The sequence below is a fragment of the Microtus oregoni genome, unplaced genomic scaffold (genome assembly GCF_018167655.1).
Source record: "Microtus oregoni isolate MIOR12 unplaced genomic scaffold, Mior012 000042F_ref0000377, whole genome shotgun sequence".
NCBI lineage: Eukaryota > Metazoa > Chordata > Mammalia > Rodentia > Cricetidae > Microtus > Microtus oregoni.
In genome coordinates this window covers 6,988,170-7,105,308 of record NW_024543209.1, presented here as the reverse complement: position 1 = coordinate 7,105,308, position 117,139 = coordinate 6,988,170, and the positions used below count along the sequence as shown (strand labels likewise).

General features: G+C 43.8%; 3 protein-coding genes across 6 annotated transcripts; 1 reads left to right on the top strand and 2 right to left on the bottom strand.

Annotated features, from left to right (window-relative positions):
- Window positions 1-390: 390 nt before the first annotated feature.
- On the bottom strand, window positions 391-31,640 carry Mak (male germ cell associated kinase). Of its 4 annotated transcripts, XM_041632862.1 has the most exons (14): window positions 31,540-31,640; window positions 28,822-28,876; window positions 27,895-28,016; window positions 25,637-25,716; window positions 23,712-23,844; window positions 20,337-20,508; window positions 19,248-19,415; window positions 16,176-16,487; window positions 12,402-12,571; window positions 9,704-9,852; window positions 9,155-9,286; window positions 7,179-7,253; window positions 5,182-5,301; window positions 391-598 (listed from the first exon to the last, which is right to left on the bottom strand). In XM_041632862.1, the coding sequence occupies exons 1-14, from the start codon at window positions 31,638-31,640 to the stop codon at window positions 444-446; spliced, it is 1,944 nt and encodes a 647-aa protein (XP_041488796.1). In that variant the 3' UTR covers window positions 391-443. The 4 variants fall into 4 exon arrangements, with proteins under 4 accessions (XP_041488796.1, XP_041488797.1, XP_041488798.1 ...); XM_041632863.1 differs by lacking the exon at window positions 7,179-7,253; XM_041632864.1 differs by lacking the exons at window positions 5,182-5,301; window positions 7,179-7,253.
- Window positions 31,641-55,248: 23,608 nt separating this feature from the next.
- On the bottom strand, window positions 55,249-61,827 carry Gcm2 (glial cells missing transcription factor 2). Its single transcript, XM_041632586.1, has 5 exons — window positions 61,738-61,827; window positions 58,228-58,480; window positions 57,981-58,093; window positions 57,128-57,253; window positions 55,249-56,181 (listed from the first exon to the last, which is right to left on the bottom strand). Exons 1-5 carry the CDS (start codon window positions 61,825-61,827, stop codon window positions 55,249-55,251), a joined length of 1,515 nt encoding a protein of 504 aa, XP_041488520.1.
- Window positions 61,828-68,904: 7,077 nt separating this feature from the next.
- Window positions 68,905-111,808, top strand: Sycp2l (synaptonemal complex protein 2 like). Its single transcript, XM_041632629.1, is given in 25 exon segments — window positions 68,905-69,087; window positions 69,178-69,297; window positions 70,761-70,865; window positions 71,300-71,324; window positions 73,380-73,465; window positions 73,580-73,668; window positions 79,273-79,307; window positions 80,334-80,476; window positions 81,842-81,894; window positions 82,817-82,862; window positions 83,566-83,658; window positions 83,755-83,815; window positions 85,138-85,288; window positions 86,838-86,926; window positions 87,349-87,481; window positions 93,195-93,243; window positions 96,202-96,346; window positions 96,859-96,914; window positions 99,019-99,145; window positions 102,427-102,500; window positions 102,650-102,716; window positions 106,267-106,341; window positions 107,516-107,625; window positions 108,839-108,930; window positions 111,667-111,808. Coding segments are annotated over 25 exon segments (2,349 nt in total).
- Window positions 111,809-117,139: the final 5,331 nt, after the last annotated feature.

The following is a 117,139-nucleotide window of genomic DNA, read 5'->3' as shown; positions in this document are numbered from 1 at the left end:
CCAGAGGCTTGCCTCCCACTATGCCAACTGCTGAGGCCACTAGGTCTCTGCAGTGACCAGAACAATAGCTTAGGCTAACAGGCAGCAAGCAAGAGTGAAATTCTCTACCCTTACTTCCCAGAGTCATAGCTATAAAAGCTTATGCACTTGTCTAGTAATTTGTAGATCAAATACTTGATACTTTGGCAAATAGTTTATTCAATACTCTGTAAAATCCCGCTCGAAAGTCCTCAGCACGGTGCTGCATCAGCACTGCGGGCCACGAGTAAGAAAACGCATTGCATTTCCAGGAAAGGAGGAAAACGGGAGCTGACTTCTGCTCTTTGAGGTACCCACAGTGGTGTGTTTCTTGGGGAACTCAGTAGAAATAGACTGTAGACATCTCCCAGGGTCAGGGGCTGGACAGTCCTCTGCGGAGTGATGTTTCAGGGTGTCCACCCCTCCTACCGGTGGCCTCCGTACTTAGCCACCCAGTCTGTCCTCCCGTGCACCGAGGGGACTGGCTGTGTGCGGTTCATGATATTGAGATTTTTTGCTGTGGGATTGTAAGTTCGTCCTGAAAACGGGCCTCGGCTAGGTTTTGTGTTCCAGGCATATTCTGAAAGAAATCAGAATTTCATTTATTTGATTATTAAATTCAAAATAAAGCAATTCATCTTTGTTTTGTAGGAAAGTGTGGATTTATCTTTGAAAGCTGTGGAGCAAATGTGAAGGTTTGCATTTAGTTTTCCTTTCTTTTTTCTTTCTTTTTCCTCTCTCTCTCTCTGTCTCTGTCTCTCTCTCTCTCTCTGGAGGCAAGTTCTTACTATGTGGCTCAGACTGATCTGGAACACTCACTACGTAGCTCAGGCTGGCCTCAGTCAGGGTCAGTTCATCCTTACTCTCCCAACACTTATGTAGGGTATTTATTACACGGATATTTACTAGAATTTTCCATGGCATAAGAGCTAGCATTTCTGATTTGTTACTCAGATGTTGCCACTCTTAGATAGCTAAACGGGAGTGAACTGACCAGGAGACATCTGTGGTTCCTTAGTCAGTGAGCAGCAGCACTTAGTGTGGTGATTAATCTCACGCTATGGTTACATCCTAAATAACATTCAAACATGGTATTACCACTAAAGACATACTTGGAACTGTGTGGAATCCAGGCTTCATGGAAGCTGTACATATAAAGTTCTGTGAAAATGTGCTATCTAGAATTTTAATTTCTCTTAATTTTTTCAGATAATACTATATAGCTCAGGCTGACCTGGAACTCACTATGTAGATCAGGCTGACCTAGAGCTTCTAGAGCTCTGCCAGCCTCTGCCTCCTGAGTCCTGGAACAAAGGTGTGTGCTAGCACTTCTGGCTCCACTGTTTCCTTTCCTTTTCTTCTTTTTTTTAAAAATTATTATTTATTTATTATGTATACAGTATTCTGGCTGCATGTTTTGCCTGAACACCAGAAAAGGGCACTTGATCTCATAGTAGATGGTTGTAAGCCACCATGTGGTTGCTGGGGATTGAACTCAGGACCTCTGGAAGAGCAGTCAATGTTCTTTACCTCTGAGCCATCTCTCCAGCCCCTCCTTTTCTTTTCTTTTTTCCCCTTCCTTCCCTCCCATTCTTTTTCTCTTTTTTTTAGTACTAGGAACTGAAACCAGGCATTAGATACATAGATAGACAAGAGCTTTGCCAGTGAACCAGAACCCAAATCCACAAACTTCATTGTTTTTTTAATTGGTAAAACCATGTGTGATCACACAAACCCTTAAAGAGCAGCCTTTAAAAAAGATCTGTTTTGTTTTGTGTGTATGAGTGTTTTGCCTGTGTATATGTATATGTACCATGTGTGTTGAATGCCCAAAGAGGTCAGAAGAAGGCGTCAGAATCCGTGGAAGCTGAGCTACAGGTGGTTGTGAACGGCCATGTGGGTGTTGGGAATTGAACCTGGATTATCTTCAGGAGCAACAAGTGCTCTTGGCCACTGAGCATCTCTCCAGCTCCAATCGGTAATTTTTAGAGGAGCCCAAATCTTTAATCACAAGGTTTATGTTATTCATCTATTTGACAGTGTGATGATTTGTGAGAGAGGTTGGCCCAGTGTTAGTGGGTTATTATCCATGATTTGAGAGATTTAAAATTTGTTAAACACTTGATATCCGAGCGAGCTTAAATTGCTTGAGGATCTCCAGTGACCAAGGCATGAGTCCTTGGGAACTAAAGTATCCAGGAACAAGTATCCAGGGAACTACTATGTCCTCTTCGGTTCCTCCTCATTCCATGCCGAGTCAGGCTTCCCGGGCCTGACATGAGGAGAGTGCCAGTCTTTGCTCTGGGCTTTATCTATCTTTTCCCACCGTGCAGCTGGTGCAGCTGCTGACGCTGGAGAGTAAACTCAGCATCAGTGCTGAGATGCACCCCGTCACTCCACCCCTTTTACAGCTGTGATGCCTTTGTTGGTCTGGTGTCCCAGCCTTTCTTACACATCACTGTGATGTTAAGAGTGGAGGAGGGAACCACGTGGGCCTGTGGTCAACAGGTGTTGGCCTCCATCTTCATGAGCAAGGCCCTGGGCCAGATTGGCATCTTGACTGCTATAGATAGTGTTTGGGTTGGGGCGGGGGCGGGGCATGACTGGCGGGAAACTTCATACTGCTCTTACTGGACTCAGTGAATCAGCTGCCTAACGTAAGCCAGGGCTATGTATCTAGAAGGGCCAATGAAGGCACTGTGTTTTCCAGGAAGCTATAACTGTTGGAATATGGAAACCTCAGGTAGTGAGCTCACACAGGTGGCCTCAGGTCCAAATGGAGCCATGAGTATAGAGCCTGTGAACGGATAGCAGAGGGGAAGCTCAGAAAGGCTTAGGAAACACATGAATGGTGTAAGACTCTGGAGTCTCCTGGAAATTGACCCACAGGCCTTCCCAGAGGCCATGGAAGCAATAAACAGTTGTGGGGTGGGAGGAGGGGATGGGGGATGGGAGCTGGGGGGCTGGGAGGCAGATAGGGGAGGGGACTTGTCATGTAGCGGCCTGCTTGTGCAGGAAGCCCAGTGACACAGCCTTTGTGACTTGTCACCTATGCTTGGGTGGCCTTCTCAATGGTCCAGATACCGGGGTCACCCCCAATAAACTCCCCAAGCTCAACTTGGATGGAATCATTTCCTGGATCTGTGGCTGCCCTCTCTGTCTAGGAACGAATAGACTCCTCAGGACAATCACCTGTGGTTTCTGTGGGTGGCTGTATTCACAGGCCACGCCCCCTGGTCTTGTTACTGTCAAGGCAGGGAATGAGGAAATATTAGGGCTTTGAAAAAAGAGGTTAAATGGGAGGATAGGAAGACATTAGCTTGATTTTTTTTTTTCCTTGCGAAACTTGAGGGTAAGGAAAGAGAGCGAGAGGGCATCTATAGAGAGGAGGGAATAGTCGAGTAAATACGGTAACGACCTGGTTGTGTTTCTGGTGGGGCACTGGAAGGCAGTGTTTTCCTAATGGGTTGCATGCACCACTTGGGAGCGGGCAATGTTTACTTCTTTTTTTTTGCCTCTCCTTCTATCACCACCTGGAGGGAAAGCTGATAAGCAGAGTAAAGGAAGAGGTGAGAGCAATTTCCTTAAAAAGGGAAAGCAGGAATATGCATGATGATCTCACAGATTCAACACAGAAGAGCCTTTTATTTTATTTTTTAATAAAAGACCCGCTCTTGGTTTCTAAAAGTGAGTACCCAGATAGCAAAGTTCTTCTAAACATCACGTTTTGCAGTTTGTATCAAAAACGGATGTTTAGTCGTGGTGAATGACTCACTATAAGACTAGCCTAAAACTCTCGGGGCTTCCTGAAATCCACCGCTGGGTATAATGTGCTTGCGACATGGGTGTATGTTGTTTAGAAGACACTGGAACGACCATGTTTTATGGCCTGCTACAGCAAATGAGTACCATGAAAGCAGCCCCCGGGGGACAGGTGGGAGCGACCAGTCGCCCCTGCCTTCTCCCTTCCCAGCTGCCTTGGCTGCTTGTCCTGTAAAAGACGGCAAATCTAAACAGTCACCTCAGCGCAAGGTCCTATTGGGACAGTGGGAAGAGCATTTTGAACTTATAAATAACAAGGAACCCTAAACCAAACTTGGGGTCATCTGCCTTACTGTTTATTTTAGATGCTTCTCGGAGGATATCTATTTTAAATGAAAATAATTTAGAGAATGTGTAGTGAGCCGGTTCGCCGCAAGAATGTTATGTACCATCAAATCTGGAGGGCTCCGAGCCAACACTTGCCATCTCTCTCCTCTGTTTTACTATGCAGCCCAGGCAGGCCTAGGGCTTCTGATCCTCCTGCCTCAGCCTCCCACATACTGGAATTTGAGGCAGATACTACTCTGCCTGGCTTGTCACCCTTCATTTCCAGAGCACACCTCTGCATGTGGCTTTCATGCCTTGTGCTGTGACAGCACAAGCCGACCCCAATTAACCACGACCCCAGAGGCGGAGGGATCAACTGTCCTGTCATCTGACATTGTTTCTTTTAGCAAAAACCAAGGGGGAGAAACTGCATCCTGAATCCCGCCTCTTAAACAGAGCGGCTGAGCACCAGGCAGAAAGTGCTGAAGACTCCCCACACCTCGCTAGGGTAAAGCGTCTCTTGGGAGGGAGAAGCTCCATGTTTGTCTTCCCTGGCTCAACTGTGGCCTCAGGTGACATTGCTAGACGCTGCTGGCTTCCTCATCCACGAAGGAGAGTCTCCATCACAGGCAAGCGTGAGGGCAGGGCAGACGGTAACCACACCATCCATTCTAGAAAGCTCTTGAAATCACTACGTGTACAAACTACATTTTTGTCAGTCTGTCTTGTGTCACTGAAGCAGCTCCCGCTGGAGCCTGCTGTGTCCTCCCATCCCACAGCCATATCCCCAGGGCAGGGCTGGGCTCTTCAGGCTCCTCCACCTCCCTAGCTGTTCTTTCCTGCCCCCTCCTCTTTCACTCCCCTTACAGGGCTCTGTGCCTTCCTTTCTCAATACTGATACTCTTTGGTTCTGGGGCCAAGCTCTGGGCAGAAACCATGGTGGAAGGGGAACCACTGAGTAGTATTAATACCGTGAGACTAATTTAACTGACCTCACTCAAGAAAACAGACCTCATAACCTTAGAAGGGCAAGCCTCTTCCAGTAAGAAATCTGTATGAGGAGATTTTTCTTACCCGAAGCCGTCGCACCAAGAGGTGCCAAGTGGATCCTCTGGCCAGCTGACCCCACTTCTTTCTTGAGAAAGGAAGGCAAGTATCCTGTCTGGTTGTAAGTGGTGTAGCTTCCAAGGGTTCCTGCCGATGCATCAGGGGGTTCGGGTCAGAAGGAGGCTTTTAAGGTGCTGCAGAGCGACTCAGACTACTATACTACCCTTCTTAATGCGAGCTGCTGTTTTACGAGCTACCGTGTTCTAGGCACCATGCTATGCCATCCCAGAAACCCTCACTCAGACCTGGAACAGCTCAGAAGCACTGTTTTGATGCCCTGTGGTTCTGATAGTGAATGGCTTGCCTGGGCTCGCAGTGAGTGAAGAACTGAGCTAGGATCTGAACCCTGAACACACTAGACTTTTTGATGACACCAGTTCTTAGGATGTGTGTGTGTGTGCATGTGTGTTGAAGATATTTATAGGCTTCTAGGCTCTGAATATGTAGGAAAGTTCTTTCATAGAAGCTATGGGAGCTACAGGCAATAAATGCTCACCATTCAGTCTCACCATCAACATTGTTAGCGAGATCAGTCTGAAGGTGGCACTGGATGAGTTGATGAGGGATCTAAAGGCACAGCCCAGCCATGAGGTCACTGGTATTGGAGAGATTAGGTTGGAAGCAAGCTGGAGAAGAGAACCGGGTGGGGGTGGGGGGGGGATAGAGTCTCTGTGTTTGTAGCCTAGGTGACTGGATGGCATGCATTAGGAAGCAATGCAGGAGGAGAATCGGGTTTGGGGGAAGGAGGTGTAGAGGAGGATATTCGGGTCAGGGAGGGAGTGGACTTGGAGATGAGTGATGTCCAGAGGATGCGCCATCTCGTGACTGGTGCATCTGTATAATTTTTAACACTAATGCATTTAAGCAAGTACAGCAGACGACACTGACCGGCCTTCTCATCCCCAGTGCTCACTGTGAATCACTAATCCATCCTGTTACTTCAAAAGACGGGTCTGAGACTTCTGATCCGATCCTCCCGCTGCTACTCACTCCCCTGAGTGCTGGGATTACAGGTGTGTGCCACCCCACCTGGTTTATGCGGTGCTGGGACTTGAGCCTGCAGTGTCATGTATGTTAGATAGACAAGCTGAACTCCATCCCCCAAAGCCTCAAAAGACTTGGAAAGAAGTTCAAAGCCATGCTCACATCCGGTAGCCACTTCAGAGCATGGTGAGCCCCTGCTCACCTCCTCTTCACCAGGGCAAACGCAGTAACTACTGGATGTCACAAGCATTAGGCATGAGTGAGAGCTAAGGAAATGGTACTTCTTCTATCTTATAGGTGGAGAAAATGGCTTTAATAACTAACTGAGAATAAAAATAACAAGAAACAAGCAAAATGGGAACAAGGCAGACACTAGAAGCCACCATGCGCTAGGCAGCTGTCCACTGCTGTATGCTGCCAAAAGACTTTACGAAGAATGACCGGACCTGGCAATCAATTCTTAAATTATCTTGGCTTATTACGTGAGGTGCTTGCTTGCTGCAGGGTTTTATGTATGAGAGACTGGAAAGTTTTTTAGGCTGGAAGCTAGACGCTGGTATTTGCTGTGGAAACAGCTAATGTCAATCAATACCCTGCCCCCTGAAATCCACCATTGCCATTAACGCTGGTTTTCTTTACAATGGTTGTGCGTGTGTAAGAAAGGAACACCAGGATTTTTTTTTCTAAATCCTAGAAATATTGATCGCAAAACAAGAAACTATTCTTTACTTTCAACAGAGTGATTTTTGTGATTCCTAGACATGCCATAACTAATTTATGGCATAATTAGAAAGGCGAGCACAGAGAATCTGAAAAGAAAGAAGGCGCTCTGGGCGGCTCGAGAAAGCTGCTCTTCCCCTCGGCCCTGACCTGACCCTGAAGCAGGTTACCCTGGCCTTCTGTGAGAGGCTTGGGCCTGCGGCTGAGAAGAGAGCCAGTGAGTCTAAGCCATCTGTTGGTTTACAGTGCCCAGAAATTACCTTGCCGGTCCTCTAGCTTCTCAGTGGACTTTTCAGAGCATGACAGGTGTTCAATCGGTTTAATAATGCTTTCTTCTAAAAGAAGGTGGTTGAGAGAGAGAGAGAGCCGCAAGGGGAGTGTTAAAGGAGAGCAGAGGGAAAATTGTTAAATGGTTAGTGGAGAGACCCAGAAAGAGCTCTACAATGAGAAATGTCCCCGTGCGCCGTCACAGCTTCCCTGCAGTGCTGACTATGAATAAAAACGCTCGAAACTTTGGCACCATCATCTGAACCGATCTGTATAACTCACAGCCTCTGGAAATACTACTTTGAAATCGCTGAGATGAAATAAATGGATTACAGAGGTGTAGTCTGGTGCTCCAGCCTTGTTTTTTTTTTTTAATTTTTTATTTATTTATTTATTTATTAAGAATTTCTGCCTCCTCCCCGCAACTGCTTCCCATTTCCCTCCCCCTCCCCCAAACAAGTCCCCCTCCTTCATCTGCTCGAAGAGCAATCAGGGTTCCCTGACCTGTGGGAAGCCCAAGGACCACCCACCTCTATCCAGGTCTCATAAGGTGAGCATCCAAACTGCCTAGGCTCCCCCAAAGCCAGTATGTGCAGTAGGATCAAAAACCCACTGCGATTGTTCTTGAGTTCTCAGTATTCCTCATGGGAGCACCGGACAGAAATCTCAAGGTCCAAATCAGGAGCAGAAGGAGACGGAGCACGAGCAAGGAACTCAGGACCACGAGGGGTGCACCCACACACTAAGACAATGGGGATGTTCTATTGGGATCTCACCAAGGCCAGCTGGCCTAGGTCTGAAAAAGCATGGGATAAATCCGGACTAGCTGAACATAGCAGCCTTGTTAAATGGGCAAGTGGAACTGGTAGAAGAACTTGACAGAAGTCTATAAACTACAGCTACCTCCAAACACAAAACCCAAACCACACTTATGCCGAGGATTCTACACCGTGAATGACTGACTAGAATTTCTAGATTGTGGAGAGTTGGAATGTTACAATCCAGAGCCAAGGGCCTTTGTCCCTTTTTAGTTCATTTAAAAGCCATTTATTGCCCACCCCCAGTGTGTGACCTAACATCCTTTAAAGTTTACAAAACCCATAAAAGTCTGCCGGCTCTGACGAACAAGCACATGAGCTGACACCCTTTCGCGGGCTAAAGTCTCATCTCCATCCCTTTCTCCTAAATCATACTTTAGCTTCCAGATTCTATTCAAATAGAACTTTAGACTTAAAGGTATAAACTCGTCATTCAAAAATTGTATATGTTAGAAAAAATGTAGCTTTCTGTAACCATAGTAAATATGCTTTCCTATATTGTTAAATTATAATGATTCATGGCATATAACTAATAAAAAGATAACATTATAAATTTTGATGCCTAAGCATGGAAGGTAACTGTTGCTAGGAACACAGTTTAATGAGGCGTATTCTCTCAAGTTGTTTGTGTTTCAGCAAGTGAGTGTTTGTTAGAGGGGCAGGCGAGGCCTCAGCCATAGCTCTATTCTCTTGTCTTGATTTTCACTTTTGCAGAGAGAAGCCTGAGGAAACCTTGTTGATGTGAACACTTTGCTGAGGATCATTTTGTTACTATTCTCTGCACTTTATGGGCCATAATGGCAGAGCGATCTGTGACAATGGTTTTTAATTAATTGTCATCAGACAGTTCAATGAGGCCCTCTTTTAATTTTCTAAGGGCTAAAGACTGGGACCCCCTTGACTTTGAAGGGGGAGGTGACGCACTCTGTGTAGCCCTGGATGGCCTCGAACTCTGGATCTTCCCAGCAGCCACACAACTTCCACAAGGATTAGCTCCCCATTCCTGAGGGTTTCCTCATCTTTCAACATATCCAACTGTCCCTTTGACTGGCACCTTGGACAATGTAATTCGACTTGGCCAGTGAGAAGTCTTTTCCGTTTTCTGTTTACAAACAGGCATCAGACACTGACAGGTGGCATGCATCTCTTACCTGCATTATTCCTCTTGAAGGCAAGTTCCGCCCCCATGGATCCCAGCGACTTAGGAAATAGTTGACTATTCCAAGCCTGTGTGTTAATATCCTTGCCCCCGGCTACCAAAGACACGTTCTTGGGATTCACACCTAAAGAAAAAAACAACGAAGCAGTCATGTTCAAAGTTAGAGTGTGACTGTGAACCCAAAGGAAGATGAACGCTGAGACACGGCCTAGTAGGTGAATATGCTGCCACTGCCCAGCTCCCAGCTCAGTATTTCTTGAACAGACTTCCATTGGTCACAGAGACAGGAAGCTCATGGCAGTAGGCACAGCTGTCAAAGAGTCCTGGGACTCTGCTTTCTCCTTCCCTGGCCCCTCTTTTCAGAGATACCACAGCCCTTTACCCTATCAAGACTCTGATGAACATTATCCCTTTTTTGTGTTGTTTTGGACCAGGGTATCAGACAGCTCAGGCTGGCCTGGGATCCCTAATACTCCTGCTCCCGCCTTCTGAGTGCTGGGATTGAGTGGTAAATATTAAGTGGCCAATTTTCTCCACTTACCTGGGAGGTATCTTGATTGTTTTAAATAGTACTGCTTAGCAGTTGAAGCGGTTGACAAGTTTGTATCGGACTTCAGAGAAACAGCCGGGTGTAAACTCCTATTTTCCCCCTTGGAGTGGGTGGAGCCTGGGGTTCCTGACTCTGGGAGCCTTGAAAGTCAACACAACACAGCAGTCACAGCATGAAAACCAGCAGACCTCCCCACCTCCTTCAGTGACTCGAATGAGATGATGCCAAACCACGAGGCCTTTTGCTGTCAGGACTGCTAAATGATAACTCCCTCCATATCTCTGCCAGCACAGGGGTCATAGCTGACGTTGGACGAGATGTGGCAGAGCCTCTATAGCGGTTTGTGGGTCTGTAATCTGATGGAGGAAGGTCATTGGTTAAATAAAAAGAAACTGCTTGGCCCTCATTGGTTAGAAGATAGGTGGGAGGAGTAAACAGAACAGAACGCTGGGAGGAAGAGGAAGTGAGCTCAGACTCCACAGCTCTCCTCTCGGGAGCAGACGCCTCAGAGAGACGCCATGCCCCGCTCCCAGGCAGACGCACGCGATGAAGCTCCCACCCAGGATGGACATAGGCTAGAATCTTCCCGGTAAGCGCACCTAGGGGCGCTACACAGATGATTAGAAATGGGCTAAATTAATATGTGAGAATTAGCCTAGAAGAGGCTAGATAGAAATGGGCCAAGCAGTGATTAAATGAATACAGTTTGTGTGTTGTTATTTCGGGCATGAGCTAGCCAGGCAGCCGGGGTGCTGGGGACACAGCCCCGCCGCCCATATTACTACAGTAATCCAGTTTGATTCTTCTGGAATTGCTGCAGTCGTGGATTAATAAGGTTGAAGACCACATGGCAGCCATGGCCATCTCTGCCTCCTACCAAAGTTGTTTCTATCTAGGAAGGTTGTTTAGGGCAGGACACTGGCCACCTATTCCGGGGGAGCTCTAGACACAGGTAGCATTGTTTTATTGGGGGTGGATCACCATTTCTGGCTTCTTTCCCTCTTATTCAACTATAGTTTTACTACTTATGGAAGGTCTATTCATGCTTTGTCCTCCCCCCACCTCTCCCAGGGGATTAAACTCAGGCTCTAGTACATAGAAGGCAAACACTCTACACTGAGTTACACCCCAGTCCCTCTCTCACTTAGAGACAGGATGCCTCTAAGTTGCCCAGGTTGGCCCTGAACTTGTGGTCCTTACCCTCTGGAGTAGCTGGAACTACAGTGTGTACTATATGGAGGTTCGCTCTGTGTGTATGTGTGTGGTGTTGTTATTTTAAGATGTGGCTTTTTGACCTTGAAGTGCTGATCCCTGACACCCTTGTCCCACTTCCCAAGTGTTGGAATTAGAGGTATCTGTCATCATGCCTGTTTTTGTTTTGTTTCATTGTTGTTATTGTTTTGGCCTCTTTTTATGGGATGGTTCTTTGTTGTTGTTTTGCTTCTTTATTGAGACCAATCTATAGTTATATAGATTATATAGTTATATAATCCAGGCTGGTCTTGAACTTTTGTATCTTTCTTCCTCAGGTTCCAGTGTAGCTGGGACTACAGGTGTCAGCAAAATGTCCTCCTATAGGTTTTCTCCTTAGAAGAAGGATGTATACGGAGCTCCAGCCGAGCCTCTGGAGTGGCCTATGCCGGGCTTCTCACTTCTGCCTTTCCTAGCATCTCAGAATTTCATCCAAGGACCACATAAAACCGATGGTGGCAGAGTAGAGTAACTTGACCTAATGGGACTGAATGGAGTTCTTCCCAAGTTCAAGTGCTGTAGGGAAGAAAACGTGTGAGTCTAGACTGGGAGCCAGAGGAATCTATGCATGTGCACCCTTGACAGTCTCTGTGTGTCTTCAGAGGGATGACCACCTGTGTGTGCCCTTGACAGCCTCTGTGTGTCTTCAGAGGAATGACCACTCGTGTCTGCGCTATGCAATACCAAAGTTCCTCACTTGTGACATGGCTGTCCCTTTTACTGCTTCTGTTACAGGCAGAAAAGAAAATGAAAGTACATTCCCAAGATGTTCACCACAATTGAGCCCACCCTGATCAGAGCCAAATAATGCCCGGATGATGACCTAAGCCCTGAAGACAAGGACCCACTGGACACTGAACTTGCAGGAAAGGGTCAGAAAATGAGTTTCAAATGTTTGAACAGGAAGCAATCTAATAATTAACCCTAAACATCGTCAGAGGAGACCATTAACTATGCATGTGCTTCTCTGCACTCTGTACACAGAAATGTGAACTTTAGGTGGGGATAAAGGTGGTCACAGGTCACTAGAGTGAGCTGGGTGTGGCTGGTTTGTTCCTGTGGTCTGAGCTACTCCGGAGATAGGGTGGGAGGAGTACTCCAGTCTGTAAGTCTGAGACCTGCCTGGGCAACATAGCTAGACACTGTCTCAAAAAATAAATAAGGAAGAAAGAAAGGAAGGAAAGAAGGAAGAAAGAAAGAAAAAGAGAAAACCCACAAAAAATAATATCAAGGTCAAAAACCAACTTTGCCCTACACACACATGTACACACACCGCTAAATCATTACTGTGAAAGTCAAGATTCTCACCTTTCTGGAGGTATCAATAAAGATTTCTGGGGTTTGTAGAGGAAAGTATTCATCTTTGTCATTGCATTAATGGGTGAAATAAAGTTGATGGGCGATAAAATACATTTCTCTGGGGAATGTGCAATTTTACCTAAATGAAGTCTCTTTCTTCTGTTCCTTGAAGGCGCTCATGCTCGGCTTTTTGGAATGGGAGGCTCCGAAGTGGCAGTCCTCAAAGTCGTCACAGCTGTCTCCAGACTTGAAGACCGTCTGGCCCCAGCGTCTCCGAGCTCCTTTATGGCCCAGTGTGCTGACTGACTTCTGTGGTGAAAAAGGACGAGCCACCAAAGTCCTAAATTATCTAAGATTTGCACAAGCAATTGGACATCAAGTGTCTCAATTCTCAGCCACCCTTCCATTTACAGTTACATGTCCCTTAAGGACAGGACATGTCCTGAGAAATGCATCCACGGGTAACTGTCATTGTGCGGACATCATAGAATGTACTTACAAAAACCTAGGTGCTCTGCTCCACCATGCAGCTCTTAATTCACAGGCAACAAATGTGTTCCAAATGTATTATACTGAGTACTGCTGGGAACTGTGGGGGATGGTTACTACTCGTGTATCTAGGCATATGTAAATGTAGACAAGGTACTGCGAAGAGGCTGGGGATATAGGTTAGTGGTAGAGCACATCTGTAGCACACACAGGGGCCCAGATCCAACCCAGCTACCTGGTAGCCCTCCCCGCCCCACACACAAATAGATAAAAGAGCAGCAGGCACTTGAAGCAGCTAACTACATCCATTCAGGAGCAGAAAGAGAATAAACTGTGCATACCTACACCTACAAGCTCAGCTTGCTTTTTCTTTTTCAATACAGTATAGGACCCCAAACCAAGGAACAGTGCCACCTAGTCTCAGGCTGCCTCTTCCTGCATTAATGAATATAATGACAATAATTCCCCACAGACATACATGCAGGCCAACCTGATCTAGGCAGTCCCTCAATTGAGACTCTTGGTCCAGTTGATTGTGTCACACTGACAATTAAAACTAGCCACCAACCAGTACTAGAGGTCTGAGGTTCTGGGGTGACCCTTCATAGAATCTAGAAAACCAGGATGTAGTTGTGCGCCTCCCTGCCCTTCTCATTAAGTGGAAATAGCCTTATGGAGCACATTGAGGCTGTCATGTCCCTGTGTCTTTCAGCAATGACTTTTAAAGCTAGGGCCTCTGAGATGGCTGGGGTGGGCTGGGATGTAAGTCACTTGCTGAAAAGCTTGACAACCCGAGTTTCATTCCGGGGACTGCAGGAAGGAAAGAGAACAGATGCCTGTGGGTTGTCCTGGAAACTCCATGAGTGCCCCTCCCCAAGAAATAATAAATAAATACGTGTATTAAAGTCTTAAAAATTAAGTCTAATTATCTTTGAATAGCATTCTATTAATGGGGATAAGGAACGAGGAAGAAGTTGCGGCTTAGGACAGAGAGTAAGCTGGTCTCCTAGAGACTGACAGAGTGGCAATGTGACCTGTGAACTGAAAAACACAAAAGCAGCTCAAAATAAGGAGTGGAGTGTGGAAGGAAGGCTGGCTGAGCCACGGCATGAGGATGCTGGAAGAACGGCCCGCAAGTGTGCAGAGCTGGTGACATCTGGATGGGCAACGACAGGAACTGGTCCCTGCCAACCTCTGCACCGTCATTTACTCAGCCAGGAGGAACACTTTCCAAACCAATCAGAATGAAAAGATTCACAGAGTCCACACAGCTGGATCTGGACCGTCCTCAGCTGGACTGCCTGCTAGTGTGAAGCTGAATGCTGATCCCTGCTGAGTCATGTCAGTAAGTACAGAGTGACCCTGCACATTTGGGAAGACTAGAAGGGGCAGATATAAGTAAGGCTTTTAAAAGAGGAAGTGAAATTTTGCAATCCTTGTCAATGCTTTGTCAAAGGATGAGGGTAAAAATTCTAGGAAGCTGGTGGGTCATATAAGCCGCCATTTTTCAGGGAGCTGTGACTCCATCGGATGTGGTAGGAAGTACACGTGAGCACCGGTCAAACTGGTGTCACGAGTTGTCACGCTCCCCTCAACAATGAAGCAAATAGAGGCCAGTGAATGTGGATCAGTATGTAGTTTAAAATTTAATGAGCGATCAGCAGATTGATGGCAGCCTAGAAGGTTCTCTTGCTGCTGTCTGAGAGCATCCTGCTTTTCTGTTCATCATGCGGATACAGGACAAGATACAGACAACTAAATAAATCCACAGACGTCAGGACTGTTAAACCCTGGAGCCAAAATAAGACGGTTTGGGGGTAACTGAGCTTTTAAACTCTTTCAACCCTAGAGATGGACTATGCAAGACGAAGTGCAGAACACGTGACCTGCGGAAACATCTAGTAACAAAACAGACGCGGAGATTTTCATGGGAGGAACATTCCATCACAGTTCTGGGTACGTTAGCTATATAAAGATGAAGGGTTAGTTGTTAGGTTCTATAACTTGGTGAATATGCCCAGAGGCTGAACACAGTGTACAGTTCTTAGACACTGCTTGATTAAATACAAACTTTTCTTTCCTCTCAGTGTGCACCAGCATCCGGTGACGTTCTGAGGGGGGAAGAGGAAACGCAACCCTCAGTGACCAGAATGGCCCTTCAGTTTTGGGAGGTTGGAAGCCATTTTTCCTGCGTTACCCTCCCTGGTATGTCTGTCTGCCTCTTGTTCAGGAAGCTCCATTCTCAGTGGCCAGCAGAATGAGGAAGGGGGTTGGAAGCCTGTCAGAACAAGAGTCAGAGGGACTTGGGGATGTTTCACCCAGAGGGCAGATGATACAGGGCTGTTTTCAAATTCCTGCAGGGCTGCCTTTCTGGAAGAATGATATCTTCTATTATACGGCACAGAGAACCATATTCTCCCTTCTATTACAGTCCACGGGGAACCACATTCTCCCTTCTATTACAGGCCATGGAGTCTCCTGTTCTAGCCACAGAGAACCACAGTCTCTAATATTCAGAGCTGGATGGAGACTCTTCTGGACCCTGGAGGCTCTTCATTTATTCAGTAAATATTAATTTTTTTACCATAGTAGGCACTTTCTAGACTCTGATAAGCAAATTGGACATATTTCTGATGTCACAGAGCTTGCACTCCAGTAGAAGGGAAAATGCTCTACAACAATACTAGAAACATAAATTAGTGCCTCCTTAGGACGGGTTTGGTATTAGTGTGAGATAGGAAGGCTCATATTAAAATGGTGAGAGCTGGGGATGGACCAGGAATTAGATACAATATTTGAAAAGATCTGTGCGAGAAGCAGCCCAATACAATAGTCAGCCCTGAAAACATAAACATATAGGTACAGACTGCATAGGTTGTATTTATATATTTCTGAATATGCACACACACACATATACACACACCAATAATGAAAAAGAGGCCATGATTTTAAAATAGAATAAGGAAGGGTACATGCGAGGGTTTGGAGGGAGGGAAGTGAAGGAGAAAATAATGTAATCATAGCATAACCTCAAAGATTAAAAATAAATAAAAATAATGTTCTTTAAAACCTTCTAGTCTGCTTGTGTTCATTATCAGTAAAAAACAGTATGAAATTCTTTGGAAAATGTTTAATATTTAGAATCAGTGCTCTAGAGTGTCCAATTCCTTCTATGAATTCTTAAAAGAAGCTTGCAGCATACAATTGATATTCCTTTATTCTGGACATTTCTCCTCATCATCTTAAAATATTACCTATCTCTTGCTGAATCTCAACCAAGGAAATCAGGGACTTGGACTTGGGACAAACTCCATAATTCTCCAGAGTTAGAATTGCATCAATAATTTAATGTGTGTTTTCTGGCCACTTCCTACCCAAACTGCAGCAGGCCATGCCAGCTAAGGGATCCCTCCTGGCTACTCACCATGGCCATGGTTTTGATGATACTTGGAAACATCGTTTGTGGTGGTTTCTGGTGACCCTGCTGCTTTGAAGGTGGCTGGATCACTGTGTTTTGTGGTAGTTGAATAGGCTGCAGTGGTTGGTGGCCCTGCTTTGATTGGGGCTGCCCGGCAGGCTGATCAAGTATGTTTGGCAAAGGCTTAGGATCCCGTTCAGAGAAAGATGGCTTTGGTTCCAGTGGCTTCAGCTGCTTGTTTAAAGTCTGTTTTGCATCCTGATGGTGTGAGGAAGGGCCCAGTACCTGACCGACTTGAAAATATGGGTGTTTCAATGCCTGGAAAAACAAGAAAATATCATGCATCACATCACATCACAGCGATGTTTAGCTAATCAGAATATTTCCAAGTTTAAATTGTGTGCAAGCTTAAGGTAGGGCAGAGTGTCATTATTAACAATGATTTTCTTGGTCAAGGTTCTAGGTATTGAACCCATGGCCTTATACGCTAGCCATGAACTCTGTATTAAGGAGAGCCAAGCAAGTAGGATCGCTGTAGGAAATACACAGCTGGACAATGCTGAGAATGTTGACACCAGAAGACAAACTTCCCTGGAGAAAGTCCGCCTCCTGTAACTGAAGCACACAGCTAAATCTACAGGTGCACGTTCTTCGGGTTTTGTCCTATCTTTTAAAATAAACTATAGGCTGGGCGGTGGTGGCGCACACCTTTAATCCCAGCACTCGGGAGGCAGAGGCAGGCGGATCTCTGTGAGTTCGAGAACAGCCTGGTCTACAAGAGCTAGTTCCAGGACAGGCTCCAAAACCACAGAGAAACCCTGTATCGAAAAACCAAAAATAAATAAATAAATAAATAAAATAAACTATAGGCAAGGTGAACGCATTGAAAGTTTTCTCTAGCCCAGTTATAAATGACTCCATGTGGGTGCTAGGGGTTGACCTCAGGACATCAGTAAGTACCCGGATCTGCTGACCCATCTTGTTGGCTCCTCTTCCACTGCTTTTGTAGCCACATTTTTCTCATCATGATATCAAGTTTTACACACACCTCCTGTTGGTTTTTAAGTAGTCACACGCAGTCTCTTGTGATCTCTTCCTATGTCAGGACTGTTGCTATGGTGATTGCATCACAGGTTATTTTACGATCTCACTGCTCTCTAATTCCCTGCCTGTGTTCAGATTCGCCTGGGTTAATCTTTCTCTTTTATTTTGTTTTTTAATGATTCATTTATTTTTACTTTATGTGTACTGATGTTTTGCTTGCATGTATGTCTGTGTTGGATCTCCTGGAACTGGAGTTACATACAGTTGTGAGCTGCCACGTGGGTGCTGGGAATTGAACCTTGGTCCTCTGAAAGAGTAGCCAATGCTCTTAACCACTGAGCCATCTCTACAGCTTCCTCTCTCTCTCTTTTTTTTTATATCTAGTTTTTAGAAAACACATAAGTTAATTCTTTTTAAAAGTGTGGGGGGCAATTTGTACATGGAATTTATACTAAATTTAAAGAATATAGGCAAATAAAGGGATGGTATTTTAAAGGTCCTGAGATTTGTGACACACAGTGCCACAATACTGCCGTCTTGTGGGAGTCAGGGGTTAAACTCCCATTACTATAGTCCGATTTCTTGATGTACACCGAAAATAAGAATCCTGCTCCTCAACCAAAGAGTTCCCTGAGCAGGCATCTGCCCACCTCACAGGTCACACGGGATTATCGTCAGTGGTGGCCCCTTCTGGCTCGTTGGGACCGTGACACCATCACGCAGTGGCTGCACTTGCAATGCGCTACAAACCCGCCCACCCCTCACTCCTGCTTTGCCGCACACAGTGGGCATCTAGGGCTTCAGTGCTTATTCATCTTGGTAAAACATGGCTTGAGAATCAATGCCTTTGTAAAACTGCAAAACTTCACAAATTAAGAGGTTGGAGGGATGGCTCAGTAGTTAATTAAGAACACTTACTGCTCTCTTGAAAGCCCTGGTTTTGGTTCCCAGCCCATGCTGTGGAGTAGAAAATTACTTTAATGATGTAAAGATGTGCTACTTTTGTTTATGCTGCATTTGCTTCATTATGTAAATGATGTGGGAGTCTTCTGTTTTGTGTTGATTTCATTGGTTAAATAAAGAAACTGCCTTGGCCCTTTGATAGGACAAAAATTAGGTAGGCGGAAAAAACAGAACAGAATGCTGGGAGAAAGAAGCTGAGTTCGGCAGTCGCCATGATTCTCCTACTCCAGACAGACGCAGGTTAAGATCTTTACTGGTAAGCCAGCTCGTGATGCTACACAAAATATTAGAAATGGGTTAGATCAATATGTAAGAGTTAGCCAGTAAGAGGTTATAACTAATGGGCCAGACAATGTTCAAAAAAATACAGTTTCCGTGTAATTATTTCGGGGCATAAGCTAACCAGGTGGCTGGGAGCCGGGCAGAATGCAGCCCGCTCCTATTACAAACATGTAAAGATGTGTTACTCTTTTTACCTTCCCTGCCTAAGACACCTAATTAAAAAGGTGTCTAATAAAAAGCTGAATTTCCAATGGCAGTAGAGGGATAGGTGGATTTGGAGGGCAGAGAGAATAAGTAGGAGGAGGAACATAGAGGCGGGGGGGGGGAGAGAGAGAGAGAGAGAGAGAGAGAGAGAGAGCGCCAGGCAGCTGCCAGCCAGCCAGCCAGTTAGACAGAAGCAGGAACAGTAGAACATACAGCACAAGAGAAAGGTAGAAAATCCCGAGGCAAAATGTAGATCAAGAGAAACAGGTTAATATAAATTATAAGAGCTAGCAGGGCAAGTATAAGATAAGGCCAAGCATTCATAACCAATAATAAGTCTCCGTGTCATGATTTGGGTGCTGGTAGGTGGTCCAAGAAAAAGCCTGCTCCAAGTCCCTACATAGTGACTCACAACCCTCTACAGCTCCAGTTTCAGGGGATCCGATGCCCTCTTCTGGCCTCTGTAGGCTCCTATACACATGTAGTACACTCCATATACTGAGGCACACACACATACACATAAAATAGATAATTTTTAATAATCCTCACGACTGTAAAAAGCTGTCCCTGGGAGAACTGCCTCACCTGGCTTGCGGTTGGTCTTTTCTTTGGATCCCAGCTCAACATTTCTGTCATGAGCTGAATAGCCTCGCTGCTGGCATTGGGGATGAGAGTTTTTAGGTTTATAGGAATGCACTGGGGAAAGCGGAAATTCATGGAGGATGCAAGTTGGTACCCTTCTGGCCAATCACTCTGTTTAAGGATATATACAAAGAGAAAATGGATTTTTGTAATTAATATAAAAACACAGGAGTGACAAAGGAACCATTCATGTGGGGAAACTTCACTGCTGAGTCAGATAAACAAATGTACAAACAAAATACCAGACCCTACACCGTATGGAAATGACATTGAACTGAGAGGCGGTAAAAATGAAAGACTACATCTACAGATTTCAAAATATCAAACTCTTTCTGGCTTTCAGTATCAGTGACAACTTGGTGGCTGAACAAATAAAGACAGAAGCTTTGCAAAGAGGCCTCAACCTGTGGAGACCCCACCACCCAACAGAGCAAACCCAACATTAAAGCACTTATAGTTGGGAAATGGCCATCAACCTCACGCCCTAGCATCTATATTGACCTGTCTACTGAGAGGCCAGGGATGGCTTCACTAAGCTACAATTACACGTTATATTTATTAACTGCATCTTAGATGGTAAGGTCTACCCCAAAGGCAACAGCCATGGAGAGGTACTCAGAATTCAGTAGCGATAGAAATGGAAACCACAAAGAGGCTAAGAGAAAATATGGTCTCAGGTCCCAGGGCTTAGTGAAGGGGTGAAGGGCACCCACAGAACGAGCAGGACAGTCTTAGTGGGCAATCTTGGAGTCATGAACATCAGCCCAAACTGAAGATCTAGACAGACTCTCCCTATTCATGTCTTAAGGAAAAACAAACACCTTTTCTCCCTTCAAATCCAGTGGGATTCTGACTTCTTCCAATCCTTATTGTTACTCAATTAAAAAAAAATTGTAAGAAAGCTATTAAGGTATGAAGTTATTTGAAACTGAAAATATCTCATATCTCTGCTAAAGTGAGAAACAGTTAGTCATAAAACAAAAAAGTAAAGTAGCAAGTGAGGGGTCCCCAAAGGACAACAAGAATACTTACTTTCTTGGGAGTCCCTAACACTTGGCAAATTTTAAATATTTCGTCAACCTCACTTGTCCCTGGGAAAAGCGGTCTAAATGTATATAGCTCGGCCATTATACTTCCCACGGCCCACACGTCAATGGGGGAGCTGTACACCGAAGATCTTAGTAAAACCTCAGGAGCACGATACCTGTGAAAACAGAAAACAGAGTGGGGAAAGCAGTTTCCAGGGTAACGTCACAGATGGATGAGCAGCAGGGGTCAGCTGCTTGCTCAGAGCTTCCAGCAAGGCCCAAGGACAAAGTGCCTTCTGTGTCCAAGGGACTTGCGTGACACCTACTTCCTGATAGGCGACAAATGTAGGGGAAATGTCCATGTGGCTTGAGGTGGGTCTTCATATGGATAATCGGGAAGGTGAGTACTCTCTGAATTATCTGGGGAGAACCATGGGCAAAACCATCAGGTGTTCATGTGCCCACATGTAGGTCAGGAGAGGAAAAGTGGAAGGGTTGTCCTTGAATAGTGGATTTCCTTCCGTTTTAAAATATCTGATTGAAAATGTTCATACTATCATTATACTTCCTTATACAGAAAATACTATTTTCACTTTACAGGAGCAAAGGCAAGTGGCAAGGCCCTGCAACACCCTCCCCAACCCTCGCCGCCAATCTTCCTGAGTCTGGCTTCTATCATTTAACGCAATGATTTCTGGCTCAATCCATTTTCCTAAATATGACATAATTTCATTCTTTTTAATAGATGCCCACAACCCCACTGTGTATATTTAGTTTTTCCTTCCACTCACTAACTTTTTAAATGCATACTGACACTACCCAGGACACCTGGGTACTCTGGTCTGCACTACGTCAGCAACAATGGCCCCTGTGGTAGAAGGCAGATGGCAATGAGGAGTGTTTTGTTCATCATTTGCTCCTTTTGACAAACAGGAAAGTGCCAGCTTTTCACCAAAGGAACACTTGGTTTGTTTCTGCAACTGTTGTTGATGGGAGATTTCCTTCCAAATAATTTCTTCAGAAAGCATGTATCCCTCACTTTACAGGGCTACAGTTACAAAGTACTGCAATCTGATTGACTGAAAACAGCAAGTTTATTCTCTTAACAGCCCCAGAGCGACAGCTCTGATGTCAGGATGTGAAATGGCTGTGATCTCGGAAGAGTCTAGGGCAAAGGCAATTCCAGACTGTGAAGAAGACATCTTACTCCTGTCTGACTTTCGTTTACCTTAATTACATCTGCAAAGACTTAAATTCCAAATAAGGTCATATACATGGGGTTAGAGGTTCAGAATATCTTTTATGGGAACATAACGTAACCTATAACACCAAATAATGAAATCGCAGTAGATTCATGCTATGTGATAATCCTCGTAGACAGAACATTCAGGCAGCACTTAGTGCCATGAAATCACCAAGTGACATTTCAAAGGCTTGTGGCATGGTGGCCGGGATTCCGTGTGCCTGCTAGAGGGTAGCCGTATCAAGCACTTCTGCCAACGCCCGACCAGAGGAGCTAGAGGAGGACCACTCCTGTCTTACAGATTTTGGGAAAATGTTGAACAAGGAGAGATGGGAAATTGTAGTCATCTTTCTCATTTAGGCATGTGTCAAGGTGTCACGTGTGTCTCTAACATCAACAGGTTAGATCTACAAGGAGATCACACACTCAGCAGAGGTCCACCAGATCCGTCAGCTTAATTCAGCCAAGCAGTTGGTAATGGCACTGGCTAGGAGCGACCTGGGCAAACCAGGATTGTCGGTTGCTCTGTCTAGACTCAGTCCTCAGATCGCCTCTTGTCTCCAGCTGTACCATCGGCTCAGCTCCAAGGGCTCCAGCCCAGTGCTTGCCCAAGATCTCAATCCTTGATCCAGCAGTCAGCTTCCAGATCTTCATCTCAGTTTTTCATGGTGAGCCATCTTTTTAGGTCCTTAGGACAAAAACCTTTGAGTCTTTGATTCCTTTCTGCCAGGTCCTCCAACCCCATTTGACTTCTCACAGCACAGACCCAGAATCCCACACACCCCATCCCCTCCACAGCCAGGAGGGTCCAGCTCGATACCATTTGTTTTCTGGTGGATGGTCTCCCTACTCCTGTCTTTCATTTCCTAAAAGTCTTTCACTGTGGCAGGCAGAGGAATGGCTGTAGACCCCAGCCAAGCACAGCACACCACTTCACACAGCTATTCCATGGTTTTATGCTTTGTGTAGGTTCAAAAGCCAGTCCTCAGGGTTGGAGAGATGGCTCAGCTGTTAGGAGCACCAGCTGCTCTTCCAGAGGACCTGCATTTGAGTCTCAGCACCCATATGGCAGCCCGTAACTGTAACTCCAGTTCCAGGGGATCTGACACTCTCACACAAACATGCAAGCAAAACAATAAACAAACAAATAAATAAATGCATTTAAAAAGCTAGTCCTCATATGGTCTACAAAAGGCCCCATGTGGCCAACAACCCCTCAGCTGCTCTGACCTCACTTCCCACAACTGTCTTTTTTAACTCCTTGTGCTCTCTGCAGATCTTATTAAGACATACTCCTGCCCGAGGCCTTTCCCTCAGCATCTGTTTTTAATATCTCCTTCAGGGCTGTTGTCAGTGGGCCTCCATTATAACAGCACCATTCTTTCCCTCCTCGGGGATCCAACTTCCCATCACCTCTCTGTGTGTCTTGTTTATAATAATGTATTGGCATGTGATGGACATACACACTTGCTTTTACAAATATACACACAAGAAAATGCACTTAAATTCATAGGTACAGCTTGGTGAATTTTCCACAAATTCACACTCAGGGGCCCGACAACCAGAACAAGAAAGGTATGCTCCTGGTATCCTCGAAGGCTCAAGCAATCACTATTCTAACTTAAACCCGCAGCTTTCTCTAGTCTCGTATTTTATACAACTGACGGCATTCCATGGAAGCTCTCTATCTGTGTGACCTCTGAGAAGTAGCCATGGTGTTGTATGTCGCTGTAGACTGTTCCTTTTTCCTGCTGAATAGCCTTCCCTTGAGTAGAATGTCCTGTGTTGAGGGGCAGTTGGGGCCATGACATGGATTTTGGTTACTCATACTGTTTAGCGTATTTGTGTCTTGGCTGTCATGTTAGCTGCACTGAACTTCTCTTCTGTTTTGTTCATGGCCTTGTGTTCCCACTGTGTACAGTAATGTTTAGCATATGGTGGGGTATTCAATTTGTTGAATGAATAATTGAGTGAAAAGTTATTTTTTCTTATTTCATTATTGGAATAGCCATGAGCCAATTCGTCCCCCTCTGTTAAGAACATAAAATCTCCATATTTTGTTTTAAAAACTAAATATGGAACCTTTGGGAAGATCATTAACTATTCAACATAGAATAACTTCTACATAATTGTTACCATCTGGTAGACACATAGTCAGTATACGGTGGCTGGGATCTCAATTCTCTTGCGAGTCCAAAATCAGCAATTTTCACCAGCTCTGGACCCATACAAAGCAAGTTTTCAGGCTTCATGTCCCTGTGAAAAAAGCCTACACAAGTGAGAGAGGAGAAAGGCAGTAAGTCAGCTTGTGGGTTATCACCATCCCACAACCCTGGGCTTATATCAATAGCACTGAGCCCTCCTACCAGCAACATGGGGTTAGGGGAGGAGATGCTTTCTGTGAAGGAAGTAGCAGGGGGAGGGGGCTTGCACACAACACAGAAGGCCATTAAAAAGAGCTGCCCATGCGGCACGTGTTTTTAATTTGTGACTTCAGTAGATGCATAGGAGGGATAGCTATGGACACACTGGGACTACCTCCTATTATTCCATGGCATTATGGAATGGGGATGCACTATTATCACTACTGTGTAACAGACAAGAAGGAAGAGGCACGGATAGAAGCGAGGCTGTCGCTTCCTGATTCGGCTTGATTCAGCCGGTCTCGTTCTTCCTGCTACTCTGTGGCTTAACATGAGATTCCCCGAGTTTAATCACATATTTGAAAGGTCCACTGGACAAAAGAGCTCCACATATTTTAACTAATCTCCTTGTTTATTTAACAGTTCACTTTTCCCTGGTGGCTAAGCCTTTGAGAACCCAGTAATGAAAATTCCCATTATTACCAATTCAATATATAAAATAAAGGTCAGTAGCGGGGGCTAACGGGCAGCTCTGTGGAAATGGGCAGGAAAAGGGAAGCCGCAAGGGCTCTCCTTGAAAATCAGCTTTAAGGGGATTCTTCCCTAAGGTAGGCTTGGGCGCCAGATCCTGAAGACCCACTAGGGAGAAGGACCACATTTGGTGGAGGTTTGAGGCCTGGCTCTCTAAGCATCCGCGTTTTAAAGCACTGCCTGCCTAGGTTCCAAGTGCAGCGATACCATGACACAATCTACACATCTTTCTAACGAAATACCCAAATGGCCAGTGATCCTAAACAGACTCTCGTTAACAGCAAACATATTAGATTTCTGAGCCAATAATTATGTTGGTTCGATGGACAAACAAAATCACATAAAACTAAATGAGTAAGAGATCAGAAAAAAATAAATGCCAGCTTCCATTCTGCTCAGAGAATAGAGATAATTAAATGCAAATGCCAAAGACAACCATGAAACCCTGCACAAAGGACTGCACATTCTTAAATCCCCATGAGCATCCCGGCTTCATCAAGGGCTTCCAATCTTCTCTAGAACAAGTTTGGAGGGAAGATTGTCATTGAGAGAACAGAAGGGAACAAATCCTCTAGGGCAAGCCCGGCCCAGAGTGCATCCCTCACACAGAAGAAAAATAACAACAAAACCCAACCAACCAAACAAAAAATACAAACCCGAAAAAACCCACAGCTCCATCCTGCACAAACAGAACAGCCTAATGAAGAAGAAAAACAGCCACAACCCCAAATCACGTTGCTGCCCTCTGTGTGTAAACACAGGAAACTGCAGGCACACCACCCAGGGTGTCTCTACCTTGGCTCCCCTGCAGCCTAGCACCGAGCGTGCTACCTCCGGGCTTGCTGTTCTCCATGCAGTGTGTCAAATAAAACTGTTTACTTTCTACTTCTGTCTAAAACGAGAATTCCTTCCCTAACCTGCCCAAAACACCCTAACAGAGATTTTTTTTTTTTTAAGTTTTGGGGGAGTGGTATAAGGCAGGAGATTGATGATCAAACGTCTTAAAAGTCTCTTATAGATAATAGATATCTATACACAATTACAAAAATGATAATGTTTAAATGACAACATCAGTGTGCTTAGGCATAACTTAGCAGATGAGATCTTATTCCTATGTGTGGTCCTGATAATAAAGTCACAGGGCAATGCGATTACAAGGAAACTCACCATGTTTGTGGATAAAGGCCAGCCCCTGCAGTATCTGATACATAATATTTCTGATGACTGACTCAGGGAACAGTTTGTTTCTGGAAGAAATGAATAGTCTGGTCACCAACCAAAAGTGAAGAAGGCTGATACTCGGCTGCCTCGTGGCCTCTGCTGGCTAAGGCATAATTAAAAGAGTCGTGCTAAATGCCATAGGTTTAAAATGGAAAAATAGCGATTTTTTTTTTTTGGTTTATTTTGCTGTTTCAGAAAACCTCCAATCCAAAAGCGAATGTCTTACATAAACACTCAAGAGTTAAAGTCTAAACTGTCCCAATAAGAGCAAAACGCCCTGGAAAACTATGAGTATCAAAAAACAATTACATAGACTTTGAGAAGTAGGGCCTGCATGTATTAGGTCATTTTATGCTTCAGTTTCTACTGCATATTGGCACCATCCAATAAAAATACAGTTAAGAGGTAAATATAAGCCATGTTTAATTTTTTTAGCAGCTACATTTAACAAAAAGGAAACATTAAACTTAATTAAAAATTTATTTTAAGTTTATTTTGACTGGTGCGTAAGTATAAAGTGCATATTTATATAAATATAAAACAAAAATGCATATAATGTGATATTTTCATGTATGTATATACAAGATAATGTTCAATCAGAGTGAATATTAATGTTTCAAAGACTTATCATTTCTTTATGGTAAAAACTTCAAAATTCTTTCTTCTATCTTTTGAACTATGCAATTTGCAATTGTTACTTACAGCCATTATTAAACCATGGAAACTCCAGACTCTTTCACTTCTTAGTATCCTCTTACTGGTCTTTCTTCACCTCTGTCTTTCCACCTTAGTTTAAAAGGTGCATTTATTTCAACACGCAATCAGTACACAGTTGTTGCCGTTACTGCCTTATTCTTAGAATTGTGAGACCCTGTCTTCACGAAGCCCTGGCTACCCTTGAAGATGCTGCAGAGCTGAAGACGACTCTGCATCTTCTTGTCCTCCTTCCTCCACCTCCCAAGTGCTGGGATTACAGGTATGAAGCTACCATGCCTGGCTCATATAAAGATTATTAATAATTTTTATACTAAGTTTCCAAACTTGGTGTATAATTTATTTTGTGTTATAGCACAGTTCGATTTAATCATTTTAAGGGCTTGAAAGTCACATGAGGCCAGTGGTTATCTTACATGTGGTATTTAGATAATATCCATGGTAAGGTCCCCAAAATTAATTTCTGTCAGACTATCAGCTAAAGTTATCAACAACTGAACATCAAAGTGAGAATGTGCTTCAGGCTGGTAACATTAATTTTCATCACTCATGTATCTCTAATGAATGAGTTCATCAGACCCTATGGGTGGGGGCAGGGTGGATGTCAGAATGTGAGCATTCTTGTAGAGGCCAGAGGTTGGGGTTGGATGCTCCTCCAACACTCTCTTCCTTGAAACAGGGTCTCTCACTGAATCAGGAGCCCACTCATTGGCCAGACTGTCTGACAGATGAGGCCCAAGGCTCCCCCTGTCTCCCTTCTCCTATGTTGGGGTCACAGCCATTCACCTGACTTTCCTGTGTGGCCCCTGAGGATCAGAACTCAGGTCCTCATGCTTGTCCCCAGGCTCTTCACCAACTGAGTCATTTCCCCTGCCTCATCTTGAAAGCGACCTTTTTCTTCATTTGTCCACAACTCTTCCATAAGATGCTTGAGAGGACAACCAAGACAACATCCTCATTTTTACCTAAACCCAGCTTCACTTTTGAATATAAGACTACTGACGCCCTTCATTCAAAAGGGGAGGGATGGCTGGTGAGTTTGTATGATGTCTTCACGTTAGCTGCTAAGGAATTACAGTGGAAGAGTGGAGCGACCTCATAGCTGGTTTTTCAGTGTCAAATGCTACCGTGGGGGGGGGGGGGGGAGCTGGAGAGATGGCTCAGAGGTTAAGAGCATTGCCTGCTCTTCCAAAGGTCCTGAGTTCACTTCCCAGCAACCACATGGTGGCTCACAACCATTTGTAATGAGGTCTGGTGCCCTCTTCTGGCCTTCAGGCATACACACAGATAGAACATTGTATACATAATAAATAAATAAATAAAAACTAAAAAAAAATGCTACCGTGTGATGAAATAACTATCAGTTCAATTAATTCAGCCTCTTCAAGTTATAAACCAGCATTTCATCAAGTGTGATGCACTGACAGGATCCAAGGAACTCATGGGGAAAATGACAGGGAAAATATAGTTTTCATAAAATAAAGCCATACCTGTTCTTCATTAGCTGATAGAGGTTCTCTTTCATATATTCAAATATAAAATAAAGATGGTCATTTTCTCTGATAACTTCTTTTAGTTTAATCACATTGGCATGATTAAGTTTCTTCAGGGACTGCAAAGCAGGAGAGCAATGCCATTGTTAAAGCAAATTTACAGAAATCTGCAGGACCTCATTTGTGCTAGCTAGTTACCTCAGGTAACTGTCCATTTCTCTTAGATTCATTAACGCATTACGTGCTAATATCTGCATTATTTTAAAAGCGCTTGGAGCACCGATTTAAAGCAAATATTAATGATCTAAGCGAAGAGTACCGAGTGAAAACGGGCCACCAACGCGACAGTAGCTGCCCGGAGGGTCCACCGGCCACTTTCCCTCCTCATTTTCCAAAGCAGGTCTACTTGTCTCTTTCTGATTTACCCATGTCAGACTCCACGCAAAGTATCTAAAAACTCACCCAAGCCACACAGAATAGACTACAAGGGAAAGGCAGGTCATGATTTCAAAAGCTGCCTTCCCTTTCGGAGTGTGAGCTGTAAGGTCATCTTTAAGTAGAAGATGGCCTGGTTATTCTCTGTTCCCCACTAACATGGGAGCAAAGAGGAATGGAAAGGAAGGGGGCAGATGCAGTTATCATTAGGGGGCATTTGGAAGAGTCAAAAACAGTGCTTCTCAACCCGTGAGTCACAACCCCTTTGGGTATCGCATATGGGAAATCCTGCATATCAGATAATTTACATTATGATTCATAACAATAGCAAAATTAAAGTTAGGAAGTAGCAATGAAAATAATCTTATGGTTGGGGTCACAACGTGAGGAACTGTATTAAAGGAAGGCTGAACACCACTGGTCTACAACGGAATGATCTCAGCTGCTCTCCTTGGAGATGGTGTCCTGTTGGAGCCTTGACGTTTTTACCTTAACTTCTCGCAAGTTCATACATTCATCCCAAGAATAGAACTTCCTCTTCATTCTGAAATAAATGAGGGAAAGCTAGTGTTCAGGAGTGAAGGCTGCAAGAAACAAATTTCACCACCTCTGGTGTTCTTGATTATGGCTTCACTTTGGGAAATCACTCTTCCTCCCCAGAAGGAAATCCCCTCCTTTCTGTTTACACCTCATGGTGCCATGCCATGTTTGGGCTCAGGTGTGCCGGGTCGGGGCCACCACTCTGTTTTAGCACAGTATGGCTGTCCTGAGCTTCCCTTCTCAGTGAGCTCTTTAACTGGGGCTGGTTTTTTTTTTTTTTAAAGTCTCCCGTGTACATTTCCTTTCTGGGATTTAAAAGATAAACCCAAACCCTATACCTCAGAAGCGGGACAGGGCGAAAGTTACAAAGTTTGGCAGCAAATTCAGCGAAGGACTTAATCTAACAACATTTACATCACTAGTTCTTTGGATAAGGGATTATGAAATACCTTAAATCAGGGAGAGAAAAAAAAAACAAACAAAAAAGCAAAACCAAAACCAAACCCACAGGTGATCCAGACTTAAGTCTTTCCTTTTCTGCTTTCCTCGTGGGGTCGGGGGTGTGGAGTGGGGGGTGGTGGCCGGGAACTGACCCCGGAGCCTTTCTCGCATTCTACCCTCTTCCCTATTAGACACAGTAGAATGTTTAGCTTAGGAAGTAATTGCGCTGCTCAGACAACAGATGGAGCGTATTTCTGTATGAATGGAGGTTTAGTCACTGAAGGGAACAGGACAAGAACAACAACGTGCTGCAGAGCGCCTTCCGCTCTGTCAGCCAATTGCCGCTGAAATACCAGCCCACTGGGGCGTGGTCTATTGCTCTTTTTAAAAGAGCAGCAGTCCTCGGCTAGCTCTCTTGGTTTCTGCTCTTGCTCCAGCAACCAGACTCCTTTCCTGATTGTCGGTGTTCTGTAAGTTTTACCCCTAAAATAAATACCCTTTAAATCCAAACTGGTGTGGCATTGTTTCGCGCATTAACAATGTGCGAAGCGTGGAAGTATATGCCAGTGCTCAGGGGACAGAGGTGGCAGATCTCTGTGAGTTTGAGGCCAGCCTGGTCTACACAGTGAGTTCCAAACAGCCAGGGTTACATAGTGAGTTCTGAACAGCCAGGGCTACTACATAGTGAGATCTTGTCTCAAAACAAAACAGCCCTCCCCAAAACCTAACCACCCAACTATGTCCATGACTGCACTTAGTGGTATGGTCTCTGTGATCATTTTTATTGTCAACTTGACTGGCTTCAGAATCACCAAGGAGACACACCTCTGAGTGCATGTGTATGAGGGTGTTTCCAGAAGAGTTCAACTGAAGAGGGGAAGACACACCTTGAATGTGAGTGACCCCAACCTACAGATCCTCGGCTGAATAAAAAGGAAAAAAAGTGAGCTGACGCCAGAGTTCATCTCTGTCTACTTCAGAACAGCCGAGGTAGTGTGGCCACTCTGTCGCCAGGCCTCCCCTGCCATGACAGATTGTACCCCTTCTCCAATCATGAGGCACAAATAAGCCTTTCTGCCCGTAGGTGCCTCTGTCTAGCATTTTGTCACAGAAGGGAGAAAATGATACAATCTCCTATTGATGATTTGTACACCACCAGGAAACTGAGAGTGATTCGATTATGTGGGCTAATTTCACAAATGCGGGGCCTCGTAAAGTCAGAGTGCACACGTGAGGGACTGGGTAAGGGACTGACAGCGAGAGGGAGTTAAGACGTGGGCTGTGGAATTGCACAGCTGGGTGCAAGTCCTTGTTCACCTGCTCATGGATGGATGGCCTTTCACGGCCTCTCTGTGGCTCAAATGCCTTCCCATGGGGCATGTGCTACTGTATTACAAAGCATATTGAAAACTTAGTGGATGTTCTTTTGTTTCTGAGTTTTCTATGAACCATCATGAGCCATGAAGGGTGTCATTGCTATTATTTTTAAAGTATCCTCATTGAATTAGAATTTCACTTAAGAGTCCTTCAGGCTCTCTAAGGAAGCTTTGGGAATCAGTTTGGTGAAGATCAGGACTTCCCCAAAGGCACTTTGCAGTACCATCGGTTTTTAGAAAGTTGTTACTTCCCAAACAACAGATCTAACATAATGGCTTTAAAGCAAAAATCAATTGAAATAAAGCCATACAGGAAAACTGGATTAATAAAATGATTGCATTCATCCCAAAGTGTACATAGGAGATGCCAATTCTTTACAAATTGATTTCAGAATTTTAAAAGTATCTGATCTTGCTTGAGGATGCTGAGGTGGCATATCCTTTTCAGAATTCACTTTGACATTGTAAGTCCAACCTTATCTTGACGCCGATTGTTTTTAAAGAAACAGTAAGTTCTAGTTTGTTCCCCATGTTTAACTTTGAGAAACATTCACTACTTCCAGTTTTATCCCAAATGCATCAGGCATAAAATGCAGAGCCCTCAGATTTATGTGGTTTATTTATGTATCAGAATAAAGCAGAACATTAAAGTCATACAGACTTTTCCTTCATGTAAGAATCCTCCTTTCTGCTAACTTTCTGTTTCCTAGAATAGTGTCCCTCACCACTCAAACTACTTTGGGGTCTGAACTGAAACCCTCTCCCTGATGCTGCAGGTTCTCAGGCAAGCAAAGGGAAACAAACACCCAACATTTAGACGGAAACTCCGCTGTGCCGCGCACGCACACACCTCTTGATGGCCACCAGCTCCCCGGACTCGTTGCTCTTGCCCATAAGCACACTCCCATAGGTGCCGTCCCCCAGCTGCCTCATGGTTGTGTATCGGTTCATCGTGGGAAAAGGTAGTGCAGCAGAGGCTGTTCACGGAGATATCTTCCTTGTGCAATAGAAATCTAAATACTTCTTTATTTGTGGTCCTTTCCCTTCTTGTTGCTATACTGGTGACAGGCTTGTCATCATTAAATACGGCTCTTCCTCGAGATCAGGTAGGCTCATGAGATACAGCAATAAGGAATCTGGCCGAGAGACACTGCTTCCATTGTTATGGACACCCTGTGAAAAAGCACACCAAAATGCTTCATTAGAGAACGTCCCAACAGCACGTTCACTGACAACCTAGACACAGAAAGATTAGAGCTGATAGAAAGGTCATTGTTGGAGGCCATTCGGGCGGTGTGGAAGGAACTCTACACACAACACACTCACAGGCCGCTTGACGATTCCCTGTCCCTGCGCTGGGTGGTCTATCCACTATCTGAGGGCTTTCTCCAAACACACATTCTGGGGGCACAAGCAAACCTCTTTTTCTGTAACACCTAAGGTTAACATCCATCTCTAACAGCCACCTCCATATCTTCTGAAGATGAACACCATACTTGGGCAGTCCTATTCCAGTGCTCTCCACTGATTCAACCATGTCCTTGAATTGCACCTCCCTCTCCAGCAGAGAACCCAGGCTGTGGTTGGTTACTGCATTTAGTGGTCGTGTGGCTAACTTACTGCAAATGAACTTACTGCTTTAGGGGTCAAGTGGCTAGAGCGTTTCCAAGTGACCAGTTTGAAGTAGTTCACAAGGTAACCTCTCTCGGGTGTGTGGTGACTGCACTTGAGCTTTTCGTTATGACCTGAGTAACTGAAATTTACTTTAAAACTATTATTTTAAAAATAAACTCAGGCCCTGAAGTGGTGGCACACACCTTTCGCACACCTTTAATCCCAGGTAAGAGGCGCGAACAGCTCTGGGAGTTTAAGGGAGTTCAAGGCCAGCCTGGTTTAGTAAGCGAGTTCCAGGACAGCCAGAGCTGTTTCACATAGAAACCCTGTCTCAAAAAAACCAATAAATAAATAAATTCTGAATTAGAATTGCTTTATATCACCTTTTTTAAAAATTTCAAAAATACAGAAATGTATTAAAACAATCAAGGGACAGAGTGTGGCCTCAGACCAGGAGTTCTCCTAAGAATGTGTAGGAACAGAAGTGATTTGGATTTAAATGTTTTCGGACTTTGGAATATTTACATATATATGTTGAAGTAGCATAAGAATGGGACTCAATTCTAAACCTGAAATACATGCATGTTTCATGGACACCTTCAACACACAGTTTGAAGGTAATTTTATGTGATGTTTTGGTGAGCTTCAGGCTTGAGTGTGACCTGTCACATGATGGTAAAGTGTGCAGTTTTCCACTTTTGGAGTTAAAGCACAATGCAAAAAAAATGTTGATTTTTGTGAAATAGCATAAAATATCTTGGAGTAACTCTAACTAAACAAGTGAAAGACTTGTATAACAAGAACTTTAAATCTTTGAAGAAAGAAGTTGAAGAAGACACCAGAAAGTGGAAAGATCTCCCATGCTCGTGGGTAGGTAGAATTAACATAGTAAAAATGACAATCTTACCAAAAGCAATCTACAGATTAAATGCAATGCCCATTAAAATTCCAGCAAAATTCTTTCACAGATCTCAAAAGAATGGTACTCAACTTCATATGGAAAAGCAAAAAACCCAGGATAACCAAAACAATCCTATACAATAAAAGAATTTCTGGAGGAATCACAATCCCTGACTTTAGACTCTACTACAGAGCTACAGTATTGAAAACAGCTTGGTATTGGCATAAAAACAGACAGGAGGACCAATGGAACCGAATTGAGGACCCAGATATTAATCCACACACCTTTGAACACCTGATTTTTGACGAAGAAGCAAAAAATATCAAAGGAAAAAAAGCATATTTAACAAATGGTGCTGGTATAATTGGATATCAACATGTAGAAGAATGAAAATAGACCCATATCTATCACCATGCACAAAACTCAAGTCCAAATGGATCAAAGACCTCAACATAAAGCCAGCCACACTGAACCTTATAGAAGAGAAAGTGGGAAATACACTTGAACGCATTGGCACAGGAGACTACTTCCTAAATATAACCCCAGCAGCACAGACACTGAGAGAAACAATTAATAAAAGGGACTTCCTGAAACTGAAAAGCTTCTGTAAAGCAAAGGACACGGTCAATAAGACAAAACTACAGCCTACAGAATGGGAAAAGATCTTCACTACCCCCACATCAGACAGAGGTCTGGTCTCCAAAATATGCAAAGAACTCAAGAAATTAGTCACCAAAAGAACAAATAATCCAATTAAAAAATGGAGTACAGATTTAAATAGAGAACTCTCAACAGAGGAATCTAAAATGACTGAAAGACACTTAAGGAAATGTTCAACAACTCTGAGATTCCATCTTATACCTGTAAGAATGGCCAAGATCAAAAACACGGATGACAACTTATGCTGGAGAGGTTGTGGGGAAAAGGGAACACTTCTGCATTGCTGGTGGGAATGCAAGCTGGTACAGCCCCTTTGGATGTCAGTGTGGCGATTTCTCAGAAAATTAGGAAACAACCTTCCTCAAGACCCAGCAATACCACTTTTGGGTATAAATCCAAAGGATGCTCAATCGTGCCACAAGGACATGTGCTCAACTATGTTCATAGCAGCATTGTTTGTCACAGTCAGAACCTGGAAACAACCTAAATGTCCTTCAGCCGAAGAATGGATAAGGAAAATGCGGTATATTTACATAATGGAGTACTACACAGCAGAAAAAATAACATCTTGAATTTTGCAGGCAAATATGGAGCTAGAAAACATTATTTTGAGTGAGGTAACCCAGACCCAGAATGACAATTATCACATGAAGTCACTCATAAGTGATTTTTAAACATAAAGCAAAGAAAACTAGCCCACAAATCACAATCCTAGACATCAATCCTAAAAGAGACATGCATAGATCTAATGTACATGGGTAGTAGAAAAAGACAAGATCTCCTGAGTAAATTGGGAGTACGGGGACCTTGGGAGAGGGTTGGAGGGGAGAGGAGAGGCAGGGAGGGGAGGAGAGAAAAATGTAGAGCACAATAAAAATCAAAAAATAAACTAAATAATAAATAAATAATAAAAATAAAGGAAAATAGTTGATTTTTGTGAAATGATGGACTCCTTATTTCTGGATTATTTGCTAATTTACATTTGTTAATGAGTCAAATGAGAAATGTATTGACATACATAAATCCAACAAAAGTTCACTAATGCTTATGTGAAACTCTTGGGAAAGTATGGAATACAGACATTTTCAGATTTTAATAAAGCAATATGGTGGTCATATCTATGTCACTGATGCCTTCAAGTAGCATGGTCATACACCTGTAGACAAAACTTATGGAAAGAAAGAGCAAAGCAGACAGACAGTGGGGGGGGGGGGGGGAATCATACCATTCGTCTCCTGCTGTCACAAATGAGTTTACACAACTTTATTTTTAAAATTTCATTTTCCAGAGCTTTGTGGGCTTCAAAACCACAGATGTGAAAATATTAAAATGGTTCTGCCGGACTCCTAGGCTCCAGCGGGTCTTGATTTTGTTACTGTACTTGAATAAAATAAGGTACAACCTAACTCACAATTCCCTCCATTGTTCTACTTTCAGTTCAGGCAACTGTTTTTTAACTCGTGTCTCTTGATCGTTCTTGGCTTCCAGAAATCTCTCTCTGTGCTAGAGACTGTAAGGACATGGAAAATTTTAAGAAACTTTGCTTGATCAGGAGCTGATTAAGGCACTGGGTTCAAGAAACTTTGCAGCATCAAGAGTTAGCTGGAAACAGGAACCTTTGCAAAAGTGCAGACCAACTGTCCCTAGCAGCGTTGTGGACTAGACAGGAGCAGAAATAACTGCTTGGGGAGATGGTGCGGGGCATGCACAGAAGCAGAAGTAGCTGCTTACAGGAGGAAGAGGGTATGCAGAAGGAGTCCATACCCTGTACTGAGCAAAACCAACCCCCTTGACCCTGAGTAAACCTGGCTTGCGGTTTTTGCCTGTATGTGTCAACCCCAAATGAGGAACTGGAGCTCTCCCTACTGTGCTACGCTGCATGTAATGGGGAACTCCCAGCTAGCTGGCAAAAGAAATAAACCTTGCTTTTGCATTCTGGACTTGACTGGATTCCAGTGGTCTCTCTGGGGGTCTCAACTTGGGCACAACAGAGACTTTATGCTTGGTTCCCGAATAGCACCATTAGAAGACAGCTTGCTTTGAAATATCCCTTCTGGTTTGGTCCTGCATTCTAGGGTTATTTTCCTCCCGCCGGAGTGCTTCCACTTTCATGAGATAAAACTCAAGAGATGCTTCTCTCTGACAGATGGTACTTCAGGCCCAACAACGAGGTGTCATAGCTGTCAAAGTCCCCAAGGCATCCCAAAGCAGGCTTTCTGAGAAAGAAGCATCCGTGAACGCACACACGTACAGCAAAAATCACATAGTTCCCTGTTTTCAGGGATGTATTTGGAATGCTGTAGGGCTTTTAGATCAGAGGAGTATCTATGCATTTAACACTTCTTCAGAGAGTAAACTGTTGGGGACTGTGGACCCGCAGACCCTGAATTTCCTGTGAACAACTTGTTTTTCCTGCGCTTGCAGCTACTCTGAACAAAACAATTTGTTTTTCTGTGTTTGCAGCTGCTCTGAGTGCTGGTGGCTTGCAGCTGAAGGATCCTGGGAGTTAGGACATGGCCATTGGCGGGGGAAGGCCCTATTTAAACTGCCCTGGAACACAATAACGTTGGCATTCTTGATTCAAATTGGCATTCTTGTTTCAAGAATGACACATGACTCTGTCTCTGTGTGTCTCTGTGTGTTTCAATCTCCAGCCCCTTGCCTGGCTCCCACACCATACCATAATGTAGCGTGAATAGCGCATAGAGCACGGAGTGCCAACTGTCTCTCACTACAGGCATAGTACACTTAGAAGTACGGACACTACAAGTAGTACGGACGTTACAGGAAACATTTCCTTTAAAGACACATGGAAACAGGCTGTGTAATCCCACGGTAAGATCTTGTAATTGTAAGACCCCTGTGGTGGTTTGAATAACAATGGCCCCCATAGACTCTATGCTTGGTCCATGGGGAGTGGCACTATTGGGAGGTGTAGCCTTCTTGGAGTAGGTGTGACCTTGTTGGAGGAAGTGTGTCAGTACTGTAAGCCAGTTCCAATCAATGTTTTCCGTTATAAGAGAGTTGTGATCATGGTGTCTCTTCACAGTCATAGAAACCCTAACTAAGACAATGCCATTTATATTTAGGGTTTCTTTATCTTCCTCAATGTATACCTAGGTGAAATGTCTTAAGGAATGCCAGCAAATGGCTTCTGGTTTGCCTGGTGGGGGGTGGGGGAGAAATGAGTTTTCCTAAACTGTATTTATACTATACGCTCAGATACCAATCAAAATATCAAGGTATTAATGTAGAAAAATCACTGTAGATGGTTCTTAATTGAAATGTACTTTTCTTCAGTTCTTTTTCTGCATGAGCAAACACAACTGGGAAAGGTGTTTGGGGATGTTTGTTCTGTTCTGTGCCCCCTGCTGGGTTAGCCACCCACAGACTAAAGGACATTTGCTGCATTTGAGTTCTGCAGATGATGACAGCACGCCGGATTGCTGCCCTGTCTCCCAGTTACCCCTGCTCAGGGGTGCATGCCTGTTTCGAGGAAACAAGCTCTCTAGAGAGAGGTTTACTGATCCTTTCTGGCTACGTAACAGCTAGACAATTTGTTTAGGCAGAAAGCTGTATCACAACATTCCTCCATTAGTAAGGATGTAAAACAAACCCACAGGGAGTGAAACGGACTGTTTATGATCAACCAGAGACCAAAGGATGGAGTCCATCCGATGCTCAAGTTAGACTTGAAGCGCTTTGGTTTCTGCATGTGATGCCCAACAATAACCACTCTTTCTGGCTTTACAGTTGCTGCACTTCATAAAGAAACCATCCCCTCTGTTCCAAAGCTACACAGCCTCCATACCATAGCACAACCATAAGACTCCTAGCCCAGTTCCTCTCCTGGAGACATCAGCATACAGCTGTCAATGGGCAGGGTCATGTGGCTGTCAGTGGACAGGGGCCTGTGGCTGTCAGTGGACAGGGGCCTGTGGCTGTCAGTGGACAGGGGCCTGTGGCTGTCAGTGGACAGGGGCCTGTGGCTGTCAGTGGACAGGGGCCTGTGGCTGTCAGTGGACAGGGGCCTGTGGCTGTCAGTGGAAGGGCCTGTGGCTGTCAATGGGCAGGGTCATGTGGCAGTCAGTGAACAGGGGTCTGTGGTACCAGCCACTCCCCACCCTGAAACCTGGAGCTGCCCCTGGATCATCCTGATTTCTGGAACGACACTAGAAAGGCCTTTGAAGCAGAGACGAGAAAGGAAGTGTGAGACACTAGGACCTGGACGATTAAGGCAGAAAAATCTACATGAAGCATCGCCATAAAAATAACGTAATTCTGAGGCTAGAGAGGTGGCTCAGTGATTAAGAGCATTGGCTTTTCCTTCAGGGGACCCCAGTTTGAGTCCCAGCACCCTGCATATCAGTTCACAACTCCAGTTACAGGATACACAGGACACAGACATACATGCAAGCAAACTCCTCGTACACATATGATAAAAGAAGTAAATCTTAAAAATTTAAATTTTAAAATATAATTCTGAAACACGCTGGTGTGGGAACTGGAGAAATGGCTCAGTGAGTAAGAACAAGGCCTGGGGACCCCCGAGGACCCGAGTCTGGCTACCTAACAAGCACAGGAAAACCTGGGTGTGGTCACATGTGCCTCTTACCCCACAGCTTTGGGAGACAGAGACAAGAGGATCCCTGGTGTTTCCTGGCGGCCAGCCTAGTTCATATTCAGTAGGGAAACCCTGTCTCATGTAGAAAGTGACACAGCAGGACACCTGCCTTCTTCTCTAGCCTGTGCGCACACCGCACACGCAGATATAATGGCATGGTGACGACATCCTTTAACTCGATTTTCCTCCTGATAACAGCTGACCGAGCACAAAGCATTGAGAGCACGGAAGAGGAGAGTCATGGTCCCAAAAATGTCTACACTGTTTTAGGAGAGGATACAAGAGGCAACACTGGTAAGCAAGGTGGAGGGGAGAGGGTGGGCTTAGGGGTGGGTGGTATTCAGGAAGTAGAAACAGAAGGTAAGAGGGTACCTGAATAAGGAGCAAAAACTACTTTGCATCCACTTCCCAACCGCTCCTCATCCTTCCACTACGGGGCCCATCAACCACCATCACCACCACCCTGAAGGGGAGGGCCACCCTGCCTCTCTGTGCCCAGTATCACAGCAAACAGACAACCCAGTCAATGACGACTCTCTGTCTTACTCTGGAAGCTAAACCGTTTTTGACAAGGCTATTCTAGAAGTTTCATTTTTAAGGCGGACTAACCAAACACCGGATAAACAATGGAAATGAAAAAGTCTATTTTGGGGACAGTGACAGCAGGGGCTATGGTTAGAGGTAAGGACTAGTCAACAGGGACCATAGCCATTTCCTGGTGGTGTGTTTGGGATGAAGTGAAGATTATGTGGATGTCACCAGATATTGAAAAGGTCAGAGCCGTGAGAATCCATCCATTTCAAACCTCACCTACTCTTTAGGTAAAACATGCTTGCGTCCTAGACTTCCTAAGACACAAAAACCAAAAGCTTTAGCAAGGCTTTCTCCAGAGTCATGTGAATTAAAAAAACAAGCAGGTCTTCAGGGCTGGAAGGTGTTTCCCATTCCTCCCACTCTCTGAAGATAGAGGGACAATGGCACAATAGAAGGCAGCATAGATGTGAAGGCAGCGTGTGTGTAGGCCAGAGGTGAGCCCCTGTGTCCTTCTGGATGCTGCCCACATTGTTCTGAGATGGAGTCTCTCACTGGCTAGGGACTTGCCAACTTGGTGAGGCTAAATGACCAGTAAGATTCATCTGTCTTTGCCCTTGAAACTACAAGTGTGTGTCTGTCTGTTTTTCTTTTCCTCTCACATTAATTCCTTAGACTGAACTCAGGACCTCATGCTTGTGTGGTGTGGGGCAAGCATGTTCCCATCCCTGAAGGTAGAAATCAATATTTCCTTGCACCACCTTGCTGACTGCATATCAATAGCTACTTTTTACTAACGGAGCACAAGGCCCTGAACTGATGACGACTCAAAAAAGCCTTATATCTAATTTAAGTAAAAGCACAGCTCCCTGCCCATGGGTCTTCATCTCACATGCAACATCGCTGCTCTAAATCTATGAACGTAACACAGTTGTTAAGGACTCCGAATTTTCAGCAGCTCAGACATACCATTCATTGACCCTCCTGCAGGTTAAACACATATTCCATGCTGACATTAAAAAGAACATTCATTTAGACTTCCACCCATAGGACTGCAAAAATCGTCATTCTCTCTTATTTACTTTTATCCAAGTGTATAATTACAACACAAATGCACAGTAATTGTCAATTCTCTACTAGCTAATAAGGGGTTTAAATAAGATTAAAAGGGATTAGTGTGGAGGGCAGATGGAGGGTAAAATGGGCCTGCCAGTCACCCAACAGAAACGGTTAGGATACGTCTTAGGGGAACACATCATAACATTCCAAGGCCACCATTAACTTTTTAAACTAAGCCGTAGTGTTTTAAGAATTTTTGAATCAGCTAAAAACAAAATAGAGGAATAAAAAAAAAAGGAAAAGAAAATCCACACTAGTCAAGTGGCAGACTTATTTATAAAAATCAAACGAGGGATTATTGTAACGGGAAAAGAATATTCCCCCAACCCCCAGCCTGAATCTCATGTAGCCCAGGCTGCCTTTGAATTTGGCTATTAGCTCATGATAGCTTTAAATTCTTGGTGTTAGTATAGACTGAGCCACCATACCAGGCAGGAAAAGATTCTGCCTCAGATTGTAAAGCCACAAAGAGAGCTCTGTGCTAACATTCACGAACTGTTTAAGAGTTAATTAATGAATGAACCCGCGGCACGGAGAGCTCTAACACCCTGCACAAGGCCAGTTCTGATTAAAATAGGTCACCTCTATGAGAATCCTTTACCATTACAGCAAATGACATAGTGTCAACAAATGACATTAGTCCCTGTGCTCCACTTCTGTGCCTAAATAAAAGGCCCAAGTGCGGTAAAGAGCCAGTCTTTGTTTGGCAAATTTTAATCCTCGTGAGCTAAGTCTCTAGGAGCAGATGCCACTGGGGTTGGGAGGAGGGCGTTCTGACCCCGGAGGGTGGGTCTCCCGGGCTTGGAGAAGACACCTAGACCGCCCCTCAGTGCAGGTGCTCAGCTCTCACCTGCTTGCAACCTTGAATGCTCCGAGCAGTTCTGGGTTGGACCTTCTCTTTCTCCTCCCTCCATTTCTACTTTATGAGATCTGAACTCTGTTCTGCTTCCCCTGAGATTCAGTCCCGTGCCTCACTCCTAAATGTAGTTTCCACTCATCCAGAATATCCTCAGGATGTGTAGGGGACCCAGGACATCAGCTCAGCCTAGGGATCTCTTTGCAGACGTGTTAAGGGAGGATAGCGCCAAATCCTGGAAAGCCCTAGGGAGCCTGGAAAACTCTGGGGAGTCCTCGGAGTCCTGGGGAGCCTGAGGGACCCTAGGAAGCTTAAGGAGCCCCGAGAGCCAGGCCCTGCCCGCGTCCTCCAGTTCCCCAGCCCGTCGCTCCGCCCTGGGACCCTCCTCTCGCCCGCCCGCCCATACCGGCGTCCAGGTCCCGCCTCCCGGCGGAGAGTGGCCCTGGCTGGACGGAGCGCCGAGGCGGCATGCCGGGTGGCTTCGATGCTCAGGTCGGGTTGGGTCCCGCAGCCTGCTTGGGATTACCCGCCGGCGCCGGCAGCTTACCTCTATCACTCCCTTGTGAAGCTCCAGCGCCGTGTGTGTTTCGTATCCTAGGAAACGGCCAGGGCGCGCCTGCCCGCGCGGCCAGCCCTGCTCACACCACGCCCACAGAGGGCGGGGTCGAGCGCGACAAGCTCCGCCCACCACCGTAAGTACCGCGTCTGGGAAGGTACCGCCTGTCTATTCTACCAGTTCCTCTTTTTTTCTTTAAATGACTAATAGTATTTATTTATTCTTAAAACATTTCTTATTATACTATCCTCACCTTGAAAATATGAATATTTATATAATTCACCCCTATAATCGGGCCTTTCTAGATGTTGTTGGCTTTCACAATGTGTAAGGTGATTCAGATCTTGTTAGGAAATACCTTGAAACTGACAAGCTAGAGCACCGGATAGAGATCTTGGATACATATGACTTAGCATGCTGGAAGTGTACGTGGTCCATTGGCACAAAGGAGGGCTATCCACCCACCACAAACGAGTCCTAAGTGGCTACAGGTTGAGAACTAGACTTTCCATTGATATGTAAATCAAAGGATGAATTGACTCACAAATGTTAGACACTTTAAAATGAATAGATTGCCCATTAAATACTGCAGAATAGGATAAATCACCTTTAAAGGGAGATGTTTACTCTTATATGAAGTAATTTGCATAGCTTATACGACATAATTGGCGCAGCTTGCAAGTCATGTGGCTGTAATAAATAAGGCGTTGAGTTCTGTATAGGAAGTGTTGATTATACACGTGGACAGGAGCAGCTAAATGAATGCACTGAAGACAGAAGAGGGAGCAACAGTGGGGAGATCCCGGAAGGCAGAGTGTGTAGGCAGGCACACCTATAATAGGGTGTGGAGGAGAGCTGAAGAAAAACAGTGTTCACAAAGAGAAAGCTGACACTTGAAAATCAATTTCTTTTTACATTGTTTCTTTTGAGATTATAATATAATTACATCCTTTTCCTTTCCTCCTTCTAGACCCCCCCCCCATTAACCATTCTTGCTCTTTCAAATTCATGACCTCTTTTTTCATTGATTGATGTTGCAGGCATACGTGTATATGAATATGTTTAGATATAACCTGCTCAATCTGTGTAAAGTTACTGCGTCTGTGTTCAGTGCTGGCCTCCTGGTATCAGGTAACAGTAGATGTGCTCTTCCCTGGGGAGGACCATGTCCCCCACTTTCAGCATCCCTTAGTTGCCTGGAGTCTTTTGTGTAGTGTTGAGGCCTTGTGGTTTCCCCCATCCTCCCACCCAACCCCCAACCCTGTACACTTTGACAAGTCTATTGTTGTTGTCCTTGTTCCTCTCACAATTAAACAGCCATTGAAGGGACCCACATACTGTGGGTGCTCCCCTGTGGACCCTGGTTTGGGCACAGACCACACCCAAACACCAGTTTCCAAGCACACACCAAACACAAAGAGGTCTTCTATTAAAGCAAGGCAGAGACAAGGTGGCTGAGTCTGAGTCGGGCAGAAACAGCAGCAAATAGTTTTGCAAGTGTCAGTTTTAAGAAGGGAAAAGGGGGGGGGTCTGTGTTAGAATGAGCTAGGACATGTTGGTAAGTTCTGATTGGATATGTTAATTAGGTTAGTCAAAATAATGAATTTTAACTACTGAACCTTGATGTGTTTTGATAGTTGGACCTTGGCGAGCAGTCTTGGGAATAAGTCAGTGAACAAAAAAGGCATAGACCTTGGCGGATAGCTTTAGGAATGTGATCTAAAAGTTTAGAAAGGGAGAGGAAAGGGTCAGGGGCAAGATCTGTTGATGCTGTGTTTGCGGTGCTCGGGTCTGTTAGAGAGCCCTTCAGTCACGTCACTTTCTCCCACTGGACTTCTACTCCTTTCCACTAGTGACACACACTGGGCTCTAAATCTCTCTCTCTCTCTCTCTCTCTCTCTCTCTCTCTCTCTCTCTCTCGTGTGTGTGTACTTATATCTGCAGATGCACACGCCCGTACACACTGAGTCCAAAGGAGAACACCAGGTGCTGCATTCTCTAACTCTCTGACTTATTTACTGGAGGTCTGTCACTGAACCCTGAACCACAGGTGGCCCCAGTCCTCCTGTCTCCACTCCTTACAGTGCTGGGGTTATGGGCACGTGTGGCCACACCTAGCATTTGCTGTGGGTTCTAAGGATTTGAACTCTGTTTCTGGAGCTTTAGCAGCAAGCACTCTCCCCTGAGCCATCTCCTCAGTGCCCTGAGGGGTCCCAACACAAATTGTTTCACAAATGGGCTGCTCAGTCCACTCATGCGCCGTCCTGCCCGAGGAAGGAGTTCATCCTCACTATGGTTTCATAGAAAATCAGTGTTATTGATATTTCTCTTAAGAATTGTTCAAGCTAATTGTACCTGTCACAATTATTAGAAGATTATTAGTTGTAAGAAAACTGGGCACTTATGTATATGCTATATCCCAGATGGCCACAAGGTGACACTGTTCTACACAATTTCCCCTTTCTTTTCCTTCCTTCCCCTCTGTTTCTCTTGCCTTCCTTCCTTCTTTCCTTCCTTCCTTCCTTCCTTCCTTTCTCTCTCTCTCTCTTTGGGAAAGTTACACAGATTTATTTAAGGAGAGGTTTTGTTTTTCTTCATTCTTTTGATTTATTGGAAGCCTTCATATATGAGTACACTGTATTTACGTTATTCCCACCCCTGCCTCTCTCTCTTCTCAAATTACTCCTCTGTCCCCCACCAACTCCCTCTAGAATTTATGACCTCTTCTTCTAGTTATTTTTATTATATGTATTTTGATATAGTATCTCACTCTGTAATCCAGGCTGACTCACCAAATAGTCCTAGATGTTAGTCACCCTTTTTATTTTTAATTTTGTTAATTTGGATAGTCTCTCTTTGTCTTTTAGTTAATTTGAATAAGGATTTGTCCAACTTACAGATTTTCCCAAAGAACAAACCTATTCTTTTTATTTATTTTTTGTTCGTTTCTATTTCTGATTTAAGCCCTGATCATTTCTTGCCATCTCCTCCTTTTGGGAATTCTTTTGTTGTTACTGTTCTAGAACGTTTGGTGTTAAGTTACTAGTATGAGATCTCTCCATTTTTTCATGTATGCACTTAGTGCTATGAACTTGCCTTTAAGAACTGCTTTCATTGTGTTCCATAAATTTAGGTATGTTGTGTATATTTTTTAATTCAATTCTAGAAGATCTTTAATTTCTTTCTTAATTTCTGTCTCATTTTGCATTTAGTAGTGAATTGCTCAGTTTGCATAAGTATGCAATCTTTCTGTTGTTTCTGTTGTTGATATCCAGTTTAAATCTGTGTTGATCAGACAGGGTGCAGGGTGTACTTCAATTTTGTTGTGTCTTTTGAGATTTGCTTTATGTCTAAGTATGCCGTTAGTTTTGAAGAACGTTTCATCAAGTTCTGAGAAGGTTCTTTTGTGTTTGGGTGATACATTCTGTAAATACCTGTTCAGTCTATTTGGTTTATAACAGTGATTCCCAACCTTGACCCCTGTGGGTCTTGACCCCTTTGAGGCCACATATCAGATATTTGCATTACAATTAATAACAGTAACAAAATTACAGTTATATAGTAGCAGCAAAATAATTTTATGGCTGGGAGTCACCACAACATGAGGAACTGCATTAAAGGGTCACAGCATTAGGAAGGTTGAGAACTGTTGTAGGAGGCTGTTTGTTCATTTCCAGCTGCCCAGAATCCCCAAATAATCATTCAGAAACTGCATTATTTACAATACTGTCTGGCCAATAGCTTAAGCATATTGCTAGCTAACTCTTACATGTACAATTAACCCATTTCTATTATTTTATATTTTATCATGAGGTTCGTGGCCTACCGGCAAGGATCCAGCTAACAACTTGCATCTTTCTCTTCTGGTAGCTCCATGGCATCTCTTGACTCTGCCTTCTTTCTCCCAGAATTCACTTTAGTATCGACCCCTCCCCTCTGCCGCCTAGCTCTACTCTGCCCTATCACAAGCCAAGGCAGCTTCTTTATTCATTAACGAATAAAAACAACATATATACAGCAGGACCTCTCACACCAGAGAACTACTGATTTATGATATCAGGGACCTCCAAGATTTCTCTGATAGTTTTTGTCTGGATGACCTGTCAATTGGCAAGAATAGGGATACTGAAGTCTCTCACTATCAATGTATGAGGGTCAATATGTGATTTAAGCAGTATAGTGTTTCTTTTATGAATTTGGAGGCCCTTGTGTTTGGTCATAGATGTTAAGAATTGCAATGTCCTCTTGGAGGATTTTTCCTTTGATGAGTCTGTAGTGTCCTTCCCTATTTCTTCTGATTAGTTTTGGTTTAAAGTCTATTTTGTCAGATATTAGAATGGCTACCCCAGCTTGCTTCTTAGATCCATTTGCTTAGAATATCTTCTTCCATCCTTTTATCCTGAGGTGATGTCTACCTTGACAGTAAGGTGTGTTTCTTGGATGTAGCAGAAAGCTGGATCCTGTTTCACATCCATTCTGTTACAGTGTGTCTTTTTATTTTGGAATTGAGATTGTTGGTGTTGAGAGATATTAATGAGCAGTATTTGTTGGTTCCTGTTATTTTGTTGATGTTGAGGACTGTGTGTGTGTTTCCCCTCTTTTGATTTGTTGGTCTGGAATTATGTATTCCTGTGTTTTCTTGAGTGTGGTTAATCTCTTCAGGTTTGAGTTTTCCAGCTAAGGACTTCTGCAGGGCTGGATTTGTATATAGATAATGCTTAAATATGGAATATTTGTAATCTTCGTGTTTTGTTATTGAGTGTTTTGCTGGGTATAGTAGTCTGGGTTGACATCTGTGGTCTTTTTGAGTCTGTAGTCCTTCTGTCCAGGCCCTGCAGGCTTTTAAAGTCTCCACTGAAAAGCCAGATATAATTTTAATAGGTCTGCTTTTTTATGTTACTTGGTATTTTTCCCTTGAAACTTTTAATATTCCTTCTTAGTTCTGTATGTTTAGTGTTTTAATTACTATATGAGGAGTGGATTTTCTCTTGTAGTTCAGTCTATTTGCTGTTCTGTGTGATTCTTGTGCCTTTATAGGTATCTCCTTCTTTAGGTTAGGGAAATTTTCTTCTATGATTTCATTGAAAGTATTTTCTGGGCCATTGAGCTGGGTTTGTTCCTTCTCCTGTCATTCTTAGATTTGGTCTTTTCATAGTGCCCCTGATTTCCTGGATGTTTTGTGTCATGAATTTTTAGATTTAAATTTTTCCTTGACCAAGGTTATCTGTTGATTCTATTGTGTCTACAAAGACCAAGATTCTCTCTTCCATTTTCTGTATTCTGTTGGTGATGCTTGCTTCTATGGCTTCTGTTCCAATTCCTAAGTTTTTCAATTTCCAGAGGCCCCTCTGTTTGGGTTTTCTTTATTGATTCTATTTTCACTTTCAGGTCTTTAACTGTTTTAACATTTTTTTCCACTGTTTGTGTTCATAGACTTGAGAGACTTATTCATTTCTGTTGTAGGAGACTGATTGTTCGTTTCCGGCCACCCAGACTAGAAATAACCACACCGAAACTGTATTAATTAAATCGCTGATTGGCCTATTAGCTCTAGCTTTTTATTGGATAGCCCTTACATCTTAATTTAACTTATTTCCATTATTTTATATTTTACCATGAGGCTCATGACCTATCAGCAAGGTTCCAGCTGACAGCTCATGCCTTTCCCCTCTGGTGGCAACATGGTGTCTCTTTGACTCCACCTACTCCCTGTGTACTCCATGAGTGGGTGTGGATGTCAGAGGACAATTTTCAGGAGCTGATATTCTCTTTCCACTCTTTGCATCTCAAAGCTGGCGCATAGGTCATCAGGCTTGGTGGCAAGCACCTTTATTGCTGAGCTATCTGGCTGATCACATGTTTTTTTTTATTTTTTTTCTTAAAATAAAAAAAGCCTTTTATGTACTTATTGTTCAGGGGTGAGGGAGTGTGTTTGTGTGCACAGGGGTGGAGGAGTGTGTGCGTGTGTGTGCGCACGGGGGTGGAGGAGTGTGTGTGTGTGCACAGGGGTGGAAGAGTGTGTGTGTGTGTGTGTGCACTGGGGTGGAGGAGTGTGTGTGTGTGTGTGTGTGTGTGCACAGGGGTGGAGGAGTGTGTGTGTGCACAGGGGTGGAGGAGTGTGTGCGTGTGTGTGCACGGGGGTGGAGGAGTGTGTGTGTGTGTGCACAGGGGTGGAGGAGTGTGTGCGTGTGTGTGCGCACGGGGGTGGAGGAGTGTGTGTGTGTGCACAGGGGTGGAAGAGTGTGTGTGTGTGTGTGTGTGCACTGGGGTGGAGGAGTGTGTGTGTGTGTGTGTGTGCACAGGGGTGGAGGAGTGTGTGTGTGCACAGGGGTGGAGGAGTGTGTGCGTGTGTGTGCACAGGGGTGGAGGAGTGTGTATGTGTGTGTGTGCACAGGGGTGGAGGAGTGTGTGTGTGTGCACAGGGGTGGAGGAGTGTGTGTGTGTGCACAGGGGTGGAGGAGTGTGTGTGTGTGTGTGCACAGGGGTGGAGGAGTATGTGTGTGTGTGTGTGTGCACAGGGGTGGAGGAGTGCATGAGACTCCACTGTGATAACGTGTCTAAAATACTGTAGAAAGAAGAACGGGTTTACCAAGGCTAGAGGGATGTGAGGGATGAGGAGTTCTAGGTCAATGGTTAGAAAGTTTAAAAGAAAGTGCAAGCCTTTCCCAAAGGACTTCTAAACAAGTCACTTCATTTCCCCATTTGAGTAGGGTTTTCACTGTACTGACAGTATGTTGATTCTTACTGGTGTTCATACTTGCTGTTTTTACAAGAGCAAGAAGGAAAGTCAATAGCATCCCTGCTGAATGGCATTGCAGAACTGGGACCCTCCACACCTGTCTTATGCTGTTCCCAGGGCTGTAGAGAGTCAGAGCGGGTCTATATTTAGAAGATCAAAAGACACAGCCCAAAACACCTGGTAGAACAGACAAAAACATCTGTAAGGGACACTCCTGGAATCTCAGCGGGGCCCCAGGTGAGGGCTGGGAACCCGAGCCTGGCCTGTCAGCAGCAGGTGCATCGTTGTCCGGCTCACCTCTTTCCATCTCCAAATCAGTCCCCAGGCTGTCCTGCTTGGGAGGAAGTCATAAATTATATCACGTCAAGTATGTTGCTTCTGTCAAAAGGACACTGTGGAACTGATCGTTATCAACGCGTTTCTAGGGCCATTGACTTTGTTTATAGTTTTGTTCGTTGACTTAGAAAAATTTACAGTAACATGATATCCAGTCACTGCCCCAGAGAAAGTTCAAGGACTCTGAAATACGATTTAAAATCTACTCACGGGACGTGATGAAACTTAGTGACGGATGAAATGCTCGTTCTCACCCTCAGCCTCTCTGATTTCTCAAAATGAACAATTCTCGAGTTGCATCATCATGGGATTTGTGGGATATACATTTCGAAGGAAGCACCTTCAGAAACCTATGCAGCTCTTTTTCAGTGTGGAAAGTCACTCTGACTTATACATTAAAAAGAATCATTGCACAAGCCTTTTTGGAATGGCTTCTATAGGACACCATTCTGAGGCTTTAAAGGTCTGTAATATTTAAGGACATTTATAGTCCTTTATGGAAGAAAGTTTATGGTGTTAACTTTACCAGTTAAATACATTAAAAATTAATTCACCAGGCATATAGGAACTCTCATGAACACGTGTAGAATAGGATGGGAGGATTTTAGACTCCGCCTCTCTAGACTCATTTAAACTGGAGGATGACTTCATACAGAAGCTACTGTTTCCTTCTGGAAAACCCAAAGAATTCATGTTTTAAAAAATTGAAATAAAAAGTCCAACGAGATGCCAGATCTTGGGTACAGACTTTGTTGTGTTTTTATAGTTGTGTGTCCAGGTCACCACAACCTTGGTCAGCAGGCGGACTTGCCACAGTTCCCTGACGTTCCTGGAGCCCGCAAGCGCTCATGTGCCTCTTCCTTTCTACCCATGGCAACTCACTGTATAATCTCACAAGAGCTGACTCATAGAGCCTGTGCTCTTTTATGTCTCATGACTTTCCCTCAACACATGATTTTTTGGAGGTGACCTGCATAGCTGCGGTGAGCCGTAGCTCACTCTTGAGTTCCCTGGTCCGAATTGCCTCTTGTTGGTCTGTGTTGGGTTGGTACAAAGCTACCATCGTAACAACCCTTCACATATTCTGTGGAAATGTATTTTTAATTGTTTGGGGGATGTCTCTGGAATTTCTGGGTCATAATGGGCAGACGTTGAATGGTTTAAGATGTTTGCATTGTGGGGAGACTCTGCCAGTCATGCTAAGAGTTCAAGTCCTTCACTTTGTCACTATTAGTCATGGTTCACTACAACAAATTAGCCATTCCCCCGCCCCCCTCCCAAATCCCTGCTTTAATTCACATTTTCTGTGATCGATAGCACTTGGCCTGTGTATTTCATGTAATGGACATATTTATTGTTCTTGGCTTTCTATAAAGTAATGTTTCTATAAAGCAGGTGATGATATCTAAAAAAAAAGAACTTCACATTTGAGGACACTTCTTCTAACCTGTTGTCTACCTGCCCTATGATGGTGTTTGGTTTTTGTTTGTTTTAATTTCTGCCGTTTAATTTTCAGTTCTAGCCGTTTTTGTTTGTACGTATTTAGGGGTGCAGCATGATAGTTGGGTTCACATACATGCTGTGTAATAGCAGAGTTGGGGTAACTGGCACACACAACTTTTTAAATATTGGCCATTTCCTCCTGCTGGGAGCCCTTTGGTGCTTCCTGTTTAGTTATTTGCAAAGCACCTGTTAAATCATTGCCAAATGTCCTTCTAAGAACCATTTCATTGTGAGAGCTGTACTTAAGTACCAGATGTTGTTTTATCTTGGACATAGAGGCTGCGCCTTAATCTATGCTATTCTACAAATAGCTATAGATTTCCTCCTCCTCCCTGCCCATACTTCTAATTCCCTTTCTCCATTTGTTTGTTTGTTTTTTAAAGACAGGATCTCGCTGCACAGCCTTGGCTAGTCTAAATTCACTACGTAACCAGGCTGACCTTGAACTTGCTAGGGAGGTCTCTGCCCTTGAAGTAACCGAGCTGGTGCCACCACGTCAATCTTCTTAGACAGTTTGATGTTTCTACAACAGAATACTTCAGGCCGGATACTATCTAAGAAGAAAACGATTTCTTATCATTTTGGTGCATAGAAAGTCCTGTATCAAGAAGCCGGCACCTGGCAAAGGTCTTCTTGCTATAGCAGAAAGCTAGAGGGTGACAGAGAGTAAGCCAGGGCTGTCCTTATTTCTCTAGCAAATCTGCAGGACATGAACCAGAGACACAGACCTTAGGATCTGATCTGTTTTTAGATGTCTTCCCTCTCAGCGACATCATGCTAGGGGACATACTTACACCACAACACCTTTCTGCTTCACCTCCTTCCCTAGCAGTCATCACTGTGTGCCGTCTGTGCGCTTTCTTGTTGACAATTGCTGCACATCAGCCTTTATAAACAGAATGTCAGCTCAGCCTGAGGGCTGGGATTGGGATTGGATCTGCTCCTTTCTTGTAGTTCTGGTACCCAGAATTAGTCTTGTGAAGTGGAGGCTCCAGATAGACTGTTAAATTAATGGTGCAAATGCTTTCAAGATGGACCTGGTATTCCAAACCTGTAATCCCAGTTGCTAAGGATGCTGACGTAGGAAGATTACAAGATTAAAGGTCTGCCTGGGCTTTATAGGGAGTTGAAGGCCAATTTAAGCAATTTAATGAGGCTTGTGTCAAAAGTATAATAAACTTAGGCATGGTGGCACATGTCTTTAATCCAGCATTTGGGTGGTAGAGGCAGGAGGATCTCTGTGAGTTCAAGGGCCAACCTGGTCCACAGAGTCAGTGTCAGGCCAACCAAGTCTACATAGTGAAACCCCATAGAAAGATAGATGATAGATAGATAGGTAGATAGGTAGATAGATAGATAGATAGATAGATAGATAGATAGACAATAGATAGATGATAGACAGACGGATAGAAAAAGGTTTGAAGATGCAGCTTAATTGGCACCTAGAGAGGGGTGGGACTTTGATGAACATTTGCATATTTGATACATAACAATTCTGTGGGTGGAGTGCTTGCTGTCATCATTCTACTGGCCAGGAAACCACACTCGGGGTGATTACAGGATAATCTAAGGTGCATGGTCAACCTCAAAGATAATAATCTAACCTCCCCAAATCAACGCTTCTCAGTTCAGAGATTTCTGCGGCACTACAATTCAGTGCCCTAAAGCTGATGTGGTCTGCAGGCACTGTCATCTCCAGTACAGAAGACACGCACAGACACCAACAAGAGGAGGGTGTTAGGGTGGATTCTTTTTTTATTGGATACGTCAAATTGAGTTGAGTCACTAATATAAAATCAGCCCTTTTATATTTTGTCATTTACAATTCTTATTATGTTGTCGCTGTCGTCTCTCTGTTTCTCTGTGTGTGGGGGGGCACGCACGTGCACGTACTGTGTATACATGTTTATGTGGAGGTGTACAAGTGTGTACTTGTACATATGGCAGTCAGAGGTGGATGTTGTGCGTCTTTCTCAGCAGCTCTCCACCTTCACTTTGAGACAGGGTCTCTCATTGATGAGCTCCAGGGAGTCCCCTGGTGGCCCCCAGTGCACACTGCAGATGCTACTGCCATGCCTGACTTTCGTGTGGGTGTTGGGCTCAAACTTAAGTCCACCTGCTATGTGGCAAGCACTTTGCTGACCGGGTCAACTTCCAACTCTGCGCTCTTTGTTGTTGTTGTCATTTGCTTTTTGAGGTGAGGCCTCACTGTGTGGCCCTGGCTGGCCTGGTACTCACGGACTTCCTCCTGTTTCTGCCTCTGCCTCTGCCTCCTCCTCCGCCTCTGTCTTTGGAGTGCTGGGGTTAAAGCTGTGCACCACCACACCCGGCAGCCTTTAACATCTTAAATTACCTTTTGTCGGATATTTAGTTACCACCAAAAAAAAAAAAAAGAAGAAAGAAAGAAAGAAAAAGAAAAAAAAGAAGAGGATGATGAGATGAAGAGGAAAACGAGACTATGAAAATGTGATAGACATTTGCAATGTTAGCCTCAAGGTCATTTTAAGTTACAAAAAGAACAAAACAAAACAAAGGATCTGAACCAGAAAAAAACAAAACCAAAATCAAAAATCCCTTTTTCTTGTGCTTGTGTATCACTCACACTTGAACATGACACACCTGTGTGCATATATGTGCACATAGGAGCTCACCTTATGATGAACTTATACTCCAGTAGCCCCATTGTATGTTGTAAGTTTTCTGACAACGCCCTGCCCGAGCACCCTAGGTTAGCAACACACAAGAAGACAGCAAGTCACCCTCAGGTGGCTTTACTGGGAGCTCAGGTCACTGCTCAGTGTCATAAAAACTAGTCCATTGAAAACAGAGCCATGTTTCTTACTGAATGCCTTTGTTTGTACACCATTGTAAAGTCAAAACACTGTAAGTTAGGAACTATCGGTGTGTGTGTGTGTGTGTGTGTGTGTGTGTGAGCGCACATGCATGTGCAGTGTCTCCTACTGGTTCTGTTACTCCAGACAACGCCCACCAATGTGAATCTCCCCGAATTTTCTGGCCTGAGCTGTCCAGGATGCCAGTCCCCTAAGTCGTACAGGGGTTAGGGTCTGCTGGGTTTGATGCCAGAATGACTTAAGTAAGTCCTCTGCCTATCTGGCTGAGGTTTGCAGAAAGTATCACTCAAGCTGTTTGGTCCTAGGTACCTTGATTGCCAGTTGGATTGTCCTCCACAGTGGGATAGCCCACTACGGCAAATGTCCAATCCAAACTGGAGAATTTGCCCTTTGTAACAATGGACAGCTACATATTAGAATGGATTTCTACTTAATTTGGACTTTCCTCTAGGAAACATTCAATCAGTCATTGGTCACTGGGAATTCTAGTTTATGTGTCTGTACGATGTTGGATTATTTACCTTTTTTGGACATACTTTCTTTATTTACCTTTGCTGACTATATTGACCTTTTTGAAAACGACTTGGAATTTATGTCTCCAGCCCAAGAAATAGTCAAATCAGACTGTGAGGTATTACCAGTCAGCAACCACTTTTGATCTACAACCTATGACAAATTCCTGAGCCTCACCTTGAATTTGTTTTCCTGGCATTTGCACAAACGGACACAGGTCACTGGGGACATGGATTATTCTGTCATCGCTTGCTACTCCCTTGGTTCAGTGACTGCCTGGCGGTGTAGCATTTCACAGACTCAAGGCAACTTGTCCTCATCGGAGAACTGGATCTCCAGGGCATCCCAGGCATAGCAGACGGTCATAGATATTTCACACGAGGAACAGGGATGTTGCTAGCCACTGAATAGCTAGCAACAGGGCTAGGGACTACCAAGCCCACCACATTTGTTAGGAAACACAAACGCTTCTGTAGATTAACTTTATGTGCATTGGTACTCTTTTATCCAAATAAGTTTGGTTTTGTTAGTTTAGAAACCAGCAGGGCTAGTTGAAATGTGTCTAGACAGGTGCTGATTTCAATGTGTTTGTGTAGTGAGTTGCTCTTAGCAGCCAGGTACAGGTCTGAACTTCCGTCCTGAGGGATTCACGAAACAGAAGCTGTCTGGTGGAAACTGATGTTTGAAAAGCCACCTGCAGAAAGTGCCACAGTTGCACCTCCTGTCTCTGCCTTCAGAGCGCTGGGATTACAGGGGTGTGTTGACACAAACCATAGCTTTTTCCTCAAAGGAAAGGAGAGATAATTTATTATGGAGCTACATATAAGTGAGCATTGGTTTTTGCCTCCAATATCATATTCCAACACAGCAGTAGCAGTTTCATGAAGTTTCTATAGTAATCAAAGGAGTGCATAAATCAAGGTATTTGAAAAATACATTTGTGAAAACAACAGTAGGCAGGTTATACAGAAAGGCAGAAAATATTTATATGGGCCCAGAAATTTATTTTTATGCTACTTGATAACATTTGTAGACTTTGGGGCAGTGGAAACTTGGGGTCTGTTTGTACATCCCAGATAGATTTACTATACCATAAGTAGTAAATGGCTACTAAGGGGATAAGGTCTCAGATCTGGCTCCAGACCCGAAACATTCCAGCACTCAACATTAGAGACGTTCTCATCAGTTCATCAACTTTGTGGAATCTTTAACACGGGGCAAAGCTTTGCATTTTTATTTTATATTTAAATCTACTTGATTTACAAATTTATCAGTTGATTATGAAAAAGCCTGCAGGGTAAGCTTCAGACATTTCTCTAAGTCTCCATTCTGAAGTGACTTAAACAGCCTCTTGATGCTGCCCGCAGCTGTGGGAAGTTCCCTAACAGTCTAAAATGAAAAGGGGGAAAGGCTAAGAATGAGAATCGGGATCTTAGCTGGCAAGCTAAGGAAAGTCAGGCCTGAGCATTACAGGCCTCCAGCTCACTCTTTTGTTCACTTGGGAAACTCACACTCCTAATAGCCTCTGTGGTGTGGCGGGTTTCAGAATGCTGTGCAAAACCCCAGCATCCTGTCTGTCATTTCCCACTGAGGTCCTTAGCTTGCTCTTAGACTAACTCTGATCTCTCTGTGTGTGTAGATATATGTGTGTATAAAACATACAAAATGAACCATCTCAACAACTGGTAGTTACCCTTTTGCATGTATTTTCTTGCATGCACTTTATTATCATGGGGTGTGTACCCTGGAATCCTTCTAAAATTCCTCACTATCAAAGTTAAAAGGCTGCCCTGTCCTATCCAAGTAGCCGACCACAGAGCCCATCCCAGACAGACACACATCCCATGCATCTCCTCCCTCTGTCCTGAAAAGATCTGCCTCTTGAGGAGAGGCCAGAGCGCATCTGAGGACCTGGCAATCTCCCGGGAGTTTCACAGGGGCTCTCTTTGAAGGAGAGGCTGCCTGCATGGTTGCATCTGGAGGGTCTAAGGCTTGCGGGTAGATGGGCACTGGGAGGTTTTCAGAAGCATAGGTGCAGCTGGCGAGGCTGCTGACCTCCTGCATGCTGTCACTGTGTTTCAGGGCAGGGTGCTGGTAAGCCTGGTAGGCCACTGTGGTGGTGATCACGGTCTGCAGGGCCTGGGTTCCTGCTGGTGGCCTTGGCAGGTACCTGCAGGGCAGCTCTGGGTTGTAATAAGGGCATGTGGTCACAGCCTGGCATTGCCCATAATCAACCCTCTCTTCAAGGCCAGGTTTCCCATGTGTAGGTTTCCAGCCATGGTATTTAGCTGTGAAATCCAAGCTGCTCTCGTAACTGCTGTATGAACTGACATTGTATTGTAGTGAGTTTAAGTGAACCCAATCTGTGCCGTCAGGGTTTCCAGAAGGATCTTTATACAGGGTAGGATATGGATTTGGTCCTGTGCCCACAGGACCTGCCAATTCATAGCTCCAAGGTGGTCTGGGCAAGTAGATGCTTGGATTTGAATATTTCTGAAAGGGCAGCGTTACATCTCCTTGAAAGGTGGGGAGGTCACAGGTAACTCCGAGAACATCAGAGTTTGGGAAGGAAGGGCAGGACTGGTCTGTCATAGAGAAGCTGGTATCAGCAATCATATCAAGCCGTTCTGTGGGTTCCAGGGCAGGCATGCTACTGAGGTTTCCACTGATGTCCTGAGGGTTTCCTACCTGAAAAAAAAGGCACAAATACAGACATATGACACACAACACACACCATGACATATAATATGTACATTATTTGGACCTTGTCATCTACAGCCAACCACATAAAAAAATACACCACCTGCAGTTAGGCTCTGTGTAGTGAACCATGCCCTGCTAAGGTTCACAATTTGGTCCCGGGGTCCAGAGGTTGCTGATGGATGTGCTGAACTAGGAAGGTTCCCCAGTAGCCAGGCAGGGTGGGGCTGAGTAACGGTTGTGCCTGTTCTCATCCGAGTGCTCCTAATAGCGGAGGCACAGGAACCACTCAGACCTGTCTTTAAGTCCTGTCCCATTCCTTCCCAACCAAACTACTGCTTGACTTTCTCTGGGCCTTGGATCAGCATTTAAAATACAAGTTTTAGCTGTAGCCAGCTCTTCAGGGGGTTTCTGTAGCCCTGGCGTGCATGAACTCTTAGGTGAGCGCTTGGCCCGAGGAAGGGCTTGAACCATGTCAGGAGCTGCTCTGTTCAGGCTCTCTGCCTGCTCAGCATGTTTTGGTGGAAACACACATTTGATCAAGTTGCGTAGGGAAAACTTATCTGTTCCTTCAAAAACACTGCTGCTAGTGCTTGGATCTTAAGTGTCCCCCGACAATTTTTGTGTTTTATGCTTGGTCGCCAGGGTGAAACCATCAGGAGATGGCGGACTCTTCAAGCACTGGGGTCTAGTAGGAGATTATAGGTCACTGGGGGTGTGTCCTCCGCGGAGGTGTGAAGAATCGGCTCCCTCTTCTCCTTTGTTCTCCTTTGTCTCAGGTGATGAGGGAAAGAGAGTCTCCCATCATGCACTCCTCAGAGTGATGAACTGACTTTTCGCTGGCTCCAAAGCAAGGGTCACTGGAACCGGAATGAAACTTCCAAAACCATGAACCCAAACAAACCTATCCCCGGGTGGCGTCAGTCACCATTACCTCAGGCTCTCTGGAGCTCCTCTTCTGGGGTTGGTAGAAAGAGGCCATCTGTCTCTTGAAGGCACTTCTTCTAGCTTCTGTCTCAGACTTACTCTCTGGTCTAGGGTGGTCATGAACCCCTTTGGCCTGTGTTAATGAAGACATCGAACTGTCTGTCCGTTTTTCTAGAAGGAAGCCAGCTGTGCTGGGAGCTGGTTCAAACCGGATGATGTCTTTCCCTGATTGTTTTTGTTGTTGTTGTTTGTTTTGTTTATTTAGTTAGTTTTTAACTTTTCTTTAAAACTGCAAAGTTATTCAAACTAAAACAGCACCAAATACTAGACATAGTAGCTGGGCATGATAGTTCCTGCCTGTTATCCCAGTATTCCTGTTATCCCAGGTTCAGCGTATGTATGAAGACATTCTGGGCTACATAGTGAGTTCCAGGCCATCCTGGGCTACCTGTCAGGACCCTGTTTCTTGAAGGAAAAAAAAGTCGAAAAGAACAATAAGTATCTTAAAAGGTAATTGGCAACCCACTTATGCTCTCAAATGAGTGTGACTGGGTTCATATATCTGACCATCAAGAGCACACCAAGTCATGCAAAGTGGCACAGCCCACGGCTGGCTAAGATCATGAGTTCAAGGTCAGCTTGGGCTACCTAGCAAGTACCAGATCAGACTTGGTTGTTCAGGCGAACCCTGTCTGGGAAACAACAAAATCTAGCCAAGGGCCCATAACTTGATTTCTGGGAAACCAGTGAGCTTACAGGGTATTGGTAGTTTAATCTCCAGGACAGATTTGCGGCGGTTTGCCCCACGTTGTGTGATAGAAATATTCAGTACAAATGGTGTCCTGGCCCGCCCCATTTACCTGAAAAAATATTGCGTTGCCATCAAGTCGCCAGAAGTTGGTGACCGGGTATCCACTGTGCCCTCGGCAAGGAACCAGCTCCAAAGCTGAGTGACAGTTGGGACAAGCTTTCTCTGCAAATCCCGGAGAGAGAAATGTTAAGCTCAACCCGCAACCCAGAACATTCTGAAGGAAGCGAGGTGACATGAACGGGGAACAGAGAACCCAGGGCTCCAAAGCCACCCTTTCTGCGCCTTCCCGCCCTCACGCTGCTGCTTCAGCCGGGCCTTGTCGCAGATGGCTGGCCGCAGCTGCAGAAGCGAGCCATCCTGCAGGGCGCAGGCGCGTGCGCACACCACCACGCCCAGGCAGGACTTCTTGAGGATGTGGCCATTGTGGTTGTTGGTGTTGCGCATGGCCCAACCACTCAGGTGGCGCTGAGCCTTCTTCTCCTGGCTGCTGTAGATGAAGCGCACGTAGCCATCGGGCCACTCCCGGAAGTAGTCAAAGTGGGCTGGTTCCTGGGAAAAGATGACCAACAGGAGAGGGCTTAGGGAGCCTGAATCACAGGCACCCTGCCTTTAACTTCCTCCAAGCACTGGAGGAAGATAAAACAGGTTTTTGTTGTTGTTGTTTGTTTGTTTTTGTAAATCCAGAAGTCTTCATACCCCCAAATTATTCTAGTATTCAGTGAAAATCGCCAACCACATGCCTGGCGGATCTGAAATAATGCATGTTTATGAAGTACTCATAAGGTTTCTAAGTGGCGTATGTGTATTAAGACATCCAACCTTCATAGGACATGTGAACATTAGAGACAATTATCAGGCCCATTTTATAGACTAAAATGGAGACCAGAGAGGTCAATTGACTTGCCAAAGTTCACACAGCTACCAGGGCCTGTCTACAAATGTCTGAGCTGCCTGGGTTTCTTGTGGCTAACATTCCATTTTTTGATGTGTTTAGATGCTGAAACATTTTCAAATCTTCAGAGTGCTTTCCTGCACAGTTTAATTTGTGATATCTTGAAGTCAGTACTTTTTCTCCAAAAGCGCTTGGCACTCTGTCCTAAACCTGTCAAACATGCCAACCATGGTCCTGGGAGCGATAAACCTCAGAGGTAGCAAGCTCTTTCTGCACACTTGCCTTAGTTCTGCAAGCTTCAAAAGGTCTCTGATGAAGGCACTAATCCTCAGAAGAAATTGGGAGTTTTGGGGGACTAGAGACCATGCCTGACACTGGACTAGCTGAGACAGCCTGAGCAACATGGAATTGCCATCCTCCTCAACAAAGAACCATAGTTTGGGATAATGTGTCATATCTAAGATATAGATTATCAATTTAGCATCTGTGTCTGATGGCCTTTGCCTCATGCTTTATTTAAAATACGATAAATGTTCTTTTTTTTTTTTGAGGCAAGCTATCGTATAGCCCAGGCTGGCCTCACTATATAGCTGAGGATAACCTTGAACTCTTGATCCTCCTGCTTTCACGTCTTGAGTGTGTTAGGCTTATGGGTGTGGCTGTGTGCCACCACCCCCTTGACTTTCTTCATGCACTGGAAGATAAAAGTACACTTTAACTTCTGAATTTTACATCTCAGCAAATGTCAAAATATAAGGTAAATATTCTGTTTATTGAAAAGCTATTCTTTGGATCTACAGACAGCTCTTTTTTTTTTCTGGACAACAGTCAATATTTAAATTGATGACCCAAACCTCCAAGACAGAGGAAATACTTCAAGTTCATCTCTTCTAGGAGAATGGGCACAGAGCACAACACAATGAAAACCAAAAGACAAGGCAGGAATGACTGGCTGCACATATTTTCTCCCCATGCATTGACTGAATGCAATTTGGGGACATTTTTCTCCTTGCACAATCTCAGGTGATATAGATATAGGCAAAATTAAAATATTTACAACCGCCTGGCTGCTCTAAAGCTTTCAACTCTTTGCCTCCATTCTGTATTTGATTTTATGCTTGTTTCTAACTGTGTGTGTGTCTGTGTGCCTGTGTGTGTACCTGGAATTAGGTTTCATTTCCTCTAATATGTCGACAGCAGCCACACGCACACATACACACACTATAGGGATGACAGTGGACCTGAGGGAAATCTGAGGTCGTTATCTAATCTCATTGCTTGAGGACAGGACAGCAGCCAGAGACTAACAAAAATTCAAGGTCCCTCTCAAGGTCACATAACCAGTTTTGCTCACTCACCCAGTTAGTCAGAAGGGCTAGAATGATAAGTTTCTCATGTGTATGTGTGTGTGTGTGTGCACGCGCGCATGTGCGTGTGTGTGTGTGTGTGTGTGTGTGTGTGTGTGTGTAAGAGGGGGGTTGTTTTGTTATTGCTGCTTATGCCCCAGTGTGCCTGTCCATCCTCACGTGCTTGATATACCCCTGATTAAGAACCAGATTCCCTGGGCCAATGAGATGACATAGCAGGTAAAGGACTTGCCTTTCAAACCTGACCATCTGAGTTAAAAATTTGAATCCCATGAAAGAAAGTGCTTACTTATGAAAGTCACCCTCCGACCTCCACACCCACATACATCATGACATGAACATGCTTACATCTACAAGTGCACATACATGATATGCACAATAAAATTCCTCCTAAAATAAAAATAATTCCTTTTCACCCAGGAAATCTACATATCTTTGAGGTCATGTCCTTATTGCATCATTTGGATCTGATTCGTTTTCAAAAGGCAAGATTAGATTTTTTCCTACGGAAATTTACGGTGATGTAAGACAGCAGCAACGGGACACACATCCTGTGGTCTATTTTCAGGGCAGTTGCCCTGTGAAATGCTAAAGTGTACAAGTTGAACACAGCAAGTCAAACTCTCCACACATATGCACATAGGAATAATGCTGACTTCTACCAGAGGCTCCATAGCTTGCTCACACACCTCTCCTTTCTGGGTATCACAGCATAGAGGTCAAATAAACACCAAGTCTCAAACCCTGAACCTGGAATCCACCTTCACAAATGCTAGGAAACCACATCCTCTCCAGCCCCTAAATGCGCCTGTGCACCCATGAACACTACACACACACACAACTGCAGGACTGACTTGAAAGTCATTAGTTTTAACCGAACACAAGTTGCTGAGTTCATTTCTTGAACTTGGCTCTGATAATGAAAAACAAATTTACCCTGAATGAATGATCGCTTAGCGAAGTGAGTGCGGGACCGAGGTGGCTTCACGGGCTGCGGAGTACTTTCAGTAAATTACTCCAGTCTGGACATTTGTTTCAGATTACAGTCACCTCCCAGGGTCTGAATTGGTCATGTGAGAGTCGGTGGTCCTTACATTTGCTGAGATTTCTCCAGAACTCTCTCTCTCTCTCTTGAACTTTGAATAAGCAAATAGGAGTGGATTTTTGTTGTTTTGTTTTGAAATGAGGTTTGTTAAGTAGCCCAGGTTGGCCTTGAATTTGCGGCAATCTTCCTGCTTCAGCCTCCAAGAAAAAGAGACTCCATTTCTGCTTTGGCTCAGAGAATGGAGGTAGAACGGAGAGTCTGGCCTGATCACTTAGGAACATAAATCTGTATTTCTGCTGCTTTTGTTTAGATTTTCAGTTTACACGCGAGTAAATTGCTCTCTAAGTAGGAACATCTCTAAACCGAATTCTGCTTTCTGTAGAGTCCAGCTTCCCTGCATACCTGAAGACCTTGTGGTCTCATCATGAATTAACTTGCAGTTTCCCTTCTGGCTGGATAGTGTCACTGTCACATTTTACCCAAAGCACAGTGTCTCCCTCACCTGAGGCATCTGTGGATCGTTGATGTCCCACGTGAGTTTCATCCCGTAGGAAAGCAAGGAGTCTGCGTCCTGTGTGGTGTCCGCTGGCATCTGCAGGGACCTCCAGCGCTCTCCAGCCAGGATCCTGAAAGAGAAATAAAAGCCGGGAGTAAGCAGGGTGACTCCTTCCCCCAAATGAGAAGTAGGCTGAGGGGTGTGAGTGAGAGGAGAGGAGGAGGAGGAGTAGAAGGAGGGGGGAGGAGAAAGGTAGGAGGGGGGAAGAGAAAGACAGACGGGGGGGGGGGAGAAACAGAGAGAGACACACACACAAGACATACATACATACATACACACACACAGAGAGAGAGAGAGAGAGAGAGAGAGAGAGAGAGAGAGAGAGAGAGAGAGAGAGAGAAACACCCAGGTGGCGCCCTGTCCTTGGTTATGGTGCTGAAATGTCTTCCTCTGAAGGCTAGCATCTTTAAACAGGTTCATATCTGACCACTCTGCCTCTGCCGGACAACCTCTCCAGCACCTGAAGCCCCAGCATCTTTAAACAGGTTTATATCTGACCCACCCTGTCGCTCTGCCTCTACCGGACAACCTCTCCAGCGTCTGAAGCCCCAGCAGTCAGCAGCAGGTTTCTCCGTCTAGCCAGAGCCAAGAATTCAGGGGAGAGTTAAAGTGAAGTCCCGAGCGAAGGGAAACTGAAGCGAAGGAGGTGGCCGAGTGGAGCAAGTAGGACAGCTTCATTTTTGCTGCAAACCATCAGCGACTGCTTGTTAACCACTCTGCTACTTCTGGAGCGGGCTTGGATTGGGGCTCTGGAAGCAAAGGGTTCCAACAAAGTCTCCCCAGAGCTCTGAGCAGTGGGAAAAGTGAGGGAGCCTGGAGAGGCAGCAGCGGCACCTGCAGCCTAGGGGTCAGCCTCCTTGGAGCTCTGGGTTCTTGTAGAAGTTGCTGTTCCAAAGTCTGCGCTGAGGCTTGGTCAAAGAGTAAGTTTAGCATTCCAGTGAGTTCTCAAGTCTAGGCACACGTCAGGCTGGGACAGTCCCGACCCCCAGAAAAAGTGAATCTGGAGGCTGGGGCCACGTGACTTTAGGATAGATGTACCGGTAGGGCGGGAGGAGAGTCAACTCTGCAGTTGGAGCTCTGAGCCCCTCTCCTCTCTCTCTCGGTCACCCTTCATAGTTAAAGAGAGAGAGAGAGACCAGGGGTGTATGAGCTCTCAGCTGTCACCCATAAGAGCACCCATGTTAAATAGATTGTATTGCCACTGTCATTACTATTCTCAGGAAATCATCTTTATCCTCCGTGGCTTTGGAGGACCAGAAAACCGTTGTCTAGATAGCTGAAGCTTCCCCAACTAAGGCGACTTTTCTCTTTCATTTTTCTTTTTGATAGATCTGGCACCCAGGACACTCAACATTAGAAAACCACAAGCCAATCTCTCTCTCTCTCTCTCTCTCTCTCTCTCTCTCTCTCTCTCTCTCTCTCTGCATGTGTGTGTGTGTGTGTGTGTGTCTCCTTCCTCCTCTCCTCTCTTCCTCTCTTGGGCCACTGCTGCTGTGTGGGATCCCGGACCACGAGCAAAGGTGGGCTTCCAGAATCATCTCCTCCTCCGGCTTGCTTTGAAGCCGGCATGCTTCCATTGTCGTCCGCAGCCAAAACAAATGAAAACGTAAGTAAATAAGTAGATACGCAAATAAATAAATAAATAAATAAATAAATAAATAAATAAAATTGAGAGACCAGATCCCACAGGTCACTGTTAGAGGAGGTGTTTCCAGCTCAGGTGCTCACTGGCATCTCAGACCCGGCAGCGCAGCGTGAGTCACACTTCGCTTGGGCAGTACCAGGCAAGCGCCTCCTGAGGGAGCAATCCCAGATTCTGTGCAAACCCCGAAAGGGCTGGTGCGTTTTACCGCCGGCGTTTCTGCGCAATAACCTCAGGAAAAGGATCTCCAGAGCCTCTACCTCCCAGTCAAGAGCTTGCTCAGTAGAAAGTCAGGCTTCACCACAGCCTACCCACGGGTCAGGACCAGGAGTGAGAGAAGCGGGGAGGCTGCCCGCTGGGAGCATTTCCTGAGCTTTCTTCCTCCAGCTCGAAGCTGGAATCTTATTTTAAATGCAAAAAATCTTATCAGATGTGATTTGTCAATCTTCAGAACGGCTCACCGAAGTACTTTTCTAAAAGTCGCTCTCGCAGGGACCTTACTGAAGTGTAGCTGGGGACAGCAATGTGTCTTGCCACTTTTCACTGGGACCTCATGTTACAGACGGTGGGGGTCCAGGCTACTTGCGCCATTCAGTTGCTTTATTTGTTGGCTTGGCTTTCAAAATTAAGTTTAAACTATTGATTGTTTTAAAAACAAATTTAAACCTTAAAATTAAATGTGACAGCTTAAGACAGTTTATGTTTTTGAATATATTAAAAATAACTTCAAAAGCGGCCATTTAACACGACCGCTGAAAATGTATAAAGATCAATTTCTGGCCACGCGGCAAACATTGTTAGAATGTTCCTCCTCTTTATGCTTTTGGAAGATTCCTAGAGCCGATTCTTCAAAAACATAAATGATGGGCCCACGAGTCAGCTTAATGGGTGAAAGTACTCGCTGAACAAGCGTAAAGGTCTGAGTTGGACCCTGAGAAGAGGGAACAGACTCCTGGAGGTTGGTGCTCTGACCTCTGCCACACAAATAGAACACGTAACTTTATGTTAAAGGCAGACTAATTTGTTTGGGGGGAGGGAGGAAACAACCCCCCTTCAATGTCCTCAGCCCAGGGTGATGGTGCAATCCTGTAATGCCAGTAGCTGAGAGAAAGATGCAAGAAGACCAAAGGTTTGAGGCCATAACAGGTTACATGAGACCTGGTCTCAGAAAACAAAAATGAAACAGCAAGAAGGTATTTAGTTTGTGAAGAATTCAAACACGTGCTTCGGGTTACCCTATAATTGTGTGGGGGTAAAAGAAGCTAATCAAAGTGAAAATATCAATAAGTTATGGTGTATTGATGCTTCTCATTGCTTTTAATAATATCTGAAGATTGGGATGCATTGCCACTGTAGGGTTCGGGAGTATCTAATTTCTTCCAAATTCTGAAAATGATATTTCCTGTCTAATGTTAAAAATTGACTTTTATTCTCTGAAGTGAAATACATTTCAGTTGCATTTCGACCGCCGCTTCTTAGAGATGATGCTTTCTTCCCCACGTCGGTATTTGCACTGCTGTAAGATATTCTGCCTTCCTGTCCGCCGCCGCATTCTTGACCGCTATTTAATATGCAAGAATCTGTTATTCAAGGAAGGAGCAAGCCTCTGAATTCGCAAGGTTTAGGTTAAAATAGGTAAAATAACTGCAGTGTATTGATATCACAATTTTCTGGGAGCTGATCTGTTCAGTACTGGTTAGATAAACTGACACGGTTGCAGTTTATACAGGGATTTAAACAGGGATTATAGATACATGTGTTTTTTGTTCATGTAGGCAAACGTCTTCTGTAGCTTGGGGGTACAGATGGAGCTCCGGATCAGTCTAGAGTGCAGAATGAGACCCTGAAACTAAACCAATCCCAAGCCCCCACAGCTTGGTTAGATTCCAGAGGGAAGTAAACGTCAAGGGCGTTAGGCACAGGGTGCGAGTTCAGAACTTCCGCAGGTGTGCGCCCAAGTCCGCAGCCTGACCCTGTTGTTCTAGGTACACGTGCTTTCTAAAATCACAGACACCGGAGGCTTGTAGAGTTCAGGAGCAGGTTCATCAAATTGGAGTTCCTGGAGCAGACTGAGCTCCAAGAGTCATCTGCGACTATTTCTCGCTTTGCTCACAGTGGGGATCTCGGACTAGCTGAGGCGGGAGCGGTGCTGTGCAGCTGGGCTAGCAGACCCTCCGGAGGCAGTGTCGCTTGAAACCTCGAGATGCCAGAGGTGAGTGACATCTGGGGAGGAGCCCAGCCTCCATTCCAGGGTCCCAGGCTGAGGGAGCATTGTGCTCCCTGGCTCGCGGGCTAGGCAGCTCCCACGGGCGCAGAGGCCCAGCACTTTTCGTTTGGCGGTTCAGATAAGTCCGGGGGGAAGGTGGCGTGTACCAGGGAACCCTGGGGCGCAACAACCTCTTGGGTTTGCTTGTCGCTGACTGGCAGCGTTCAGGAAGAGGGGGAAACAACAGGGATCCTGATTCCGGGCTCAAAAAGCCACTGCGGAGGGAGAATGGAGGACTGGAACCACGCAGCTCTTTTGCGAGAACTATGGAGCGCTTTTCGCTTCTACAGACCTCTTTATCTCTTTCCCGGACCCGGTAACCCAGCCACCAGCAAGAAAAGGACAATCCTGGCAACAGATAGGGTCTTAATTTCCCTTGAGCGCCCGCTTTTCAGCTCTCAATTTCCTGCCATTGACTGTGAAAAACTTCAGTCTTCTAGATGGACACGGGACTTTGATTTCTCCTATTTATACATAACGATGGTGACAAAGCTGCAAAATACACTTGACATTCATTAGGGATTTTGATTAAGTTCCTAGAAATAAGTGTTATTCTAAAGTAGATTTTTCTTTTGTCTTGTGTGAGACGGGGTATCATTTGCCCAGCTGTTGTAAATTTTCCGTGTAGCTGAAGGTAATTTTGAACTCTTGATCAACCCTCCCCCCCCCCCCAAGTGCTAGGATTACAGGTGGTACCACTGTAGCCAACCCCAGGGTTTAGCAGAGATTTATCTTGTGTGCCCTGTACTTTCCCATGAAATTGTCAGGGGGCTGTGTGTAAAAGCAGAACCATTGACCAGGCAACACCCCTTGATGAAAATGTACCAGCCCACTTCATGCTTGGAAACCTCTTCTGTGTGCTGTGGCTGTTTGAACCTTGAAATTTCACTATATAAGTCCGAATGTTAAACTTTATGTCGTAACTATAACGACATTTTGAATATAATTCCTTATTAAGCCTTGAAATTTCACTATATAAGTCCGAATGTTAAACTTTATGTCCTAACTATAACGACATTTTGAATATAATTCCTTATTATGACTTGTAATATGAATTTTGAATGTGGATTTGAATTTAAAAATGAATGTTTTAACTTATAGCCCCTTTCTAATTTATGGTGCTCTCTATAAAGTTTATGTTTATCCTTTATGGACATTTATTCAGGTTTTTTTCTCATGAGATGGTGCTTTGTTTACATAGACCATGTCAAAGGAGATAACATTAAAAAAACACTATTTTATTTAAACCTATGACTAGTATTATGTACAAACAACAAACTCTTGTTCAAAAAAAGCAACATAAACTTTTCTTATGTTTATTTTTAGAACTTGAAATGTGTATTTGACTTTTATTTTTTTTAAGACTAACTTTTTATTGCACACAGAAAAATGAAAACCCTCTGCAGTCTGTTAAGGAGGACACTGGAACTGGCAAGACCCAAGGTGCTTTCTGGGTAACGATAAAGCTTATTTTCTGTTCTATATGTGTTATAGTTGGGAGTTCTGTGGGCTCCTCAGCACTATTTATTGTTCATTTAGCCTGGAGCAGAGAAACCTTGGCTTTCTCTATTGTGGTATGACGTTATAACCATGCCTGTGGGATTTCACTCAAATTATCCCTCCAGAACCCTACGGTAAATTATTCTGTGTTTAGCACCTATTCCAGGCAGAAGTAGACAGCTCTGAATAAAACAAATCCCATGCCTATCATCAGGGAATTTAGAAACCTAATAGGAGCGGGGTTGTAGGGCAAGAAAGCATCTGAACTGCTTCATTTAAGGTGGTCCTGAAAGCCCTGCTTTTAAGTTGGTTCTTAACCTGCTTCTGGGGCAGGAAAGTGAGCTTCCTTAAAGGGACAGTGATAAGGATCCTAACTGTGTGAAAAGACCCCAGGCAAGGAAGACCTTGCTTTATTCTAGATATTAGTTTTCCTTTTCTTTCCTCTGTTGTTTTTCTGACCCCTGGTGGGTGAGCCTAGACTTGAATGTTTTGGTTTAGACTCTGCAACATTACGGAGTGCTTTCTCCTGTTTTCCTGTAATCAAAGCACAGCTTTCCTCAAGTCCATGGTTCTTCAGCTCAAACAGGGTCCATAGGGAGTCTGAGCTCTAAGAAACCCAGAGGAGGTGCAGTTGCTGCAGGAGTCCCCCCAGCCCCGCATCTGCAACTGCTGCAGGAGTCCTCCAGCCCTGCCCCTGCAGCTGCTGCAGGAGTCCCCCCAGCCCCGCACCTGCAGTAGCTGCAGAAGTCCCCCCAGCCCTGCACCTGCAGCCGCTGCAGGAGCCCCACCAGCCCAGCACCTGCAGCTGCTGCAGGAGCCCCACCAGCCCCGCATCTGCAACTGCTGCAGGAGCCCCCCAGCCCCGCACCTGCAGTAGCTGCAGGAGCCCCACCAGCCCTGCACCTGCAGCCGCTGCAGGAGCCCCACCAGCCCAGCACCTGCAGCTGCTGCAGGAGCCCCACCAGCCCCGCATCTGCAACTGCTGCAGGAGCCCTCCAGCCCCGCACCTGCAGCTGCTGCAGGAGCCCCACCAACCCCGCATCTGCAACTGCTGCAGGAGCCCTCCAGCCCAGCACCTGCAGCTGCCGCAGGAGTCCCACCAGCCCAGCACCTGCAGCTGCTGCAGGAGCCCTCCAGCCCAGCACCTGCAGCTGCTGCAGGAGTCCCCCCAGCTTTGCACCTGCTGCAGGAGTCCCCCCAGCCCCACACCTGCAGCTGCTGCAGGAGCCCTCCAGCCCTGCATCTAGAACTTTTGTCTGATGCTAATGAAGGCTCTGACATTTTGATAAGTGACTATCAGTAGACTATTTTGCTATTTTGTAGTTACCACCTCTAGACCTTTTGTCTAAAGCTAATGAAAACTGACATCTTATTGAGTGATTGTCAACAGACATTTTGCTATTTTGTAAGTCAAGACTGATGTCTTTTTTTGTATTTTTGCTCTGTTGTTTCACAGCGAATTAGAATCATTATTTGCAGTGATAGTGTTGCCAACAGAGGGTCTTTCCCACGCTAGATAAGTGTTCCACCACTAGACCATATCCCCAGCTGCAAAATTAAAATGATTCATTTCTTTGGTGGTGCTGCACCTTGAACCCAGGTCCCTGCCTGTGCTGGGAGAAAGCTCTACCACTGAGCTACACCCCCAACTCTCAGAGAACTTTTGTTGAGTACACCGTTATTTTGAACTATCAATATAAAGCCAATGTGCTTTGGAAAACTAGTAATCCACAAACCATCTCTTTCCCAGCTTCAGTCTCTCGTTACTGATGCGCTCCATGGCAAAGGGTTTCACATAATAGAAGACTATCTGCAGCAGAAAGAGAGCTATGTGCCTCAAAAATATAACCACCTCTTCCTGCACCATCTCGACAGATCGATAAATGAGGCAAGTGGTTTGGTTTGTCTGGGGACTGAAACCCAATGCATGCACACCAGGAAGCATTCTGATTTGAAATCTCTGTGTTCTGATGCCCAGGAACTGGATAAAAAGGAGTTCCAGAATTGTTCCCTGCTGCTGAAATGTATCCAGAGATTCCTTAAAGACAACGGGGACCAAAAGGAACCCTTGTTAATTCAGCAAGGGCTGGTCCCAAAGATAAGTGCACTTCACAGTTAGGAGACGTGGGACAATTTAGAGAATCAGTGTGAGGAACTGGGGGTGCTGCCCGAGAGTGGGAGGGAGCACCTGCCTAAGGTGTGCCAGGCTCTGGGTGGGGGCGGGGTGAGTAAAAGAAAAAGTAGTATGCTGGGGTCATGGTGACGCATGATTTTAATCCCAGCACTTGGAGGCAGAAGGAGGAGGAACTTTGAGTTCAAGGCCAGCCTGGTCTACAGAGTGAGTTCAGGACAGCCAGAGCTACACAGAGAAACCTTTTCTCAGACAAACAAAACAAACCCAAAATGAGAAGCTAGTATAAATTTAATTAGATAGTTTGCTATGTTTTCTTCCTTTGAAATCAAATTGGAAGAAAAAAAAATAGAGCCCATCCTTGTTGCTTCTGTCCCATGCATTCAAATTGTGTGGAACATTTCAGTTATCCTTGTATCTGAAGTTCTGGGGCTTGAACCCAGACTCTGCATAAGCTAGGTAAATGCTCTACTATTGAGCCAAGACCTCATGTCCCCAAGGCAGAGCATTTGAGGACATATGGAATCACGCAGTTGTGTAATAAGTGGCTGCTGTTCTTGACAAGCCTGTGTGGTGATGGCATTGTGCTAGGGCAGAGGGAACAGGGTTGGCTTAAATCAGGCTGGTCTCAAACTTACTATGAGGATGAACTTGAACTTCTGCTCTCCCTGCCTCCAGCTCCTGAGCTGGGTATAAAATATAAAATGTAAGACTTTCTGCATGACACAACTAAGTTATTTCTCAAGCTCCTCTTTGGTTTTAAAATTGTGTCTGTGTGCAGGTACCTGTGGTATTCAGAGGTACCAAAACTCTGGAGCTAGAGTTCATAGGTGGTTTTGAACTGCCAGATATATGGGTGATGGAAACAAACTCTGGTCGTCTGCAAGAGTAATTGTTCTTCTAATTGCTGAGCCATCTCCACAGCTGTCTATATATCTAGATCTACAGATTTTTATGGGAGAAATGCTTGCTTATAGCCCCAGGCTAGCCTCAAACTTATAGCGGTCTTCCTGCCTCAGCCTCCCAAGTGCTGGGCTCTTTGTGTGCTCAGCTCAGCTGGTAATGGCATGATAGGGATCATTTTGGAGACTTGGGGAAGATGAGGTGAGCAGGGAGCTAGCCTCTAACTATTTGAATAGACTTCCTGAATATGATCAAACAAAGTTCATCAAAAACTTTCTGTTGATCTTAACACATCTTGCTCTTCATTCAAGTGTCCCATTCTTACTGCTGTGTGTGACCCTCCTCATAGTAATTCTGGACCACATGCATCCTTTCTGACTTGCTCTTGGTGGATGGGAAGCCTGTCTTATGTGAGAGAAAAGGTTTTCAGGCTGCTTTTTCTATAGCAGGAGATTATCTTGTAAATCTTGGGGAGTAGGTGGTACTCACTTGGACCATGTGGTTCCATCAGCCTCTCTTCTGTGCACATGGTTTCCTGGTTTGAAATGGTAACAGGATTTCTGACGACAAAAGACACGGCCTCAGATGCACTGCTGACGAAGGCGTTGGAAGACTTCCTCGACACTGCACTGGTAAGGACAGAAGCGCTTCGAGGGGTGATGCCAACAGTGAGGGGCAGGAATCAAAGTGATTGTAAAACTTCCTTCTGTTTTAAGTTTGGATTTAAACAAGAAATCTTTTGAGAAGTTGGCTTTTTATAAGATGTGGATTAAAAAAAACTGCCACATTTATGACTAAGTCATTGTGTGAAAGAGTAACAGACATTAAAATATTCAACCAATGACATAGGAAACTGAGAATTAATTTATTTTATATATTAAAATATGTTATTTGTTTGAATGTAGGGAATATGCTCATTTTAATGAAGTAACCAATTCTATTAGCCTTCTAATGGATGGTTTCCTTGTGTCTCTGTGTTCAGTCTCCGTCAGTTAGTATCCATGCATTTGTGTAGGAATGTGTGTGCTTTGGAATAACGAGCTGTACTTTTCCTTCCTTTTATCAGATCATTTCCAGGCACAGCAGGAAAGGTACGTATATGAGCAGTTACTAATTGGCTGGCTTTCATCAAGAAATATTTTGGCACTGGTGGTTTAAGTGACGGCAAGGGTGAAATTTAAACACATCTGGATTGAGCAACCACTTGACACAGTCCCACTACGATGCTGGAAGGTGTTCTGTTGTAAAACGTGTCTCAGTTTTCTGCAATGTATTTTGCTTTTGTGGCTCTTGTCACTGCGGTGTGACTTTTCCTCTATCCAGGTGATGGAAGGCCGCTCTGTCTTCAAAGCAGCAGGAGTTTATCTCTGCTTTGGATCTGGTTTCTGCCTAGGTTCACATGCTAGAGACCTGGTCCTGTCGAGCCTAATGAGAAGTAGAGCACTGTGGCAGAGCTCTGAGAAGGGGTTTGAGGTGTGGGGCTGGACCAGAACACATGAGAATGGGAACTAACCTCTTAGTTGTAATTAGTTGTTAGAAAGAGTTGGCCTGTTGCCTTTTGCTTTCGTTCTCTCTGCTTCCCAGGTGATTTCTGCACTGGCTGTGTCCCTACCACTGAGACCCACCACCTACCCAGGCTGACCTTGAACCGTAGCTGTCTCTCAGGCCAGCCTCAAACTTGTATCTTCTCGCCTCATCTCTCTGAAGAACTGGGAATTTAGGGCTATGTTGCCAGGCCTAGCTTCGTTATCTTTGAAAACTTAAATACTATGTGTGCGCGTGTATGTGTGTGTGTATGTAAATGAATGAATATATCTCTTTGTAAGTGTGGGCTCCTACAGAGGCCAAAGGTGACAGATTTCCCTGAAGCTAGAGTTATAGGTGGTTTGAGCAACACAAAACTGCCGTGGTTGCTGGGAACCAGGCAGTGGTGGCTCACACCTTTAATCCCAGTATTTGGAAGTCGCATATCTTTAATCCCAGCACTAAGGAGGTGGAGACAGGAAGAGATGTGACTGGGTGGAGAGAGGAACATAAGGCAGGAGACAGGAGTTCATCGCATTTGGTTTGCAGATTTGTAGAGCCAGGATCTTGCCTATTTAAGAACTCTAGTGGCTGGCTGCTCTGTTGCTCTGATCTGCCAGCTTTCCCGCCCTAATATCGGACTCTGGGTTTGTATTTAATAAGACTAATTAGGATTGTGATACATTTTCTCTAGCTCCTCTCGAAATGAAAGCACGATGCTTGGCATTTTTGCTAGTTAGTAGGATACGTACAGACAGGGACAGAGTGTTGCTGGCCAGTCGGGCTTTGTTAGAACCTTTGACTCTCATCTGGTGGGCACAGGGCCTGACTGAGCTTCTGCTTGTCTCAGTTTATCTACTCATGCTAGTATGGCCTGTTTGAACTGAAGACAGCATTTTTATACTTCCCTGTTTTATCTCCTACAATTTATGAATATATGGTAAATGGTATATACTTTGTGATAAATAACTTACATATTGAGATGATACAACTGAACCTTACCAAAATTATACTCTGACCTGGGCATTAATTTTTTTGTTGTGTTCACTATTATTTCCACTTACTACCTTAATATAAATCCCAAACTGTAAAAGTTGCTCTTTTAGTTATATACAAAATAGTATTTCTCATTCTGGTTTTTTTTTCTAATATATAAATAGCTGTGGAAATTTCTATATTAATGAAGACCAACTTATTTAAAAGTTTCTGCTTCAGAGTTATAGACCTTATGGCATTTTAATTTGTATACTAAGTCTAATATTTGAACTATTATATAACACAAATTTATATAAACCATGTAAACAGCACAACCCACATGCTGGCTCTTAGAACATTGTCCATTGTGGACAGAAAGTGGCTTAGTCCAGGTTCCAGCGCTGACAGTGATGCTACCCACACTTTGCTCGGGCTGCTGTTACAGTCCTTTGTGGGTATTATGTAAGCAATTGTCTTGAAACCTGGGGGCTACCGTGACTGTAGCTGCCTGACTGTAACCTGTCCCTTGCCTAGACTGTCATTCCTGCATTGGATACTGCTCCCAGTTTGTACTTCTTCAGGCTGCGTAGGAGTCGGCTCCGACTCCTTCCATCATCCATTTGGTGCTTTCACAATTGCGCTTTCAGGGACAATCCAGATGCTGGATTCCTTCCTACTTAGTTTAGGACGGCTGGTGGCGGACTGCACTGTGGAGCTCTCCATTCATCAGGAGGTGAGTCGTCACTAAACGGAGAGTTAACAGTGCCCTGGAAACTCAGAGAAGGCGCGTGCGACTTTTCATTTTGTTTCTTTACCGTGCATGAATCGTCCTTCCGATTCTGAACAGGCGCTGAGTACCCTGAACTGCATTCTGGACGCTGCACCCCGGAAAGAGAGAAGAAAGCTCTCTTCAGCAGAAGGCACGTGCAGTGTTATGTAAGTGACCTCACACTCAGGTGGTGGTGGGAACCCCAAATCTCTGTACTGCTCTTTATCCTCTGCATGCCCACCTATGCCATTCCTTCCTTCAGCGTGTGCCTTGTGAGCTCACCCATTATTGGGCTGGAAGGGACTGAAGACCAAGGGACAAACCAGGCTCTGCTCTTAACCGTGCAGGTTTTCTTTTTTGTTTGTTGTTTTGCCTTTGGCAATGAATCTGTGGGCCAAAATGTCCTCTCAGCTGGTTACATAACTGTGAACTCCTTTGTTGACTTAGGGTAGGATATCAAGGGGCATGTGTGAGTGTGTGTGTGTGTGAATGTGTGCGTGTGTGTATGTGTGTGTGTATAGGTATATACATGTGTGTGTGGAGCTCACTGGTATTTCTTAAATAAGCTAGGCTGGCTGGCTGCTGGCTGAGCCCCAGAAACTCTCCTCCTCTCCAGACCTGGTATTACAAGGTTTTTGGGTTAATAATTAATAGAATAATTCTTGTGGCTTTTTCAGGAACCCATATCATTATTTTACCCACCTCCCTCTTCTCCTGTATTTTGCTCCCTTCCCTAAGGAGCCCTCTTTCCTCTATTAGACCACTCCCCCACCCCTTTCTCCTCCCTTCGCCTGTATTTCCCTCTTCCCCTTATTTCCTATTCCTATACCATATTTTCTTTATCAGATCACTTGTGCTCTGCCAATCCCCTCTATTGCTCCACAACTCCCCTACCCTGGTAATTGTTCCATTTTACTTCCTGGTTTCTTCTATAGTTACTACAGGCAGTGTGAGGAACAAGGAGCTTCCAATAGGAGAGGCCATTGAGTGTTTGTCTTTCTGGGTTACCTCATATGATCTCTCATAATTCCACTGGTTTGCCTGCAAAGTTCATGATTTCATTTTTACCTGCCATTGAATAGTATTCCATAATGTATAGATACCACATTTTTCTTATCTTTCTTTGGTTGTGGGGCATTTAGGTTGCTTCCATTTCCTAGCTATTGTGACTAGAGCAGCTATGAACATGGCTGACCAAATATCTGTGAAGAACAATATTGAGTCCTTTGGGCCTATGCCAGAGTGGTATAGCTGGGTCATACGGTCGATCTAGTTTAAGCTTTTGGGTTTCTCCACGCTGATTTCCATGTTGGCTGCATGAGTTAGCAAGCTTGCCCACAGTGAGTGAAAGTTCAGTTTTTACCGCACCCCTCCACCCTTTGTTGTCAGCTCTGCTACTGACCTTTAGCATTCAGACTGTGTAAGATGAAATCTTAAAATCATTTTGATTTGCGTTTTCCTAATTGTTATAGATGATGGACATGTTTCAAGGTATTTCTTAGCCATTCTTTTTCTTTTTTTTTTTTTTGAGAATTCAGGTCTCATTGTTGGAACGGGTTATCCATTTATTTATTTTTACTTTTTGTTTGATTTTTGTTTGTTCTTTGTGTATTTTGGATTTTAACCTCTCTTCCAGTCTGTGGACTTTTTCTTTGTCTGGATGACTGTTTGATAAGCTGTGCAGAAGCTTCTCAGTTTCATGAAGCCCCACTTGTCTATTGTTAGTCTTAACTCATGCATATATAGAAAGGACTTCCTGAACGGGACTCTCACACCTGAATCACGGAGGGTTCTACCTATGTTTCCTTTTAGTAGGTTCAGTGTTTCACATTTAGGTCTTTGATCCCTTTGGGGTTAATTTCTGTGCAAGATGATAAATGCAGGGCTAATTTCATTCTTCTTCATACCGACATCCAGTTTTCCCAGCACCATTCATTGAAAACGATTCCCTTTTTTCTGACTTACGTTTTTAGCATCTTTGTTAAGTATTGTCTAAAGTGAAAGGTGAATTACTAGTGTTGGGGCTTCTATTTTGTTCCATTGGTCTACTTGGCTCTTTCTGTGCTAGCATCATGTTGCTTTTATTCCTTTATTTCTGTAGCATAGCTTAAAATCTGAAATTGTAATCCTTCCAGCAGGGTCCTTTGTACTTGTTTTGGCTACCTGGGATCTTTTATGTTTTTATTTTATGATAGTTTTTTTCCTATTTCTGTGATGAAGGAAATAAGGATTTTGATTGGGATTCCATTGGATATGTAAATAGATCTTGGTAGAATGGTCATTTCCACATTGTTAATTCTACCAATCCTTGAGCATGGGATAGCCTCCCATTTTCTAGTCTACAGTTTTACTGGAGAGGTCCTTCACTTCCTTGGCTCAGTTTATTTCTAGATATTTTCTTTGAGGCTATTGTGAACGGGAGTGTGCTCATGATCTCCTTCCTGTATATTTATTGTTGGCATATAGAAAAGCTATTGATAGCTGCAGATTGGTCCTGTATTTTGCTATATTTCTGAATTTTCATATCATCTCTAAAAGTTTTGGGATAGAGCATTTGGAATCTCTCATTGCCATCTGCAAATAGGGATAGTTTGACTTCTTTTTCTATTTGTACCCCTTCAATTTCCTTCTCTTGCCTTGTTGCTTTAACTAGTACTTTGACTAGTTGAAAAGGAGTGGGGATAGCAGGCATCCCTGTCTTGTTCCTGACTTCGGTTGGATTGTTTTGACCTTTCCTTCATTTAGGATAATGTTGGCTGTAGGTTTCTCATATTATGTTTAGGTATGTTTCTTCTAGCCCTATGTTCCCTAGGACTTTCATCACGAAGGCATGTTGAATTTTGTCAAAGGCTCTTTGTGTTATCTATTGATACAGTCATGTGATTTTTGTCTCTAGCTTCATTTGTGTGGGTTATTACATTTATTGACTTGATTATGTTGAACCATCGATGCAGTTCAACGATAGAACTTGTTCACCGTGTATACTCTTTTTGATGTATGTCTGTATCCTCACTGCAAGTATTTTATTGGTTCTTTTTTAATTTATCTTCATTAGGAATGTTGGCCTATAGTTTCCCTTGTGTGTGTCTACTTTATTTTGGTATTAGAGAGATACTGACTTTGTAGAAGGAGTCTGTATGTTTTTCTGTTTCAATTGTCTCAAATAGTTAAAAAGGACTGGTTATAGATTTTCTTTGAATGTCCTTATAATTCTGCTGTGAGTTCATGTAGCCATGGACTTTTTTTTTCCTGGAAGGCTTTTAATTGCTGTTTCAAACTCCTCATATGTTATGGATCTGTTTAGATTATTAATTCATTCTTGGTTTAATATTGATGGTTTGGCTGAATCTAGAAAAACGTTTGTTTCTTTTAGATTTTTTTCAGCTCAACAAAGTAAATTTTAAAAACATTCCCCTTTAATATTATAAATTTCTTTGGTGTCTCTTTGTTTATTTCTGATTCTGTGAATAGAGTTCTCTTTTGGTAGTTGGACCAAGGGTCTGTCAATCTTGTTCATATTCTCCAAGAACCAGCTCTTAGATTTGTTGATTATTTTTGTATTATTGTCTTTGTTTCTATTTTATTGATTTCTGCTCTGATTTTTATTATTACTGTAGACTAAATTTAGATTTGTTCTTTTCCCCCTACTTTTCAAGTTGCATAATTAAGTCACTTATTAGTGTTTTTTCTAATATTTATTGTAGGCACTTAGAGATATAATGTTTTCCTCATTATATCTTTCAAGGTGTTCCAGAGGTTTTGCTGTGTTGTGTTTTCATTTAGTTCCAGGAATTTCTTTTCTTCTTGACTTCTTCTTTCACCCATTCATTGTTTAGTAATAAGTTGGCAGATCTCCATAAGGTTGTGTATTTACTAGCATTTTTTTTGCTATCAATTTTAATTTTTATTGTATTGTATTGAGACACAGGATACAGAAAGTGATTTCAATTGTTTTTAATTTGTAAAGATTTGTTTTGAGCCCAGACAGGAATGGGGTAGATGTCTGAGTGGAAAAGTTACATATGACATTGGAGAGCTCTGTGGTTTGATGGATTCTTAGCTAGGCCACTGGCCCAAGTCTGTAGCTCTTTTGTAAGGAAGGCAGGCAAGGCCCCTAGGCTAGTGGCTTGTGGGACCTATGCTAACTCTGGTGCCTTGTGAAAAAGGCATGGATAAGGAGGTCGGGGTAGCCACCAGGCTAGAACATGGAAGAGGACATGAGATGTTTGGGTATAGAGTAAGGTGGTAGAGACAGTGCAAAGGGTCCTGCATGGGTGGATATAGATAAGGCAGGTCCTAGTGGGTGCTCTCAGTTGGCTGCATGTTAGAGGGGGTAGGACTATGAAGAGCTGGGAGTGTCAGACCCCATAGAAGCTTAGAGTTTGATTGCTGTTCAAACTTGAAAAGGATGGCCAGACTAGGTCGCATCACTAGCTGTGGAACCCTAGCTAGGTATGGTGAATTCAGGAAAACTATGGGGTGGTGAGGGCAACTTACCAGGCTAGACCCTAGAGGAGAACGTGGATGTCTGTTTTTGTTTTTATGTGGCTTCTGTAGCTAGAACTCTGGGCCCTACACTTGTGAGGGCCTTCACTGCTTAAGCTTTCTCCCAACCCCACAAGACATCTTTATTCTTTAAAATGAGTATTTTGCCAAGTGTGGTGGTGTACCCATGACATCCCAGTCACTCAGACCGAGACAGGATCATCAGGGTAAGGCTGGCTTGGGCTTAAACAGTAAAATGGTCTCAAAGCACCAAGGGCTGTGGATGTAGCTGAATGATGCACCTACTTAGCGTGCACAAAGCCTTAGGCTGAGCCTCAGTACCACCCGGCCTGCTCCAGCCATACACAAAGAGTGTCACATATTAAGGAAAACCGTGTGTTTTAGTGTTTGATGGACATACTAGAGTGGATGGATACACACTAGCACTCTGAAGGAGAATCTAAGATTACAGTGTAACAGCAATGTAAAATTAAAATGTATTCGCTTACTTTCATTATGTTTCAAAACTAAGTTAGTCAGTTGAGTATTGCATCAGCTTTGTCATAGGAGAAGCACAGGACCAAAGGTCTAAGCCCCATCAAGTTTAAGCTGTATGTATGATGAGTACTCCCGTGGGCTGCTGATTGGTGAAAGGGAACAACTAGAAGTGGCTCATGCCTGTAGAGGCTGAGGCAAGGGGATTGCTCTGAGTTCAAGGTTAGGCCCCTGTTGTGGGGGAAAAAAACCTTCCTACCCCAATTCCAAAAAAACCCCTAAGAAACATCAAATTTTAGAAGCAGATCATACAATGGACTCTCAGATTTTAGAAAGCTAAATTTACTTCATGAAAGAGAAAATGGAATCTCAAAAATACAGTAACTTCTAGCTTCTTTGAAAATGCATATCAGGGGATTGGAGAGATGGCTCAGTGGTTAGAACTCTGACTCTTCTTCCAGAGGACCCGGGTTCAGTTTCCACCACCCACATAGTGGCTCACAACTGTCTGTAACTCCAGTTCAATGGTATCCAACACCATCACATAGACATGCATACAGGGAACCAATGCATTTAAAATAAAATAAAAATAATTATTTTAAACAACTTTAAAAGTGCGTATTTGTCACCAATATATAAACTTGAAGAAAATTCTCATTGAAAGGTATTTATATGCACATTGTGAAAATTCTGATACTGAATTAAAAAATATATATCTTGGTTTTAGTTAAGGTAAGGCTTTACCTCTTGATGTTTATCTTAGTAAAATGTGGTTTATGTAAATGTTTCAGGAAAGAATTGGCAAGGACAATCTTGACCGTGGGAGGTAAGAAGTGTTTAAAAATTGAAATGCCTAGACTATTGGGCACTAGAGGATGGATGAGGATTAAATTCCATCTGAAGATAGGAAATTAAGGTTTCGTGTTTACTTCTGAGAGATTCTGGCCTGCTGGGAAATCATGATAACTAATGGACACCTCCTGGCCAGTCTGTCACATTTTAACATCTCACTACATGGGCATCAGTGAAAATTCTTTCAAGTAAAAGCCATCAGAGTCACAGAGAAAGCTCTCCATGCCCATGTCCTCTCTTCCTTTGACTCAGGAGGTATTTCCATTCTCAAACATAATTTTTATCTGCATAAGAGTTACATGATTGTTTCATAGATTTAAAGACAGTGTGTGACTCTCAGCACATCAGTCCATCTGATTACATCCCTCTTTTCACCTTTATGTCATTCAAGGATGGGGCTATGGATGCAGCTTAGCTGCTAGAGTGCTTGCCTACATGCACAAAGCTCTGGGTTTGAGCCCTAACTCCCCATAAGCCAGTGTGGTGGCATGTCTGTACTCAAATGTCTGGGAGGTACAAGGGGGGGAGGGGGAATCAGGAGTTCATGGTTATCTTTGACTGCATAGTGAATTTGAATCCGTCCTGAGCTACAGCAGGACCTTAAAAAAAGAATTATTTGACATTTGAGTATGTAGTCTAACTGCAGTAGAATACTATAACTTTGATGAGATTATTTTTGCTATAGAACTATTTTAAGGCTATTTGATCTGACTTGATATTTTAACATGCCTTAAATATAAAACCTAAATATATATTCACATTATTAGGGATTGAGCTCAGCACCTTGTACATACTATACAAGCAACCATTCTACCACTGAACAATATTCCCAGCGCTTAGAAATAGTATTTTAAAGATGCTCTCCATATGAAACCTATTCATATTTCCCCCTAGCCATCCTTGAGTATACTTTGGATGGACATAATGACTCTGAATGCACTTCACTGAATGCATTAGACCAAGTGACTTATTTTCTGTCTACTGTGTTTTGACTCTCTAGATTATAACCAGCAGGTTGCTCTATCCGAGACATTGTGTAGAATGACCTTCAGAACACTGAGGAATGAGCTTGCTCTTCAGTGGTTTGATGATGCAGTCCTGGCTGAAGCTTTCAAAGAAATTAAGAACCAGGATTTTGAGACGGTGAGAATTCTGGTCCTAAGAGTCTCTGTCTGTAGTGAGGATTCTCTCAGCACTTTCCTGAGTTTTATGCTTAGGGGAAGATTTAATTTTCTTAAGGATGAAAAGATATTCCTTGTGTGCATTTAAGTGTGAAGGAATATGTGTGTGAGGGCAAGTGCTGTTGGAAGCCAGAAGATGGTGCTGGACCACCTGCCTCATTGAGGGGAGCCAAGGCGGGAACTCAAACTAGGCAGGAATCTGGAGGCAGAAGCTGATGTAGAGGCCATGGAAGGGTGCTGCTTACTGGCTTGCTCCTCAAGGCTTGCTCAGTTAACCTTTTTATAGCACCTAGTACCACTAGCCCAGAGGTGGTACCATCATCAAAAAGTGGCCTGGGTCATTCCACATCAATCACTTAATAAGAAAATGCCCTGCAGGTTTGCCTCTAAAATATTCGGGAGACATGTGGGAAGATAAATGTAGGATTTCTTCAGAGGAAACTGAGCCAGGAGACAAACTGAAAATTTTATGGGTCATATGGAAGCAATTTCTCAACAGAGGAGTCCCTTGTCTAAGATGACTTCAGCTTGTATCAACTTAATATAAAACTAGCCAGTGCAAGCAGAATTCACCGAGAGGAATCGAGAGTGCCAGGGATGATGTGGCCAAGCAGATGCCCCCTTATCTGCCTCTGCAAATGGTGAAAATAGAGTAATTATCTTGTTTTCAAAACCATCTCTCCAACTACCTCGCGGCCCATCAGCTTCTCTATCAAATGGGTTTTAAAAGAAAGCCTTATGCTGCTCATGTCTATTTAGGGCCAAATATAGCTCTGAAGTGTGAGAAACAGTCCACTACAAACAGCCAGTCTCTGGAAACAAAAATGAAGATCAATCTGGACCCGTGTCTCGTTGTCCTTAGAATGCCAGGGCAATGTATTCAGTGCCTTGGTGACTGTTTCTTAGGAGAATCCTAGAGGTAGTTCTTCTTAGAGTATATGGCATAGATGAACCTACACAGGAGACGCACGGGAACTATGCACACATGAATTCACCCAAAGTTAATATGGCTTATGCTAGGCAGGTATTAGGAAAGCGTGTGCTAGATCAGCTAGTCAAATCCTGGACTCGAATTCAACAGGGAGATCTATTTTTCTTGCTCATTTTCTTTTGCCCAAATGAGTCTATCATGTCCTTGACTTTGGAGCCCTGGGTATTCTTCATCTGAGCAGGCAATGCTGGGGGTGCAAGGAAGCGTGCCTACATCTGTCTCCTTGAGCACAAAGCATTGCTAATGTAAGCGAATCTTTGTGAAGATTTAGGGTTGCTTAGGAAAGTGGTCAAGATAGTGTGTTTTTGAAGTAAAGGCTTGTATTGCTTATTTTAGGACTGTCGCCAGTTTCTCAATTTCCTGAACAACCGACTCGGAGATGAGAGAAGGTAACTTGGGGTTATCTTATTGGCTAGCTGCAATCCAATACTGATTTTTTTTAAAAAAAAATGTCTGGGATCTTTTTAATTTTAAGAGCATATAAGATCAACATTTTACTGATAGAATTAAGTGCTTAATTGGTTAGAAATTTAGGAAGAGCCTGGTGTCATGGTTCACATTATAATCCTAGCACACAGGAGGCTGAAGTGAGTGGGGTTTTCTTGTTAACTTTTTCTCCAATTTGTTTACTTTATGTGCATGAGCATTTTACTTCTGTGTCTGTATAGGAGATGTGTGCCTAGAGGGCATCAAATCTCCTGGAATTGGAGTTATAGACAGTTGTGAGCCACAGTGTGGGTGTTGGGAACTGAGCCCAGGTCCTCTGTAAGAGCAGCAAGTGCTCTCAACCATTGAGCCATCTCTCCAATCCTAAGAGCTCCTGGATTTTTTGAAGAATAACTTTGAAAAAACTAAAGGTGCTTGAGGATATCATATCACAGACAGGTAAGTCTTTGAGACAATATTTGCTAAGTTTACTCTGTTCTTTAGAATTTAGACCAAGTAAATTTTTCTGAAATGAATCCTAATAACCCTGACTTGTTTTTGTTTTTCGAGACAGGGTTTCTCAGTGTAGCTTTGGAGCCTGTCCTGGAACTAGCTCTTGTAGACCAGGCTGGCCTCGAACTCACAAGAGATCCGCCTGTCTCTGCCTCCCGAGTGCTGGGATTAAAGGCATGTACCACCACCACCCAGCTCATAACCCTGATTTATAAACTGCCTGCTGGAGAGATGAAATCTCCTTAGAGTGGATCTCTGCTTGCAGAGTTACAGCCCTCTGGTGTCCTGTGTAGACAATATTTCATAGTCGCGAAAACTTATTATAAGACATCTGCAGTTCATTTTGAGTTTTAATTGTGAGATGTTTTGCAGGGTCTACTCATTCCCATGCTTGGCGGCTTTTGCTGATGAGCAGGAGGTAGGTCTGTCTGCCTGCCTGCCTGCCTGTCTGCCTGCCTGTCTGCCTGTCTGTCTACCTCTTCTCTTTCTCTAAAGAGTCTTAAGGGCAGTGTGAATGAAACACTATTAGGTTTTCATGGTTAGGTCAGACCCATTGCTAGTACTTTAAAGGGCCATTTACATTGTCTAGAAAGCATCTGGGTGGGGGAGATTAGAGGCATTGCTACTGGAGCCTCTGGACAGATACCTGTGGGGAGTCGGGAACATCTACTCTTTCTAGAACACCACATTGCTTGAATCCTCGATTTTTATTCTATGTATTTATTTTGTGATAATAAAAATAAAAGTATTTTGAGCTTGAGTGTTAGCTGGTCTCTGATGGTCAGCTGGGCACCAAATTGTCAGTCATTGCTCACAATATCTTTTTTGCTAGAACTTTCCATTTCTCTTCAGGGTGGTTTACTACCGTTTTAGCACAAAACAGATCCCCCCCCCCCACCTCCATGAATTCACCAAGAAAAAAAAATAGTGTGGGTAGAGCCGTGTGACACATTTAAGTATCTATGAAATATTGAGGACAATAGAGCTTCCCAGGAATAGAGTGTGAGACAGACCCGCTTTCTGATTCGCAGAGGGTTCTTATAATAGGAACTGCATATTCCTAATTTAAATTGCACCCTTTGACATGAGATTCCTGTGTAACTTCTGAAATTCTCCCACAGTTGAGAAAACCAGCAGATGAAAAACTAGAGGAATTTTGGATTGATTTCAATCTAGGAAGCCGGAGTGTGACTTTTTATATAGATAATGAAGAGGTAAGGGACTCATTCATTCCCCAGGAGCCCTAAGTGGTGAGGAATTATTCGTATAAATACTATGATGCAGTCATGATTTTTACTCTTTTTCTCAAGAGTGTTTTGTGGGAGCCAGTACACCTTCCGAAGGAAGCAGTGCTCGGGTTCAGCGTAACAGGTAAGATGATGCTGTAAACGTCTTCCCTCGAAGCTTCCAGTGCAACTTCTGTTGATGTTACAGCATTTAGTTAACCCTAGAGCAAATTTTGATCCCATTCTTACTTGGCATCTTCTTTCCTAATTCTTTATTTTTAAAAGATTTCTTATTTATATGGTTCTGTCTGTCTGTGTCCAGGAACACGTGCATGTGTACGGGTGCCCTTTGTCAGATCTTCTGGAGATGGAGTTAGAGGTTAGAAGTGTTTGTGAGCTACCTGATGTGGGTGCCGGGGAACTGAACTAGGGTCCTTTGGAAGAATAGAGTGAGCTTTTCATCCCTGAGCCATCTTTCCAGGCTCAGAAAAGAGGCTTCCCTGAGTGGGAACTAAACCCATCCCGAGGAGACCAGAATGTCAAATCCTATGCACCAGACCGTCAGGGAGAGTTTAAAATTTTCTACTAACCTTATTAAATCAGATAGTGGATTAGTCTCAATTTGCAATTTAACTGACTCTTTGAAAGATATTAACACATAATTAATATAAAATGGTTGTGTTATTGTATTTCACTTTTTTCTATTGTATGTCCTTATCTGTGTTAAATCTTTACAGTCTGATGTAGGTGCTTCACTAGCAGGTCATGGTGGTTTGTATGAGCCATTGGTTTCAAGTGGGCTGCCATCTTGTTAGCCAGGTGGAGGCTGGTCAATCTCTCCTTTCTTTTGACTGTGGTAGGCAGGAGGCTCTTGGGTTTGCCTACTCTTTCGTGAGCTTCCTGCTCTTTTGTGACCTTTTATGACTTTTCTGTTCTATAATTCTACCTAGTTTGTACTTGTCATGTTTTTTATTTTTTCCTGGAGACTGAATTTTAGGTTTAAGTTATTTTCAGTCTTGAAATTGATTGCTTATTTTCCAGTAGGATCGAGGAAGGGGCTGGCCTGAGACCCGGACATACGGGCGGGTGCTTCCATTTCTTCTCTTTAAGAAGTGTCTACTGAAATGGATATTGGCATATTGAAAACTGAATTTTAAGGTTATGTGGAATTTCAGAGAGAGAATTTTGCTTAATATTTTTTAAACTAAAATACCCATTGTATAACAAAAATTCTCTCATAAGAACATTGAATAGTGTCATTCAAAATGACATTTATTTCTTTACCAATTAAACAAGATCAAATAATCAGACTCTAAGTCACATGTTTTGTGTATATGTAGATAAAAATTTTGAAGTCATTTCTATTTAATATGACTTCATCTTCTCATTGCAGACAATTCTGGACAGTTGACAATAGCTTTTATCATACTGAAGCACCTGATATAACACATCTTTTTTTTTTGTTAGAAAATAATAGGATGAAGATGTTCATCATTTACCTGAAGGAGCCAATTATTATCAACAAAAAAGAAGCAAAGACAATAGAAATCCACTTCGACAGGCAACTTGACATATCACAAGCTTCACTTCGAGCTTTGAGAGGGGACAAACAGGTGGCAGCTCTCTCTCTCTCTCTCTCTCTCTCTCTCTCTCTCATTCTCTCATTCACTGTGTTTGATTTTTTGAAAGAGTTTCTCTATGTTGCCCTAGCTAACCTGGAACTCACCGCGTAGATCAGGCTGGCCTTGAACTCATGGAGATCTGCTTGCCTCTCTCCCTCCGAAGTGCTGGGGTTAAAGGCCTGTGCTGCCATGCCCAGCCTCGTCCCCTTTGATTATTTGAAAATGTGTTCTCCCATCTCTTCAGTCTCTATGTTGGGCTTAGATGTATCCTTTGGTCAAGAAGAAGACTTGAGAGTTTTGGGTTCTAATCCCAACTCTTCTTGTAGCACTGTCTTTTAAATATGTAGGACACAAGAGTTCTTCCTGCCTCCAAATGCATGGTTGCATCTCCCGTGGACAGTGTTGTGGCTTGTTTGGGGCGTTCTCATGTCCTCACCACACTCCTGAGGAGACCTGCCAGGCTACTTGACCCTTCCTCCTGGCCCTGGGGGAATTCAACCAGGGGTTTCCCCCACTCTGTACTGGTCTTTTCTGATAGAAATGCCTGCACCTGCCCTGGGATTCTGTGGTCTCCATCTTGACCCCGCTTCTTCCTAAGCACATATAAGGGTGTTTTTCCATCTCGGAAGTGGGCAAGGTGAAGAAACTTGTGACCAAAGGACAGACAGTAACAGACAGAAAGGGGCCGAATGGGAAGGCCAGAGGACGGGCAAACAAAATGAGGGAGGGAAGCTTGGGCGGCTTCCTTTTGCTTCGAGTTATATATTAGAGCATCTTATTATAGCAGTAAAATGCTCTGCAGATATAGTTTCCAAAGCTCTTCAGAAGGGCGATGAGGTGAAAGGCAATACCCACTTGGAAAAAAAAGCCTTTTCTATGTTGTTACACCACAAATTAGCCTGGTGTTCTAAGTTTGCCTTTGCTAGCGAGGACCATCAAAGCCACACACATTTCCCCATTTCTCAGTGTGAATAAGATGGTTTTGCTGTAGAGAACTGGAGTCTGCATGGGACAGAGTCACAGTTCCTGGAGTCCCCGTGAGGAAATGGAGGCTGGGAGGACCATGCGGGTCCTCACTGCAGACTCTCACTGGGAGAGAGCCATATCTCTGAGGAAGCATGGATATAGTCACCCCAGAGCTTAGGACAACTTGAGCCAGAAGAACAGAGGAAGGCCTTACAGCCCAGGAGGCAGAGGGCTTGAAGCTCTGCCTACGTGCCCAGTCCTGGCTCCTAAAGGTCACACTCTCAGAACTGCACTGGGGAAGAGGGATTCTAGCATCCAATAATTGAAGAGTGCACTCAATGGCAGATGGCTGATGTGTGAAGACCACGAGAGTGACAAGAACAGCGCGACAGAGAGCCAGAGCTGGTCCTAGAAGGCGGTGGATGGGTGGGTGTGGGAGACAGTAAGCCAGAAAGAGCAATTTACAAAAGAAGATGGCAGATACTCGGCTCCTTAATTTATCAACAGGCTGGGGGCTAAGCTTTAAACCTTTTTTTTCCCCCTAAGATAACTGCTTTGAAAAGTTATATGGCCTTGGCTTTCATTTCAGATTCCTGTTTTGGTAAAAGTCTCCCCTGGCCTTGAAAAAGAAGATGGTAAGATTCCTAGTAGCTCCAAACAAGAAGCGGGTATGCCAAGAGAATTCTGACTCTTTCCTTGAGGAAGCGTGAGGCTGCCTTGGAAGAGGTCCTCACACCCTGAGGTCACGTGACAGCATTCCATGAAGAGCTGAGCACAGCCTAGAAGCTCCGACTCCATCTGCCAATGTCCTCTTTGGGGACACAGCTGGAAATGACCAAGAAGAAAGGATGCTGGGGGTGGCGGGAGGTGGGACTCTACAGGGCCCTGCCTACTGGCACAAAGCCTCTTCTCTTGAATTTCCATGTCAGGGGCTTCTTTGGAGTTGAGATTTGAGGCACAACGTCATTACCAGCTCTTACCACAAGGTGGCAATATACCAGAGCCGCGCTTGCCTGGCGACTAAGGGCAGAGTGCCAGCTTGGCCCATGGAAGGTTATCATTTAAATGTTCTTTTTCTTATTGAATACAGAGCACGCAGAAGAATCCACAGCCCTGCCAGGGTTCGTGGATGATGAAGATGACCGTTGCATCATAACTTGCAGCTTGAATGTTCAATCAGAGCTTGCTGTGAGTAAAGGGAGCTGGGAAAAGAAGGTGGGGAAGTTGTGGCCCGCAGGATAGAGAAGCACTTCCATTCTTGAATGAGAGCCCATTTTCTCTTCAGTAGCTGCCTGCCATTCATCTGCCTCCCTTTCCATATCGCTTTCATCCCTCGCGCTGATGTATTCTCCCTGTTCGCTGAACATGGCTGTCTCATGAAATGCCTGCCTGGACAGGTCTCTGCCTTGTCCCCTCATTTGGGATCTGGAGGAAAATGTCCACAAATTGATGGAGGGCAGGAGCCTCATGCTGAGGGTCAGAGGTGGCTTCCCTCTCTAGCTAGGGGCACATGGACATGTTGATTTATACTGGTCTTCCTGGGGCTCGGTATCCATCAATCAAGGTATCCTAGTTAAGGCTTCTGTTGCTGTCATGAAACACCACGACCAAAGCAACTCGAGGAAAGGTTTTATTTGGTTTACACATCTATAGCACTGTTTATCACGGAAGGAAGTCAGGGCAGGAACTCAAACAGGGCAGGAACCTGGAAGTAGGAGCTGATGCAGAGACCATGGAGGAGTGCTGCTTACTGGCTTACTCCTCATATCTTGCTCAGCCTGCTTTCTTATAGAACTCAGGACCCCCAGCCCAGGGGTGGCACCACCCACAATGGGCTGGGCCCTCCCCCATCAATCACTAATTAAGAAAATGCCCTACAGGCTTGCCTGTCGCCTGATCTTATGGAGGCATTACCTCAGTTGAGGGTCCCTCCGTCTCAGATGACTCTAGATTATGCCAAGTTGACATAAAACTAGCCAGTGCAGAAGGTGACATCTAGCTCCGGCCTTCTTAGGATTTAAAAATGGGCACTAAGTTATAGATTGGCTAGGGCAAGAAGGATTGGTGTGTTGTTGCCCAGTAGGCCGATTGGGTCATAATGAGGCTGGAAGAAAGGATTTGGGGTGTTTTCTCTCTAGGGAAATAATAAATGTCGGAGGGCATAGACGCATTTAGCTTGACTTGTCAAACTTTTCACAATGAAGACAAGGAGCAAATTCTTACCTGGTACATCATATGTGTCCAGTTTCATATGAAAATTTAAAAATTAAACAGTATTATAGAACACCCTCGTGACTTATTTAAGCATTTATTCCTTGTTTCCTTATGTGAACACATAGTACAGAGGTGTGACTGAGAAGGATGCCAGGATTTTCATGTTTAACTGCCAGAGATTAGAGAGATTAGTCTTTCAAATTGTCACCTTTTGTTTTGTTTTTTGGGTTTTCGAGACAGGGTTTCTCTGTAGCTCTGGAGCCTGTCCTAGAACTTGCTGTGTAGACCAGGCTGGCCTTAAACTCAGCCTGCCTCTGCCTCCCAAGTGCTAGGATTAAAGGCATGTGCCATCACCGCCTGGCAAATTGTCACCTCTTAAAGTCACCATTTAGGTGCCTTGGGAAGGTGAACCCTTGCCCCTAGTCTGAAGCTCCTGGAGACACCTTTGTAGTCCTTCCTCCAGACTGTGGCATACTGTGGTCATCTTTGAGAGTGACAAGTCTTTGCTTGTCATTTGGAAGTGAATGTTTAGGAACAACAGAAGCACTGGGAGCCAGGTTGTGCTCAGCTGTTCTTCAGAGGTGGAGTGGGTCCCAAAGGCTGAAGACTGAGCTTCCCCGAAACCACAACTTCTTTTTTCTTGCCGCAGACACATTCAGAAGACTGTTCCCCTGAAACACTAAAACCACAGGGCCCCAAACAAGGTACAGAGAGTCTTCTCCACCATCACTGAGTGTTCTATCTAAAGGTTTGCCCAAGATGCTTAAAGTCATTTTATTTTTAACCTTTGGTCCTTAGAAATTACTTCAAAACATGAGCATTCTTCACATGTGCAAGAATCACCAGTTCAAACTCAGTCTTTTCAATCAGATGATGGGAAGTAAGTGGCTGCCATTTTTTAACATATTTATTTTGTTCTTGAATTGCCATAGCAACCGTCCACATTGATGCTTCCGAGCCTGTGAGTATCTGTAGTAAGTGCATGCGTATGGAGACATTGTGATGCATCCATCCATGTGTCAGCTCAGGTTTATGGGATGAAGGGTGGGTTTTTTCCATACTAGTACCAACTGTGTAATGATCAACAAATAGTTCTTGACATATTCATCGTAAACAATCATCAACTCTGTGTAGTGAGAGCAGTCAGCAGCCTCTTGTTATTTCGAAATGGAAAGATTATTATTGACTGTAGCTACCCTTATGTGATGCCAACACCAGGACCATTCCTCAGGTCTAGATGTAATTATGGGCCAACTGCACGCCATGATACCCTCTCACCTAGATCCTGGTGACCACCATTTTATGCCCCCCTCTATAGGTTGGACTATGCAGATCTCACATGACAATGATGTCATGCAGTTCTTGTTCTTGTCTTTGTTCATCTGGTTTATTTCACTTAGCAGAATAATGTCCTCCAGTGTTACCCCTGTGAGAATTTCAGGATTTTATTCTTGGTGACTGATACGTGTTCCAGCATATATATATATGTGTGTGTGTGTGTGTGTGTGTGTGTGTGTGTGCGTCAGTGTCATATTTTCCTTATCTGTTCATCTCTTGGTGAACATTTAGGCTGATTCTCCACCTTGGCTTTTGTAAAACTACAGACGACACAGATGTTGCTCATATGAGTACCACATGCTAGCAGTTTAGAGTTTTCCATTTTCCCCTAACCAATGCCATCTGAACTCCACGTGAAGTTTTTTTGTAGAATGATCTGTACTGTGTTGGCAAACTCCCTTGTCCTTCAGGACCCTGAAAGTGAACCTTCTTCAGCAATGTGCTTTCTGCTGAATTTTAGATTAAACTCAAGATCAGTGTACAAAACTCAGGCTTCTGATTGAAACACAAAGCAGAACTTTATGTAACAGCATATGATACACTTAGGCATTAATTTGCAGGGTACTATTAGGTCACAGCCATTAAAGGACCATTCAGAGCACAGTGAGAGATCTAAGTGGGTGGAGAGATACTGTGCTTAACAGAAGGACACTTTATTAGTAAGATGCCTATTCTTTTCAAATTGGTTTACATAGTTAAAATAACCTCCAGTTTTAATATCAAATTAGTGATCCATTTCTCTATTCCTTGTGGAAACTTAAAAATATTGGGGCAATGAAAAAGGTTTTCACAGAGGAGCAAAGTGACAGGGCTTCCACACTATCTGCTCTCCAGATTTACTAGAAGCTTCCTTAACCAATGGTGAGAGGATGGTGTTGCCATAAAGATATGGAAATAAAAATAAAAGGAAGGGTTTGCAGGTATATGAACTGTTGGCATATGATGAAAATGCAGAGGTTATTCAGTGGAGAAAGACAGAATTTTCTATAAAAAAGGTGAAAACAACAATATATTTATGCAAGAAAATAAATGCCCTCCCAATCTTTTTACTGTGTAAAATTAAACTAAACATGAGTCATAACCTTATATATAAAACGTACTTGGTCTGGGCGGTGGTGGTGCATGCTGTTAGTCCCAGCACTCGAGATATGCAGAACAAGATGGATTTCTGTAGGTCTGAGGCCAGCCTGGCCTATGGAGCAAGTTCCAGGACAATCACCAAAAGCTACACAGAGAATCCCTGTTCCAAAAAACCAAAAATCAAACCAACCAACCAACCAACCAAAACCCCAAACAACAACAAAACAAACAAAAACTTACTTGGAACAAATATGTGACTTTATCATGGGACAGTTTTGAAGATACCAAACCAAAAACAGCCTATAAAAAATGAACCTGTTGTAGAATATGATTTTAAGGTGTGTTACTTTTGTTTATGCTGTGGAACATTTGTTTAACGATGTAAAGATGTGTTATTTTTGTTTATCTGGCATTTGTTTAACTCTGTGAAGCTATTCTTTGCTGTCTAAAACACCTGATGGTCTATTAAAGAACAGAACGGCCAATAATGAGGCAGGAGCAAGGATAGGTGGGGTTGGCAAGCAGAGAGGATAAACAGGAGAATTCTGGAAGAAGAGAAGGAACAATATAGAAAAAGGAGGAGGATGCCAGGGGCCAGCCACCCAGCCAGTCATGGAGAAAGAGTAAAAATATACAGCAGTAGGAAAAGAAAACAGCCCAGAGGCAAAAGGTAGTCAGGATAATTTAAGAAAAGCTGGCTAGCAACAAGCCAAGCTAAGGCCAGGCATTTATAAGAGAAAGTCTCCAATTTATTTGGGAGCTGGGTGGTAGGCCTCCAAAGACAAAAAAGGGGGGAAAGAGTAAAAAACAACAACATGAATTGATAAACCAGACTTCACCAAGATAAAGCAAGCCCATAACATTGTTAGAAAAGATCAGCCATAGCCTTGTTGAAAATATGTGTAAACATTTGCATCTGGCCTTGTAGTGAACATTTTCAGGGGAAAAGACGCAAACCAATGAAAGCACAGGCAAAAGATTTAAACAAGTTATGTCCCGAAGGAAAACACAGAGGTGGCAGGTGATGGCGAGAACAGCTCAGTGCTGCTGGTTACGAGGGGAACGTGCGTCAGAGGCCGGCAAGATGCATTGCCCGTCGTCAGGATGGCTAATCTTAGACCTGCTGTCTGTACTTCATGACAGTGTGCAGAGGGCAGGTCTCTCAAGCCTGCTGGGAGTTTTAACGTATTGAGCATATACCTACGCTCTGGCCCATTTGTCCAGTCTTGTGTATTTGCCAAGATGTCTGTCAGCATATGTCCACAAAGGCAAGGTGTCATGGCAGCTTTGTTTAGGACAACCATCAACTAGAAACCATTCAGATGCTCCTCAGTGGGTGACTAGATGAACATGTTTTGGTAAAGATAAGTATCCCCCATTCATATACCTTGGAGAAGAAATTCTGGGGGCTTAGACTTTGGAATGCGTGTGTATATGCAGTGATGTATCTTGGGAGTGATTTATTTGTCCTTTCCATGCCTGATGCCATGGGACGATGTTGATTTTGTACGGTGTTTGAGTGCACCTGCACGTCACTGACCCATCGCACTAGGGCAAGTGTGGAGTTTTCCACAGGTGCCATCTTATTTGAACTCAGGAGGTTTTGGACGTTGGCATTTGGAGTTTTCTGATTTGGAACAGTCAACTTGCCTATCAATGTCAGATTTCGCAATTCCTTTGGATATAAACCTAAAAGCGAGACTGGAAGCTCATGGAGTAGCTCTGTCTTTATTTCTGTTGCATCGTATTATTTCCATAGACGCTGCCACCAACAGTCCACACAAGTCCCAGTTACCCCTCAACAGCTTATGTTAGTAGCCTGGATATCTGACAAGAGGTTACTTACTGTTATGTATAGACAAGAAACTTATGGAATTTAATAATAATAATAATAATAAACCTCATTGAAAAACAGGCAACATCTCTCCACAGAAGACACATGAGTGGCCAACTGATACTCAGCATCGCCCAAACTCCAGAGCCAGCCTTTGTTTAAAGCACCCAGGCAGATCTGGGGTGGAGCCAGCCTTGGGAGATCCCAGTGCCGGCAGGCCACTTGCCAATCCAGCCCTGCCCCTTCCTCTCTTTGTGTCTGAGAGATGAAGGACTCCACAAAGGTTCCTTTTCTGTGGAATAGCAGTATCCCCTTCCAGAGAGTCTCTGGAAACAGGCTGTGAGATACATTCGTCTGCAGAACTGAGGACGTCCCACAGAGGGCATCCACGATCAAGGAGCTGAACCTTTGCAGGGACGAGGGCGAAGCAGGTGGTGTCTGTCCTGTTAACTTAATATGCTTTATTTTAGGGACAATTCTGCCTTCAGGAGGGACAGAGAACAAGACGGGAGGATGCCGGTAATGTGGGAATTTCTATTGTTTTAAGACAGCCCTTCTCAGATGTCTGTCATTTGCATGCCATCTTCAAATTACTGCAATTCCTTGTTGTTTACAGTTTTCTCAGATTCACTATACAAGAGATAACTGCAATTTCAAACGTAAAATCAGAGTCATTTCTAATTGTGGGTAGACTCCCAGACAAATAACAATAGGAAATAGCAATACAAATCTATTGGTAGACACATTTACTTAGTTTTCTGTTGTTCATGTGCTATTTGCTTTATGAGCTATTAACTGTGAAAAGGCCAATCTGCAACAGCCTCATTTAGTTAGATGAACGAGATCAATCAGCAAAATTAGAAGAGGGGCAAATTTTATGCTCAGTCCTTTATGCTGGTAACTAGATCATGGAAGATTTAGGACCAAATCCCTTCAGTCTGTGTTTTGCACAATAGTAAGTGTCCACGAACCTTCACAAGGGAGGCCCCTTGCACCTTGGTAGATGAGAGATGATAGGTTCTTTCTCTGGCTGTGGCCCAAACAGGCACATTGGGCAGAAATGGGCATTTCTCTGGTGACTTACATGGAAAGTCAAAGTGATCTATCAAAAGGGCAGCTGTAGGGTTCTGCTTCAATCCCCTGACCCTGTTAAGTTAAATTTGACCTGAAGCCTAAAGTGTTCTTGCTTTAAAAAAGAAAAAGAAAAGGCAATAAGTAGACACGCTGTACACCCAAGACTTACCTTTAGTGGATTTTGATCTGTTAAAGAACGGAAATGGAGCAGGTGTGGTGGCGGCTGTGGCAGGAGGATTTCTATGAGTTCAAGGCCATCTTGGACTACAGAGTGAGGTGACAAGACTCTTGTCTTCTTGGAGTGTTATCATAAGCACTCAGTGTTCTTCTCATTCGCCTCACACAACTCCATTCCTGGTCAGTGTCCCAACAGTTCATGGTTTCAGAAACTTTGGTCTGTCAGGGCTTGGCTTTGTTGACTTGGGCCTGTAATGGCATGGTAAATCCTGGCAAGAGCGCACATGGGAGGAGGTCTTCTCACCTCCTAGTAACTTGGAAGCAAGATGGGGAAATGGCAAGGGTGCAATGCCCCTCCTCACAGGTACCTGCACTGATTCACTCCTTCGCCAGACCCTACATCTTATAGGCTGCACCCTTCTTGACAGTGCCCAGCGAGGGGAGCAAACTTTCAGCACAGGAGCCCTTGGGGAAATGTTTGGGATTCAAACTGTAGCAATTGCCAACCCCCAATACTTTCTTGTGTGTAATCAAACTTAAGAACCATTTTTTTTGTAAACATTCCCATGTTTTTTGGCAAATAATTTCCAGTACTCTTTGTTGTAAAATCCAAGCTAGGTCAACTGAATGACTTTTTAAATTGGATGCTTTAAATGAAAGGTTGCTCGTTTTTTTTGTAAGCCACTGGGTTGAAGAGTTCTTGATGAATGCCGGGAGGGTGTGTATGTGTGCATGTGTGTGTAGGGGATTGTCTTTCAATTTTTTTCCCCTTAAATGAAGAGTAAAATGTAAATAAGGCTGCCTGCCTGTTCCTTTTAGGACCTACCTTCTCTGTAATCAGTGTGTCTGTAATAAGATCACGGCTAAGAGGAGCTATAGTCAATGTGCACAGTTGAGACTGGTCAGTGTTTCAAAAGTGGACAATCGGGCTGTGGTTAAGAATGTGGTTAAAAGAGAGGACAGTCGAAATAAGCCAGGCACAAAAAGAATTCTACTACTTGTGAATCTAAAATAGCTGAATACACAGAAGCAGAGGGGAAAATGCTGGCTACTAGGGGTTGGGGAGGGTGGACAGAAAATTGCAATTAGGCAGGAGGTTCAAAAGATGCATGGGATATGAAATGACTGTAGGCAATAGTGTTACACATGGAAATTACTATGAAAGTAGTGTTAAGGTGTTTTCTCTATTAAAATATGCAGGGGAAGTTACACATGTACTCATTAGATTGATTTAACTGTTTCATAATGTACAGGTACACAAGAATGTTTATGTACAATAAGTATATGCAACATTTGTCAATTTAAAAAGAAGTGAGAAGTGGTCTTTATTTTGCAAAATGCTAACCTGATGAACATTTTGAAGGATGAATTTGTTTTGTGAAACACGAATTCAAGCTCACCATCACCCACCTTCCATGTTATGGTCATGGCAGTACAGCCAGGGCTGAGACTGGTCCAGTCCTAAGCTAGTGATATAGCTGGAGCTAACTCGTGTTTCAGATGGATCTGTGTCTAGCAGCTTGTCGAATTTCTTGTTCACCCCCTAGAACTCTGGTAGCTGCTCATACATTTCTAACCGCCGGCAGTCTAGGCTTTATTTCAATATGTTTCACAGTGGTATTCTTGTTTGCTTTCAGTTCTTGTAAAACAAAACAAAACAAAAGTTTATTTATCAAAGACATCCCCCTGCCTCCTTTTGCCTCATTGTGGGTAAAACTCAGGGCTATACACGCTAGAAAAGCACTTGGCCATGGAGCCACAACCCAGTCCCTGGGGGAGAGTTCTCTTTAAAATGTCAACCTGTCTTGAAGTAGTGCTGTTGGTGCAATGTGGGCACGCAGCTGCTTTGGGACAGCCACCAATCTCTTTCCAGTTCCAAATACTTGACTAGAGAGAATCGGCTGTCTTTTGCCACAGCCCCTCTTGTGAAAACTGACTCAAGGAACGAGTTTATTCTCTTCCCCTGGCTTAGCACCTCATTATTTTGAGAGAGAACCTAGGCTCATACCATAAGGTGTTTCTCCCAAGACAAACAATAGTGTTGTGTGTGTGTGTGTGTGTGTGGCGGGGGGCGGGGAGATGACATGTTTAATTGCAAGTTGATGGTGCATGTGGTGACATGTTTAATTGCATGCTATGTGGTACTAGTGCCCACTTTTTAATTGCATGCTATGTGATACTAGTGCCCACTTTTGGTGTTCTCATTTGTCATCTGTTTTGGAAAAGTTTAATTACAGGAAACATCACTTTTTTGAGAGTAATGAAGATTCAAGTTCAAGTGCCAGTGAACGATCTTGGACCCAGAATTACAAACGGAAATCCCTAAGAACATATTCCCAGAGAAGGAAGCCAAGAGTCAGGTCTCTAAGGAGTAAGCTAGTTTGCTTATGTTCTTTTTGGGCCACTTCTCAGTTAAATCAATGGGTATTTATGCTTCAGTACGTGATGGGGGTGGAAGGTACCAGGGAAACATGTGGCCTTGGGGACATCCTTCCCTGTATCACCTACAAAGGCAGAATGTTTGCTCATGAAACCGAACGTGGGCTCAGCTTACAGTTGAAATATTGAGGTAAAGTGGTGGGCAATCAGGCCGGAGGAATCTGGCATAAGCTGGAACCACCTTCTGGAAAAAGTGGGTGGGTCTTGAGCTAACTCTTGGGAAAGAACAGGACTTGAAGAGCTGAGATGTGGAGTCATCAGCTCCCTGAAACCAAAGCAAGGAGGGTGATGGCCAGGGCAGAGGTGAAGATGAATGAGCCTGAATGCCTAGAAAAGGCTCCAGATCGCCTCCCTTAGCGGAAACTCGTAGTGTACCCATGCGTGATTGTGTGTGTGTGTGTCATAAGGAAATACGCTCATTGTGTGCTCACTTTCACTTTTCAGTCCTACCGCTTTCGCTTTCCTCCATCAGTAGTGGCAGAGCTCGTGAGAAAGATCAGGTAAGAGCACTCATTGCTTGCCCTGGGTCCTTGTGGGTCCACCCACATCTTTATTCAGGACTGTGAGACTAACAAACCAGCCGCCTCCTGGTGTGTCGTCTGCTGATGTAAAGATCATGGCTGTCTAAATATTTGGTATGAGTCTCAGGTAGATATAAGGTCTATTTTGGCCATCCTGAATGCTGCTAATGGGTCTTTATTTAAACACCTCTGTTGTCCTGAATTCCCACCAATGCATGCTCTTGAATTTCCATTTCAAAATGAGCGTGTTGATTCTTCTTTAGTTTTCTTTTTTCTTTTTTTTTTTTGAGGTTGAATGTTTATTCAGGGGGTTATGGAGGAAGGGTGAAGGGGGAGACTGGGGGAGAGAGAGAGAGAAAGAAAGAGAGAGAGAGAGGAGAAGAGAAAGAGACAGAGAAGGGGGGAAGCAGAGAAGTGGGGAGAGAGGCAGAAGCGAAGCTGCCTCTCTGAGAGGAAGATGGAAAAGAGCTCTTCCTTAGTTTTCAAATTTAAAAAATAATAATTTTAAAATCACATTCAAAGGTTTTTTTTTTTGTTTGTTTTTTTTTTTTTGATGATTTCAGCATTTGTGCCTGAAGTTTACAAGGTTGAAACACCTTCAGGTTCATATAAATTTTATCCATAAAGGTATAAAATTTCCAGTTTCTCTTCCTTTATTCTTGTTTTATATCAAAGGACTTAGGAATATGGACACCGGTGCCCTGAAAAGGAGGTGGCTAAATGACTTCCTTTTCTTCAGCAGCTGATTTTTTGTTTCTTGGCAAATCACACACACGCACGCTCGCGCGCGCACACACACACACACACACGTACGTCACTGGTTCATCATAGTTTAATAAGGAGAAGCTGCTAGGATTCTGAGGATACCTTACCTGTTTTTGCAGAAATAGAATGGATGCCATTAGCACTTTAGCCCCAGCTCTGGCTACTTTATTCTTTAGCAAGAAATAGGCTAAAGCTATAACTCAGGATTAGTGTACTTGTCCCTTGGTGTCTCAGACAATTGGTTCCGGTACCCTGCTTGGATACCAAAATCTGCAGATGATCATATGCTTCCTAAAACAGTATGGTATTTACATATGACCTGTGCGTCCCTCCTGTAGACTTGAACTCACCATTTAGATGGCTTAAAATACCCAATGCAATGGAACACTGTACACTTAGTTGCTGTGCTCTATTATTCAAAAAGAAATAACCAGAAAATGGTTTGTATATATTTGGTATAATCATATTATTTTCTTGAATATTTTTGATCCAAAGTTCAATGAATTCGTGGAAGGGAAAAAAACTGAATATGAGCAACCATCTTCAACTTTTTGTTGAATAGTTCAGCCAAGAATAAGGAGTTATTAGTAGTAAATTGGCCAAAAGAAGATATTCAAATAAATACAACTTTGATTTTAATTAAGCCCAAAGAAGAACCATAGATTCAAGCCTAATATATTAAAACTGTAAAACGAGCAAGAATTCTATACTGGCTTTTCACTGAGGGTGTCCGGCTGATTTTCCATTCTCTGTGTTGAGTTACAAGGAAGTAATTTGAGGCAAGAGCTAGGAAATATTTTCTGTTAAGTGGAAGAGAAGTATTGTATTCTTTGAACCATAGATTCACCATTGGTAGCCTGCCATCTCTGCCACGCTAGTCAGAAAACTGCCTTAGACTGGAAACGAATGGGCCAACTGGGTATTTATTCATAAGAAATGGCAGTGAGCTGCAGCTTGTCAACCCCCACATAAGGTCAACAGAGTGACCAGGATGACTTGGTAGGTACGGAACCCCGCCCCAAGTTTCTGATTGAGTAATTTGTAGGTAAGAGTGGAAGATGTACATTTTTGTTTAGTTCCTCTGTTGCTGGTCATCTGGCCGGGACCACCCTTTTAGGACCATGAGGCTAAAATTATCACTTAAGATTTTACTTCAGTGTTCTTCCAGTTTGGGGATGTTAGGGTTTTAGTATTTATTGTTGGTTAATGCAGCAAATAATACTCAGTATCCTTAAAGGATATTGGAAATATCTTGAGAGTTTTTTTGTTACTTTTAGTGTTTTGAATATTAGCATTTAACAAGTCTACTATATTTTAGGTTACACTAACACCAGCATGGAAAGGCATCTCCAGGCAAAATGATACCATTCTTCCAACATCTTCTCAGACAAAACTACAAGGGAGTTCTGTGCTTTTAACGCCTGTGGCAACTACACCAAAAACAGGTACTTGATTTTCAATTATTTTATATTATAAAAATTCTATTTGGGGATAATGGTCTAAAACAAACAAGTTTTTGACTTTGTAAAATTGGATGTGTGTTTGCAGGAGGGCGTGCATGTGTGTGACAGCATCCATGTGGAGGTCAGAGGACACCTTGCAGTGATTGGTTCTCTCCTTTCATGTGGGCTCGTTCACTGCGGGGTTGGTCTTTAGCACAAAAACAAAACAAATCTAACTGTAACAAGAAATCAGCTTACCCAGTTATGACAACCTATTTTTAAAATACTGTTGGCAAGGATGGAGACAATGGGAACTCTTATATGCCCTAGTGTAGCTCTTACAGAGACCAGTTTGAGGTTCCTTACAAAACAGAATAGACTTAACATATAGAGCAACTGGCCCACTTCTCTGAATGCCATCAAAGGGAATGAAATTAGTGCACCAGAGAGGGAAACCTTCAGGGCGAGGCTTAAATATGAGCTTAAACATGAGCTAAACTATGGAATCATCCCAGGTGCTCCTGCTCAGAAAGATGCACAGGCAGCAAAAAATACAGCTTTTGTATGAATTTTTTTATTAAGCCATAGAGAGGAATGGCATCTTGCCTTTTGCATCAAAACAGATGGAACCTGGAGGATTTGTATGAAATAAGCCAAACATAGACCAGTACCGTGTGGTCCTTTCTCATTTGTAGAAGTTAAATTCCTCTTGGCAGTAGAAGCTGGACTACTGGAAGTTGAGGAGGGTGTGTGGCATTGGGGAAGGTTGACAAAAGATGGTTGGCTTTAATCAATGCATACTATTTTGATGTATAGAAACATCACACTCTATTAATTTGCATAATTGGTGTTCATTTTAAAATCGGTTATGTCCTCTATGCTAGAAGAGACTTACCTGAAACAAGATTCAAGAAAATGATCCCATTTATCATGAAAAAAAACAATAGGCAAGAAAGTGAAAGTTCTGTATGCTGAAGAAGAAAAAGAAAAGACACTAACAAAAGTGTCTGAAGAAGGTATGAATACATGGAAGGCTGTCTCATCTCCTGGACTGAAGAACTGATGCTCTAAGAATATCACAGCATGCAACAGAATTTGCAGTCTATGTGAAGCCTTTGTCAACATTCGGAATACATTCTTCACTGAAATAGAAAAAGCCTAAAGATTGTACGAGACCCTGGAAAATCTCAAACTGCCACAGCAATCTTGGGAAGGAGGAGAGTGCAGATTCTCATGTCAAAACTCCCGCATTTCAATTCCTATCACAGAGGTTTAGAAAGTAAAGCTGATGCAAAAAGATATAGGCCAGTTGGATCAAATACAAACACCATACATATGGTCAACTAATCTTTGCCAAGAATGCTAAGCTAAATGATAGGGAAAGAAAAGTGTTTAATGAGTGCTATGAGGAAAAACTGGATATCTGCATGCGAAAGAGTAGAGTAAGACCTCAAAAACCCTCAAGATGGATTAAATGTAGCATTAGAAACTATTGCAGCATGACTCACAGTAACCAAGTTGTGGAACTAACTTAGGTGTCTAGTAACAGAGGAAAGGATAAAGAAAATGTGGTAAGGGCTACAGAGATGGTTCACTGGATGCTCTTCCAGAGATCCTGGGCTCAATTCTTAGTGACCACATTAGGTCTCACAACCATCTATAATTGGAGTTCCACGGGATCTAATGCCCTCTTCTGGCGTGCAGGCATACACGCAGACAGAACATCCATATGCGTGAAGTCTTTTTAAAAAGAAAGATGTGGTATATACACAAAGGGCTTTGATCATGCACCATGTTGTTTTCGGGATAATGGCTGCAATGGGAGCTAATCAGATTAAACGGTGCATCTGTGACAAGTCAAATGGTATTTTTGTTTTATGTGTCTGGCTGTCTTAACTGCTTGTATGTATGTGTGCCATATATGTACCTGATCCCCATGGAGGCCAGAGGAGGGTATTGGAATCCTTGGAACTGGAGTAAAAGATGGTTGTGAGCTGCCATATGGGTGCTGGGAATCAAACTGGGGATCTCTGAAAGAGAAGCCAGTACTCTTAATCCCCGAATCATCTCTTCAGACCCTAAATGTCCTTATTGGTGGGTCCTAGACTTTATAGATACGTCAAGTCATAGAAACATATGAAAGTAGAAGAAAAGTTGTCTGTAGAGCAGAGGAGACTAATAGGCAAGTGGGTATTTGGGCAATGCGCTCAAAGAGTAAGACATCCGTGTGTGAAATGGCCTATGGGACCCACATAAAACAAGAGAACTGTAATGTTCTTGAAATAAAGCCTAGGGAAACTGCTCCTTGATGTTGGTCTTGGCAATGACTCTTTTAGACATGACACAGAAGCAGGCACAGAAGTCAATAAGACTGCATCAACAGGAAAGTGATTGTAGGGCCGAGGGAATGTCTGACCACTTACAGAAAAAGCATTTGTATATAACTGGTCAATTGTTGATATTCAAAACCCGTAAGGAGCTTGCAGTTCTGATGTGAAAAAAATTAAAAATGAATGAAACACCCAAATGCCCACCAAATCTATAAAAATGTGCTCAGTGTCATTAACTCTAACCCATAGTAAGCTAGTAACAAATGTCTACTAGTGAACGGGTGGTTGACAAAAATGTGGTGTGCATATGATTCTATCGCGTGTTCTATAGAAAAGGAAGTCTTGCCTTTGTGGAGAAGATGAATCTAAAGAATGGTTCACTACATGGGATGATGCAAATGGAGAGATGCTGCTGTGTGATCCTTACCTATGTGTGGAATCTAAAAGTTTCAAAACCCTAAGAAGCAGAAAATAAAATGTTTACCATGTGGGTGGAGAATTGGAGATGTCAAAGCATGCAAATCTTACATCTTCAGATGAACAGTTTCTGTAGGTGGCGAATGATGTGTTGGATTAATTTGTAGTAATTAATGATCTAGTAATCAGTAAATGATGTATGGGCGTATCAAGTCACCACACACAGGAAAGAGTAACCCAATAAAGGAGGCAACTTAGAAGAGAGAAGCAAGGTTGGGCGGAATCCTTGTCCATGTTCTTAGGGGCAGATGGGCAGTCACTGAGGCAGCTGGTCAAACCAAGGCGACTGACTATTCATTTTATATAGGGGCATACAAGCCCAGTGAGTATATGTGCCCCGAGAGACACAAAACTTTTGTGTTTGGGACTGTTCCTAATCTTTTAATGATGAGATCCGGTAGAGCAGCCCCAGAATGCTACTTGTCTTCATTTCTTATTCTATCTACTGAACTTGGAATTGTTTTCTCTAATATTCAGAACTTGGAACTCCTCATCCATCGGCCAGTTTCTCTTCCTTCGAGTACCCAGAAGTTGAAGAAAATGTCCCTCAGGTACAGATTATTCCTTCAGTTTTCTAGAATTAAAGTCACCCTTGCATAAAACCATTGCTTATTGTGTTGACATGACACTACAGTACCACTTTCTTATTTTACAAGTATGTACGTGTACCAATTGTATATGTCTGTATTTTGTGTTTTAGATTGTGAGCCGAGAATTGTTCATGGAAAACAGCATCAAACACAAGCTGGAAAATTCAGAATACAGATGTGGTTGAGTATTCTTTTTTTTTTTTAACAGGAAAAAAAGTGAAAAGAGTTTGGGCCATTTTTCAGATTGTGTTAGATAAAACTCATCTTGCACATGTTCCTTTTCATCTGTGTTTTACAAAGAGATGATATTCTTTGATTTCATGATCTAATTCCTCTACTTTACCTTCAGGTCCCAACATTTTCTCTTCTATTTTCTAACCAATCAGGATTTACCCTGAAATTTCTGATTGGGTAATTGAATTTTTCCAATTCCAGCTTCATAGCTTCTTGGATTTTCTTCAGTATTTCTATCTTTTTATTGTAGCCACTTTTTGAATTCTTAGTTGTCTTTATCATCTCATTCAGCATGCCTGTATTTTCTTGGGTTTCAAGCAGGCGTTTCTCCTCTCCCCTTTAAGTTCATTGTGTGTTCTTATCCTCTTTAAACTCCCTGAATTCTTTGGTCATGTTGTTTGTGTTTGTTTGTTTAAGTTTCATGTCATTGGGTTCATCTAGGTAATTCTCCTTAGCAATGCCCATATTTCTTGGTTCTGGGAGTGTAAATGAAGACTGTGCTTTCATTTTCTGGTCACCCAGACCCGAACAATCACACAGAAACTATATTAATGACAACCCTATTTGACTGATGGCTCAGATGTATTTTTAAATAGCTCTTACATCTTAAATTAACCCATTTCCATTAATCTGCATATCACCACAAGGTTGTGGCTTACAGGTAAGGTTCTAGCATGTTTCTCCTTTGGCAGCTACTTGGTGTCTCTGACTCTGCTTTTTTTCCTCCCTGTATCCAGTTTAGTTTTTCTACCTACCTATATTCTGCCCTGCCATAGGCCAAAGCAACTTCTTTATTAACCAGTGTTAACAAAACATATTCACAGCATACAGAGGGGGGTTCCACATCAAGGGAGAGTCATGTCCTGGCCTCTCATAGTTTGTGTTTTGTGATGTGACCTGGGCATGTAGATTTATTCGACTGGTTGTACATCTGACCAGCCTCTGTTCAGTGGAAGTTTTGGCTATTGTCCAAGATTGGTTGCCTTCAGATCTGGTCTGAAGAGTTTTTAGGTCAATCCTTTGGGTGTTTTGCCTTGAGTTTTGGCAGGAAAGATTGGGTTGATTCTAGTTCACTGGTAACCAAAAAGCAAGAGAATGTGGCTCCGAGCTTGGTCTGAGCATAGAAAGGCTGCAGCATGAGACACCAGATCTGGGGCTGACTTACTGGTAGACTATGCGTGTGATGGCTCTTTCAGGTGAGTAGGGGGGACATGCCTGCCTTTTATGACGGTGGGGGCTACTAATGCTCAGCCTGGGAGTAGGCATCCGATGGACTCACCCTGCTGCTTCCTTCCTGTGCAACTCCATATGGTCCTGTTTGGGGGTCTGGGGAACTTGCCTGGCAAACTTTCCCTGCTGTGAGATTCCCAATGGGCTGGAGCAGAGAGGAGAGGTGGTCTGGCAAAGTCACCCAGCTGGTTTGTACTCCTGCACCATTTTAGATGGGCTGAGAATTGTGTGGGGTCTACCATGTTTTCTTTAGTTAATTCATCTGTTGACGAACACATAGGCTCATGCTATAACTTGGCTATTTTGAATGGCACCTCAAATGGATGACCAGATGTCTCAGTAGTATGCAGACTTAGAGTCCATCGGATATAGGCCCAGGAATGATGTAGCTGCGTTGTATGGTCTTTCTGTTCTTAGTGTTTTGAGGACTCTTCCTACAGCTGCCCACAGTGGTTGCACTAAATATATTCCCAACAACACTGGTCAATAACACCACCCCATCCTTACAGTGTCTGTTGTTCACCTAATAACTGAAGTGAGATAGAATTTTAGTGTGTTTTTTATTTATATTTCTCTGGTGACTAGAACTGTCACGTGTTTTTAAAATGTTTACTGGCCATTTATGCTTAATTTTTGAAAACCATCTGCCTAATTTCTTTGTTAATTTGTCGACTGTATTGTTTGTATATGTTTTGGAGTTCTTTATTATTATTTCTAAACACTTGCCCCCGTTGGATATACAGCTGGAAAAGATATTCTCTCATTCTAAAGGCCTCTTCATTCTTTAATTGTCCCCCTTGCTATGCAAAGGCTTCAGATTTTGTGCAATTTCATTCTTTGACTCTTACAGTGATTTTGTAAGCAATTGGAGTCCTTTTAGAAAGTTCTCATCTATACTTAGTTCTCAAAGTGCTTTTCCTGTGTTTTTATCCCATAGTTTTAGAGTTCCAGATCTTATAGTGACATCTTTCATACAATTCAAGTTGACTTTTATAGAAAGTAAGTGTTAAGGATCTAGTCTCGCCCTCATATGTGTGCCTAACCCCCAGCACCAATTGTTGAAGAGGTACTAAAAGTTATCTACAAATTCAGTGCAGGCTCTATCACACTTTAGGTGACACTCTCCATAGAAGTGTGTGTGTGTGTGAGACCTTAAAGTTTAAAAGACCTAAATCACCAAAGCATCCCAAACAGGAGAAAAACTGAAGATATCACCATACCCGACTTCCAATAATTCCACACAGTAACAAAAGCAATATGGTACTGACAGAAAAACACAGAGGTCAGTGGAAGGAATGGAGGATTCACAAATGAAGCCACAGCTACAAGCGTCTGGAAATAGTCTTGCTGTCCACTCTTCTGGCTTTATTGAGAACACTATGTTTAGCGAGTCTGTCTATACCTTGTGAAGCAGAGAACTCCTAGATGTGCCTGAGCTCATCAGAGGGATGTCTGTGACCAAGTCTTCCTCCAGACATCAGTAGACACCAGTGCTTTGATGCGTTGGCAGTGCTTGGTCCTCCAGCCCCATCATAAGCAGTTAGTAACGAGGAGGAAATGAGGCTCATTTGTGCTGTATCGTGTTAGAAATTAATTGGCAAAGGGAGATCCACAGCCAGCGATAGTGCAATAAATAAATGACTGCAGGGGTGCCCACCCCCAAGTGGGACAGCCACAACACAACTCCTACACCTAAGACTCGGGGACATCACACAAGCGGAGGTGGGAATGGGGGGGGGGCTTGAGGACTGAGACTAATGCTGTGTAACAGTTTCTTCTGCACAGGACAGGGATATTATACCCATAAACTCATGGCAACATGGCTGCCCACACCATACCAATTGACACACCATCATAGATGTAGGAAAACCTCACAAGGCCCACCCTAGGTGAAGAGCTACTGGACCTCAATGGCCTCTGAGGGAGAGAGGAATAATTTTTTTTCTTTTAGGGATAAGACCTTAATTCCAAGGAGTCAGCCCTAAATGCATGAACACAAATGCAGTACTAACTGGACTCTATAGGATGTTCTTGTGTGTGTGTGTGTCTGTGTGTCTGAGGCTATGAGTATAAGAGGGGGTAGATCGGAGGATGCAGGAAGAGTTGGTTGGGAGGAGGGTTGCAGAAAGACCCAAATCAGCATAGAGCAGTGTAGATACAGTGGGCGCACATATATGAGCTCCTAGAAGAAAAGAGGACAAGATACATCAACACAAGAGAAATACGCACACAAGAGTTTCAACGCAGTGCTGTTTATGTTTAGAGATGCCAGATGGAAGTATTGCTGCCCCGAAGCAATCAAGATTGGAAGATGCTCCAGGATCCCCCGCTGTGACAGGTGACTCCATGCACTCAGCCAGCAGCTAAGGGAGGGGCGATTGATGCGTCTGTTCTTAATGTACCAACGTGAATTACAAAAGCTACATTCTAAGATCACCAGGGCTACTGCAGCCTACATGCTAAGCATTTTGTTTTTTCTGAGATGAACAAATTGTTCCACAAATTGTAGATAAAAGCAAGCACCCTCCTATTCTAGCATTTTGAGGTTTGCACCATAGCTCCTCTCTACGATATGCAGGGACTAATATTAGAGACTTCTGTCTAGTCAATAGTTATTACATTTATGTGCATACATAGTGTATAATCAAAGAGAGTGACCTGGCATGTGTATGTGAATTTAGCCAGTTTTCTTGATGAGTAGTACTATATGTTGAAATGAAGGGCTCCAAAAAGATAAACTGGGAAGCCCAGAGGCATACGGTTATGATATAAGACAACCTGCATTCTATTCCTGGAGCTGCTGGTGTGGACTTGCAGAAGTCACATGGTGTCCATGTTTCATGCAAATCCTAGAAGCACCTACTATGATTTTTGTAAGGAATAAATGAGTTGGGGAATGCAAATCCTTAAGAGACCTCTTATATGCGTAGGTTAAGTCTGGCACCCAGAGACTCTGTTAGGTCACCCCCATTGGCCTAACCTGCTCTAGCCTCTGTTATTTATGGACACACCTACACATGCTGTAGAGCATGTGCGGCGGTCAGAGGACAACTTCCGGTGCCAGTTTCCTCCTTACACCATATGGGACCCAAGGATTGAACTCTGCATCAGGCGTGGTGACAAGTGTCCCCATCCACTGAGCCATTTCACTGTCCCCCCCTGTTGTGTATTCTTACAACTTCCTGTGATACCCAAGTCTGTTCGCAGACACAGTATCAACTGAGCTGATTTAAGGTGCTGAAGAGGTTAGGACGGAATGAACATTTGAAAGAAGTTGGGGTTTGGTGGGAGGTAGCATGAGGTGCTTATCTGACTCAATCAGTATGAGCTCGCTAGTGTGGTCCTGGTCAGGGTCAGCCTTGTTCCAGAATCAGATCCCAATAGCTAGTTGGGGTTGCGTATGGTTTATATTCGTGCTTCTGAAAAAGTCCATCCTCTGGCCCAGCAGATAGACCAAGGATGTCTACCTGAGCATTTTTTGTTATCTTTAATATTTTATTTTTGTTTATCAGATATTTCTACTCCATCCCAAGAAGACGTGCCAGATAGCGCAAATAGCTCTGCTTTGAAAACAGCCCTTGAAAACTTCACTAGAGACATGAAAAGAAAATTTGAGGTATCTGTCCACTAAATCAGGAAGTAAAAACTGAGCCAGAGAAACACTGTATGACCTCACCAATATATGTAATATCTACAAAACTTGAATGAGAAGGCCAAGTAGTGAAAGGTGGTTAACAGGAACAGGGGAGAGGAGGGGAATGGGCAGGCACTGGTCAGCAGGTGCAAACGGACTGAGCGATCTCTCCAGTTCAATGTTTTCAGTTTGTCAACTGCATCACTCAATAAAGCTGGGCAAAATTGCGATAGAAAGAAACTCAGTTCACTCTGGATTTAACGTGTTATGCTCCTTTCGTTCTTCAATGCAATCTCCTTCACGTATGAAGGTCTCCTGGGTGGGAGGCAGGGGCACTCATCTTGGCTGTGGTCCCTGATTTTTCTTGCCATTCTGCACTGTAATTTGTATTGATAAGACTACTCCCTGTCCATTCTCTCCAGTGGGACCAAATGTTCTTGGCTTGGTTTCACTGGTGGCATTCCCAGAAGGCAGTGATTTGGCCACAGGGCCAAATTAAGGAGGGGACTGTGTGTGGGAGAGCAGACTCGAAGACACAGGAGGAGGGGAATGTAGGAGGGTGTCTGTTTAGTAACAGCAGATCTTTGAGGCCCTGGGTGTAAAAGCCACCGCGGCTTTGTCTGTGAGATGTATATCACAGCAATTTTAGGCTCCTGTGACCTTATCCTATGTGAAAGTTCCCAGTGATGTCTGTATCAGCACATTTGAGAAAAATATCATCCCCAGCCAACATCTTTCTAATAATTCAGGAGACCTCCAGAATTCCAGAATCCCGCCAATGTATAGTGGCCATATTTTATATATATATATATATATATATATATATATATATATATATATATATATATTATCAGTAGTATGGATACAGTGTTTTATCAATAGTATGAATATAGTACATATACAGTATGAATACATCATATCTATAGTATGAATATAATATATATATATAGTATAAATACAATATTGTATCAATAGTATGATTATAGGGTTTTCTAGTTTCTTCAGTTCTTTATCACACCAAACCCATGGAAATGCCTGGAATGTACACAGGATGATGCTGGACTGAAGTCTCTCGGTGGGAATGTTTCCTTCGAGCATCACTGTGTGCTGCTGGTGCCTTGCTAATACAGTAAACACTCAACTTATGCACCATGTTTACCCAAATGCCATTAGTCTGTTCTTTTGTGTGTTATGGCTTTAGCTCAAGCAGAAAGAAATTCCACTTTCTTTAGAGAAGGCGAAGGACGTGCCAGGCTGCCTCATCAGACTTTGGAACCAGATATACACGTGCAGGTAAATACTGGATTGAAAAGCAGAGTTGTGGGAGTGAAGCAGAATTTATCTTGGGACCATTATGTGGGGTGGGGGCTAAGGAGGTACAGTGTGAGGGGGACGTGAGAAGAGAGCTTAACTCAGCATTCTCCTCCAGCCTCCTCATGATCTACCAGTGACCGGTCCTAAAGCAGGCATCTTTAAAAATAGTAGTCTACTTGTGGAGATAGTGCAGGCCCGGGGAGCCATGCAAAACCAGACTGAAGTGTGGTATGTCCATCCTACCGACTGTCACCCAACCAAGGGAAGAAACTCATGTTTTTTAGTTAAAATATAGTCATACCACTCTCTCCCTTCCCTTTCCATTCCTGAGCCTCTCTCAAATACCCTCCTTCCAACTCCTTCCATGTCGCCCCTCTCTCAAATACCCTCCTTCCAACTCCTTCCACGTCACCCCTCTCTCAAATACCCTCCTTCCAACTCCTTCCACGTCACCCCTCTCTCAAATACCCTCCTTCCAACTCCTTCCACGTCACCCCTCTCTCAAATACCCTCCTTCCAACTCCTTCCATGTCACCCCTCTCTCAAATACCCTCCTTCCAACTCCTTCCACGTCACCCCTCTCTCAAATACCCTCCTTCCAACTCCTTCCACGTCACCCCTCTCTCAAATACCCTCCTTCCAACTCCTTCCACGTCACCCCTCTCTCAAATACCCTCCTTCCAACTCCTTCCACGTCACCCCTCTCTCAAATACCCTCCTTCCAACTCCTTCCACGTCACCCCTCTCTCAAATACCCTCCTTCCAACTCCTTCCACGTCACCCCTCTCTCAAATACCCTCCTTCCAACTCCTTCCACGTCACCCCTCTCTCAAATACCCTCCTTCCAACTCCTTCCATGTCACCCCTCTCTCAAAAGGATAGCCTCCTTTTCTTGGATTATTATTGTTACATGCATGTGTGTGTGCACACCCACCCACCATTACACATGCTAAACATGAATGAACCTTGAAAACATTACTCTCACAGATGGACGCCAGGTCCTAGAGGGCCCCACTTAACTGAGAGGTACCGACTGAAGTGAGAAATTCTAGAGACAGCAGACACCAGAGAGGCTGAGGAAGAGACTGCTATTGTTTAATCAGTGTAGACTTTTATGTTTCTCATGACAAGAACACTTTGTAAATGTGTAATGGTGAGGCTGCGAGCACCATGAATGAGCCTAGCACTTTGAATTGCCTTCTTAAACATGATTAGAAGGGTAAATTTTAGGTTATGCTGTGTTAAGACGATATAATACATATAACACCCTTATGACCGAGTCAGTAGGGTGTGCCACCACGCCTGATTTCAGAGAAGTGTAGAAGGGCTTCTGTGTAATTAGAGTCTGCTTAGAACAACCACTATGGAAGCAGTTTTTGAGTAGGATCTGGGAACAGAGATATGAGTGCAATGGGGAAGAAGAATTTAGAGATTGCTCCATGTTGGAGAGAGTGCTTGAGATGAGGGGAAGAGAGGGGACATTTGCTTAGCTGAAATAGAAACATTCTTGGGATTAAAATGCATTATTTGAGTAAGAATTTACAATTTTTTTCCAAGTTCCTGTATACATGCAATGGCCAGGCAAAGCCATGGAGTACTCTGATTTTGACGAGTTCCTGTTGTATTTTAAAGAACCTTACCCTCCGCCATATATCCACTCAGCTAACAAACACTGAACACTAATGCCAGGTGCTCACTCCATACTTAGTGTGTAACAGCCAGCTGAGGGCCAGCTGTGAGGGCCAGATGCGAGGGCCAGTTGAGAGGGCCAGCTGTGAAGTAACTTTCTGATTATTAACAGAGACCCGAGGTAGCCAGGCATGGTGGCCCATGCCTGTAATTCCAGCACTTCAGAGGCTGAGGCAGGAGAATTGCCACAGTTTTCAGTCAGTCTGGGATATGCAATGAGTTTTAGATCAGGCTGAGATGGTGCAGTGAGACCCTGTGGCAATAAAACTAGGCCCCATGTGCACAAGTGTGCACATATTTTGACTCATGGTTTTGGAGGATTCAATCTGTGATGAACTGGCCCTGTTTCTTGGGTCCTGTGTTAGAGGAAGGAAGGTATCATGGCCCTCAAGAATGTGTAGGAGAGAAAACTGTTCAACTGACAGGAAATAAAAGTAAGAGTCCCACACCTCAGACACCTTTGAGGATGTTCATAATGATCTCAGACCTCCCAGTAGGCCCTACCTCCGTCACTTTCTAGTAATGTTCCCCTGGAACAAAGATTTTTAATATTCTACATCCAAATAAGCAGAAAGCCACAGGAGATCTGTTTATATGGAGCATCCGGCCTAAAGGAAAAGAGACAGCATGCCAACAGATGAGCCATTTAAATGGTGCTTAGACACAGAATGGTGACTGTTGGGAAATGGGTGCCGGAACCTACCTGACCATGGCTCTCACAGCAGCGCAAGGCCAGACAGAGGAAAGCAAGCAGACAGTAGAAGGGGAGGGACGGCATCCAGTCTCCTTCCTGGGACCATCTCTCGTGTACTGTGATGACATCATGGCTTCCTCTGGGCGCTGCCAGGGGCTCGGGAGAGTTCACTGAGTCTCTGGGATCAGGGATCACTTAACATGGAAAGGTGGGAAGAAAAGAAAGGTACCATTATGTTTTAAGGCAAGACTCTCTAGTGAATGTGTTCCGTGGGTGCTATTCTGTCACACCCAATTGCTCCCACTGAAGGCTGTTGCTTTCTTGCTTGGCAGACTGAACAAGCTGGAGAGGTTTCACAGTTCGGTTCTTCAGGAGCTGAGCAACTTGGAGGAGAATCTTCAGGGTCTCAAACGCCTCGAAGAGGATGGTCTGGCAAGTTCCTTGTTTGTCCTGTCTCTGGGAAGAAAGAGCTAACATTTTCTGGGAAAAAAAGAAGCACTGAGTGTTTAGTTAAAAGTCTTTATTCCATTTCAGGAGTTCTGGGAAGAACAGTCGGCTGACTTGGAGTCATTCTGTCATCAGCAAGAGTTGAGGTACCTTGAAAACTAGTCTTTCTAGAAGCATCTTTCTGTTGCTGTTTGTTTGTTAGAAATTTGTTTGTTTGTTAGGGTTTCAATATAGAGCCTGGAGGTCTTAGAACTCACTATGTATTCCAAGCTGGCCTGAAACTCACAGAGATCCTCCAACTCTGTCTCCTGGGTGCTGAGATTAAAAGTATAAACCCTCACATCTGGCTCATGGTATTTCAAACATGTAACAATTTTATTTGTTATGTGTGTATTATGATGAAGGATGTAGCTTGCATGTCACACACACATTTAGGGGTTAGGTGACGATTTTGTGGGGTTAGTTATCTCACCTTTAAATGCGCTCCCAGGCTCAAACTCAAGCTTGTATAGCAAGCATCCCGATCCACTAGACCATCTGGTGGCCCCAATACGACATTTTCATGTACATACAGAACACACTTAGCTCAGATTTACTCCTGTCACTTTCTCTTGTCCACCCTCTGTGCCTGTTGGTCCCCTCCTTCTCAGGAACTAGTTTCCATGCCTTTGTACAGGAACACGGGGCCACGCCACTGTCTCTTTCCATTTTGTACCTGCCTTTGAGCCCTGTAACTGCTAGGGGAAACCACGGCATGGTGGTGTGGTTGCAATAATGGGAAAAACAAAAATAACGTGTTAATGTTACTTCAGAGTTTTGACTTCCCGGGACGTCTGGTTCCTAAGCCCACAGTTTGAGAACAGCTCTGCCTAAGTCTCAGAGAGGTCTTCTACAGCAGGAAAGGCTCGTTTATTTCAATTATCCCCAATTCCCAGTTTAAGCAACCCACTCTTCAGTTAGCATTGTTAGTTAGTAATTATTGTTTACATTTATCTCCCTTTCTTTGATTCAGGCCTTTGGGGGAATTTAGAATGTCTTAAGGACCTTCTTCCACTTGTACAGCCTTAAGCTTTTGGTTTTAATCTCTTTTCTTTCTAAGGCAGAAAAAGGCTGTCCCCTGGCTTGCAAGCGGCAGAGGAGAATGCTGCTTTTAGCTCACGCTGAGTGATGGCCCCAGGCTCACTGCTCTAGGCTGAGTGCTCAAAGTTTAGTATCCCTGCAGGAGGTTAGGGAACTCAGTCAAGATCACACAGGTATCCAGTGAGCGCCCCCTGTCAGGTGTTCATCTCAATAATAGCATTATCTGTTTTCCTGGAGATTTACTAGGGACACCCTCAACCTCTAGCCTTGGAGTTAAGGACTTGAGTGGTGGTGAGTGCTGTAAAAGCATGAGCTAGTGGTACTGACAGAGACAATTCCTAAAATAGACCGAAGTGGAAATATAAATGAATCTTTTATGTTGATAAAAGATAGTAATTGGGTTGACACAAACCCTCTCTGGCATTGTCATGTAACAATCTACAGACTGAGCCTGTGGTACATATGTAGATACACATTCTTGTTTTTAACGTGCCTGATATGAATATAATAAGTGATGGATCAATTTCTTCCAGGTTTAACTCAGCTCAGCCTTTATAAGGCTAGCCAAAGCCTGGCTATATGACTGCACCCCTCAGGTAGGTACAGACATTGGATTGTTCAGTCTTTGTGAATTAAGCCCTGAAAAACCCTGATGCTTTTAACTTCCTTTCTGTTCTGAGCTTCCTCCAGCCCTACACTTAGGGCCTTGGGTCAGTCATTCAGTCTTTAGAGTTGTACCTGCCCCAGTCTATCAAACACTGCACTAAACACGGAGATGCGGTGGCTGATTAGCATGCAGATACATTCCTGCCAAATCAAAATCCTAAGCCAGTGAGGTGGCTCGGTAGGTAAAGGCATTTGCTTACTGAGCCTGAAAACCTGAATTCAATCCCTGGAACCCACCTGGTGGAAGGAAAGACTCCTGAAAATTGTTCTCCAACCTCTGCACATGTTACACACGCATTGCGCGTGTGCACACACACAGACACACAGGCTCATGTTCACATTCGTATGCACGTGGACACACACACACACTCGCTGGCATGCAGGCTCATAGTCACACTCGTATGTGTGCATATACACATACACCAAAAAAATTAAAACAATAACATGTTACTAGAGAGATGGCTCAATGGTTAGGAGCTCTGCTGCTTCCCAGAAGTCAGTTCCCAGCACCCACATGGAGACTCAACAAGCATCCCCAATCTCAGGATCTGATTCCCTCTTCTGGACTATTTAAGCACTGCATGCATATGGTGTGCAGACATGTTACATGCAGACAAAAACCCACACATAAAATATTATACAATAATTCCATCTACAAAATAACCTTATGTTTGGGTAAGTATATTGAGTCTGGTAAGTGTCAGCATCAGGAATATATTCATTTATAGTTTATCTTGCCTAAGTATGCTGATTGGTTCCCCATCTGCTTTCTATTGTCTCTGCTTTCTTACTAACAGTTAAGCATAGAACTAACTGAAGGGCTTTGTTTAAGACTGTGAGCTCCCAGAATGTCAGAGTCACAGACACGGCTCTCAAAAAGGAAAGGAGTGACACAGTCTTGTTGACCGTGAGTTCTAAGGGCCCAAGAGGTGTGATGGTTGTGCCTTGACCAATCACTGTTTCTCCATTTCCTTTTCCACCAGGACAATAGCCTGAGGAGGGAGCTGGAGTCTGTGGTGCCTTGGCCCAGGAGCCTTCCTTCCCAGCTATGCTCGGCTCAACCAGCCACTATCAGCTACTGAGCCAGGGCGGGAGAGGGAGGGATGGGGCGGGTTCACAGTTCCTACTGCCTTATCCATTTGTTCACAGAAACTAAGCCTTTTATTCAGACGTGGCCTAATAATAGAAAAATCCAAGATGTTCAGCAATTTCAAGTGGTTTACTTTTCATGTAATTTAAGAGGAGTAAACTTTAACTAGAGAAATGCCTTTGAGTTTTGCGGGAACCAGACCTTTAGCTGCAGCATCTGCAGAGAGATTATTTCGTAAACCCCTTTAAGGGAAAAATAACCTGAAAACAGAATGCGATGAGATCAGTTTGACATGAAATTGTAAGGGGGACAGCTTTGCCCTTCAGGCATTTCTGCTTCTCCAGTTCTCTACTCCAGGCATGTTCAGTAGAGGAGACATATTCACCCTGAGGCCACTGCTAAAGTCTCCCATGAAGTTTGTGTGCAGAGGGCTGCATCGACAGCGGGGCACCTGAATCTATTTTAGAGAAATTAAACAAAGCCCATTTCATCTAAGGCCACTTACGAAGTCAGATGGTTTGTGGCTGGATCAGTAGGGACTGTGTATTGAGCGGTATGTTCTCAATAAAATTTAGTGAGCTATGCTATTGGTTGCATGTTAATTAATTTGCAGTTTTTTTCTAATATAAACATATGTGATCCTAATTGAATTGTTGAGGTTTTTTTCTTTATAACTTTTAATGAAGTGTGCTTTAGTGCACTGCCATAAGATTTTGCTTATAAGAGCACGTGTATATTTTAAACTTAACGAATTAATTTTACTGGCTGCAGTTTCCCCTCCCTCCTCTCCTCCTAGTTCCCCTCACCTTCCCTCTGTTCCCCCCCAACCCACTTCTCCTGTCATTTCTGATTAGGAATAAGCAAAGTCACAAGGAAAGAGGTCATTTTTACTGGGTAATCAAGAATGACTTAACTGTAGGAGAGATACTATTTGAAATACATCTTTCAGGACAAGGATGGTTTTCTTAGGGCAAAGAAAGAGAGATAAAAATGGCTATATGAACCATGGCAGGAAAACCAAAAATATGTTCAAGGTTATGGAACTACAAAGTATTGTGGGGAACCAAGTTCCTCTAGGCCCACACTAACCTTCCTTTACCCACATGACTGGAGGGACTGATTCCGCAGATGAGAACTTTTGGAAGAGAATGATGAAGTTAACGCAGTGGTTCAGAAAGACTAGGATGTATGCCATGGAATCCAGACTACTGAAAGAGGCTGCTGCCGCGGCGGAGGCTCTAACTACAGCTTACCGCGTATATTAGCTACGTTGCATTGTTGTGAGCGTAGTAGGTGACAGGAAAACAAGGTTAACCTCAGCTATTGTTTAGAGGATTCAGTCCAGGATGGAGGGGGGAGCATGGTGGGACTCATGGGAGGGGGGCGAGCGGCAGACCTTCCCTTCTCATTTCATACGAGAGCACAGAGAACATCGAGAAATATGGGGCAGGCTGAGTCCTTCACAGGCCCAGCTGGAGTGGCTCACTTCTATCCATAGGGCCCCATCTTCCCAGGCTCAGACTGCTGTCTTTTGACTGCAAAAATGAAACTGTGAATATTAGTCTCATGGAAAGGTAGGTAGAATTTCCTGTCATCTTGGCTTTGTATTATTTGGTGTTTTCTGTACCTCTTTTGCTTAACTATTATTAAATTAAGCAAGAGTGGTTGATTCTTTCCTGGATGTGTTTGTCTTTCTCTTCAGTAAAATTTTTTTCAAGTATCTTCAGTAGACCTGGATTAGTGGTTATAAATTCCTTCAGCCTATATTTTTTTTTTAATGGAGAGTTTTCTTCCAATTATGACGGATAGTGTTGCTGGATATAGTAGTCTGTGTTGGCAGTTGTTGTCTTTTGAAACTTGAAAGGCACTGTTCCAAGTACCTCCCTGCTCCTACATCATCCCAGGTATCCCTCTGCTCCTGTATTATCAAGGTTTATGTTGGGTGCCAGCTCCCTAAACTCTGGATTCAGAAGGTCGGCTATCGCAGGCAAAAACTGACTAAAAAGGAAGGTCTGAGGGTAAACGAAATAAATTAGCTCACATAAATCTTTTCGTTATGCCCCATTTATTCTTCCTATGTTCTCTCCAGGGCTCTTTCGATGTTCTCCCAATGATCACTCTTGATGTTTCTCTTTCGATATTCCTTGGTGTTCTTTGCTGTTCCCTTTCGATGTTCCTCCCAGTTCTACAAGGTTTCCAGTATATATACTTACATATAGTTAGCAGTTCATAGACGACAGCAATGGTACCAAGCATGTGTTTCTTAGGGCTAACAAGATGGATAAAGACTGACAAAGTAGGCACCAGGTGTCTTACTCCTGTCTCAGAGTGGGCACGGCTGTGAAACTCCCCTGTGGATGCCAGGAGGATTAGTTAAGAATGACGCTATAAAATCAGGGCAGAATTCTAAGAGGAGAAAAAAGTGGGTTCTGTGTACTAACTACATTTCCTAAGTGTGAGCAGTTAAGCTAGAAGTTTGTGATCAATAATTGTAGAGGAAAACGCAGAAGTGCTATTGTACT

Bases quoted from the DNA above. Each gene is read 5' to 3' on its own strand.
- Mak (XM_041632862.1), bottom strand. From the start codon at position 31,640: ATGAACCGATACACAACCATGAGGCAGCTGGGGGACGGCACCTATGGG. The intron at 19,416-20,336 runs GTAAGTATTCTT...ATCCTTAAACAG, and splicing joins TGTTAGGGACTCCCAAGAAA to AGTGATTGGCCAGAAGGGTA. The intron at 16,488-19,247 runs GTGAGGCAGTTC...TTGTTTTTCCAG, and splicing joins AAAGACCAACCGCAAGCCAG to GCATTGAAACACCCATATTT.
- Gcm2 (XM_041632586.1), bottom strand. From the start codon at position 61,827: ATGCCAGCGGACACCACACAGGACGCAGACTCCTTGCTTTCCTACGGG. The intron at 57,254-57,980 runs GTAAATGGGGCG...TCATTAACACAG, and splicing joins GCAACGCAATATTTTTTCAG to GCCAAAGGGGTTCATGACCA. The intron at 56,182-57,127 runs GTAATGGTGACT...CTTTTTTTTCAG, and splicing joins GGAGCTCCAGAGAGCCTGAG to GTAGGAAACCCTCAGGACAT.